The following is a 141,725-nucleotide window of genomic DNA, read 5'->3' as shown; positions in this document are numbered from 1 at the left end:
GATATGTAAATCAAATTGCAATGAGATGCCACTTCACTAGGATGGCTAAAATGAAAAAGACAGTAATAAATGTGGATGTGGAGAGAGTGAAACCCCCAGACATTGCTGGTAGGCATGTAAAGTGGTGCAGTCACTTTAGAAAATGCAGTGGCAGTTCCTTAAGTTAATCATAGAGTTAATAGGGGACTCAGCAATTCTTCTCATGGGTACATACTCAAAAGAATTAAAAATATGCCTACATAAATACTTATAGGAACATTATTTATAATAGTCAAAAAAAAGTGGAAATAACCCAAATGTCCATCAATTGAATGGATAAACAAAATACATATCCAAGCAGTGGAATATTATTGAGCCATTAAAAAGGAGTGAGGTATTAATAATGCTACAACATGAATGAACCTTGAAAATTTATGTTAAGTAAAAGAAGCCAGACACAAAAAGCCATGCATTGTATGATTCCATTTATATGAAAAGTCCAGAATAGTCAAAACACTATGTAGGCAATTTTAGAGAGTGCTGCTCAGTGCACGGTTTACATAAATGAAGGAATCAAATATAGTATGATGTAATTACCTCTAAATTTATTATGCATTCATACAATGTATTTATCAAGAGCTTGATGTGCCTGGCATTGTTATCAGGCACCATGACCTAAGAATCAAAGTAATACATCCAACAGCTTGGCAACTATTTGAAGAAAAATGACAAAGAGCTGTTAATTATGAGAAAATCCCAAGCTTCACTGGACGACTTGTTCCCTCATGTAAAGCTGTGTTCAGAAAGCTGAATCAGGTCAGGTGTGGTGACTCACACCTATAATCCCAGTGATACTGAGCTGGGAGGATTGCTTGAGCCCAAGAGTTTGAATTAGCTTGGACGACACAGTGAGATGCCATCTCTAAAAAAAGCTTTTTTTAAAAGCTGAATCAGACATAAAACAAGAGAAAAGTATGTGCCAGTCAATCTGTGTCTTATCAGACAAAGACAGTTAAATGTGGGAATCTCTTGGTTCTGATTTAGTCCTAATGCTTAGAGATACAGTCTCAGTGCCTGTATTGGTCCTGACGTTTAAGAAACACGCCTGCATTTTATCTGTAAATTAAAAAACAAGTAACAAAATTGATATTTTAAGAAATGAAATATGCTTACAGTTTTAAATTTAAAAAGTGGGGTAGAATAAAATACATCTAAAATAGAATATCTTAGTGCTTGTACTTATCAGTTGTATGTTTTTTCACAAATTGGGTTAAACCATGGATTTGAAATACAGCTTTAGGATAAAAACATTCATTGTCATTTCATAAACATTTTATAGACCAAATTGATCCCAAATTTTTTTACCTTGTTTAGTATTAAAAATAAAAATTTCTGCCAGACACAGTGGCTCACACCTGTAATCCTAACACTTTGGGAGGCCGAGATGGGTGGATCATGAGGTCAGGAGTTCGAGACCAGCTTGGCCAGCATGGTGAAACCCCATCTATACTAAAAATACAAAAGAAACTTAGCCAGGTATGGTGGTGTGTGCCTGTAATCCCAGCTACTCAGGAGGCTGTGGCAGAAGAATTTATTGAACCCAGGAGGCAGAGGCTGCAGTGAGCTGAGATTGCACCACTGCACTTCAGCAAGCCTCCATCTCAAAAAAAAAAAAAAGTCCTGAGGCATGAGAATCCTTAAAAACATTCTCGTTTAAGAATATTTAAGAACATAATAAAAATGAAATATGGGCTGGGCACGGTGGCTCCCGCCTGTACTCCCAGCACTTTGTGAGGCTGAAGTGGACAGATCAGTTGAGGCCAGAAGTTCAAAACCAGCCTTGTCAAACCAGAGATAGCGAAATCCCTGTCTCTACAAAAATAAAAAAATAAGTGGACATGGGGGCACACACCTGTAGCCACATTTATTCTGGAGTCTGCGTGGGAGGATCACATGAGCCCAAGAGTTAAAGGTTGCGGTAGAGCATGATCACAGCACTGCACTTCAGCCTGAGCAGTAGAGAGAGACTCTGCCTCAAAAAAAAGAAAGAGAAAGAAGAAATACAGTCATGCATCACATGGTGACATTTTATTCAATGACAGACTGTACATATAACAGTGGTCCCATAAGATTCTGAGACTATTTTTACTGCGCTTTTGCTTTTCTTAGATACATAAATCCACTGTGTTACTGTTACAGTTCCCTGCATCGTTCAGCATAGTCACCTGCAGTACGACAGGGATGTCTAATCCTTTGACTTCTCTGAGCCACATTGGAAGAAGAATAATTATCTTGGATCACACATAAAATACACTAATGATAGCTGATGAGCTAAAAAAGAATCTCACAGTGTTTTAAGAAAGTTTACAAATTTGTGTTGGGCTACACTCAAAGCCATCTTGGGTCGCATGTGGCCCATGGGCTATGGGTTGGACCAGCTTGCTGTACAGGCTCACAGCCTAGGAGCAATACGCTTGCTCTACTGTAGAGTCTGGGTATGCAGTAGGCGATACCATCCGGGTTTGTGTCAGTGCTCTCTATATTTGTACAACCATGGAATCACCTAGTGACACATTTCTCAGAACCTATCCTCGTCATTGAGCAATGCATGACTGTATAATAAACGGCAGGCCGTGTGGTTGAATAGAGGAGAGGAACCAGCAAATGTAACTGGAGATACAGGCTTTTAAAAAAAAAAAAAACCCAGGGTTCACTTCCAGACAAAATGAGGGTTTAAACAGTGACTTTTCACTCTCCATCAGATGCTGGGGAGAAATGCAGGCCCTGCCAAGAGATGAGGAAAGGGATATAAACATGTATTCTAGTCTTTTTTTTTTTTTTTTTTTTTTTTTTGTACCAGTGACAATGATTCTTTCTCCTTCCTAGCAACACAGAAGCATTTTCAGTTCAGCATAAAAATGTAATAATTGTTTGATTGTGGCTTACATTGTATTTTCTGTTAACATTTTGTGCTACATAATTACCCATTCACTCTCGTATATATTTGGATAGACTGTGTGTGTGTGTGTATGTGTTTTGAGACTGTCCCGCTCTGTTGCCCAGGCTGGAGCACAGTGGTAGGATCGTAGCTCACTGCAGCCTTGAATTCCTGGGCTTAAATGATATTCTCACCTCAGCTTCCCGAATAGCTAGAACTATCAATGTGTGCCACTATGTCTCGTTAATTTTTTTTTTCTTTTAGTAGAAACAAGGTCTCACTATGTTACCCAGGCTGGTTCCAACCTCCCAGTTTCAAGTGATCTCGCTGTCTTGGCCTCCTGAAGTACTGGAATTACAGGTATGAGCCACCACACCCAGTGGATAGACTTTCTTTTTTTCTTCTTTTTGCTGAAGAATGTCTATGATAGCTTAAAAATAGGTAAAGATTGGGCTTTTACTAATCGTTTTATATTTCTCTTTAAGGATACATATTAAGGAAAATCCTCATGAATCTATGGGGAACTATAAACATTTGTTTAATGAAGCCATTTCTTTTCAGTATCAGTAATTGAGAAGTTACGGATTGGAGGAATTCAGAGATGTTCTAGTTTGGCAAGCAATTACTATCACTTAAGAAAGTATGGCCCAGAGGCTGGGCCCGGTGGCTCTCGCCTGTAATCCCAGCACTTTGGGAGGCTGAGGCGGGTGGACCATGAGGTCAAGAGATCGAGACCATCCTGGCCAAGAGGGTGAAACCCTATCTCTACTAAAATTAAAAAAAAATTACAAAAAAAAAAAAAAATTAGCTGGGCATGGTGGCACACCTGCAGTCCCAGCTACTTGAGAGGCTGAGGCAGGAGAATCGCTTGAACCCAAGAGGCGGAGATTGCAGTGAGCAGAGATTGTGCCACTTCACTCCAGCCTGGGAGAGAGAGTGAGACTCCGTCTCAAAAAAAAATTTTTTTTTGAGTAAGCTGTTCACATTTATGCAGCTATTAACTAGCAGTGCCTGAATGAATATCAAAATAATATAGTTCCCCAGAACCATAAGGTGTTTACTGACGCTACCCAAATTTATTCATGTCTCCGTTTTTTCCTTGGCTGCTAGGAAGCCCGATGTTGTTATACAAGTTGATCATCAACTGCTGCATTCCTTAGCTTAGTTTTTCTGATACGCTTATTCTCTACCACTGTCAGCCATCTTTTTCTGTTTTTGTCTCTGCATTTATCTTTAAAAGTTTGTTATAACAGTGCTTTCTTATTATAAGCTGTCTGTTTCCTGCTGGGAATCAGCAAAGTATAGAAAATAAGCATATTAGCATGCTTCCTGGAACATAAATTGTAGTAGTCAAATTCCTAACTAACTTCAGAAATGACATCTCCCCCCCCTCCCTGCCACCTACTCCTGTCACACACACACACTAACAGAAACATTTCAAATTATTTGTTTCCACTTATCTATCTGGAATCATGCTATCTTTTTCCCACTTGAGTTCTGGTGCTTCTTTGTAAGGAAGGTAAGAGTCTCGTGGATAAGGAAAAGCCAGGAACTTGCTTCGAGGTGAGGTCATGTGAAGTGCAGGGGACCCGATCCTTCCCTCCCTGGAGTCTTAGCTTGGAGCCTTTGAGCAGAGCAAAGTCTGAACAAACGTCTGTTGACTCACAGAAGCTGGAAGGGGATGTAACGTAGGGAGTGAGAAAGCACTGTGGCTTTAAGCTACTGAGGTTTCAGGTTTAATTTGTTACTGCAGCATAACTTAATTTCTCTTAAGAAATATTACAAGAATGATTCTAACCTTCTGAGTCAAGACCAAAACTAGGGAACCTTTCTCCAGAAGAATATACACTCAGGATTTTCCAGGAAACTCCAAGGGATTCTTGAATGCCCTGATACTTACCCATGGTCTCATGTTAAGAACTCCTAATCTAGAGTTCGTCTCTGCTTAGAGTCACTTTTTCCCTGACAGTTTATCTTACAGTTCTTTATTTCTTCTTTATTGACTACATAGAAAGGCATTGTGGCAGAATGCACTGTTCTCAACTGTTAAAATGAAATGCCTAAATTATTATTCTAGAAAGAAGATATCAGAAAGACAAATGGAAGAACCTATTCAAAAAAATAAAAATTCCACTGTTAAAAAAGCACTGTGCAACAGGGAACACTTCTACACTGCTGGTGGGAATGTAAACTAGGACTACAATGAAAAACTGTAGAGATTCCTTAAAGAACTTAAAGTAGAACTACCATTTGATCCAGGAGTCCCACTGCTGGGTATCTACCAGAGAAAACTCATTATGTGAAAAAGATACTTGCACATGCATGTTTAGAGCAGCACAATTCACAACTGCAAAAACGTGGAACCAACCTAAATGCCCACCAATTGAGTGGATAAAGAAACTGTACAGTTTCTTTATCCACTCAATTGGTGGGCATTTAGGTTATATCACAGTTATATATATATATTATAGATAGATGCACACACCACAGTGGAATACTACTCAGCCATAAAAAGGAATGAATTAATGGCATTTGCAGCAACCTGGATGAGATTGGAGACTATTACCCTAAATGAAGTAACTCAGGAATGGAAAACCATTCCTGGAACATCGTATGTTCTCACTCATAAGTGGGAGCTAAGCTATGAGGATGCAAAGGGATAAGAATGACACAGTGGACTTTGGGGAATCAGGGGGAAATGATGGGAAGGAGGTGAGGGATAAAAGACTACAGTGAGTACTGCTTGGGTGATGGGTGCACCAAAGTCTCATACATCACCACTAAAGAACTTACTTGTGTAACCAAACACCACCTGTACCCCAATAACCTATGGAAGAGAAAAACAAGCATTGTGCTAGCATCCTTCTTGAAATAAAGCAGTTTTATCCCCCCACAAATGCCCTAAAAACATGCATATACCTTCTCAAAATTATGCCAAGTCTTAATCTGGTAAATTCTTTAATATTAAAAGCAGTAAACTAATATATTTGTAAGGAAACAGTTTCTGAGGACAGATTTTTCATACTGGAAGCGATCCTTTCCATTTTGTTACCCAGACAGGCTTGCCCATTTATATTGCAAACAGGCACACGCTGCAGGCTCAGCCATTGACATCATGCCCTGCGTGTTTCTGCCCTCCGCTCCCTCCCTATTGCTATTATCAGAAAAGCAAATGGAATTGTTGGAGGGCCTTTACCCTGTGCAATGGTGTCTGTTCAATGAGCAGAGGTCTCTATTGCTTACGTACTAGATGCCTAACCAGGGAAAGACTTGGTGAGAATATTTAAATCTGCCCACTTAAATTTGTTCCTAAAAGAAAACTATTTTTACAAACAAGTAACCATGTAACAATCCATTGCTTTTGTAAAGTAGCCTTTAAATCATCCTTTCTTGTCTCTTCCTGTTCATCCAACAATGAACAAAAACAAACTTTAGTTCCATCCCCTTTTTAAGCTATCTGAAGCCAGACACTTATTTTATTGTTTTCTTTCCTTCCTTCCCTTTCCTTCCCTTCCTTCCCTTCCTTTCCTTTCCTTCCTTTCTTCCCTCCTTCCCCCTTCCTTCCCTCCTTCCCTCTTCCCTTCCTTTCCCTTCCTCCCTTCCTTCCCTCTCCCTTCCCCTTTCCCTTCCCCTTCCCTTCCCTTCTTTCCCATCACTGGGAAAAAGATGGACATGAAGGAAAAGTAGTGTGATTGTTTCAGAACAACACTGGATCACCTTTGACACCAGGTACAATTGGGGTTCAGACCAGCAGTCTCTGGTTGGGAAGAATCAGAAACAGCCCCTATAAGATCAGGCCTTGGTGAGAAAGGGAAGTGATCCTCCACCTGGTAGCAGACCTGGCTCAGCTTCTCCCAGAACATCTCAGGATAAATGTGAGAGGATCTGAGTGGGCCTTTTACAGGCCGTAGGTTACATTGGTTTTAGCTTATCTTGGTAAAAATATATATGCACACCCATTGTAAACAGTACCTAAAGTGAAGGGTTTTTTTCCTGAAGTTCTATGGCTAAAGTCTGTGTTATAACAAAAAGTTCACAGTAACTCTTCATTCTTAAAAATCATTATTCTTTTAACAGTTTGGAAAGGAAAGGATAAATAACTTTCAAAATAATTGCAGGGGGCAGCCCTTCTAGCTCAAGAGATTACACTAAAATGCTTATAGGAATAAATCACTTGTGGCCGGGTGCAGTGGGTCATACCTGTAATCCCAGGACTTCGGGAGGCCGAGGTGGGTGGATCACCTGAGGACAGGAGTTCAAGACCAGCCTGGCTAACATGGTGAAATCCCATTTCTACTAAAAATACAAAAAATTAGCCAGGTGTGGTGGCATGCGTCTGTAATCCCAGCTATTTGGAAGGCTGAGGCAGGAGAATCGCTTGAACCAAGAGACGGAGGTTGCAGTGAGCTGAGATTGCACCATTGCACTCCAGCTTGGGCAACAAGAGCAAAACTCCCATCTCAAAATAAGTAAACAAACAAACAAATAAATAAATCACTTGTACTAGAAATGAACAAGTGGGATTTGAAATTAATAACACAATATCATTTCTATTAGCACCCCCAAAATGAAATATGTGGGTATAAGTCAAACAAAATATGTATAAGATCAATATAAGAAAAACTATAAAACTCTGATGAAAGATGTCAAAGAACTAAATCATTGTTCATGAACAGGAAGACTCAGTATTGTCAAGATGTCAGTTCTTCCAAACTTGATCCATTTCAACTAAAATCCCAGCAAGTTATTTTGTAGAAATTGACAAACTGAGTCTAGTTTATATGGAAAGGCAAAATGCCCAAAGTAGCCAACACAATATTGAGGAGACAAACAAAGTTGGAAGATGACACTTTCTGACTTTAGTTCTTAGTATAAAGCTACAGTAATCGTAACAGTGTAGTATTAGTGAAAGAATAGACAAATCAATAGAACAGAATAGAGAACCCAGAAATATACCCACCTAAATATAGTCAACTGACCCTTGACAAAGGAACAAAGGCAATACAATGTAAAAAAATAAAAATCTTTTCAACAAATGGCACTAGAACAACCAGACATGCACATACAAAAAAATGAATCTGGACACGTCTTATATCCTTCATGAAAATTAGCTCAAAGTAGATCACAGGCCTAAATGCAAAACACAAAACTGTTAGATCCCTAAAAGATAACATGTAAGATAATCTAGATGCACTTGAGTTTGGCAATAACACCAAAGACATGATCATTGAAAGAAAGAATTGATAAAGCTGGATTTCATTAAAATCAAAATTGTATGCTCTGTGAAAGGCACTGTGAAAAGATAAGCCTTAGACTGGGAGAAAATATTTGCAAAAAAACATCTGATAAATAATTGCAAGAGTGTTATCCAAAATATATGAAGAACCCTTAAAACAACTGTTAGAAAACAAACCACTCAATTACAAAATGGGCCAGCTAATTTTTGGGCATGGTGGCGCGTGCCTGTAATCCCAGCTACTCAGGAGGCTGAGGCAGGAGAATTGCCTGAGCCCAGGAGGCGGAGGTTGCGGTGAGCCGAAATCGCGCCATTGCACTCCAGCCTGGGTAACAAGAGCGAAACTCCGTCTCCAAAAAAAAAAAAAAAAAAAAAAAAAAAAAAAAAAAAAAAAAAAAAAAAGAAAATGGGCCAAAGACTTCAACAGACACTTCACCAAATAAGATATACACATGGTAAATAGATACATGAAAAGATGCTTCACATCGTATGTCATCAGGAAAATGCAAATTGAAACAATTATATATCACTACATACGTATTAGAATGGCCGTAGTTCAGAATGGCAAACACCAAGTGCTAGTGAAAATGTGCATTAGTAAGAACTCTCATTTATTGCTGGTGAGAATGCAAAATGGTACAGCCATTTTGGAAGACAGTTTGGTAGTTTCTTACAAAATTCAGCGTACCGTATGATCCACTGATCTTGCTCCTTGGTATTTATGAATTGAAAACTTACATCCACAGAAACACCTACACACAAACGTTTATAATAGTTTTATTCATAATTGCCCAAACTTGGAAGCAACCAAGATGTCCTTCAGTAGGTAAATGGATAAATAAACTGTGGTACATCTAGAAAATGAAATATTATTCATCTTTAAAACAAATGAGCTATCAAACCATAAAAAGACATGGAGGAAACTTAAATACATGCTACATGTGAAAGAAGCCAATTGGAAATGACTGTATTATTCCAACTGTATGACAGTCTGGAAAAGGCAGAACTATGGAGATAGGAAAAGGTTCAGTGGTTGCCAGGGGGTAGGGGATAGGGAGGTATGAAATGGCAGAGCACAGAGGATTTTTAGGGCACTGAAACTACTCTGTATGAAACTATAATGATGCATAAATGTCATTATACATTTGGCTAAACCTATAAAATGTACAACACCAAGAGTGAACCCAATGTAAACTATGGTCTGGGTGATAATGATATGACAATATAGGTTCTTCAGTTCTAACAAATGTGTCATTCTGGTGGGGCATGTTGATGATGGAGGAGGCTATGTCTGTGGTAGGGGGAAGAGGTATCTGGGTAATCTCTGTATCTTTCTCTCAATTTTCTTGTGAACCAAAAACTGCTCTTAAAAATGAAGGCAATAAATAGCTAACTCTAGTCCAAGGATGCTAAAATTTAAGGGATCTTTAAATTACTAAACTATATTACTTATTATCAGCTTCTGGCTTGGTGGCTCTGTGATAGTTTCAAAGTCTTCAGTATGCTGTGTGATTATGTGGATAACAGTGAATAGCCATAAGAACATTCTGGAAATTTAAAAGGAAAATAAGCAACATGACCATGATACCAATTATCCTAAGTGTGTGTATCGGGGCAGAGGAGATCCAGTAGGTCATCCTGTTACCTGTCATAGTATTCTGTTTTATTCATAGCACTTACGACAATATAATTATATATTTGTATGATTCTTTATATTAAGTATGTATCCCCTATGAGAAGTTGTTGTTGTTGTTGTTGCTGTTGTTGTTGAGACAAGAGTCTCGCTCTGTCTTCAGGCTGGAGTGCAGTGGCCCCATATTGGCTCACTGTAACCTCCACCTCCCAGGTTCAAGCAATTCTCCTGCCTCAGCCTCCTGAGTAGCTGGGACTACAGGCACATGCCACCATGCCCAGCTAATTTTTGTATTTTTAGTAGAGACAGGGTTTCACCATGTTGGCCAGGATGGTCTCGATCTCTTGACTCATGATCTGCCTTCCTCAGCCTCCCAAAGTGCTGGGATTACAGGCTTGAGCCACCATGCCCAATCCTCCCATGAGATTTTAAGTGGCACGGTATCAGGGGACATAATTAATTTTTATTTCCTTATATCTTTTGCCTGGCACAATACTTAGCATATTGCATGGAGCGCCAAAACATTTTTGACATTTTGATAGTATATTGTGCCTATATATGTGTGTGTACAAAGATTATGAGCACAAGCAAGAAGTGAAGGTTTGAAGAGATTTGTGAAAAATGACTTAGGCTGCCTCAGCTGTGGAAAGACAATGCTGTACAGCAGTCTTCCTGGTTGCTAACACCATCTCATTCTTCTCCCTCATTTGTAGAGAATCACGCATATCCTGGCCTGTGAAGGAGAGTGAAGAGAGATGGGAAAACACTTAAAAAATAATTCCCATGCAGCTCCAATGTAATTTGAAAAGTGAGAGTATATTATAGTTATATCTGCACGTAGAAATTTAAATGTCAATCATACGCACAATTGATAAAGACAAATGTTTTCTAAATGATTTTACACAGCAGCTAAAATACACACGGGCACATGCGCGTGCACGCACGCGCACACACACACACACACACACACACGCAGTACATTACCTTGACCTTAAATGAAGTTCATAGAAGACATATGGAATATGAAACCTGAATTCAATTTCCAGCCCCAGTACCTCCTGGGTGTGTCATCTTGGGAAAGTTATTTAAAGCCCTGTCAGTCTCAATTGCCACATGTGTTAAATGATTTCTAGATTAATATAAGAAATCTAACACCTTATTTGCTTTTTGTCTCCTTTTTGTTTCCCTCTTTCTTATTTATTTCCTTGCTTTGGATTAATTCAGTATTTTTGATGATTCCCTTTTATCTTCACTATTGGCTTAGCTGTTTTTGTGTGTGCATGTGTGTGTGTGCATGTGTGTGTGTTTGTTTTGAGTTGGAGTTTCGCTCTTGTCACTGAGGCTGGAGTGCAATGGTGCGATCTCAGCTCACTGCAACCTCCACCTCCCAGGTTCAAGCGATTCTCCTGCCTCAGCCTGCTGAGTAGTTGGGATTACTGGCACCTACCACCACACCTAACTAATATTTGTATTTTTAGTAAAGATGGAGTTTCACTGTGTTGGCCACGCTGGTCTCGAACTCCTGACCTCGTGATCTGCCCACCTCAGCCTCCCAAAGTGCTGGGATTACAGGCATCAACCACCACGCCAGGTAGTGTGTGTGTTTTAGTTAGTGGTTGCTCTGTGATTTACAATATACATCTTTAACTTATTGCAGCCTACTGTGAAATAAAGTTATACCAATTTGTGAATAGTGTAAGACTCTAACAACAATGCACATCAATTTTCTCCCTCCTGTCCTTCATGCTATTATAGTCATATCTTTTAAATTTCCATGCTATAGGTTTTTAATTAAATTCCATTGTTGTTAGATAATATGTTTGGTAAGACTTAAAGTATTTTAACTTTATGAGACCTGTTTTATGGCCAAGCAGATGGTCTTTACTAGTAAATATTCCAAGGGCCCCTCAAAAGAATATGTGTTTTGATATTTTTGGATGGAAGGTACTATAATTCTCAAAAAGGTCAAGCTGTTTGATCACATCTTATTGTTCACATCTTCTCTATACTTACTGATTTTTCTATTCTATTGATAATTGTGAAGGAGTGTTGTGTTTATCTTTTTCTCTTTTCAGTTCTGTCAGTTTTTGCTTCATGTATTTTGAAGCTCTTGTTTTTAAATAGACGATACTTAGGTTTATTATGACCTCTTGGAGAATTAAGCCTCCTCCTGCTTTTTTTTTTTAGATGGAGTCTCGCTCTAGTTGCCCAGGCTGGAGTGCAGTGGTGCAATCTCAACTGACTGCAACCTCCACATTCCGGATTCAAGTGATTCTCCTGCCTCAGCCTTTTTAGTAGCTGGGATACAGGCACCTACCACCATGACTGGCTAATTTTTGTATTTTTAGTAGAGACAGGGTTTTACCATGTTGGCCAGGCTGATCTTGAACCCCTGACCTCAAATGATCCACTTGCCTCGGCCTCCCAATGTGCTGAGATTACAGGTGTGAGCCACTGTGCCTTATGCCAACTGTCTTTTAATTGTTGTTGGTCTGGTATAACTTACTCCTTCCTGTTACTCTTAAGTTATGTGCATCTTTTTAATTACAATGAATTTCACAGGCATCATATAATTGGGTCTTGCATTTTTAAATCTAATCTGACAATCTCTGCCTTTTAGTTGAAGTGTTTACACCATCTACATTTAAAGTGATTATTGATATAGTTCTGTTTAAATCTACCATGTTGCTATTAGCTTTCTGTTAGTTCCATCCCTTCTTAGTTTCCTTTTTTCTCCTCTTTTTCTGCCTTGTTTTGGTATACTTTTAATGATTCCATTTTATGTTTTTTGTAGACTTATGAGGTATACCTCTTATTTTCTTTTTTTCTTTTTTTTTTTTACTCATTGCTTTACAGATTAAAGTACATATCCTTTACTTATCACAGTCTGCCTTCAAGTAATATCATACCACTACAGGTATAATATAAAGTTCTTCTAACAATATGATATTTCTTCTTTTGCTAGGATTCTGCTAGTACATGTTTCTTCTCTGCTAGTGCTATTATCATACATGTTATTTTCATAATTGATATATGCCACATGATCTAATGTATCATTATGATTTTTGCATTAAATAGTTAACTATTAAGGTAATTTTTAAAATAAGAAAATATTTCATATTTAATCACACATGTTGGTCTTTTAATTCCTTTGTGTAAATGCAGATTTCCATCTGGCTTCATTTTCCTTCTGCCTGAAAGAAAATGAAGTAGTACATTTTTTAAAAGTACTTTTAAAAAGCCGGGCGTGGTGTCTCACGCCTGTAATCCCAGCACTTTGGGAGGCTGAGGTGGGCGGATCACCTGAGGTCAGGAGTTCGAGACCAGCCTGACCAATATGGTCAGGCTTTAAAAAATCTGACCCCATCTTTAAAAAAAAAAAAAAAAAGTAAAATTTCTTGTGTAGAGATTTGCCGGTGATGAATTCTTCCAGCTTCGTGTGTCTGAAAGTTTATTTCACTGTCATTTTTGTAAGATATTTTCACCTAGTATAAACTCTAGGCTGAGAATTTTCCTCGTTCAACATTTTAAAGGTGCCATTCTATTTTCTTCTGGCTTGCAGTGTCCTTGCACTTACTGATATGAAGTGTCCTGTATCTTTTATCTAAGTATTTCTTAAGTATCTCTGTCCTTTTTTACTCTGACTACTTTTAAGATTCCCTCTTTATCACTGCTTTTCAAGTTTGATTATGATCTACTTTGGTGTGGTTTTATCTGAATTTCTTTTACTGGGGTTCATTGAACTCTCAGATCTGTGCGTTTATATTTTTCATCATATTTGGAAAAATTTCAGTAACTATTTCTTCAAATATAATTTCTATCTTCCTTCTTCCTTCTTTTTTTCTGGCATTCGAATTACATGTTGTGGAAGGCAGAATAATGACTCATCAAACATGTCCACATGTTAATTCCCAGAATTTGTATGTTAGATTACAGGGCAGAAGGGACCTTATAGGAAGATTATCTTGGATTATCTGGGAGGGCCCAAAGTAATCACAAGGGTATTAGAAAGAGAAGGTTTGAGTGATGCAATGTGAGGACTAGACCCATTCATGCTGGGTTTGAAGATGGAGGAAGGAGGCCACAAGCCACAGAATGCAGACAGTCTCTAAAAGACAAAGAAATAGGTTCTTTCCTAGAGCCTCCTGCAATAAATGCAGCCCTGTTGACACTAGTGAAACCTAGTTGGACTTCTAACTTACAGAAGTATAAAATAAATTTGTGTTATTTTAAGGGACTAAGATTGTTGTAATTTTTTACAGTAGCTATAGCAAACTACTACACACATATATTAGACTGATTGATATTGTCCCATAGATCACATGGACTCTGTTTATGTCTTTTCTATCTATGTTTTATTTTGGATAGCGTATATTGCTCACTGATCTTGTCTTTTGCTGTGCCTAATCTGCTATTAATTCCATCCAGTGTATGAGAGAGAGAGAATGTTTATATCTTTATTTACATTCTTGAGCAAATTTATATTTATATGACTTTGTTAAGGTCATTGTCTAGTCTATCAGAAAAAAATTTTCTCATCTTTAGTAGTTGTTTCATTGGTGATATAAATTATGTTGTCTCTCCATAAAATTAGCAAGAGCTCTGTTCCTCAAATTTTAACCTGCTTACAGATCACCTGCAAATCTTGTTAAATGCAGATTTTCTGATTCAGTAGGTGTGGAGTGGGGTCTGAGATCCTATGTTTCTGACAAACTCATTGAGTTTTAAGAACTAAGATTATTTCCAAATGTGTGGATATCCAGCTTGTTTCCTCAGGAAAAGCTCATCTTTTATAATAGATGCATCTTTAAAGATGTAGGGAGGCCAGGTGCAGTGGTTCACACCTGTAATCCCAGCACTTTAGGAGGCCGAGGCGGGTGGACCATGAAGTCAGGAGTTCAAGACCAGCCTGACCAACGTGTTGAAACCTCATCTCTATTAAAAATACAAAAATTAGCTGGACGTGGTGGCGTGCGCCTGTAGTCCCAGCTACTTGGGAGGCTGAGGCAGGAGAATCGCTTGAACCTGGGAGGTGGAGGTTGCAGTGAGCCAAGATCACACTACTGCACTCCAGCATGGGCAACAGAGCAAGACTCTGTCTCAAAAAACAAAAACAACAACAAAAAACGGAAATAACTTTTTAAGGAAAGATCACTATGAATTCTCTTGTAAAGGAATACATTCTTACCTACTTTATTTTTTGGGTAAATCTGTAATCATATACAAAGTGTGATCATGAAATAATATCAGTAGTATTTTTAACAAACATTAAAGAGGAATTAACTGTTCCTTTAAAAATAATCTCTTATGAGGCTATCATCTTTTTCTAACAATGTCATCATATTTAGGATATGTCTGAAATACTGCCTGGGAGTTACCTGAAGTATGTGGGACCAATTTTTAAAATAGGCTTGATAGAATAATGGATATCTTTATCTTTTGAGGATAAATTTGATTTTTTGGAAGCAGTCAAAACTAGTTGGATTGCTGTCTAATGAATATGGTAGACTGGTAAACTGGCTATTATTATTTTGGGTTAAAAATAAGGACAATAAAAATAACAAAATAAATAAATAAAAATAAGGAACACTATAATAAAATTTATTTTGTGTTTGTGACTCATCAGTTCATTTTGTAGAAGAAGCTCTAACCATTCTATGAACATTGTTAAGATAATGTTCTTACTTCAAAATACACTATAAAGCTACTGTAGTAACCATAACATCACAGTACTTGCATAAAAACAAAGTCCAGAAATAAATCCACACATCTACAGCCAACTGATTTTCAACAAAGATGCCAAGAACACAAGGGAAAGGATAGTCTTTCCAATAAATGGTTGCTAGGAAAATTAAGACACCCACATGCAGAAGGATGAAACTAGACCCCTATCTCTCACCATATACAGTAGTCCCCCCTTATCCAGTTTTCATCTCTGAGGTTTCAGTTACTCATGGTCAACCACGGTCTAAAAATATTACATGGAAAATTTCAGGAATAAGTAATTCATAAGTTTTAAATTGCACACCTTTTTTTTTTTATTATTATACTTTAAGTTCTGGGATACATGTGCAGAATGTGCAGGTTTGTTACATAGGTATACATGTGCCATGGTGGTTTGCTGCACCCATTAACCCATTATCTAGGTTTTAAGCCCAGCATACATTAGGTATTTGTCCTAATGCTATCCCTTCCGTTCTCCCCTACCCACTGCCAGGCCCCGGTATAGGTATATGATGTTTTCCTCCCTGTGTCCATGTGCTCTCATTGTTCAACTCTCACTTAGGTGTGAGAACATGTGGTGTTTGGTTTTCTTTTCCTGTGTTTGTTGAGAATGATACTTTCTAGCTGGATCCATGTCCCTGCAAGGACATGAACTCATTCCTTTTTATGGCTGCATGGTATTCCGTGGTGTATTTATGTTACATTTTCTCTATCAGTCTATCATTGATGGGCATTTGGGTTGGTTCCAAGTCTTTGCTGTTGTAAATAGGGCTGCAGTAAACATATGTGTGCATGTATCTTTATAGTAGAATGATTTATGATCCTTTGGGTATATACCCAGTAATGGGATTGCTGGGTCAAATGGTATTTCCAGTTCCAGATCCTCAAGGAATCGCCACACTGTCTTCCACAATGGTGGAACTAATTTACTCTCCCAGCAATGGTGTAAAAGTGTTCCTATTTCTCTACATCCTCTCCAGCATCTGTTGTTTCCCAACTTTTTAATGATCACCATTCTGACTGGCACGAGGTGGTATCTCATTGTGGTTTTGATTTAATTGCTCATCCTTCTGAGTAGGGTGATGAAATCTCATGTCATCCATCAGGGAAAAGAATCATCCCTTTGTCCAGTGTCTCCATACTCCATCTGTTACCTGCCTATTTGTAATCAACATCATTGTGTCTTAATGATCCAGGATCACTGAAGCAGATGGAATTCCATCTGACCTATCTTCAGAGGGTCAATAATAGCCTAATGCTACAGCACAATGCCTACGTCATTTACTTCACTTCATCTCATCATGTAGGCCCTTTATTATCTTGAAATGGATTAAAGACTTAACTGTAAGACCTGAAACTTTGAAACCAATAGAAGAAAACATAGGATAAATGTTTCATGACTTTGGTCTGGGCAAGGATTTTTTCTGACCTCAAAGTACAGGCAACAAAAGCAAACTAAAAAGCTGCTGCACCACAAAGGAAACAATCAACAGAGTGAAGAGACAACCTAAAGAATGGGAGAAAACATTTGTAAACCATACATCTGACAAGACGTTAACATCTAGAATATATAAGAAACTCAAACTATTGAGTTCAATAGCAAATACTAATAATTCAATTAAAATTCAGCAAAATACCTGAATAGACATTTTTCGAAAGAAGACACACAAATAGCCAACAAGTATATGAAAAAATACTCAACATCACGAGTCATCAGGGAACTGCAAGTCAAAATCACATGAGATATCACCTCACTCCAGCAAGAATAGCTATTATCAAAACGACAAAAAAATTACAAGTGTTTGATGAAGAGAATGAATCCAAGCTGGAAAATACTCTTCAGGATATTATCCAGGAAAACTTCCCCAACCTAGCAAGGCAGGCAAATATTCAAGTCCAGGAAATACAGAGAACAACACAAAGATATTCATCAAGAAGAGCAACCCCAAGGCACATAATCATCAGATTCGCCAGGGTTGAAATGAAGGAGAAAATACTAAGGGCAGCCAGAGACAAAGGTCGGGTTACCCACAAAGGGAAGCCCATCAGACTCACAGCAGATCTCTCAGCAGAAACCCTACAAGCCAGAAGAGAGTGGGGGCCAATATTCAACATCCTTAAAGAAAAGAACTTTCAACCCAGAATCTTCTATCCAGCCAAACTAAGCTTCATAAGTGAAGGAAAAATAAAATCCTTTGTCAACATGCAAGTACTCAGAGATTTCGTCACCACCAGGCCAGCTTTACAAGAGCTCCTGAAAGAGGCTCTACACATATAAAGGAACAACCAGTACCAGCCACTCCAAAAACATGCCAAATGGTAAAGAGAATCAACACAATGAAGGATCTGCATCAACTAATGGGCAAAACACCCAGCTAGCACCAAAATGGCAGTATCAAATTCGCACATAACAATAGTAACCCTAAATGTAAATGGACTAAATGTCCCAATCAAAAGACACAGACTGGCAAATTGGATAAAAAGACAAAACCCATCAGTGTGCTGTATCCAGGAAACCCATCTCACATGCAAGGATACACAAAGGCTCAAAATAAAGGGATGGAGGAAGATTTGCCAAGCAAATGGAGAGCAAAAAAAAAAGCAGGAGTTGCAATTCTCATCTCTGATAAATTAGACTTTAAAGCAACAAAGATCGAAAGAGGCAAAGAAGGACATTACATAATGGTAAAAGGATCAATGCAACAAGAAGAGCTAATGATCCTAAATATATATGCACCCAATAAAGGAGCACCCAGATACATAAGGCAAGTTCTTAATGACTTACAAAAAGACTTAGACTCCCACACAATTATAGTGGGAGACTTTAACGCCCCATTATCAATATGAGACAGATCAACCAGACAGAAAATTAACAAGGATATCCAGGACTTGAACTCAGACCTGGACCAAGAAAACCTAATAGACATTTACAGAACTCTCCACCCCAAATCCACAGAATATACATTCTTCTCAGCACCACATCACACCTACTCTAAAATTGACCACATAATTGGGAGTAAATCACTCCTCAGCAAATGCAAAAGAACGGAAATCATAACAAACAGTCTCTCAGACCACAGTGCAATCAAGTTAGAACTCAGAATTCAAAAACTAACCCAGAACCACACAGCTTCATGGAAACTGAACAACTTGCTCTTGAATGCTGACTAGATAAACAATGAAATGAAGACAGAAATAAAGATGTTCTTCAAAACCAACGAGAATGAAGACACAACATACCAGAATCTCTGGGACACATTTAAAGCAGTCTCTAGAGGAAAATATATAGCAATAAGTGTCCACATGAGACGCAAGGAGAGATCAAAAATTGACACCCTATCATCAAAACTGAAAGAGCTAGAGGAGAAAGATCAAAAAAACTCAAAGTCCAGCAGAAGACAAGAAATAGCTAAGATCAGAGCAGAACTGAAGGAGATAGAGACACAAAAAACCCTTCAAAAAATCAATAAATCCAGGAGCTGGTTTTTTGAAAAGATCAACAAAATAGACAGACCACTAGCCAGATTAATAAAAAAGAAAAGAGAGAATAACCAAATTGATGCAATAAAAAACGATAAAGGGGATATCACCACAGATTCCACAGAAATTCAAACCATCATCAGAGATTATTACAAACAACTCTATGCACATAAACTAGTAAACCTGGAAGAAATGGATAAATTCCTGGACACTTGCCTCCTCCCAAGCCTAAACCAGGAAGAAGCCAAAACCCTGAATAGACCCATAACAAGGTCTGAAGTTGAGGCAGCAATTAAGAGCTTACCACCCAAAAAAAGCCCAGGTCCAGATGGATTCACAGACGAATTCTACCAGACATACAAAGAGGAGCTGATACCATTCCTTCTGAAACTATTCCAAACAATACAAAAAGAGGGAATTCTTCCCAAATCATTTTATGAGACCAACATCATCCTGATTCCAAAACCCGGCAGAGACTCAACAAGAAAAGAAAACTTCAGGCCAATATCCATGATGAACATAGATGCAAAAATCTTTAATAAAATACTGACAAGCCGATTGCAACGGCACATCAAAAAGCTTATCCACCATGATCAAGTAGGCTTCATCCGGGGGATGCAAGGCTGGTTCAACATACGCAAGTCTATAAACGTAATTCACCATATAAACAGAACCAAAGACAAAAACCACATGATTATCTCAATTGATGCAGAGAAGGCCTTTGACAAAATTCAACAGCCCTTTATGCTAAAAACCCTCAATAAGCTAGGTATTGACGGAACGTATCTCAAAATAATAAAAGCTGTTTACGACAAACCAACAGCCAATATCATACTGAATGGGCAAAAACTGGAAGCATTCCCCTTGAAATGTGGCACTAGACAAGGATGCCCTCTCTCACCACTCCTATTCAATATAGTACTAGAAGTTCTAGCCAGAGCAATCAGGCAAGAAAAAAGAAATAAAGGGTATTCAAATAGGAAAGGAGGAAGTCAAATTGTCTCTATTTGCAGACGACATGATTGTATATCTAGAAGACCCCATCGTCTCAGCCCAAAATCTCCTGAAACTGATAAGCAAGTTCAGCAAAGTCTCAGGATACAAAATCAATGTGCAAAAATCACATGCATTCCTATACACCAATAACAGACTTAAAGAGAGCCAAATCAAGAACAAAATTCCATTCACAATTGCCACAAAAAGAATAAACTATCTAGGAATACAACTAACAAGGAACGTAAAGGACCTCTTCAAGGAGAACTACAGGCCACTGCTCAACGAAATAAGAGAGGACACAAACAGATGGAGAAATATTCCATGTTCATGGTTAGGAAGAATCAATATCGTGAAAATGGCCATACTGCCCAAAGTAATTTACAGATTCAATGCTATCCCCATCAAGCTACCAATGACCTTCTTCACAGAACTGGAAAAAACCACCTTAAACTTCATATGGAACCAAAAGAGAGCCCGCATAGCCAAGTCAATTCTAAGCAAAAAGAACAAAGCGGGGGGCATCACACTACTGGACTTCAAACTATATACTACAAGGCTACAGTAATCAAAACAGCATGGTACTGGTACCAAAACAGAGATATAGACCAATGGAACAGAACAGAGGTCTCGGAGGCAACACAACATATCTACAACCATCTGATCTTTGACAAACCAGACAAAAACAAGCAATGGGGAAAGGATTCCCTGTTTAATAAATGGTGTTGGGAAAGCTGGCTAGCCATGTGCAGAAAGCAGAAAATGGACCCCTTCCTGACACCTTACACTAAAACTAACTCCAGATGGATTAAAGACTTAAACATAAAACCTAACACCATAAAAATCCTAGAAGAAACTCTAGGCAAAACCATTCAGGACATAGGTGTAGGCAAGGACTTCATAACCAAAACACCAAAAGCATTGACAACAAAAGCCAAAATAGACAAACGGGACCTAATCAAACTCCACAGCTTCTGTACAGCAAAAGAAACAGTCATTAGAGTGAATCAGCAACCAACAGAATGGGAAAAAATTTTTGCAGTTTACCCATCTGACACTGGGCTGATATCCAGAATGTACAAAGAACTAAAACAGATTTACAAGAAAAAAACTAACAAGCCCATTCAAAAGTGGGCAAAGTATATGAACAGATACTTTACAAAAGAAGACATACATGAGGCCAACAAACATATGAAAAAATGCTCATCATCACTGGTCATCAGAGAAATGCAAATCAAAACAACATTGAGATACCATCTCACGCCAGTTAGAACGGCGATCATTAAAAAATCTGGAGACAACAGATGCTGGAGAGGATGTGGAGAAATAGGAACACTTTTACACTGTTGGTGGGAGTGTAAATTAGTTCAACCATTGTGGAAGACAGTGTGGTGATTCCTCAAGGACCTAGAATTAGAAATTCCATTTGACCCAGCAATCCCATTACTGGGTATATATCCAAAGGATTATAAATTGTTCTACTATAAGGACACGTGCACACGAATGTTCACTGCAGCACTGTTTACAATAGCAAAGACCTGGAACCAACCCAAATGCCCATCAACGATAGACTGGACAGGGAAAATGTGGCATATATACACCATGGAATAATATGCAGCCATCAAAAACGATGAGTTTGTGTCCTTTGTAGGGAGATGGATGAACCTGGAAACCATCATTCTCAGCAAACTGACAGAAGAGCAGAAGATCAAACACTGCATGTTCTCACTCATAGGCGGGTGTTGAACAATGAGAACACATGGACACAGGGAGGGGAGCACTACACACTGCGGTCAGTTGGGGGGAAATAGGGGAGGGATGGTGGGGGGTGGGGAACTGGGGAGGGATAGCAAGGGGAGAGATGCCAGATGTAGGTTGTGGGGAGGAAAGCAGCAAATCACACTGCCACGTGTGTACCTATGCAACAATCTTGCATGTTCTTCACATGTACCCCAAAACCTAAAATGCAATAAAATAAATAAATGGGAAAAAAAGATTACAAGTGTTGGTGAGGACGTGGAGAAAAAGGAACCCTAACACACTGTTGGTGGGAATGTAAATTATTATAGCAAGTATGGAGAACATTTTGGAGCTCCTCAAAAAAATAGAAATATAACTACCACATGACCCAGCAATCCTACCACTGGCTATTTATCCAAAGGAATTAGAATCAGCATGTGAAAGAGACATCTGCATGCTCATGTTTATTCACCACTATTCACAGTAGCCAAGGTATGGAATCAACTTAAATACACATCATCAAATGAGCAGATAAAGGAAATATGGTATATATGCACAATGGAATACTATTTCACCATAACAAAACGGGAAATGCTGTCATTTGCAACAACGTGGATGAAACTAGAGGACATTATGTTAAGCGTAGTAAGCCAGACAGAGAAAGACAAATACCACACGATGTCATTCACATGTGGAATCTAAAAAAGTTGATCTCATAGGAGTAGAGAGTAGAACCATGGTTATCAGAGGCTGGGGGAGAAGGATAGGAGGTAGGGGAGGGGAGGGGCTGGGGGGAAATTGATTAACAGGTGCAAAGTTAGATAGGAGGAATAAGTCCTGGTGTCCTATTGCAAATAGGGTAACTATAGTTAGCAATGTATATTCCAAAATTGCTAGAAGATGATTTTGAATGTTCTCACCACCAAGAAACAATAAAGGCTTGAGGTGATGGCTATGCTAATTACCCTGATTTGATCATTACACAATTGTATACATATACTGAAACATCATATACTACCCATAAATGTATACAATTATGAGTTGATTAGAAATAAAATTTAGGCCAGGTGTGGTGGCTCACACCTGTAATCCCAGCACTTTGGGTGGCCAAGGAGGGCAGATCATGAGGTCAGGAGTTTGAGACCAGCCTGACCAACATGGTGAAACCCTGTCATTACTAAAAATACAAAAATTAGCTGGGCATGGTGGCAGGCGCCTGTAATCTCAGCTACTCAGGAGGCTGAGGCAGGAGAATCAACTGAACCTGGGAGGTGGAGGTGGCAGTGAGCTGAGATTGTGCCACTGCACTCCAGACTGGGTGAGAGAGTGAGACTCTTGTCTCAATAAAAAAAATAAAATAAAAATAAAAATTAGTGAGGCTTATCTTTATTAAGGAAAAATTAATTCCAGAATTAAATGTTTAGGAATGTAAATTTTCAAAAATATTATAGCTAAATTTAGTTGGATTGGGTATAGGTAAAAGAAATTAAGTAAAGAAAATTGAATTCTAATCTGAAAACATTGCCAAGCCTTGATGGGAGGTCCCATCACAACACTAGACTTGTCTTTTGGACACAGCAAATCCTCACAGGAGTGGAGGTAGCTGAAGATTCCTGGAAGAATATGGTAGGTTTGGGGACATAAGGGAGTTCCATGGAACAAATAAGATGGAAACAGATGCGACATATATTTTTTCCTTTTAGAGATCCAGCCTTTCTCCACTTTAGAATAAACTGAGAAGTTCTATATCAAATATAACTGCCTGTAAAATTTTAAATTGCTTCAATCTGAGTTTAACAGCCACCTTTCCTTTCATCTCTTATCAAATAATCTTAAAGCTGTATCTGAAATTCAGTAAGAAAAATTACAATAAGAATGGGTTTTGGAATTTTTCATATTTATTTAATATTTCTATAGAGAATGAATAAATCACAATTTACAACTCCAGCATGAAACAATATCTTGAAGTCACACTTATGAGGAAACAAGTTAAATATACTGAACTGCCAGAGACTCTATACCATTTTGAAATAGACATGAAACTCATTCATTGTGATTCTTCAGATTCAGCAGAAATGTGGCAAAGCGGAATTTATTTCATACTGAAGGCTAGAGACAATTTGTTTTAACACCAGGGAAAGGGTCCTCAGTAATGAACATGCACTCTGATAGTCTTACCAGAATAAGATGGTAGTCACCTAATTAGACATAGTTATCAGCTGAAAATCAGTAGCCATCTATTTGTACATGTCCTCTACCTATTACCTAGCACACGCTTCACCCTCCTTTTTCTCTGTGCCTGGCCTTAAAAAGGGTACTTACCCAAGGAGGCTTCCCCACCCCAACTGCTTAGGTAGTTATGAGGTAGTATAGTGCCCAGTGACACAGACACTCAAAAAGTATTTGTTATATGAATGCAATAATGGAAGTCTGTTTTTAAATTTTCTTTTTCAGTTTTCCATTTTAACAGGACAATTGTCCTACTCCTCTCTGACAATATGTTGTTTTTATGATGACCCATAGTGAGATTTAAGATCATTTCAGATTATATCAACAAAAAGTTAATCAAACAACCATATTGAGTTCCAACAGCATATGCCATGTTACTAAGGTTGGAAATTTAGAGTCTAGTGGAATCAAACTCAAGTTTTATACTTCAAGGAAACATGCTCATCTTCAGGCTTTTCTCTTTTGTTCTTACCTCCTCTCGAAAGTAGGTATTAAAATTAAAATTCTAATTCAAAGATTCCCACACCTTAGTTTTATGACACTCCAATGTCTTCAACTATCCCAAGATTGAAGAATTGCTTGTCATTTGTTGTTGTTGTAGTTTGAGACAGAGTCTCGCTCTGTTACCCAGGCTGGAGTGCAGTGGCCGATCTCAGCTCACTGCAACCTCCGCCTCCCAGGTTCAAATGATTCTCCTGCCTCAGCCTCCTGAGTAGTTGGGATTAGAGGTACCCGCCACCATGCCTGGCTAATTTTTGCATTTTTAGTAGAGACAGGGTTTCGCCATGCTGGCCAGGCTGGTCTCGAACTCCTGATCTCGTGATCTGCCCACCTCAGCCTCCCAGAGTGCTGGGATTACAGGTGTGAGCCACCACGTTCAGCCTGAATTGCTTGTCATTTTAAATTAACTTTTTATTATAAAAGAAAAACTCATTGTAGAAAATCTGTAAATGACGAAAAGGAGAGAAGATAACAATTACCCATGTATGAAATTGTTAATATTTAGCGTATTTGCTTTAAATCCTTTTTCTATGTACACAAAATTGAAATTATTCTGAATATAGTTACGTATCCTATCCTGTCTTTTCACTAGAAAATCTTAAGCACTTTTTAAAATTTAAAAATCTAATACCTGTTCATAAATATGTTTTTTATGTCCCACTCCAATCTCAAACCTTAGCAGGAACAATTAGAACTGTAAGATGTATATTCTTTTTTTTTTTTCAGACAGGATTTTGCTCTGTTGCCCAGGCTGAATGAAGTACGGTGGTGCCATCTTGGCTCACTGCAACCTCCACCTCCTCCCACCTCAAGCGATCCTCCCACCCTAGCCTCCCAGGTAGCTGGGACTACAGGCATGTGCCACCACACCTGGCTAATTTTCGTATTTTTTTGTCTTAGAGGCTGGGTTTCACCATGTTGGCCAGACTGGTCTCGAACTCCCAGGCTTAAGCCATCCACCTACCTTGGCCTCTCAAAGTTCTGGAATTACAGGCCACCACACCCAGCCCAAGATGTGTATTTTTACATTTTTCTCAAGCATTTTGCCATATTAAATATCCTGCAAAAAATGCCTCCAAAGACTGTATTGTGTCCTACCTTATAAATATGCCATAATTACCTCAATTTATTTAACCATTCTCCTAAATGTTTTCAATTTTTTTCCTAGTGAAGCAACTCTTTTATTAGGCTCTATTCCTAAAAGTGGAATAACAAGATCAAAGGGTATGACTATTTTCCAGATTTTTTTTTTTTTTTAAACCCAAAGCGTTGCTATATTGACCAGGCTGGTAACTTCTGGCTTCAAGCAATCCATCCACCTCTGCCTCCCAAAGTGCTAGAATTGTAGGTGTGGGTCACCACACCCAACCGTATTTTTCCAGACTCTTAATATCTTCAGCTAAAACACCCTCCACATAGATGGCCCTACTTCATACTCCCATCAGCAGCATATTGGAGTGCCTATCTCATAAACCTGGAGATGTCAAGTAGGCAACTGGACATCTGAGTCTGGGATTCAAAGTAGAGAATCAGGGTTTCAATAAATATATATATATATATTTTTAATCCATGGGACTGAATCACTCAGGGAATGAATATAGATAAAGAAAAGACAGTCCTGGAATATGCCAATGTTTGGAGGTAACAGAAATGAGGAGAAACCTACAAAAAGAGACAGAAGGCCAGGCATGGTGGCTCACATCTGTAATCTCAGCATTTTGGGAGGCCTAAGTGGACAGATCACTTGAGGCCAGGAGTTCGAGACCAGCCTGGCTAACATGGTGAAACCCTGTCTCTACTAAAAATTCAAAATGTTGCTGGGCGTGGTGGTACACAGCCGTAGTCCCAGCTACCAGGGAGGCTGAGGTGGGAGAATCGCTTGAACTCGGAAGGTGGAGGTTTCGGTGAGCCAAAATTGTGCCACTGCACTGTCACCAGTCTGGCGAAAAAAAAAAAAAAAAAAAAAAAAAAGACTGAAAAGGACTGGCCAGAGAGGTAGGTGGAGAACCAGAAAGAATTCTGGAAGCCAGATTCATTGTGACAAATGCTGCTGACAGGTCCGATATGATAAGAACCTAAGACTGACCATGTTATTTAGCAGTATGAAGTCAAGGACAGGGTTAGTGGAGAGAGTGGCAAAAGCCTGACTGGCATGGGCTTCAGAGAAAAGGAAAGAGAGGCAGCAAACACAGACAACTCCTTTGAGTTTTGCTATAAAGGGAAGTAAAGAAATGAGAAAGTAAGAGAAGGACGACTTTGTTTTTAAGGCATTTTGTGTGTGGGAAGGGAGAGGTTGTGGTGTTTTAGTCTGTTTTTCTAAGATGGGAGAAACAACAGCATATTTTTAAAAATTTAGGAATTCTGCCGGGCGCGGTGGCTCACGCCTGTAATCCCAGCACTTTGGGAGGCCGAGGCGGGTGGATCACGAGGTCAAGAGATCGAGACCATCCTGGTCAACACGGTGAAACCCCGTCTCTACTAAAACTACAAAAAATTAGCTGGGCATGGTGGCGCGTGCCTGTAATCCCAGCTACTCAGGAGGCTGAGGCAGGAGAATTGCCTGAACCCAGGAGGCGGAGGTTGCGGTGAGCCGAGATCGCGCCATTGCACTCCAGCCTGGGTAACAAGAGCGAAACTCCGTCTCAAAAAAAAAAAAAAAAAAAAAAAAAAAAAAAAAAAATTAGGAATTCTGTAAAGATCATATACATTATGAAACTTAGGAAGTGTAAGGAAACCTAGGAAAGCAAACACAAATAAATTATGGGCATTTCACCGGATACCTCCCATTATGCGGACTCAAATTAGGATCCCAGCGTCTCCTATACTTGAAATCACTGGCCCATGATGGATGAACGATTGGTTGGTTCTGATTGAAGCAGGCCTTACTGACCTCAAGAAGGACAAGAGGCCACAGCCATAAGTAATTCTGTCCAGGTTACTGGATGAGGGAATGATCAGGATGGGACATCCTCCAACTTGACCATCAGGAATGATTATCTGGTTGACAACACTTTCATTATCTTCCTTCTTCTAAGGTAAATAGAGATTATTTAAAGAATACTTGAGGATGTGTGTAGGTCATATGCAAACATGTCATTTTATATAGGAGATTTAACATCCTTGCATTTCAGTATCCCAGGGATATCCCCAAAGGGTATTCCCACAGACACCGAGGGATAACTGTATATATATAGGGCCCTAATGACACATACAATTCTCTATTTTGCTGCGCAAATCATAAACTGTAGTGGTTCTACTTTCAATAGGTTTTGAATTTGGGGAGGGAATTATACCTTCTCAAAAATACCAAATTACTTCGGTTTAGTTTCTCATGAAAAAGAAAATTCAGTTGGAATTCCTACAGATTAGTATAGAGTTCAATTTAGATCACAGCGCAGGCTGGCCTTATGTTGAGGATTTTGATGTTTCCATGTTTTGTGTTTTTTCTCTAAATATACTCATGTAGACAGATCTCAAACAAAACAGCCTAATTAAAATGTTTAATAATCTAATTCTGTCAAAATATACTGATAATATATATCACTAAGGAATATAAACTTCCAGATTTTGTTTTACCAAAACAAATTTTTATATTAATGTTAATAAACAGCATATTAATAATAGTTCTTTTAAAACTGAAACATTACAAAATGATTAAGTTACTATAGTTTGGTTTTATAAAATAAAAAATTTAATAATAGTTCTCTTTAAACTGAAACCAATTATAAAATGATTAAGAGTTATAATTAGATTTTGTACAACCAAAAAAACCTTAAAAACTAACAGGCACACTGAATGAGTAACATTGTATTTAAAACCATAGGCATAATTTTTAGGGTAAAATGTATCAGATTATATAGTTTAGTTCTTAGCACATGAGGTAAAGAAGGTTTATGCTCAACATTTATTTCTCAAGGGAAAAAAATCCCAAACTAATAAAGGAGTTGCCGTTATTTACCTATGACATTTATTAAGGGAAGAAGTATCTTGAGGGACCAGGACCATCTCAATGTGCCAGTGAAATTAGACCGATGAAATAAAATATAACACATGAAAATTTCCTTTTTGCATAAAAGCAAGTCTAAGGATGCAAGTAAACTTACATGCAAATATAAAAGCTGTCAGACCAATCTTCTATATAAATGCCTTCCAGAGTTCCATTTCAGAGAAAGGAATGAAGGATTTAGGGGAGACAGTCTTTGAATCAACATTTTACCTTCAATTCTTTGCTTCACTAACTTCTGACAGTTTGGCAAATTGGGGGTCATCACATTTAAAAGAAATGCTGCGAAAGCTTGACAAATGCAGTCTATGAAGATAATACAAATTCCAAACGCCTATGCAGTTTTCTGTAGTTCCCAGCATTCTTCCTCAAAAAGTTATCAGATTAAAACTTACACACTCTTTAGATGGTATCATTTTAGCAAAAATCATTATCTAAGTTATGAGATAAGGTAACAGTGAAAGCCATATATCAAAAACTCAAGCCTTATGACGTTTTGTTATTCTATGACATTGTGTTACTCATTTTGCAGTGTGTGTGTGTAGGGGGATGTATGCAGGGATTAACTTTGCTTTTGAAAAATTTTGAATATTTTGCTGACTGATCTTATCTCACAGGTTCCTTCATATATGTTCAGGAACCTACCTCTTTGGAGTTGGATACTATAGGCCCCCAGGACAGTCCACTTAAAAACAGATCTCCGCCCCTCATTCTCCCATTGCCATGATGAAAACTGTGCCACCTTATATAGTTTGGGGCGTGCTGCTTATAGAGAATTGGAGATCCATTCTCAGGCAAAACTAAAAGTAGGTGCAGATGCTCTTTGACTTCTATGAGGTTATATACCAATAAAGCCATCATAAACTCAAAAATTCATAGGTGTAACCACTATAAGTCAGGGACCATCTGTATACATCACCTTTGATTAAGTCCTAGATTTTAGTTTAGGGCAAGAAGGAATCAATCATAAACCCTTGACTGCCCCTCCTCTCTGTCCAATATTAATATTGTAATTATTTACTTGCAGATAATATTTTCCTTAAAAATGATATGCTTAAATATCCAAATGCCATATGCCAAAGTGAGATATAAAGTAAGAAACATTAATTTGGATAAAATAACAAGAAACCTGAAAAACAAAGTATAACCGTATTTTTGGAGATAGAGATCCAAATTCTCTGATTTTTTTTGAGACAGGATCTCACTATGTCACCCAGGCTCGAGCGGCATGATCATAGCTCATTGCAGCCTCGACCTCTGGAGTGAAAGTGATCCTCCCACCTCAACCTCCCAAGTAAGCTGGGATTACAGGTGCTGTGTCCCCACCAAATCTCATATCAAAATGTAATCCTCAGTGTCAGAGGTGGGCCTTGCGGGAGGTGACTGGATCATCGGGGTGGAGTTCTCATGAATACTCTAGCACCCTCTCCTCTTGGTACTGTATAGTGAGTTCTCATGAGATCTGGTTGTTTACAAGTGTGTGGCACCTACCCCCCCCCCACCCTGCTCTTCCTCTGCCTATGACTGCTTCCCTTTCATCTTCCGCCATGAATGAAGTTTCCTGAGGCCTCCCTAAAAGCAGAAGCTGCTGTGCTTTCTGTTCAGTCTGCAGAACTATGAGCCAATTAAAGCTCTTTTCTTATTTCTTTATAGCAATGTGAGAATGGACTAATACAGGTGCGCCCCACCACACCCGGCTATTTTTTTTTTTTTAAGTAGAGATTAAGTCTCGCTGTGTTGCCCAGGCTGGTCTTGAACTCCTGAGCTCAAGCAGTCCTCCTGCCTCATCCTCCCAAAGTGCAGGGATTACAGGTGTAAGTTTATCAGTGCAGAACAGAATTAGAAAAGATAGCAACATAAGCCTTCAATTATTATTTAAAAATAGTATGACTGCAACCAAAATAAAATTTAAAAATAAATATCAGAAATTGGCCTTTTTTAGGGAATCCTAAAAAACACTACCATTTGGAATACCTGCTGCACATTAAGGGCCATCTTGGAAAAAAAAATGAGTTAATTCTTCTTGTTTGGCTTTGTGAAATTTTTCAGAGTAATATCACTGGGAGGAAACCGAATATAATTTGGTACTTTCCCATATGGCAATAACATGAAGTAAAAAATGGCAGGTGGGAAAGGGGAAGGAAGAAGAAAAAAGTATAGAGTAAATCATAACGAATTGAAAAAAAAAGATTTTCTTTTTTTTTGTAAAGAAGGGGCAAGGAATTTGAAACTCTAAGAATTGAGTATCAAATTATATATACAAAACAGTTTTCTATCTTAAAAAATAAAACTGGAATGTTATTTCACTTAAAACATACAGCATGCAAAATGCTCTGTAATAGTAAAAAAAAAAAAAAAAAAAAAGTACACCAATGTAAATTCTCACAATTTTCCAGTAAATGACATTTCTAGATTAGAAATCACCATTACAAACCCTTTAACCAAGGATTTTTGTTTCCGGCATTACAGTTTGCAGTAATTCATAAACTTCCATTCCAGTAAGGTTTGTCTTTTCTTAAGACAGTCTCACTCTGTCACCCAGGCTGGAGTGCAGTGGTGTGATCTCGGCTCACTGCAACTTTCGCTTCCTGGGTTCAAGCAATTCTCTGCCTCTGCTTCCCGAGCAGCTGAGATTACAGGCACCCCATCTTAGTAAGTTTTAAGACACAGATCTCACACAGGCAATTGGGTCCACATGTTAACAACTCATTTATTCAGCAAAGAGATCACCCAGCCGCCATTCTCCTATGAACAACGCTCACTGCTACCTGAACATTTTAAAGTGCATTATAAGTTGTTTTGATGGAGACAGCTGTAGCTTTTCACCACATTTCAATTACTGAATTGTTTTTTCACCTTGATAACTTAGGGTCAGTAGAAAGCTATTTACTTATATGTTATAGTCAATATACTATGCTAAATGCCCATTTGTAACTGCAACAAACTCACACACACTATGAACTATATCATACAAAATCATGACCATGAGTTTCAGTGAGAGATTCTCTCTCTCTCTTAAAGCAAGAAATATCCCACAGCTCAGATTTACATAAGTAGTGCCTCCTTTTAAATAAATTAAAAATCAAATGCTGTCCTGCCTGTAAAATTATAAATATTGCTAACCCATTTAACAGAATGTTAAAATGTTTATAAATGCATTATGTCTCAGTAAATAAACATGGAACTCAACCTCATTTAAAAAAAAGTCATCACATCACACTGGCCCATGGAAGTATCTAGGATTTATCTCCTAACATTGGAAAAATTAAAGCAAATAAGAGGAAAAAAGCAAAGAGGAAAAATGAAATTTTATAAAATGGCAACTACTATGACCTAAAAGAGTGTACTGAGATGTCTTCCTTCAATTCAATAACTAGCATTTCTGGAATGAACATTTGTAGATAACTAGGTAAGGAGAGTGATTCTCTTAGCACTGAGGTCGAAATCACAAGGTATGGAGAAATAATTTACACATTCTATAAGGAAACACAGACTTTGAAACGGTGTGACTATTTAAAAATCACATACCAAAATTTAGCCAGAATATCCAAGAATGGCAGATTTTGATAGAGAGAAATCTTCAGTGGCAACAAATTAAAACTCATGATCCTATGGATGCCACTTATTTTTACCAATGTGAAGAAAGGAAACATGATTGCAAAGTATAGTATACACTGAACGGGTGAAAAACAGACACTATGAACAATTTAAATAGCCAAAATGTCCCCTATGGAAGCATAAAAACATGATTTTCAAATTGATTCAACTTGTAGTGTGTCTCTTAGATGTTAAGAAGTAGTTCTAGTTCGGTGGCCTACTGAACTGCTCTTTACATAAAATATTTCCTTCATCTTTAAAAAAACGCTTCTGCACAGCGCTGACTCCTTCAGTGTGGGAGAGGAGAAAACTTTGTAGAGTGGGCTGACAAACTTGTTTCCAAGGGCCGTGCCCAGGTGATTCATTCCATCAAATTCATAGTATCTCCAAATCTACATGTCGAACTTCAGGATTTCGTTTCTGGAAAGAAAAATCACCACCATGTTATTTGAAGCAAAATAGTATCTTGTTTCTTTTTATTCCTTTTGATCATTAGTGCCAATGAAAACATTTGCAAACTACTTCACTATAGCATACTAATGAGAGAAATAGTTGCATAAGAAAAAAAAAACAGATCAATAGGTAAGTAGACACCCTATATACAGTACAATAAGTAGTCCCACATTCCTAAGTTTGTTCATGTGTTAACACAAAAATGCACTAAGGATCTAGTACATGCCAAGCATTGCAAAACACTGGAAATATGCAATTTTGTGCAGTGGAAAGAAAATCACCGCAAAACAATAATAATCAGAAAGAGTAAATTGACAACCACTCATTTTGTATACTTTAGCAACAATCCATATATTTTTAGGCTGGGCACTGTGCTAGAAAACAAAGCTATGATTATTAAGTAAGACTGTTCCTGACCCTGAGGGACTCAGTTTAGCCAAGGAGACAAGCATAGCAGTAAACATCTACAAGATAAAGTATTAGAGCTAATAATAAAAAGTTAACATTTATTGGGTATTCACTCATCTATCAAGTACTGTGTTATGTGTGCACACGTGTGTGTTTTAAAAGCCCCATAATAACCTAATTATTATTTCCATTTTATACATGGGAAAACTGAAATATGAAGAAATTAACCTGTCTGAAGTCACACTGCTAGTAACTGATGGAGCCAGGACTGATTCCAGGCCTGACTCCAGACCCCAAGCTCCTAACTATTACAGTGTACTAAATAGTAACACTGGGAACAAAAATGAGATAACTATTACTTTTGCTCACGAGATGCAGGAAGACTTCACTGAGGATATAATATCTAAGCTAGGTTTGCATATGGTGAGCCTTCCAGGTAGATAATGAAGATTGTCTAGACAGAAAACACAACATCAGCAAGGTCAGAGAGCCTCCAAAGTGTGCACTGGCACTATGGTACAGCTAGCACAGAAGCTGCAAAAAGGGTAGGGTTGGTAATGAGGCTGGAATGACAGGCAGAAATCAGGTTACTAAAAATCTTACATGCTAGCTTAAGGAACTTCAATTCAATAACAACAAATACTATCTATTATTACATGCCTACTCTGTGCCAGGCACTGAAGTGTATATGACAATGAGCTGGAAACACAGTATTTGCCTTCAATGGACTTAAGTTTGGCAGTGAAGTGACACAGGTAAATTAAGTAGGCAATTACAATACTCGGCTACCATAGAGCAAAGTAAAAGTTTTGGGTTTCCTTTTCCTATGAGTGTACAAAGGAAGGGCACCTAAATCAACTTGAAGGGAATTACAAATTTAATAAACTGTAATATATTACTACTGTGAGAATGGAGGACAAAAAGTAGTGTATAAAAAACTAAATCTACACCTATCAAAGGGGAAATAATGTTAAATAAAGAGGAATCGTATAAGACTTTTATGTAGAAACACGGCAGTAAATAAAGACATACTAAAATTATTAAAAATGGTTATCACTGAGAATATAAGTAATGAGGAAGGTGAGGCAATGCTCGTTGTTATCTTTTCAGTTCTATTTGACTTTATAAACTTTGTGAATTATTTGATAAAAATTACAAAAATAAATCACAAAGGGAGAAAATTTCTTGTAAATGATTCAGTTAGGATTAGTAATTCCTAGCTTAAAAAGTAATGTCCTAGAACCATGTGCATATTACTTGTATTAAAGGTATCCAGTTATAAAAACAAAATCTGGCATAATACTGGAGTTTTGCTCCAGCAAGAACACCCTACTGAGTGTACACAGGGATTTTTCTTAGAACTAGTGTCGTTCAAGTTTCCTCTTTGATCCTAATGTGAGAATGACCAGGGACCTTTCAACAAGGAGGGCACACTTTTGCTCTCAATCTTTTCCTTACTTAAAACTATTCCTTGTCTCTGGAACTCCCTAAACTCAATATGAAATTTAAAAAATATTCCTCCAAACAGAAATGAAACTAAATTTTATCCTCCTACTCCAATCAACCCTTATGTATCCTACTATGACTTGAAAAATTTACCTGTTCATGGAAAGTTTGACATTCTATTTAAAAAGCACAATGTAAATAAATGTGTACTGATAAAAGCTTTATCTCAAAAAACCCTAAAAAGTTAATTTGCTCTGCTTTTTAAAATCATTTTTAGACTAATCAAATTTGTAAAAATATGTGTGCACAATACAAAGCAGACACATTTGCTGAATGTGTGAATATGATTAATATCCTTAAAATTCAGTATTTACTACCTAACAAGATATTCATGTGCATAGTAGAAACTGGTATTTATTGACTAAAACTGAAAACCAATAATTGGTATCCAACTTAAAATTTTCATTCACTTGTTCAACAAATACTTTAAAATCTACTGTATTCCTTACATTGCTCAATACCAATTAGGCTACTTTACATACCATGAGGATTTTATTCCAATACCTGCAGAGAGTTAAAAACCAAATTATATAATTTATTTTGCAATGCTGTAGACTCGTTAAAAACAATGCTGTAAGACAAACTGGAGAAACAAAGGCAAAGTAAAGAACAGAGCATTTAATTCAGACATTATTTACAAGGAATTTTTGAATGCTACAGCAGCCTCCCAATGAATTAATTTCCATTACTTCATCATAAACATAAAACTTAATAGAGGGATAGGAGAAAGGTTTATCCATACTCTGAAATATACAGGTAGGAAAAAACAAATGTTTAACAGGTCAAAGAACTTCAAAATAATAACAAGATATACTGTATAATTTTGTATTAGTTTTGTAGGTCCTATCTTGTAATATGGGAATCTATGAATTAGTCTCTATTATTTTTAATACCTTTACATAGAACTATACAAGTTCTAGAATTTTAAGCCAAAAATATCTATTTCAACACTCATGGCATTACTCAACAGAGATGGCTCTACTAATACAGAATTATATTAATGAGTGTGACCTTCCAAAATAATCCAATAATAATTATAATTTAAACTTGGAAGGCAACCCTGAGATACTAAAAATGAAGGAATATGCCAGTGAAGAAAGTTTAGTTCTCAAAAGAAAATCAGCTTATTTACATGACTAGGAAAAATAATTACATTCATGCATTCCCTTTTGGTTTGGCATGTCAACTATGAAGGTGTCCTTTGCCTTAAGATTAATTATGCTTTATTACCTTAGCCAAAGATGTTTCCACCTGAATGTGTGGATTATACTTAGCTTTCTGGTTTGAAAGGCTTACATAATTCAAAAACATAATTAATGATTTAATAGCCTCTAGTTAAAGTACAAAGTTAGCTAAACAAAAACAATGAGGTCTGATTGTGGTAAAAGTAAATATAGGTGAGAATGACCAATTTGTTAATTATTCTTAAATCTGGCTTCTGATTTATAATTTCTATTAAAATGTAAAGCAAATAAAGACTTAGTCCATTATTTTCCTTGCCAGGAAATTAAAACAAATAGAATAAAGAGCTAAATTTATTCAATCTTGTGTTACCTTGTACAAAAATAACCATCATCTCATATTTTATATAGATTAGTTGTTTGCAAAGTGCAGTCAGTCCAAAGACTGCTGGGGTCCTGAGACCTTTTTAGGGGGACTCTAAGGTCAGAACTATTTTCATAGTAACTGTAAGACGTTTTTTGGCCTTTTTTGCTATGCTGACATTACCTGATGGCATAAAAACAACGGTGGGTAAAACTGCTGGCACCTTTGCACAATTCAAGGCAAATGCATCAAACCATACCAGTAGTCTTTGTCTTTACTGTCCCACACCTGACATTATGGGGGAAAAAACCCAGTTTCATTTTAAAAAGTCTTTCATGAAATAGCAAATGTATCCATTTTATTAAACCTCAACCCTTAAGTTCACTTTTAAAAATACTGTGGCATGGCCAGGCTCAGTGGCTCACGCCTGTAATCCCAGCAGTTTGGGAGGCCAAGGTGGGTGGATCACCTGAGGTCAGAAGTTCAAGACCAGCCTGGCCAACATGGTGAAGCCCTATCTCTACTAAAAATACAAAAATTAGCCAGGTGTGGTGGCACGCGCCTGTAGTCCCAGGTATTCGGGAGGCTGAGGCAGGAGAATCACTTGAACCTGGGAGGCAGAGGTTGCAGTGAGCCGAGATCGCGCCAGTACACTCCAGCCTGGGTGACAGAGTGAGACTCCATCTCAAAAAAACAAAACAAAACAAAACTGTGACATAATGGCAAGTATGTAAAAGTACTTCTGTAATTGCCTGAGTTGTGAGATGAATAAACTGCTTTTTTATCAGAATACATTTTTATTTGAAAGATTAACAAACTCGGTTTATTCAAATTTGAGTATTGGCAGGCATATTCTAAAAAATGAACAAAGTGAGTCTTATTTCGAAGAAAACAACAGTATTTGTTGCTAATGATAAAATGCAAGCTTTTAAGTGAAAATTTAAGTTGAAAAACACATCCATCCCTAGAGCCTGAGAGCTTACACATATTTAGAAATGTATCAACATCTGAAAGATCTATGTACCTCAGTGAATCAATATTTTCCAAAATACTCATTCATACTGTTATGGAATCATTCAGAGTACAAAGACAGACCAACATATTTTAATATAACAGTGTATAGTAGAGAATTAATCTTACCCAAAGAGAGTTTTGGCTTTTGTTCTCCATAACTGGGAGGGAAATTCTAGGCCCTTGACATGTTCTGCCTAAGAGTACCTTTGTTTACCTGGGGCATTAGCCAGTAGACAGTCTAACAATGTGATATATGATGGGGGCCTTTGGCCACACAGTATCTACTCTACCTCTAGAGGGGCTAGAGACAAAAGGTCAGCCACTCAGGCAGTGAACCATGGAGCCTGAATAAAATCTCTGGTCATCAAGTCTCAGATGAGCTTCCTGTTTAGCAACATATCATGCTACTGTCATATTTCACTACCACCAGGAGAGTAATATTGTACATTATACAGAAAAGACAATTAAAACTTCATGTATGGAACTTTCCTGACTCTGCCCTATGCACTTCTTCTGTTGGCTGATTTCAGTCAATATGCTTTCCCTATAAGAAGCCATAACCTATAATAAACCACACTGTGATGGGTTTAACATCATTCAGTGAGTTGTAAGAGTCCTAGTGAATTACCAAAACTGAAGGTACTCTAGGGAACCTCCTGAACTCACAGTTGGTATCAGAAGGAAGGACAGTCTTGTAGACTGTGCCCCCTACCTTCACAAGTAGCATATAAAAAGTTCTTTCATTGATTTAGGTTCTACCAGCTGTTACAACATCAAAAGAGAATATCACAATTACCTCAAAAGGCTATAGGAACAGTCCTCCCTTTCCTTCATATTCTTCAACCAACAAATCAAATCACTATAGACTGACGGCAGAAGCAGATATAGGAATCTAGCTGTCTTCTACTAAGCCAGGCATAAGAGACTATGGCAAAAACGTGAAATAATATTCTTTTTACTACTTTTTTTTCATTTTGGAAATATAACTATTTATATAAAAATGTGGCCAGGTGCAGTGGGTCACTCCTATAATCCCAGCACTTTGGAAGGCCAAGGCAGGCAGATCACTTGAGGTCAGGAGTTTGAGACCAGCCTGGCCAACATCATGAAACCCCATCTCTGCTAAAAAGGCATGGTGGGGGCACCTGTAGTCCCAGCTACTCAGAAGGCTGAGGCAGAAGAATCGCTTGAACCTGGGAGGCGGAGGCTGCAGTGAGCCGAGATTGTGCCACTGCACTCCAGCCTGGGCAACAGAGCGAGATTCTATCTTAGAAAAACAAACAAACAAATAAAAAGTTGTTTATATTAAATAGGTATGTGTTTTTTTAAAAAATAAATATTTTAAAATTTATCTGTTTTCATGCATGGTTTGGTAAATATCAATAACTAAAACTCAAACAAAATCTCTTTGGGGTCCACAACAATTGTTAAAAATGAAAGTCTTAAGACCCAAAATATTTGAGAAATCCTCATCTATAAACTTCAAAAACCATGTCAGATAAAGCTCACGATCTACAATATTAACAAAATCTTATTTGAAGTACTTTTAATCTAATCAGATATCTAGATTCTCAAAGAAAAACTTGTAAGATAGAGATAGGAGTTTTTTCCTTCAATATTTTACAAAATGAAAGAATAGTCAATATCAACTGAAGAAAATGCACAACCTTCAACAAACTATATACATTAAAGATCATTTAGAAGTTTTTATTCATTGCAAACAGAATTCAAATGCCAATAAATTGCAATTTGAGAACACAGACATTTTAAAAGACAACCTGATCAGGAGCAGGTAATATTTCTGTAACATAACCAATAAATTACAATAACCTTCAACTGAATAGAAACAAACAAAAACAGAAAATAATGTCAAACGGACTAAAAGCAAGATATACATTCTATTTTTTCTAACTTTTGACCAGAGTCTAAAGTTTCCTTTTCATCTTTCTCTGGGAACTTCCAAATTGCTTATTTAATGACAAACAACAACAAAAAAAACCCTTTGACTATTTTAGAAACAAAGCAGGCAGTAGAGAATAGTGGTTAAAAGTAAAGAATCTTGTTCAAATCACAATTTCCATATTTCCTTGGGTAAATTATTCAATTCTTTAACCCATTTTCTTGCTTATAAATACCTATACATTATGGAGTTACTGAGTAGGTGAAAGCATGCATGTGATGGATGCACGTCGTGTCTGTTGTAGAGTAAGTACTCAAAAAAATAGCTGGCATTATTATTACGTTATTTTTATGAATACAGCTTACTTTCAGTTCCTTCTCAAGTCTATCTACTTCAGCTCCTAAAGTATCAATAATATTTTCTCCATGTTTAAGCATAAAGGTCTCTAGTTCTTCAGGAGTTTTCACTTCTTGAATTTCCTGTAAAGAAAATGAAAACAGGAAAATAATTTTTTTTAAAGCATAGTTGGTACACTTATGACTTCTTTAAAAAAGGAAGAAAAAAAAAACCTTATAACAAACACCATTAAGTTTAATGAACATTTTTAAAACTTGAAGCCACAGACAATGGATTACCTATTTCCAAAACAATTCAGATCAAGGAAATTGAGTACAATACTACACATAGGTAGCACTACAAAATTACTGGGGAGATAACATAGTCAATAAATAGTTTTAGAATAACTATTTTCCCATAAGAAAAAAAATTTAATCGCTATCTCCGATCATTAAACAAATAGTTTGAAGTGGATGAAAGATAAAAGGGTAAAAAACAAACCAAAACACTACTAGAAGAGAAGAGGATATTTTTATGATATTGGGATATGGAAGGATTTTTCATGCAAAAGAATAAAAAGCATAGGGGAAAAGATTACAAATCTGACATTAAAATTAAAAATCATATTAAATCTTTTGTATAATAACAAAAAGAAAAGGAAGTTACAAACTGGAAAAAAAGAACTACATTTATACAAAGAATGTAAATTTATAAATTACATTTATACAAAGAATTATATTCTTTGTATAATTTACATAATTATTACATAAATATATTGTACAAATATGATATGAAAAATAAGGAGTTTCAAATCTATAAGAATAATACAAATCATGAAAAATCAGGCAGCAATGTAGAGGAAACTCCACTGGTCAATGAACTTCAACGTTTACTAACCTCAATGCTCCAAGAAATAAAATTAGAACAAGATACTATTTCACGCCTGACAAACTGGCAAAAATTTTAAAACTCTATCAATACAATCATGTAAGACTATGAACAAAGAACTTTGATATATAATGATGGAAGTTAAATTGACACACTTTGGAAAATAATTTGGTAAGATCTAGGCAAGTTGAAGATAAGTACATTCAATGGACCACCTATTTAAAATCTAGCTATCTATATATACACCACACTAAAAAAGCTTTCATATATGTGAACAAGGAAATGTGTGAGAATACAATCACGGCATTATTCCTAATCGTTTTACACTGGAAGTAATATGTCTATAACTAGACACAAAATAAATAAATTACAGCATATTCATAGGATGAAATACTCTATAACAATGAAAGTAAATTGACTTGAGATATATAAATTAACATGAAGGAATCTAAAAAATGCGTTGTTATGCAAATTGTAGCACTGCATACATATACTTTGATACCATTTATATCAATTTTTAAACATTCAAAATGTTACATATTATACTAAAAATGCTGAAAAGTACAACAATCTGAATGGAAAAGACAGGTACCAAATTCAGCATAATGTTTAATTCTAGGGATAGATGAAGAATGAGATCTAGAAACAGAAAATAGGGGCTTGAACTGTTATTGTAATTGATTTCTTTAAGACCTTAAGCAAACACACTATAGAGCAAGATGTTAAGAGCTGGAGAGCAGCAAGTGGTAACCTCTGTGCTGTTCATTATATTCTCTTTTATAAATTCTCTTAAACTATTCTTAATTAAAAAATAGATTCTGGAGTCAGGCAGATCTAAAGTCATATATGACTTCATCTCTATGGCACTGCAACTTCAGGTAAGTGACTTAATCTTTCTGTGTCTCAATTTCCCTATATGTTAAAATAAAAATGTTATTTCATTGTTGAAAGAACAGGGTTGTTGAGAGTAAATCAGAGTAAAAAGATTAAATGCACATAGCAAGCACTTAATAGTAAATTTGTTCTTCTGCTGTCTCCTCTGAATCCTTCCATAGTAAATAAAAAGGTCTCCGTCAAATTTTGGAAGCTAAGAAGTTGAGAGCTCAAGTGTCTTTACGACCTATAAAAAAAATTTCATTTTGTTTACCTTAAAAGTATTTTTCTAACCCTCAGTTATGTAATGAAATGATAAATAAATAAACTTACTTGTAACATTTGGTCAAAATCTTGTTTTTCCAAATATGATCTTGTAACAACTCGCCCATCAAAATCTACTTCTGCCTTAAATCTTACTTTACCTAATCCCAGATCTGTGGCTTTAACATCATGAATTGCCCTGCAATCAATAACAATGCATACAGATTTATTTATACATGCATACACATATATATACTTTAATAGCACAAAGTCTTGAATTCTTGTTTTTTTTCCCCACTAGTGACAAAAATGGACCAAGATGGTTTCAGAATATTCACTATTAAGTACCACTCATCATTTTCCAAGGTCCGCTGTCCATTTAGCTTTTTTTTTTTTTTTTTGCATGATATCATAGAAACGTGCAAATTTAACAAATGTTATTTTATGGTAATTTGTATACATATGAGTTGTAAAGCTTGTGTATTAAAAATTCATTAACTCAGCTAGGCGCACTGTCTCACACCTGTAATCCCAGCACTTTGGGAGGCCGAGGCGAGTGGATCACCTGAGATCAGAAGTTTCAGACCAGCCCAACCACCATGGTGAAACCCTGTCCACTAAAACTACAAAAAGCTGGGCGTGGTGGCGCATGCCTATAATTCCAGCTACTCGGGAGACTGAGGCAGGAGAATCGCTTGAACCCAGGAGGCAGAGGTTGCAGTGAGCCGAGATTGTGCCACTGCACTCCGGCCTGGGCAGGATGAGATGGTTTCAAAAAAAAAAAAAAAAAAAAAAGAAAATTCATTAACTCTAAATCACTTTTCTAAAATGTCATTTTATTTCATAAGCCTTTGTCTCCATATATCCACTTACCAATTTCCTACATGCCATATAAAAATTTGTTTTAATTTATAATAGTAATTTATAAGAGTATACTAACCAAGTATATGGTCACTGGCTTCTTTAAAAGTCTTCATACAATGCTGTGAAGATCTCTATTAGAATGAGGTTAATAATAACTGCTACATGGGATTGATGTTAGGAATAATGAGCTAATATATATATAAAATGTTTAATATAGTACAAACTATAAGGCAGGCATTTAATGAATGGCTTTCATAAAGTGGGTACAGTGACATCTTTATTTTATAGATGACAAAACCATCCCAGAGGGGCATAAGTGACTTGCTCAAGGTAATTCCACTAGTAAACAGCAGACCAGGACTCCCCAGCCCAGCTCTTCAGATACCCAAGCCCAGCGGTCTTTGCATCATACCCTTTTGCCTCCCAGACAGGAAAGCATATACTCAAGCATAACTACTTTTCATCCCTCCTGCCCTAACCCTCAGGAATCAATCTTGCCTAGGAACTGTTGAGAAATTCTCTTCTTTCTACAGTGATCACCATAAGATCTTTTTCTGTACAACATATATAACTAAACACTCTGAATTCTGAGGACATAGAGATCTACTAGAAAAACAATCCTAAGTAAGACTCCAAGTGTTCTTAAAACATTAGACTCTGATTTCTGAGTGATCCTGAGGAGGTTACTAAACACTGAGTCCTAATTTTTTTATCCATCTAATGAAGCTATATTTTAATCAACCATCAAGGGTGAAACAAGAATTAATGTTTTAATATTTATAAAGTTACATGTGCTCCAGTGAAAACAAAATTTGTTCAGATTGGCAAGAGGCTGTATCATTTATTCCTTTTTTTTTCCTCTCCTGGTAACTCACAGAACATATTTATTCATTTTCAAAAAGCACTTCTACTTTAGTCTTCACAGAGTATTAATAAATTTCATTATTTGGTTGATATGTAAGTAGCAACTAATAAATATATTTAGACATACTTTTTCCTTATGTTCTTACACATAACTAACTACAAACAGATAACTGTTTGGGACAGGCAGCTTCTCATATGGCTCCCAATGATCAATCCCTGCCTGGTATACACAAGCCCTTGTGTAATTCTCCCTGAATGTGGGCTAGACCTACCAAATGAGACAAAGTGATGAGATGTCATTTCCAACACCAGGTGACTAAGCTATGACTTTTGTCTTGTTTATACTCACTGTCTATTGCCTTAATCAGCTTGTACTCTTTGATTAAGCAAGCTGCCATGTTGAAGAGGCCCATGTGGCAAAGAGCTAAATCTTGCCAACAATCATGTGAATAAGGTTAGAAGCAACCCCTTCCCCAGGAGACGACTATAATCCCAGTCAATGCCTTGATTACAGTCTGCGAGAAACCCTGAAATAGAAGACTCAAATAAGCTGTGCCCTGATTCCTGACTCACAGAAACTTTAAGATGATAATATGTTGTTTAAACCACTAAGTTTTGGGCCAATTTGTCACACAGCAGTAGGTAACTAATACACTGTTTAAAAAATTGCATAAATTTTCTGGATTACTATCATGTATTTTTTCCAACAATTTAATCCATAGGTTTTCACTCTTCCAGAAAATTTCGAATTTGCCAGTCTTTCAGTTTGTAGCTCTTTTTTCAGACGTTGCTTATTAAACAATATATGCAAAATTATAAACATATATGTACCAACAACAGAGCACCAAAATATGTGATGCCAAAACTGAGAAGAAATGGAGAAACAGTAATTCAACAATAATAACTAGAGACTTCAATACTTTCAATTAATGGATAGAGGCCGAGCGCAGTGCTCACACCCAGCACTTTGGGAAGCCAAGGTGGGTGGATCACCTGAGGTCAGGAGTTTGAGACTAGACTGGCCAACAAGGTGAAACCCCATCTCTACTAAAAATACAAAAATTAGCTGAGCATGGTGATGAGTGCCTGTAATCCCAGATACTTTGGAGGGTGAGGCCAGGCGGCGGAGGTTGCAGTGAGCCAAGATCGCACCACTGCACTCCAGCATGGGCGACAAGAACAAAACTCCATCTTAAAAAGAAAAAAAAAAGGATAGAACAAGAGGACAAGGAGATCGTTATGGAAATTGAAATCTTGAACACTATAAACCAATTAGATATAACAAACATCTACAGAACACTCTACAGAACAACAGCAGAATATATTTTCTTCCAAGTACTCATGAATATTATCCAAGATCGACTATATGTAAGGCCATAAAACAAACCTCTGTAAATTTAAAAGGACAGGAATAATATATATTCTTAGACCATAATAGAACAAAATAATAAATCAATAATGGAAAGAAATCTTTGAAACTTGCAAATATATACAAATTAAGTAACATACTTCCCTAAATAACTGAAAAGAAAAAAAGAAATTAGAAAATACTGGTAGATTAATGAACATGGCACAATACACCAAAATGTATACAGTGCAATACTTAAAGGAAAATTTGTAGCTATGATTGTCTATTTTAAAAAAGAAGAAACATCAAATTAAAAGCTTAACCTTAAGACACTGGAAAAAGAGCAAACTAACCTGAAAGCAAGTAGAAGGAATAAAATAATAAAGATTAAAGCAGAAATTCATGAAAATGAAAATAGAAAAACAATAGAGAAAGTCAATTAAACCATAAGCTGGTTCTTTAGAAAAATCAAGAAAATGAATAAATCTTTAGCCAAACTAAACAAGAGAAGAGAAGATTCAAATTACAGAAATGAAAAGATGAGACATTAGTACCAACACTAAAGAAATAAAATGGATTATAAAGGAATATTATAAATAGCCGTATACCAGCAAATTAGGTAATTTAAAAGCAAAAGACAATTCCTAGAATACAAACTACTTAAACTTTTAGGTCAAGAAGAAACAGACCATCTGAACAGATCTATAACAAGAGATAGAATTACTAATCAAAAAACTACCCACACAGCAAAGCCCACATCCAGCTAGCTGAATTCTACCATTTAAAGAAGCTAACATCAATTATTCACAAAACTCTTCCAAAAAAATTGGAGAGAACACTTCCCAACTCATTCTCTGAAGCCAGTATTATCTTAATACCAAAACCAGACAAAAACATCACATGGGAAGGATATTAATTTGGATTATCTCACATTATGTTTCTAACTCTAATACTGATTTTAAGAATGCTCAGCTGCCCAGGCTATAGTGCTGTGGGTGGTATTCACAGACATGATCATTGAATACTATAAGTAGAAGACTTAAGTCTCAAACTCCTGGCCTCACGTGATCCTCCTGCCTAAGCCTCCTAAGTAGCTGGAACTATAGGCATGTGTCACTGCGCCCATCTCTCAACTTCTAATCTTGTTCCAATGAGATAGTTACTTTTCAAGAATAAACATATAGTGCATAAAATATACATCTAGTAATCATTAATATGTTTTACTAGCTCAGATATACAGGTCATTTTTAAAAGATTTACTTTAAATATTTCAAGTATAACACAAAACATTTTCTTATTTTAAAGTTTGAAAAAAAATAGGGCGAGTTAGTAGAAAATTGGGTTTTTAAAGGTTTGTTCTTTCACTTCATTAAAAAAACCACAATGCCGCTGGAATTTCACTGAAAAGCACTACTAGAATTCTATATTGCTTCTGCTGATTATCTCCTGTCTCCAGTTCCTTAGTTTTAATAATTTAAAAGAGAAAGATTATAAGAAAAATATTTAAAATAAGCTAAAACAAAGAGTCTATTTTCAAAATAAATATAAATTATATTTAATTTGGTAATCATTTCCCAATGAATAAAAATCTTTTTGAATTTATGTTCAATTTGTAATTGCAATGCGAATATACGGCAACTCTACAGGTTCCACATTATGTCCACATTAAGAAGGCAACTACTTTGCAAACTTCTATTCTCATTATATCATCTGACTGTTCCTTATTCTAAAACTCAGATGTATACAAAATTTAAAAGGGAACTTATAAGGAGTTTCCTAAGTGTACTCTTTCTTCCAAGATTATAATTCTGAAAAGTAAAATATTAAAAAGTTCTGACGACCAGGAATCCAAAACTTTCTCTGGAAGTTTTTACAAACCAAGCATTTCTGTTTTTTAATATGTTTTTGTAAGCCTTAATAGGATTACTGGAATAAGGCTGACCTTACTGATGGGTCATTCTCCAGGAGTTCAGTGAGCCGCTGTACTTGTTCTGGCTGGATGGACCGCCCTAAGAGTGCTTCTGTATTAGTGTAGATGAGGAATGCTGAGACCACGCCTAATAAGGTGCCCACACCCAAAGAACCTAGGCTGTCATACAGTGGATTGCCTAAATAAAGCACATTAAAAAAAATCAGTAAATTAACATTTTCCATTATTTCAGTGAAGTTTATAGAGAGCAAAGAACCAGAACTAGTAAATCAAGGCACTTGAAATTTAGTCCTAATTTCTTTAATTACTTCTTTTAATGACTACTAATAATTTTAGTATACTACAAAATGAGGATGCTACAATTTGCTCCATATTACATAAGAATATTGTGTGCCATAATTGTTTAAGATCTCTGACTTGTAATTTGTCATTACATATATAAAGTTTCAGAGCACATTCATATTAAAGATACCATATACCAAAAAATGACACGATGAAGAGTCCATTTCTTTTAGATACATCAATAGCAGTCTTCCTATACCATATAGACAAAAATAACAGTGAAATCAAAAGCTGAAAGAAACCATTTTCTGTGTCTTCTTCCTACTAATGTTCTGTAAGAGAATTAAAGCCTACAGAAAATAATATGGGTGACTCTTCTCGTCCAACCAAGGATGATATATAGCTGGTATCATTTTAGATACAAAGGAGAGAAGTTAATTCATTACATGTCATATGTGCCTCAAGGTGGTGGTTCTCAAAGTGTGATTCCTGGACCAGCAGCATCACTTGAAAACTTCGTAGAGAAGCAAATTCTCAGGCCTCATTTCAGGCCTTCTGAATCAAAAATTCTGGATGTGGGTTTTCACATTATGTGTTTCCCTAAGCCCTTTAGGTGATTCTGATGCTAATGTTTGCCTTAGGTTGTTAGGGCTTCTCTCCCAGAACCAATGAGAAAGGCTGGCTTATCATCTATGAATGTATAGGTAGTATTTACATAACAGACACTAATAAATACATTTTAAATTTTTATAATAAATTTTACACATGACTTTTATGACTAGAAGTCTTTTTATTCCAAATATGAAATGTCATCAATATTATATTTAACTCTTTAAATGCTTGATAAAACATAATTTTGCTAAGCTGTAACACTAGAAAGCACACTTGTTTATCTATACTAAGTGCTAAAAATGATACACTTGTAAAACATTATCCATTAGAAGTGTTGTAATTATATAGCTCAAAATCAAATATTGCTCTTTAGAAATCCAAATTTAAAGTTATTTTTATTTAAATATGTACATTTATGTACTCTTATAGAAATCACAGGAGTATTAGCGGAAAGAAAATACCTTTTTAAAGAAAACTTTTATTTCTTGGCATGCTATTTAATTTGAATAAATTAGCTAATTAAGTAAAATTTAATTCATTAAAATACATTACATATTTTTGTAAGTTTGATTTGATTGGTTTCTATTATTATGTAAAATAAAATAAATTATTCAAAGTTGACTTCTGCATCAAGTCACACTTTTCTTAAGCCTAAAATTTTGCTAATAATTTATGTTCAAAAACAGTCTAAAACTATATGGTCAATCAGAAAAACAATCAACATTTTTACAAATATTTTGGATCACAATAAACAACAGAGAATGCCGGTTTGGTCTTAAAATGCACACTCAAAATGAGAAAGAAGTGTTCATATTTCAGACTTTTTGAAGAAACACTGCAGAACTGTGGAAGCCTGTCACTTAAAATTATTTTAAATATGTAAGGACAAATAGAGAAGAATGGAAGAAGTTCCTTTCCAAGAGAATTCCAACTTCATAAATTGAGTCTTTTCATGTTAAATGGTTCTTTTGCTTTAGAAAATAAAATTAAATAGATTTTGTCTTTTAATTTACCTATATTGTAGTGCCCTCAAAACACTTAATTTGCTACCAAAATGAAGACAGAACCAACTTAGAGTTAAAGAAATAGGAAGGTAACAGTAGTTATTATTGGCAATAAGGGTGGAAAAAGACAAATGAACAAGAGTAACAATATACAGTAAGTCCTCACGTTGTCAATAGGTTCTCAGAAACTGTGACTTTACAGGAAACAACATATAAAAAAACAAATTTTACCATAAGCTAACTGATATAAACAAGTGTTAAGTTCCTATGGCATATTTCTGGTCACAAAAACATCACTGAACTTCTAAGACCCAAAACATGTCTAATATTGAACACTGAAATAAATGTGAGCTACATACACATTTTCAAAAATTTAATAAAAACTATGTAAAATAATTATTTACCCAATTTTTGGTAAATCAGTGAGTATTGGCAGTAATGGTGGTGGTGGGTTAAATCAAGGAATAAATGTTTGCAAAGTGAAAATTATAAGGAACAGCTCTTACCACCACATAATTCAAAAATAATCACAAATAAGTGGGCTTGCAAAGTGCTTTCATACATTGGTTACTGTCCTGCATCTGTCTGATTATCACCTAATTGAGCCTATCCTAACCAGCCCTGGCCAGGATGCCATCCCATGGCAGGGCACACTTACACACACACCCACACTCACTTAGACTGGGACGATTTAGACACCCCATTTTACTGAACATGCACAGCACTGTGATGTGGGAGGAAGTTGGAGTGCCTGAAGAAAACCCATGCAGATAAAGGAAGAATGAGCAAACTCCACAGAGATGGTGGCCCCCAGTTAGGAACTGATTTTTTTTCTCAACAATGTTATAACAAAATCAAGTTGAAGAAAACAATGTTATTTGAGGGCCTACTGTATATTTGTCTAGAACTTTAGAGTTCATTAAAGCTCTCATATTTTCTTAATAAACCTATTAGGTTACCAAGGCAAATATTATCTACACTTTCAATATATAAATAAAAAGTTCAGAGTGATTGTACAATTTTTTAAGTCACAGTTAGAAAGATTTACAGTATTACAGAAATACTCTACTAATAGCGTTTCTTATTTCTAATTTAGAGACATTTTTAATTCAAATAAACCTGAATACTTTTGCTGACCAAATGTCTTATACAAGTCAATGATCAGTATGGAATTAATATTTAACAATTTATTGGTTTAATATTATTCAATGATATAAGAGAAAATTCCCAAATATTAGAGAATTATTTAAGTAGGACAAATAAATCACCTATAATTTAGGAAATATTTACCTGTTATAGAAGTAAGGCCCATGCAAGTGGCTGCTATTATAACTCCCAAGACTGCAGCAGTATCCTCCAATAATATGACATTTGTGCTAGGATCACGACTTTCCATTACTTAGTCATTGGGGAAGAGACAAGAAAAGAAAATTTCTAAAATCTTAACTTGACACTATCAGATAACATTTTAATAAGTATCCATTTAAAAAATCAAGACATAAATTAAGATTTAAAAAGTATATGAGAGATCATGATTTTCAAAACCTTGTTCAATGCAAACATAATTTCTTGGTTTAAATGTCAACAATAACTGATACCTAAAGTCAAATTACTTTCTCAAGTTATACAACTATATAAAGAAATAACTTAGTTCACTTAAGTCAAATCCCAACATAAGGTATCCATGTTCAAATTTCTATACTACATTTTAATAAGGGATGAAGGATATGTAAGAGCCACACAGGGACAATATGCAGATATATTTTGTACATATCTATTAGGAACAAAGCAATAATAGCACTAAGTAATTTGAAGCAAATAAAAGAGGTGAAACAAACACCTGATTTCTAAAATACATACCATATTTGTAAAATGACATTCCTTTGGCCCGAGCACTCCTACGAAGTTCATTTACAGCAACAAGAAGTGTTGCTAAAAGAAAAGCATTCATATCAGCAAGACAGAAACTTCAGGCCTCCAAACTTTAAAGATGGCATCTCAAAAGATAAACAAATAGGCACAACATTTTAAAACTAGGGTTGGCAATAAGGAAAAGTTCTATGTTAACTAGTGATTATTAATTAATCATTATGCTAAAGTGAACCCCATAATTCTAAACCATAATAACTAAATGTAACTGCTAGTAACAACAGCCTTAGTTTATTAAAGAGTTTCTATTTGGCAGCACCACACTAGCCACAATCACTTTTGAGCCTCCCAGTCATTTGAGGCAGGTGGTGTTACAACCATTTTATAGACTTTCAAAAGATGAGGGGCCCCATAAACTTATATAATCAAGATCTGTCAATTAAACATAACATTAATTTTAAAAAGAGATGAAGGGAACATTATACGTAGAAAGTTAAAATGTTTCAGAAGTGAACATGAGTACAGCAGTGAATCAGGCAGTTTTATACTGATATTAGCAGTTCTCTCATCATTCTTCTATAGCTGTATATTTCAAACACTTTGAAATATTTGTATGACAAGAGCCAGGATTCTTCTGATTCACACTATTAAACTCTGATTTTTAAAAGTTCAGTTTAGTTATATTTTTTATACTCCATTTCAAATGTTTTGAGTATTATGATACTCAAAAATAAAACATACTTTCCCTTTTAAGTAAGTAAAATAATTATTTATCCAATTTTTAGTGACTCAGTGAGTAACGGCAATAGTAGTGGTAGTGGGTTCAATCAAGGAATAATGTTTGCAAAGTGAAAATTGTAAGACACACCTCTGAACACCACAGAGTTCAAAGATAACAACAAATATGGTGGGCTTGCTGAGCGCTTTCATACCACATCAGTTATTGTCCTGCAACTGTCTGATTATCACCTACTTGAGCCTATCCTGGCAGCTCAGGACATAAGAAGAAATGAGCCCTGGCCAGGATGACATCCCGTGGCACGGCATACTTATACACACACCTATAGCTATCCATTATAGGAACAACCACAGCACATTATACAAAGACTTTACTCCCTAAAAGTAGAGAAAGCTTAGATGCCTATTCCCACACTTACTTTTTTTTAATCAACAGAACTTAGCAAACTATAATAATGGGCAGGTGAATATATATTACTAAATTAAGAATAGAGACATACTTTGTGACAGTACATACCTCCTTCAGATAATAATGATCCTGCTAAAATACAATAGGCCTAGGAAAGAAATATTAAAATAAAGCATACATTAAGTACTTGCAATCACAATTGTTCATATATAAAGTCTGTAATGTCTAAAACAAAAACATAAACTCAAATCTAAGCCAGACAATAAGGTTACTAATGGGAAACAACTCAGATGAGGACAATGAGATATGATCTGACATCAGGGGTTGTGGACACCAGATAAACAAGAGCCACACCCAAATCCAAGTAATTTCTGGATTTTACTTGGATGTCTAATATCAAGAAAATCCTGATTCAGAAAGATAAGTAGTTATAAACAGTAACCAATTTTTTTTTTTTTTTGGTAACACCGCATTCCCTGTAATCCCAGGATACTCTTGAATTAAAGATGGCAAGAAAAGCTTTAGTCCTGGGTGAAAAAAAAAAAAAAAAAGATTTAACCTAGCAACACAATTTTATTTTAATGAAATATGAACAAAACATCTACAGAATTTTCAGCAATGTTTAGAACCCTAGGCTTTCCTAAAATAGATGTTTAAAAACTTTGAACCCAGTCCAACACTATTTTAAACAGGGCTATAGTCTAATGGAAACCCATTTCGTTAATGAAACACCCAAGAGCTTTTACAAGTTTTAAAACTTATACACAACTGAAAATTTAACTAATTTCCTAATCTCTCTCTTTTTTTTTAAGACAGGGTTTCACCATGTTGGTCAGGCTGGTCTTGAACTCCCGACCTCAGGTGATCCGCCCGCCTTGGCCTCCAAAGTGCTGGAATTACAGGTGTTAGCCACCACGCCCAGCCACTAATTACTAATCTCTAACTCCAGAGACTGCTTTGCCTCTGCAAAGTGATGTTATACAAATTAGAAGAATGCTAGGACAATGAAGTACCCATAATGTGGCCACATCTTTTCAGAATGGAGGAAATACATTTGTTTGTTTTAATTACATGAAATGTATTATGGTAAGATACTAGTCAATCAAAACTATAGGAAACTAGAGAATAACAAATAAGCTTAGTTTAATGGGCTTGTTATTAAGCAGATTTGCATGAGATAACAGGATATTAAAGAACTAGACAGACTAATTCTGCCTAGTTCCGACTACAACCCAAAATACAGAAAAAAACAGGTACAAATATCCCCACATTCCAAAAAAGGTGTTATACCATCTATTTAGGCCTTGCACAGAAGGTAGCCCAAGCCTGGGGCCTCTACCCACTAGACTACATGCTAACTTCACATCCTCTAGACCATATAGGAAGAAGAGGTTGAGGCGGCCAAAAGTAAAGATTTCTTTGGTGAAAGCTGTTGAGCTGCTAAGATTGCTCAGTAAGCTTGATGTGTGCCGCCGGGATACTGGATATCACAGCAAACTGTCTGATGCATAGCTGAGTGATACATCATATGCAAGTCTACTAACTGATATTGGCTATTATCAGCAGAGTACATCACTGGGCTTGATTAAAAAAGCAAAAACCTGCACTCCCATGGAAAGTGTGTTACAGATGTCTGTTTTAACACACAGGTCCCTAGGAGTCTTTTATAAGGACATCAACTGCTCAAAGGGCATTCTTCCCAAATGCAAGACAACTTCAGCACTGTCTGGAACCACACCATGAGATGCAGAGCTGAGAGGGTGGGCTACGTGACCAATTTGGGCAGCCATAGCCAGAGTAGCCAAGCAGGGTAATCTCCAAGAAGTGTCCATGGGGGGAAAAAAAGACAGCTTTAAACATCTACAAAGGCCAGAGGAAACCAATGCAAAATAACAGTGTAGTCAGTAGAGTAGTATGATTTTGTCCCCTATCCCAACTTTCAACACTGCCTAGGGAATAGGAGAGAGGAGCAGAGCCCTAGAGGGGATCATACGGGTGATCATCCTGCCATCCTCCTGTTCCCCCAGTGCAGGCTTCCTATTACATGGGACTGGATATTTTAATTATTGAAATGAGACTATTCTTGGGACCAAAAGTGAACAGAGGGTTTTCTTATTCCTCAACAGTAACTGGAGAAATTAAAGCAACTTCCCAAGATTTTAACCGAGGAGACAGGGTTTGATAATTGGTACCTCCATAGATCTTGTTCAACATCATTGAATCTTTTTTTTTTTTTTTTTTTTTTTTTTTTTTTTGGAGACGGAGTTTCGCTCTTGTTACCCAGGCTGGAGTGCAATGGCGTGATCTCGGCTCACCGCAACCTCCGCCTCCTGGGTTCAGGCAATTCTCCTGTCTCAGCCTCCTGAGTAGCTGGGATTACAGGCACGCACCACCATGCCCAGCTGATTTTTTGTAGTTTTAGTAGAGATGGGGTTTCACCGTGTTGACCAGGATGGTCTCGATCTCTTGACCTCGTGATCCACCCGCCTCGGCCTCCCAAAGTGCTGGGATTACGGGCGTGAGCCACCGCGCCCGGCAACATCATTGAATCTTATGGATTTAGAGGTTATGTCCAGTCACATTCTAAAAAATAAACTACAGATACATAATCCTATATTACACAGCCAAGAAGGTATATGTCATTCTTTAACACCAGTATGACAAAGGCTTTCTATTGTACACAATCACTACGTCATAAGACTTTAAAACTGGAGAGAAAAAAAGAGGATTACCCATAGAAGGGATTCTATTGGTTGAGGATGAAGCAATCCCATGACTCCATGGTACCAAGATAGTCCTGCACCCATCATGAAAATACCAACACCACTAATTAGTGAAGAAATATAGCGCATATTCGAAAATCCGTACCTGAAAAATAGAAAAGAATATAGTTTGCAAGAAATACGAATGGTTTCCTTTAAAAATATAAGCTTAATAGGTCAATGAAAAAGACTCAGTATATCAAGATGTCATAATTTTATACTAAGATGCAAGTGCTAAGCTTGAAAAGCAATATGTAAAGTGGAAAAAAAACTGTAAGATCTTTGAAAATACATAAAAATAAAGTGAATACCATTTAATTCAGGTATTTTCTAATCTCTTTTCCAAATAGCCTATTTTGATTTAGAGAGCCACTTTACTGTTATGTACCACAAATCCTCGTAAAATTTATCTTTTAAAAAATGCATTCAGATGTTTAATGAACAGGATAACATTTAAATTTCCTTGTAATGCAGCTTTTAACTGAATATTTTCATCTTTTTGTGCAGCAGTCTATGATTTATATTACCTATAATTTGATGCTGGATACAGAAGTTTACAACACATAATTTGTTGCTAGTTCCGAACAGGTTAGCACACAGGAACTTTTATCTATTACTAGAAGTAAGATCTTCAGTTTTCTGGGTGTTTTCATGGTGTTGAAATCTCAATTATTTTTCAAGCACGCTTCATCAATATGTACATTATTTTGTATTATTGTAAGAACTGACATAATACTTAGTATTAAAGGTGTTCAAAATATATTAATAACATACTAGAGGAGGAAAAAAATCACTCTTTCATAAAAACATTTCCTGGAAAATTTAGTTCCAAACTCAAACTCAGTGGCACTCTTCTGAGAAATACAAATATAAACAAGAATTCTTAATCAAACTGCTCTTGGAATTCCTTTTTGCAAAGATGTAATCCTGCCACAGGAAATTCCCAGTTTAGAGATGTGACAATGCGACAGCTCACTCAGAAAAATTTACTTTCTTTTTCTTTTTTGAGACGTAGTTTCACTCTTGTTACCCAGGCTGGAGTGCAATGGCGCGATCTCGGCTCACCGCAACCTCCGCCTCCTGGGTTCAGGCAATTCTCCTGCCTCAACCTCCTGAGTAGCTGGGATTACAGGCACGCGCCACCATGCCCAGCTGATTTTTTGTAGTTTTAGTAGAGATGGGGTTTCACTGTGTTGACCAGGATGGTCTCGATCTCTTGACCTCGTGATCCACCCGCCTCAGCCTCCCAAAGTGCTGGGATTACAGGCTTGAGCCACCATGCCCGGCAGAAAAATTTACTTTCTTCTAAAGTTACCCCCAAAGTAATACAGAATATATATTTATTTAAAGTAAATTAATATCTAAAATAAATGGCATTACTTATACTTTAGTTGATTTCGAGAAACTATTAATTCTTATTGAAAATTTTAATTATGCAGACCTAAACTGTCCGATATGATGAGCCACTAGCTACATGTGGCAATTTAAACTTAAATAAATTAAAACTAGATATAGTTTAAAATTTAGTTCTTCAGTTGCACTAGCCACATTTCAAGTGCTCAATAGCTACATGTAGTTAGCTACTACCATACTGGACAGATACAGAATATTTCCACAATTGCAGAAAATTCTGTTGGGCAGCACTAAAGTAGACTATAAAAATACCTTGAGAAGAAATCTTCACAACCTAAAATTTAAAATTTTCACCTTCTTTTTAAAAATCTTTCATATATAAAACTGGCCAAGAAAAAAAAATTTTCTTAAGATGGTAGAACACTGTAATGATGTGTAATTAACACACTAAAGAACTATTCTCTATATTAGCTTACTGACAGTTACAGAACATTCAAGTATATCATTTATAGGAAAATAGTAGTACTGCTTTCAAGTAAAGAAAGGCATTTCTAAAGAACAGAGGTAGATGCCTTTACAGAAATAAAACTGCGTTTTTTTGGCCTTAAGATTTATCAAATTCTCTTACTGAAGCTAGTCTTAAAATGATGCATGTGGAATTCAAAAATTTTAGATGGTTATGTTAATAGAAGCAATAGAAAAAAAACCTCTGCATCAAATAATGGCTATGATTCAAAATAATACATTCTAAAAAGTATACTCATTTTACAAATAAATAATTCTGAAATATTAACAAAATACAAATTGTTAATCACAAACAGGACTAAAATAAGTCTGTATGTAATAGAAGTTACCCAAATTTTAGATTGGACAGTCTATGAGTCTAAATCTAGAATATATGTTTCCTTGGACCAAAATAAAGCAGATCTCTAAGATCAAAATATGTGCTTTATTATCAAATATGAAGAAAACAAGATCTCCATGCTGTGCTGCAAAGCATAAAAATAACTCCATTTTCAAATTATACCTTGAATTTACTTTGACACAGTGGTGAGTTCTGCATTTTAGATACTACAGTGGAAGAAATGACCAAATCTTTAACACACTGCAGGTATATAAATTGAAGATTTCTGAAATTTTTTATTTCAATGACTTGGCGCCAAAACAAACAAAAATAAAATAAGGCAATGTCCTTACGGATGAGAAGGATCTGGTGTTTGAACAGACTTACTGATGCCCAATGCTAGTAAACCCTATGAAGAAGAAGAAAAAAAGGTAAATAATCATTAGCAAGATGGAGAGTATAATATGGTGAAGCCAATGTGTAGGGTGCAAGCTGATAAAGAAACACTCAACATATGCATGTCCAATGGCCCAGCAATTCTGGTTTCTAGTACTTACCTTAGAAAAATAAAGATGAACTCTAAGGGGTTCAAAACACCATTGTTTATAAAGATGAGAAATATGAAAGCAACCTAAAACAAATCCATCAATTGGGAATGACAAAAGAAATGATAAACCATAAATTACTTCTACAGCAGGCTAAAAAAAAAATAGGGTTAGAGTAGAGCTTTCTATACTGACACAGATAAAGCTCCTAGACATACCATTAAGTGGAAGAAGAGAAAAAAGCAAGTTAGGAACAGTATGTAGAGTACAGAATTTATGCTTTGTCGTTTTTATAAACCACATATAAAGCACTTTTAGGTTAAAAAGAACATGCATGTAACTATGCTTACATCTCTGAAGAGAGGCAGAATTAAGGTAGTCTGTAATATTTGACTTTTTATAGGAAAAATAACTTGTATAGCTGTACAAATAAAAGATAACGAAAACTTTAAGCAACATATATAGATATGTTGCGTATGAGCACATACATTTCTAGTAAAACTGCAAAACCATGCACAGGAATTATGTATCACATTCTTTTCTTTCCTTCCTTTCTTACTCCCTTTCTTCTGTCTCACTTGTTTTCATCATTTCTTCCTTGTTTCTTTCACTTCCACTTATATGGGTCTTCATTTCCACTTATGTGGTTTTGTCCTTTGTTAAAGAGTTATCCATTAGAACCTCTCAATAGTAGTATGTTTGTCCCTAGTAAGTCCCTTCCATCCTAATTTGATGTGAATCTAGAAATCCTATCATAAGACTACCTTGTTAGAACTATTTGATAAAAATTCAAAGCCTCTGAGTGAATTCCCTATGTAATTTTATTTGATTAATCTGAGGCTTTTCCTTTTTTCAGCATCATACCAAATAATCAGCTAAGTAAACTTTCTAGATAATGACTTCTTCATAGATGAGGTTTCCCTATAGGTTACATTTAATAGAAACTTTTTTTTCTAATAAAATAGAGATTAAACAACCTTGAAAATAATTAATACAAATATATTTTTAGGTTTTAATATTGGAAACCCTACCCTAAATACACAGAATGTTATAAGCTTTTACCACTAGATTCTGTGGGAAAAGGGAGCAAACCACCTAAAACATGATGATGATTTTTCAGTGACTTAGTAAGAGAATGAGAATTAAAAGGAAGCTGTAACTCTCTTACACTGACATGGTTTGGCTGTGTCCCCACCCAAATCTCATCTTGAATTCTCACGTGTTGTGGGAGGGACCTGGTGGGATGTAACTGAATCATGGGCGCAGGCCTTTCCCATGCGGTTCTCATGCTAGTGAATAAGTCTCACGAGATCTGATGGTTTTAAGCTCTGCACAAGCTCTCTTGTCTACCACCATGTGAGACATGCCTTTCACCTTCTACCAAGATTGTGAGGCTTCCCCAGCCACATGAATTTGTAAGTCCATTAAGCCTCTTTTTAAAAAAATAAATAAATAAATAGTCCAGTCTTGGGTGTGTCTTTATTAGCAGCGTGAAAATGGACTAATACAGTAAAATGGTACCAGTAGAGTCAAGTGCTGCTCTAGATACCTGAAAGTGGAAGCAACTTTGGACCTGGGTAACAGGCAGGGGTTGGAACAGTTTCGAGGGCTCAGAAGACAGGAAAATGTAACAAAGTTTGGAATTTCCTAGAGACTTGTTGAATGGCTTTGCCTAAAATGTTGACAGCAATATGGATAATAAGGCCCAGGCTGAGGTGGTCTCAAATGGAAATGAGGAACTTGTTGGAAATTGTAGCAAAGGTGATTCCTATTATATTTTAAGCAAAGAGACTGGTAGTATTTTGCCCCTGAGGAACTTTGAACTTGAGAGAGATGATTTAGAGTATCTGGCAGAAGAAATTTCTCAGCAGCAAAAGATTCAAGAGGTGATTTGGGTGCTGGTAAAGGCATTCAGTTTTTCTCTTTTCTTGAGAGAGAGTTTCACTTTATTGTGGAGTGTGTGGTGCAATCTCGGCTCATTGCAACCTCTGCCTCCCCAGTTCAAGTGATTCTCCTGTCTCAGCCTCCCGAGCAGCTGGGGCTACAGGCATGTGCCATCATGCCCAGCTAATTTTTGTATTTTTAGTAAAGAAGAGTTTCACCATGTTGTCCAGGGTGGGTTCAATCTCTTGACCTCGTGATTCACCCACCTCGGTCTCCCAAAGTGCTGGGATTATAGGCGTGAGCCACTGTGCCTGGCCCAGGCATTCAGTTTTAAAAGGGAAAAAGGGCATAAAAGTTTCAAAAATGTGCAGCCTTACAATGTGATAGAAAAGAAAATTCCATTTTCTGAGGAGAAATTCAAGCCAGCTACAGAAATTTGCATAACTAACGAGGAACTGAATGTTAGTCACCAAGAAAATGGGGAAAACGTCACTAGGGCATGTCAGAGACCTTTGTGGCAGCTCCTCACATCACAGGCCCGAATTTAAGAAGAAAAAATGGTTTCTTGGGCCAGGCCAAGGGTCCCTCTGCTGTGTGCAGTCTAGGGACTTGGTGCCCTGTGTCCCAGCCACTCCAGCTGTGACTAAAAGGGGCCAAGGTACATCTCTGGCTATCGCTTCAGAGGGTGGAAGCCCCAAGCCTTGGCAGCTTCCATGTGGTGTTGAGCCTGTGGGTGCACAAAAGTCAAGAACTGAGGTTTGGGAATCTCCGCCTAGATTTCAGAGGATGTATGGGAAACACCTGGATGCCCAGGCAGAAGTTTGCTGCAGGGGCTGGGCTCTCATAGAGAACCTCTGCTAGGACGGTGTGTAAGGGAAATGTGGAGTCGGAGCCCCCATACAGAATCCCTACTGGGCCATTGCCTAGTGGAGTTGTGAGAAGAGGGCCACTGCTGTACAGACCCCAGAATGATAGATCCACGAACATCTTGCACTGTGCACCTGGAAAAGCCGCAGACACTCAACGCCAGCCCCTGAAAGCAGCCAGGAGTGGGGCTATATCCTACAAAACTATAGGGGTGAAGCTGCCCAAGACTGTGGGAGCCCACCTCCTACATCAGCATGATCTGGAGGTGAGACACGGAGTCAAAGGAGATCTTTTTGGAGCTTTAAGATTTGACTTCCCTGCTGGATTTCAGACTTGCATGGGGCCTGTAGCCCCTCTGTTTTGGTCAATGTCTCCCCTTTGGAATGACTGTATCTACCCAATGCCTGTACCTCATTGTATCTAGGAAGAAACTAACCTGCTTTTGATTTTACAGGCTCATAGGCAGAAGGCACTTGCCTTGTCTTGGATGAGACTTTGGACTGTGGACTTTTGAGTTAATGCTGAAATTAGTTAAGACTTGGGGGATTGTTGGGAAGGCATGACTGGTTTTGAAATGTGAGGACATAAGATTTGGGAGGGGCTAGAGACGAATGATATGGTTTGGCTGTGTCCCACCAAAATCTCATCTTGAATTCCCACATATTGTAGGAAAGGCCCAGTGGGAGGTAACTGAATCATGGGGGTAGGTCTTTCCTGTGCCGTTCTCGTGATAGTGAATAAATCTCATGAGATCTAATGCTTTTAAAAGGGGGAGTTTCCCTGTAAAAGCTCTCTTCTCGTCTGCTGCCATGTGAGACGTACCTGTCACCTTCTGCCATGATTGTGAGGTTTCCCTAACCACGTGGAACTGTAAGTCCATTAAACCTCTTTCTTTGGTATATTGCCCAGTCTTGGGTATGTCTTTATCAGCAGCATGAAAACAGACTAATACATACCTGTACATTAAAAGTGACACAGTCATTTTTAACTCACATCATGTGTATATATGTATACATAGATACGTATTTGTATTATTTTTAAAATATTCAATAAACATTCAATTATTTTAAAAATCCTTAATATTCAGGTTGGCTGTGCAATAAAGTGTGAGACATGGTCAACTACTTTATAAACTGAATATGGGCCATATTTATTAGTTCTAACAAAAATCAGACCATCCAACCTATTCTCCCTCAGAAATTAGAATCACATATCTGTTTGATATGTATCCTTCCAGATCCTTTTCTACACATTTGCAACATAAATCTTTATCAGTTAAGTATATATAACCTACAGAGCATTTTTTGGTTTGCAGCATAATGAACATTAACATCTAGTGGCTAAGAAGTATTGCAAATGCTCTTTGCTCCATGATCACCCTTCACTTTTCCGGTGTCCCTTAAGTTTCATACTATCCAGCAGCTGCATAAATGGTACCTTAGAAGATCTTTCTAGTTGTCCTATGTACATATAACCTGTTTACAGAATTCTCATCTTGAATTCCCACATGTGGTGGGAGGGACCCAGTGGGAAGAACAGAGAAAGAGCCGTGTCTTCTTCTAAACACTTGCTACATTGCAAATTCAGGTGCTCGATAAATTCATGTGAGTTGATATTAAATGATATGAAGTGCATTATTTAACAGAAGTTTTCTAAAATGAACTGTAACAGAAATTGTAAAAACTACATTATCATTAGAGACATCAGTCTAATTTAAAAGTTGAATCAAGAAGCAAGGAAAACATATTATGGCATAAAAATATTACAATAAATTAAAACATTTTAAATATTATAGGTCTCAAAAGAAACAACTTTCTGAAATGTAATTTCCATCTATTCAGAAAGGTCAGCTGAAATATTTTCCATTAAAGCCTTTTTGAAAACTCTGAGACATACTCTTCATCCAAGAATTTTCAAATCACTTGATATAGTATGGTCTCAAGCTTTCATTTACCTCTTATCTTACTGTTCAATCTTCTACAAAAATTTGCTCTTCCAGTTCCAAAACTATACATGCTCATTGTAAAGAAATTCAAGCAGTATAGGGGATGTTTCAGGGTGAGAAGATCTCAATGTGAATGAGTTGAGTGAAAGAGCTGTATATATGTATACATAGTTGTATACATGTATACATAGATATTTATATTATTTTTTAAATATTCAATAAACATTCAGTTATTTTAAAAATCCTTAATATTCAGGTTGGTTGTGCACTGAAGTGTAAGATATAGTCAACTATTTTATAAACTGAATAAATATAAACCATATTTATTAGTCCATATTCAGTTTATAAAATAGTTGACCATATCTCACTAGGAGAGGGAACTATTTTAAGTCTGGAGTATATTTCAGACTGTCTTTACACATACCTGTATACAGCTCTTAACATTTCTTTGTAAACATTTTTGCGCAATATTTCAAAGAGGAGGTTTTATGTACATAAACATATGACCACAATGTACATAATGTCTTTTTTGCACTTTGTTTTACGAAAATTTTCTAACATGCAGATAGAAATTTTCTAACATGGATAGAGTAACTTTTAAAACATGACAAAACAATTTTTTTTTCTTTGAGACAGTCTTACTCTGCTGACCAGGAGTAAGCAGAGTAATGCAGTGGCACAATCTTGACTCACTGCAACCTCCACTTCCCAGGTCCAAGTGATTCTCCTGCCTCAGCCTCCTAAGTAGCTGGGATTACAGGTATATGCCACCACGCCCAGATAATTTTTGTATTTTCAGTAGAGATGGGGTTTCACAATGTTGGTCAGGCTGGTCTTGAACTCCTGACCTCAGGTAATCCATCCACCTTGGCCTCCCAAAGTGCTGGGATTACAGGCATAAGCCACTGTGACCGGCCCTGATAGAACATTTTTAAAAATTCAATTCATCCACCATTAAGTTTTAACAATTATAAATATGTAACCAAATATGTTTCATTTCATCCATATCTACTACCTCATGAATATTTTGAAGTAATTCCAAGCATCATACCATTACATCCTTAAATATTGTGGATGATCTCTTAAAAAACTAGGCTTTTCACCTTAAATTTCATATGGAACCAAAAGAGAGCCTGCATAGCCAAGTCAATTCTAAGCAAAAAGAACAAAGCGGGAGACCTCACTACTGGACTTCAAATGATACTACAAGGCTACCGTAATCAAAACAGCATGGTACTATTACCAAAACAGAGATGTAGGTCAATGGAACAGAACAGAGGCCTCGGAAGCAACACAACACATCTACAACCATCCAATCTTTGACAAACCTGACAAAAACAAGCAATGGGGAAAGGATTCCCTGTTTAATAAATAGTGTTGGGAAAACTGGCTAGCCATGTGAAGAAAGCAGAGACTGGACCCCTTCCTGACACCTTACACTAAAATGAACTCCAGATGGATTAAAGACTTAAACATTAAGACCTAACACCATAAAAATCCTAGAAGAAAATTTAGGCAAAACCATTCAGGACATAGGTGTAGGCAAGGACTTCATGACCAAAACACCAAAAGCATTGGCAACAAAAGCCAAAATAGACAAATGGGACTTAATCAAACTCCACAGCTTCCGCACAGCAAAAGAAACAGTCATTAGAGTGAATCGGCAACCAACAGAATGGGAAAAAATTTTTGTAGTCTGCCCATCTGACAAAGGGCTGATATCCAGAATCTACAAAGAACTAAAACAGATTTACAAGAAAAAAACAAACAAGCCCATTCAAAAGTGGGTGAAGGATATGAACAGACACTTGACAAAAGAAGACATACATGAGGCCAACAAACATGAAAAAATGCTCATCATCACTGGTCATTAGAGAAATGCAAATCAAAACTACACTGAGATACCATCTCATGCCACTTAGAATGGCGATCATTAAAAAATCTGGAGACAACAGATGCTGGAGAGGATGTGGAGAAATAGGAACACTTTTACACTGTTGGTGGGAGTGTAAATTAGTTCAACCATTGTGGAAGACAGTGTGGTGATTCCTCAAGGACCTAAAATAGAAATTCCATTTGACCCAGCAATCCCATTACCGGGTATATATCCAAAGGATTATAAATCGTTCCACTATAAGGACACACGCACATGAATGTTCATTGCAGGGAGCTGGGGAGAGAGAGCATGGGGAGGAATGCCAGATATAGGTGATGGGAAGGAAGGCAGCAAATCACACTTGCCATGTGTGTACCTATGCAACAATCTTGCATGTTATTCACATGTACCCCAAAACCTAAAATGCAATAAAAAATAAAATAAAAACAAAAAAAACTAGGCTTTTTAGAAAATACAGCCACAAGGCTATTATCAGACTTTTAAAAATCAATACTAATTCTTTACTATTATCAAATATCTATTTAGTAATCATATTTCCACATATGGAGAATTTTTTTGAGGTAAAACTCACATACAATGAAATGTATAACTCCTGAATGTGCAGTTTTTGTTTTGAGATGGAGTCTAATTCTGCCGCCTACACTGGAGTAACAGTGGTGCCATCTTGACTCACTGCAACCTCTGCCTCCCAGGTTTAAGTGATTCTCCTGTCTCAGCCTGCTGAGTAGCCAGGATTATAGGCATGTGCCACTATGCTTGGCTAATGTTTTTGTATTTTTAGTAGAATGGGGTTTCACCGTATTGGCCAGGCTGGGGTCTTGAACTCCTGTCCTGTAGTGATCCGCCCACCTCAGCCTCCCAAAGTGCTGGAATTACAGGCATGAGCCACTGTACCAGCCCAGAATGTACAGTGCTGGTTGTTAACAGATATACACACACTTGTAACATATATTCTTATGAAGATGTAGAACCTTTCTATCACTCCCAAAAATCTCCCTGTACCTCGTTCATCCCCACATCAGAAGCAACCATTTTTCAAATTTTTTTGAACTATTAAAAATTAAAACTAACTGCATACAATAATAACAACTTGGGGGTTAAGACCAAGTTTGACCTAAAATACAAATAATTAACATGTAAATTAGGAGACAAAGTGGCCAGAGTTTTAAAGTTCTTCTGTTGTTTAGGTAGAGAGTGGAGATATTGATTTTAGATTTTGTTAATAATGAATATTAAAATGTTAAGGATTCAAGTTTGCATAGCAGCACTCAGAAAATATGAGTGATTTAAAAATACATTTGCCCTTATATCCTTACTGAGATACCCACTAAAAACTGAAAGAATTACAATGAAAAAATTTTTAAATGTTAAGGGTAATCTCTAAATGAATAGAAACAAATTATATAACTTAAATATGGATATAAAAACTTTATGAATTCTGAAGGCAGGAAAAGAGAAAAAATTAAGCAGAGAGCTCAAGACAACAGTAATTACTAAAAAAGCTGGTAATTACAAGAAAATTAAATGCACCAAACTTACCATTCAAAAGACATATATTTTCAGTTGGGATTAAAAACAATGAAACCCATGTATAAGCTGTTTATAAGAGATACAAAACAAAGATACACAGAGAAGTTGAAAGTACAAATAGCTAAATGTGAACTAGGTAAGCAGTTACCAGAAGTCACTGATTCTTGTACAGCTATATTAATATCAGATAAAATACATTTTTAGGCAAAAAGGATTATAGGGGAAGGAGGTTTGGTCACTATGTAATAATAAAATGTACAATTCACTGAGAAGATATAATTGCTTTAAGTTTGTATACCTCGAATAACATAGCCTCTAAGTACCTAAAGGAAAATGAGGGCAAATTAAGATGAATTTTATAATGTCGTCTCTGAGGATGAAGATAAAAACTGTGAACGTGTTGTGTAACTAAACAGACTATCTATTGTTTTATCTTCCCAGATGTCCTTCTTTTCTGATAACTTTTCCCAGGAATTTATATCAGAAATAAGGTATAACTAATAAATCCTCTAAAATGTGAAAAAAAAAATTAAAGTTCCTTTCTGGAGATACATCTATTGCCAGTGAGAAAAGTAGTTCATTCTCTTTTATTGCCAGATAATATCCCATTGTATGAGTATACGGCAATTTGTTTATCTGCTGTACTACTGATAGACATTTGGGTTGATTCCAATTTTTTCAGCCATTACAAGTAAAGCTGCTATAAACATTCTTTTTTTATTGAGACCGAGTCTCGCTCTTGTCACCTAGGCTGGACTGCAGTGGTGGGATCTCGGCTCACTGAAACTTTCACCTCCTGGGTTCAAGCGATTCTCCTGCCTCAGGCTCCTGAGTAGCTGGGACTACAGGTGCGCACCACCACATCCAGCTAATTCTTGTATTTTTAGTAGAGACAGGGTTTCACCACGTTAGCCAAGATGATCTCGATCTCTTGACCTCGTGATCTGCCCACCTCGGCCTCCCAAAGTGCTGGAATTACAGGCATGCACCACTGTGTCCAGCCTAATTTTTGTACTTTTAAAAGGGACGGGGTTTCGCCATGTTGGCCAGGCTGGTCTTGAACTCCTGACCTCAGGTAATCTGCCCACCTCAGCCTCCTAAAGTGCTGGGATTACAGGCATGAGTCACTGCACCCGGCCAACATTCTTATAGATCTTTTGGGACCATTCATTCCCATTTCCCTTGGGTAAATACTTAGAAGTGGAATTGCTGGGTTACAGGATAAGCATATGTTTATAAGAGACTACCAAATGTTTTCCAGAGTGGTTGTACCATTTTATTAACACACTCCACCAGCAATGTCTGGGAGATATGCCTGCTACACATCTTCACCAACATTTGGCTTTCAAGGTTTTTACTTGTAGCCATTATAGCGGATATGCAGAGACGTTTTGTGGCATTAATATACATTTCCTGATAATTAATAGTATTGGCACTTTTTCAGGTGTCCACTGGCTACCATTCATGTATCTTTATTTGTGAAGTACCTGTTCAAATTTTTATCCTTGCAGGGAAAAAACTGGGTTCTCATTTTATTACTGAATCATGGAAGTTTGTCCTGGATACCAGTCCCTTGTCAGAATGCTTTGTGAATATTTTCTCCTAATCTACACCTATTTATTTCCTTAAGGATATCTTTCAATGAGCAGAAGTTTTAAATTTTGATGAAGTTTAATTTGGCAATCTTCTTATTTTATGATACTGTTTCTGTGTCCTATTTAAGAAATGTTTGCCTATCGGATCTAAAAGATATTCTCCTAGGTTTTCTCCTAGAATCTTCATAGTTTTACATTTGGGCTATGATACATTTCAAACTTGTATACAATGTGTGAAGTAGGAGTCAAGGTACTTTTTCTCTCCATATGGATCTAATTTTTCCAACATTATTTGTTTTAAAAAGTTTCACTTCTTCACTCAATTACTTTGATGCCTTTGTCAAAAGTCACGGGCCATGTGAATGTTGCTCTGTTGTTAGATCCTCTATTCTGTTCCACTGACTTGTCAATTCTTATGCCAGTACCTCATTATTCTAATTTCTATAGCTTTACAATGTCTTAAAGTTCTCCAAATTTCTTGTTTCAAGATTGCGTTGAATATTCCAGGTTCTTTGCATGTCCATATAAATTTTAGAATTTATTCAGTTTGTCAATTATATAGAAAAGTCTATTGATTTTATGATTGGGATTGCATTAAATCTATAAATCAATTTAAGGAGATTTGACAGATTATCACTATGACATCCAATCTATCAATGTGGTATTATATCTCTCCATATTTTTAGGTCTTCTCTAATTTCTCTCAGCAACATTTTATGGTTTTCAGCGTAAAGGTCTTGTATGTCCTTTGCTAGATTTATCTCTAAGTATTTAATATTTTGTGATACAACTGTATATGGAATTTATTAAAATTTACTTCTCCATTTATCTGCTGATAGTAGAGATGCAATTAATTTCTTCATATTAACCTTCTATACTTACTTTGTTAAACCAACTTTACACTCCTGAAATCTTAATTATGATGTATATTGTTTTTATATATATCATATATGTATTTTTATATAATTCAATCTGATTATATTTTAAGGAGATTTACATCTGTATTCATGAGGAATAACTGGTCTATAGGGTTTTTTTCCTCTTGTAATGACTTTGTAAAATTTTGGGATCAGGATTATACTGGCCTCATTAGAGCAATAGAAAACATTTCATTCTCTATTTCTGAAAGTCTGTGTATTCAGTATTGTTTCTTCCCTAAATGCTTGATAGAATACTCTTGATACTATTCATTTTTGTCAATCTTTTTTGTCTGTGGCTTTAGTATGAATGTTTTCTATTGTTACATATTCAGGTTCACTGACTTTTCCATGAAGTGTCTAATCAGCTGTTAATTCTATACAGTGAAATTTTCACATCAGATATATATTTTTAGACCTAAAAGTTTCATTCGGTTTATTTTTCATACTTTTGATTTCTCTTCTCACTATGCTCAGATTCTCCTTTCATTACATAACTGTCCTTGTCTGCTAATTCTATCATCTGTTAAGTCTGCTTCTGACTGATTTTTCTGCTGGTTATGAGTCAAATTTTCCTGCTTCTTATACTGGCTATTAGTCTTTTTACTGGATGCTAAACACTGTGAATGTCATACTGAGTGTTTGGATTTTGCTGTCTTTATTAAAGAATGTGAAGCTTTGTTCTGGCAAGTGATTAAATTATTTGAAGATCAGCTTGATCCTTTAGAACTTTTAGGAAGATTTGTTAGGGAGGGTTCTAGAACAGCCGTTATGTTAAGAATAATTTAGCTCTACTCCTAAGGTGAGACTTCTATTGGCCTTGATAATCAATGAGAACTCTCTTATCTCAGCTGGTCAGAACTTGAATGTATCCTAGCATTGTGTGAATGCTGGGAATTAGTCAGTTACTGCTCCCTGCTGGTTCTCTGCCCAGACTCATGCTCACATCTTACACACGTGTAACTCAACATTCAGCAAACATTCAATTCAAGGAAATCCCTATGTAGGCTTCTATAGCTTTTTGTCTTTGTAGCGCCTTCCTCTGTGGAATTCTGGTTGTAGCCACCTCAGACTCCCTGAACACTGATTTCTGTCTTCTCAACTCAATGAGACTGTTATTTCCCATCCTGCTCCATTATCCCAAATATGCCTTCAAGAAAAAGCCAGACAAATTACAGAGTTCAAATAATTTGTTTCCTATCTCTCAGGGATCATTGTCTTATGCTGCTATTGTCCAATATACTGCCTAGTTTTTTAATTGTTTGAGGCAAAAGACTAAAATTCAATCCCTGTTAGTCTGTCAAGGGTGAAAGCAGAAGTTCTAAACATAATATTTTGCAATTTGATTTTTTACTCAATTTATCATGGTTATTATTCCAGGTCAGTACACAGATATCTACTACATTCTTTTAAAAGCCTGAATAGCATAAAGGATGAACACTTAAATATTGTCTTCAATGTTTGAAATAGAAACTAATATTGAAACTAATAACATCATACATATCTCCTTGCCATATGTATAAATATTTCTGCATTTCAATTTTCCTCCATAAGCTTACAAGAAAATAGAGATTATAAGTCATATATCTCTCTCTACCCCCCTCCTTCCACCACATGCCACAGCTGAATGGTAAAATTTTACAGAGATGGTATTTATTAAGTATATATCGAGTATAAAAATTAAGTTAAAGGTAAATACTTAGTACTAACGGCAAATGCTTGTCTTCTTTCCTTACTTTTATGAAGGGTTTTAATCAATTTGATTTGACAGTGAGTGAGACAAGTTCTCAGCCATAATTTTTAATTAATATTGCTCTCCTTGCTCCTTATCTTCATATTATTTTTAACCTTGTCTTAAATATTTGTATTTTACTTGTGTCTTTCATTGTGAGTTCTCCCAAATCTGTTTTTACATAACAGGACTAAAAATAAGTAAATATTGAAAAGGTATCCTCTTAATACACCACACTCTTTAAAATGTAATATGATGCACAATAGAAATTTTTATTACATTCTTACAAAAGGATTGGGTTTCTAGTTTTCACCATCTGGGTCAAAGGGGGTTTAAAAGGTATTTTAATTTTATTAATACAAAAATTTTTCTCCATTTGCAAAGCCAAGGAAAGTAATTCAAATTACTAATCTAATGTGAAAGCATTTTAACCAATTACATATGATTTTATAACTTTATTCCAAAAGCTTAAATTCATTGACTATTACAGTCATTGAGAACTCATATTCAGAGACCAGATTTCTGCTCAGTGACTAATAATCTTATACTTCACATTCCATTGTCAGAAACTGTTAAAGCATAACAACCTGCTTAAAAATACTGTAATTATATTTCTATGCATTTCATTCCTGAAAAGTAAACTTTTATTTTCTTTCGCAAGCCAACTTCTGGAATCAGTCAGTTTTAAAATAGATCAACTTCTAGATTAAAGCCTAAAAACTATTACTTTAAAATTAATTTTTAAAAAAGCTTTAGTCCTCACCTGATTACAAGTATCAGATAATGAGTGTATAGCTTCTGAGAACATACTTGCTGAACCGGTATAAATCCAGGCAAGAAATTTAAAGAAGCAGTTTAATCCATTGCTAGAAGAGAAAGAGAAAACAATTTAGCATAGGACTGGATAAAAACTTAAGCCAAAAGCATATTCAATCACCTGGATATACCTATATACTAGATTCTGTTGAAAGTAAAATTAGGCTGAGCACAGTGGCTCACACCTATAACCCCAAAACTTTGGGAGGCTAAGGTGGGAGGATTGCTTGAGGTGAGGAGTTCATGGCCAGGCTGGGCAACAAAGCAAGACCCCTTACAAAAAATATTTTAAAAACTTAGTCTGGTGTGGTGGCACATGCCTGTGGTCCTAGCTACTCAGGAGGCTGAAGTGTAAAGATCACCTGAGCCATGAATTCGAGGCTGAAGTGAGCTGTGATGGTGCCACTGCAGTTCAGCCTAGGCAACAGAGTTAAGATCCTGCCTCTAAAAAAAAAAAGTAAAATTAAAAGAATCACTAGCCTTAAAAAACTTTCTGTTTCAGTAACAAGAGTGCAAATTTGAAAAAATATAAATTATGTACTATTAAGAGACATGCTACGTATAAGGAAATTACTTAAGTCCATTTTGAAAACTGACAAGAGGGTATTCTGTATTTGGACAAGTTAAATTAAACAGAAAATTATGTGTTTTAGGTAGATAAAAGCAGATCTGCACCTGATATGGTCCAATGGGCCAGTGTCAAAGGCAAGACTTCAGTGGAAGTCTGTTTATTTAAGGAGGCAGATGCCAGAGGTGAGGCTAAATCTAGAATAAGCAGTCTCAGAGTCATACTAGAAGACCCTAAATGCTAAAATAAACACTGTTAACTCTGAGGAAGCTAGCAGCTCAGAAAACAACAGTAATGACTAATACGATTTAGCTCGGATGTTATGCTAGTGACGTAATACCACGTTATATTACAACTGTTATACAAATAATAATACCCCTATTTTATAAATGAGAGAACCGTACATCCCCTTCTAGCTACCCTTGAACCCTCTCCTCCACCTCAGATAACTTATTGAAAACATCACATCTATTCTTGCTGTCACAGTTTTCATCTTATCAATACCACCTACTTACTATTCCTTACTACTAAGTTTCTGGAAACATTTTAGCATTTCTCTTAACCTCAAAGGAGCATCTGACACTATTTTCTTCTTTTTTTAAACAATTTTTAATTTATTTTTAAATTATACTTTAAGTTCTGGGGTACATGTACAGAATGTGCAGGTTTGTTACACAGGTATACATGTGTCATGGTGGCTTGCTGCATCCATCAACACATCATCTACATCAGGTATTTCTCCTAAGGCTATCCTTCCCCAAGACCCCATCCCCAACAGGCCCCAGTGTGTGATGTTCCCCTCCCTGCGTGTCCATGTGTTCTCACTGTTCAACTCCCACTTATGAGTAGGAACATGCAGTTTGGTTTTCTGTTCCTGTGTTAGTTTGCTGAGAATGATGGTTACCAGCTTCATCCATGTCCCCGCAAAGGATACGAACTCATCCTTTTTATGGCTGCATAGTATTCCATGCTGTATATGTGCCACATATTCTTTATCCAGTCTATCACTGATGGGCATTTGGGTTGGTTCCAACTCTTTGCTATTGTGAATGGTGCTACAATAAACATACGTATGTATGTGTCTTTATAGTAGAATGATTTATAATCCTTTGGGTGTATACCCAGTAATGGGATTGGGGGGGGTCAAATGATATTTCTGTTTCTAGGTCCTTCAGGAATCACCACACTATTCTACAATGCTTGAACTAATTTACCCACCAAAAAGTGTAAAAGTGTTCCTATTTCACCACATCCTCTGCAGCGCCTCGTTTCCTGACTTTTTAATGATAGTCATTCTAACTGGCATGAGATGGTATCTCATTGTGGTCTTGATTTGCATTTCTCTAATGACCAGTAATGATGAGCTTTTATTCACGTTTGTTGGCCACATAAAAGTCTTCTTTTGAGAAGTGTCTGTTCAGATCCTTTGCCCAATTTTTGACAGGGTTGTTTTTTTCTTGGAGATTTGTTTAAGTTCCTTGTAGATTCTGGATATTAGCCCTTTGTCAGATGCGTAGATTACAAAAATTTCTCCCATTCTACAGGCTGCCAGTTTACTCTGATGATAGTTTCTTTTGCTGTGCAGTAGCTCTTTAATTTAATTAGATCCCATTTGTCAATTTTGGCTTTTGTTGCCATAGCTTTTGGTGGTTTAGTCATGAACCACCCATGCCTATGTCCTGAATGACAGGTTTTCTTCTAGGGTTTTTATGGTTTAACATCTTATATTTAAGTCTTTAATCCATCTTGAGTTAATTTTTGTATAAGGTGTTAAGGAGAGGGTCCAGTTTCAGTTTTCTGCATATGGCTAGCCAATTTTCCCAACACCATTTATTAAATAGGGAATCCTTTCCCCATTGCTTGTTTTTGTCAGGTTTGTCAAAGATCACATGGTTGTAGATGTGTGGCATTATTTCTGAGGCCTCTGTTCTGTTCCATTGGTCTATATATCTGTTTTGGGACTACTGCCATGCTGTTTTGGTTACTGTACCTTGTAGTTTTAAGTCAGTTAGTATGATGCCTCCAGCTTTATTCTTTTTGCTTAAGATTGTCTTGGATATAAGGGCTCTTTTTTGGTTCCATATGAAATTTAAAGCAATTTTTTCTAATTCTGTCAAGAAAGTCAATGACAGCTTGATGGGGATAGCACTGAATCTATAAATTACTTTGGGCAATATGGCCATTTTCACAATATTGATTCTTCCTATCCATGAGGATGGGATGGTTTTCCATTTGTTTGTGCCCTCTCTTATTTCCTTCAGCAGTGCTTTGTAGTTCTCCTTTAAGAGGTCCTTCACATCCCTTGTAAGTTGTATTACCAGGTATTTTACTCTCTTTGTAGCAATTGTGAATAGGAGTTCACTCATGATTTGTCTCTCTGTCTGTTATTGGTGAATGGGAATGCTTGTGATTTTTGCACATTGATTTTGTATCCTGAGACTGCTGAAGTTGCTTATCAGTTTAAGGAGATTTTTTGGATTAGGCAATGGGGTTTTCTAAATATACAATCATGTCATCTGCAAACAGAGATAATTTGACTTCCTGTCTTCCAATTTGAATACCCTTTATTACTTTCTCTTGCCTGATTGCCCTGGCCAGAACTTCCAATCATATATTGAATAGGAGTGGTGAGAGAGGTCATCCTTGTCTTGTGCTAGTTTTCAAAGGGAATACTTCCAGCTTTTGCCCATTCACTATGATATTGGCTATGGGTTTGTCATAAATAGCTCTTATTTATGAAATAAGATATGTTCCATCAATATCTAGTTTATTGAGAGTTTTTAGCATGAGGGGGTGTTGAATTTTGTCAAAGGCCTATTCTGCATCTATTGAGATAATCATGTGGATATTGCCATTGGTTCTGTTTATGTGATGGACTATGTTTACTGACTTGCATATGTTGAACCAGTCTCAAATCCCAGGGATGAAGCTGACTTGATTGTAGTAGATAAGCTTTTTAATGTGATGCTGGATTCAGTTTGCCAGTATTTTGTTGAGGATTTTGCAGTGATGTTCATCAGGGGCATTGGCCTGAAATTTTCTTTTCTGTTGTGTCTCTGCCAGGTTTTGGTATCAGGATGATGCTGGCCTCAAAAAATGAGTTAGGGAGGAGTTCCTCTTTTTCTATTGTTTGGAATAGTTTCAGAAGGAATGGTACCAGCTCCTCTTTGTACCTCTGGTAGAATTCGGCTGTGAATCCATCTGGTCCTGGGCTTTTTCTGGTTGGTAGGCTATTAATTCCTGACTCAATTTCAGAACTTATTATTGGTCTATTCAGGAATTCAACTTCTTCCTGGTTTAGTCTTGGAAGATTGTAAATGTCCAAGAATTTATCTTTTCTTCTAGATTTTCTAGTTGATTTGCATAGAGGTATTTATAGATTCTCTGATGGTAGTCTGTATTTCTGTGGGATCAGTGGTGATATCCCCTTTATCATTTTTTATTGTGTCTATTTGATTCTTCTCTCTTTTCTTCTTTATTAGTCTGGTTAGCAGTCTATCTATTTTGTTAATCTTTTCAAAAAAACCAGCTCCTGGATTCACTGATGTTTTTGAAGGGTTTCTCGTGTCTCTATCTCCTTCCGTTCTGCAGTGATCTTAGTTATTTCCTGTCTCCTGCTAGCTTTTGAATTTGTTTGCTCTTGCTTCTCCAGTTCTTTTAATTGTGATGTTACGGTGTTGATTTTAGATCTTTCCCACTTGTTCCTGTGGGCATTTAGTGCTACAAATTTCCCTCTAAACACTGCTTTAGCTGTGTTCCAGAGATTCTGGTATGCTGTGTCTTTGTTCTCACTGGTTTCAAAGAACTTATTTATTTCTGCCTTAATTTTGTTATTTACCCAGTAGTCATTCAGGAGCAGGTGGTTCAGTTTCCATGTAGTTGTGTAGTTTTGAGTGCGTTTCCTAATCCTGAGTTCTAATTTGATTGTGGAAGACAGTGAATGCAGTCTGAGAGACTGTTATGCTTTCTATTCTTTTGCATTTGCTGAGGAGTGTTTTACATACAATTATGTGGTCAATTTTAGAATTAAGTGTGATAAGGTGCTGAGAAGAATGCATATTCTGTTGATTTGGGGTGGAGAGCTCTGTAGATGTCTATTAGGTCCACTTGGTCCAGAGCTGAGTTCAAGTCCTGAATATCCTTGTTAATTTTCTGTCTCATTGATCTGTCTAATATTGACAGCAGGGTGTTAAAGTCTCGCATTATTATTGTAGGAGTCTAAATATCTTTGTAGGTCTCTAAGAGCTTGCTTTATGAACCTGGGTGCTCCTGTACTGGGTGCATATATATTTAGGATATTTAGCTCTTGTTGCATTAAAGTCTGTTTTACCAGAGACTAGGATTGCAACCCCTGCTTTTTTTAAAAAAAAGAAAAAAAACTTTCCATTTGCTTGGTAAATATTCTTTCATCCCTTTATTTTGAGTGTATGTGTGTCTTTGCACGTGAGATGGGTCTCCTAAATACAGCACACTGATGCATCTTGACTCTTTATCCATTTTTCCAGTCTATACCTTTTAATTGAGGCATTTATCCTGTTTACATTTAAGGTTAATATTATTATGTATGAATTTGATGCTGTCATTATGATGCTAGCTGTTATTTTGCCTGTTAGTTGATGCAGTTTCTTCATAGTGTCAATGGTCTTTGCAATTTGGTATGTTTTTCCAGTGACTGGTACCAGTTTTTCCTTTCCATATTTAGTGATTCCTTCAGGAGCTCTTGTAAGGCAGGCCTCGTGGTGACAAAATCTCTCAGCATGTGCGTGTCTTTAAAGGATTTTATTTCTCCTTTGCTTATGAAGCTTACTTTGGCTGGATATGAAATTCTGGGTTGAAAACTCTTTTCTTTAAGAATGTTGAATATTGGCCACCACTCTCTTCTGGCTTGCAGGGTTTCTGCAGAGAGATCCACTGTTAGTCTGATGGGCTTCCCTTTGTGGGTAACTGGACCTTTCTCTCTGGCTGCCCTTAACATTTTTTCCTTCACTTCAACGTTGGTGAATCTGATGATTGTGTCTTGGAGTTGCTCTTCTTGAAGAGTATCTTTGTGGTGCTCTCTGCATTTCCTGAATTTGAACGTTAGCCTGTTTTGCTAGGTTGGGGAAGTTTCTCCTGGATAATATCTTGAAGAGTATTTTCTAGCTTGGTTCCATTCTTCCCATCACTTTCAGGTACATCAATCAAATGTAGGTTTGGTCTTTTTGCATAGTGCCATATTTCTTGGAGGCTTTGTTCGTTCCTTTTCATTCTTTTTTCTCTAACTTGTCTTCACGCTTTATTTCATTAAGTTGATCTTCGATCTCTAATATCCTTTCTTCAGCTTGATTAATTTGGCTATTGATACTTGTGTATGCTTCATGAAGTTCTTATGCTGTGTTTTTCAGCTCCATTGCAATGGGTTAGAACATGCTCCTTTAGCTCGGAGGAGTTTGTTATTACCCACCTTCTGAAGCCTACTTCTGTCAATCTGTCAAACTCATTCTCCATTCAGTTTTGTTCCCTTGCTGGTGAGGAGTTGTGATCTTTTAGAGGAGAAGAGCTGTTCTAGATTTTGGAATTTTCAGCCTTTTTGCTCTGATTTTTCCTCATCTTCATGGATTTATCTACTTGGTTTTTGATGTTGGTGAGCTTCGGATGGGGTTTTGGTGTAGACGTTTTTGCTGTTGATGCTATTCCTTTCTGTTAGTTTTCCTTCTAACCATCACGCCCCTCTTCTGCACGTATGCTGGAGTTTGCTGGTGGTCCACTCCAGACCCTGTTTGCCTAGGTTTCACCAGCCAAGGCTGCAGAACAGCAAAGATTGCTGCCTGTTCCTTCCTCTGGAAGCTTCATCCCCGAGAGGCATATGCCAGACCCAGCCAGAACTCTCCGGTATGAGGTGTCTGTCAATCCCTGCTGGGAGGTGTCTCGCCTTCAGGAGGCATGGGGGTCAGGGACCCACTTGAGGAGGCAGTCTGTCACTTAGCAGAGCTCAAGCACTGTGTTGGAAGATCCACTGCTCTCTTCAGAGCCAGTAAGCAGGAACGTTTAAGTTTGCTGAAGCTGCGTCCACAGCCGCCCCCTTCCCCCAGGTGCTCTGTCCCAGGGAGATAAGAGTTTTATCTACAAGCCCGTGACTGGGACTGTTGCCTTTCTTTCTGTGATGCCTTGCCCAGAGAGGAGGAATCTAGAGAGGCAGTCTGGCTACAATGGCTTTGCCAAGATGTGGTGGGCTCTACCCAATTCAAACTTTCTGTGGGCTTTGTTTACACTGTTAGAGGGAAACCACCTACTCAAGCCTCAGTAATGGCAGATGCCCCTCCCCACACCAAGCTCCAGTGTCCCAGATTGACTTCAGACTGCTGTGCTGGCTGCAAGAATTTCAAGCCAGTGGATTTTAGCTTGCTGGGCTCCATGTGGATGGGATCCACTGAGCTAGACCACTTGGCTCCCTGGCTTCAGCCCTCTTTCCAGGGGAGTGAATGGTTCTGTCTTGCTGCTGTTCCAGGCACCACTGGAGTATGAAGAAAAACTACTGCACCTAGCTCAGGTGTCTTTCCAAACAGCTGCCCAGTTTTGTGCTTGAAACCCAGGGCTCTGGTGGTGTAGGCACCTGAGAGAATCTCCTGGTCTGCGGGTTTCGAAGACCATGGGAAAAGTGTAGTATTTGGGCTGCAATGCACCGTCCCTCACGACTTCCCTTGGCTAGGGGATGGAGTTCCCAGACCCCTTGCACTTCCCGGGTGAGGGGATGCCCCACCCTGCTTCGGTTCACCCTCCATGGGCTGCACCCACTGCCTAACCAGTCCCAATGAGATTAGCCAGGTACCTCAGTTGGAAATGCAGATATTACCCACCTTCTGTGTTGATCTCGCTGGGAGTTGCACACTGAAGCTATTCCTAGTCGGCCATCTTGTCAGTCACCCCGCAGGTGGGTATTTATTTTATTATTTAAAGACAGGGTCTTGCTCTTGCCCATGCTGGAGTGCAGTTGTGCAATCACAGCTCACTGTAGCCTTAAACTCCTGGGCTCAAATGATCCTCCTGCCTCAGCTTCCTGAATAGCTAAGTCTACAGGCACACATCACCCACCATGCCCAGCTAATTTAAAAAAAATTTTTTTGTAGATATAGGGTCTCACTATGTTGCCCAGGCTGGTCTCAAACTCCTGAGCTGAAGTAATCCTCCTGCCTCAGCCTCCCAAAGCACAGGGATTCCAGGTGTGAGCCTATACCAAGCCTACTATTTTCTTAAAATACTGTCTCCCCTTCGCTTTCATGACACTCCTTGATATGGTTGGCTCTGTGTCCCCACCAAAATATCTTGTAGCTCCCATAATTCCCACATGTTGTGGGAGGGACTTGGTGGGAGATGACTGAAGCATGGGGGTGGGTCTTTCCCATGCTGTTCTCGTGATAGTGCATGAGCTCATGACATCTGATGGTTTTTTAAAAAGGGAGTTTCCCAGCACAAGTTCTATTTGGCTACTGCCATCCATATGACATGACTTGCTCCTCCCTTGCCTTCCATCATGATTGTGAGGCTTCGCCAACCACATGGAACTTTTTAGTCCAATTAAACCTCTTTCTTTTGTAAATTGCCCAGTCTCCAGTACATCTTTATCAGCAGCATGAAAACGGAGTAATACACTACTGGTTTTATTTCTACTTTTCTCCTTACTCCTCCCTCAATCTCCTCTGCAGGACTTTTTCCTCCAATTTTGTCATTCTTTTTTTTTTTTTTTTTTGAGATGGAGTCTCCCTCTGTCGCCAGGCTGGAGTGCAATGGTGTGATCTTGGATCTCCGCTCACTGCAACCTCCACCTCCCAGATTCAAGCGATTCTCCTGCCTCAGCCTCTGGAGTAGCTGGGATTATAGGTGCCTGCCACCACGCCCAGCTAATTTTTGTATTTTTAGTAGGGACAGAGTTTCACCATGTTGTCCAGGATGGTCTCAATCTCCTGACCTTGTGGTCCACCCGCCTCGGCCTCCCAAAGTGCTGGGATTACAGGTGTAAGCTACCACGCCCAGCCTTCCTTCACCTTTTTCTTAATGTTAACATTCTTCAAGGAATTTTTCCTGAGGGCTTTTTATTCCTGATACTATATATACATACATTCCCTACGTGATCTTCACTTTTATGGCTTTAATTATCATCAATAAACTAAAAACTATCAACTCTAAACCTCTAACCCAGATTTCCCTCCTGAGCTTCAGACCAATATATATTAATGATAATACTTAAGGGCATATCTTAGAGCAGGTACTATGTTAAGCACTTTTCATACATACATTCCTCCAATGAGAAAAGCTATAATCACTATCCCTGTATTACTGGTGAAAAGAACTAACCCTGTTGAATATCTCCACCTGGGTGCCCTAAACACACCTCCAGCTCAAAAATGAACTCATCATTTTCTCTGCTCCCACCCTGATCCTCCTTCCAGTGCTCCCCTCAAGTGAATGGTACATTATTTACCCAACTGTACAAGCCAGAAACCTGGTCACTATCCTTGAACATACCTTTTAAGAACCTGAAACTGTCCATGTTTACCTGTATCACTACTATTCTAGTTATGAAATCATCATCCCTTGTATTACAAATGCGTTCCTCTAGTTTAGTGTCCCTCCAATCCTCAGAGAATTATGTATTATATCTTTATATTTCCAGATTATATCACACCATCTGATACATATTTTACATATAAATGTTTAAGAATAAAAAAACTAATGAATTACAGAACGATTTCATACGTCCTCAAATAGATTAATTAGAAAAATAGCTAAAAGATGAACAAAACAATAGGAATCAAGAAGATAATGGAAAAAAGGAGGAGGCAAGGCCAGGCGTGGTGGCTCACACCTGTAATCCTAGCACGATAGAAGGCCAAGGTGGGCAGATCATGAGGTCAGGAGATTTGAGACCATCTTGGCCAACATGGTGAAACCTTGTCTCTATAAAAATTAGTTGGGTGTGGTAATGCACATCTGTAATCCCAACTACTCAGGAGGCTGAGGCAGGAGAATCACTTGAACTAGGGAGGTGGAGATTGCAGTGAGCCAAGATTGTACCACTGCACTCCAGCCTGGTGACAGAGCAAGACTCTGTCTCAAAAAAAAAAAAAAGGAGGAGGCAAAAATAACAATTATGTTATTCCAAGTTAAGTGGGACAAAGATAATAACCATAAAGATATTCTTGAGTAGCAGTAACCCAGGTTGGTTTAGCTACTGTAAAAATACCCTTGGCCAATCTAACTTATTTAAAAAAGACTTCTATCAACCCCAATAAAAATAAGAAAGGATTTTCAGGTAGCAAGTATTCTTAGATCTAACCACATCAAAAATATACAGTGCATGAGCATGGGTATCTATATGAATTCATGCTCTTTCCCTATCACTTTACTGACAATAACAAAGACTTGCTCAATTTCCTCATAAAAGAATATAAACCTCAACCTCTATAGCTAGCTATCATGTAATAAATTTATATATTCAAGGATATACACATTTTAAAAAATATATTCTATTTCACAAAGCTTATTTTTCAGTACTTACATGCAAATCGCAACCATCACCACTTTTCCTGGTCCCTTAAAAAACACTGATGCCGTTCTGGAGCGTGGCTATAAAAAAAAACAAATACTTTTTTTAATACCTCCAAAATTTTGCAGGGAAGCACTATAACTCCTGGCTTTGATAGATGAGAAAATTTTCTCCTCTAGCAAAACTTCTGAGCTAGGTTTACTTATTTTTCTCTAGAAGTTCTTGTTGAGAAAGTAGAAAGATTAAAATTGAAAACATATCTGAGTCTCTTTCCAGAACCTTGTTTATTTTGTTTCCTTATAATTCATGTCCTGCCTTCTTCCAGAAAGGATCTGCATTGGCTATATAAAAACTAGTAATAAAGTAGAAAAATGCACTAAGCTGAAATTCATATGCTCTAAGATTGTGTGAAATGAGACACCCCAAATTCTGTATTGACCTGCCTTCAGGGCTAAGAGAAGGAACTACACAGGGATAAACCTTGTCCATGTGGTCTTAACTTTTACTTTGATTTGTAAGCTATAAACTCTGACTATGGTCTAGATTTCTGAATTACACTGTTTATTGATGACAAACAATGTATGTTTTATTATAATAAGAATATATCGTATCCTTGGATTGAATAGAGAAAAAACTCAATGAAATTATTATAGGAACAATAGAAAGCTGCTTAAGGTGATAAATAAAAGATTTCTTTAGAGGGAAGGTTTGGAAACTTATGGGAGGGGCAAAACAGATAGGGAAAGGAAATGAGATCTTTAAGATCAGAATAAGAAATAATAAGGAAAATAAGGAAAAAGATTCACTGGGCTCAAACCACTCTAATAAAGAAGGCTATAGAAAAAGGGAAGATGTGTTGGCAGTAACTTGAAATAATGATAAGGCCCAAGGAACTCTAACAAGACAATACAAATCTGGAAAAACAAGAGATCACAGGGAGCCAGGATCCACAACCTGCTTGGGAAGCATCCTGTAAAAGCTACTCAAAAATTCCATAATTAGGCCAGGCGCTATGGCCCATATCTGTAATCCTAGCACTTTGAGAGGCCAAGATGGATGGATTGCTCGAGCTCAGGAGTTTGAGACCAGCATGGACAACATGGTAAAACCCCATCTCTACTAAAACACAAAAAAAATCAGCCAGGTGTGGTGGCTGGTGCCTGTAATCCCAGCTAGTCAGGAGGCTGAGGCACAAGAATCTCTTGAATCTGGGAGGTAGAGGTTGTAGTGAGCCGAGATTGTGGGCGACAGAGCAAGACTGCATCTCTAAATAAATAAATACAATAAAATAAAAAAATAACAGAATTCCGTAATCAGAGAACTGCCCCTTTTTAAAGACAAGGACAGCAAAATGTGAGAAATTAATGAAACTGGATATCTACTATTTATTATTTCTATTTTTATATGTCTTCGAAAACATTCACAATAAACAAAGTTCTTTAATATCGGAACAAGTACAGAAAATTTGGATACATTTCAAAGAGGACCACCAGGAAAGGGAGCAAAAATTGTTCAAGGCATTATTGGTGCATTTCAAGGTGATACTATGGCAGAGTTAAATATATTAAGTAGAGATAAAAGTACTTCCAATTCTCTATAGACTATACCAAGAAACTCATGAATCAGAAATATAAGGGAAGGCATAGGGAAATTATTATATAAGAAATTAAATATCAGAAGGGCAGACCCAGAACATTGTGATTTCATATATCTCACTATTGGAGTTTTCATGAGATAAGAATATAATGGAAAAACAAGAGTCTGTGTCAGAAAAAAAAAAAAGGCATTTAACTTTTGCAAACAGGATTAGCCCTGTGTTTTAGAGAAGGAAAGCAACCATCTTCAGTGGGAGAACAAAGCATTCCTAAAGGGAACAGGGGTACAGTAGAGAGAAATGAAATACTAGTTTTATCCTAATGCTCCCCAGCAAAAGGTTGTAATAGCAAAAAAAAAAAAAAAAAAAAAGAAATCTAGTCAAAACATGGAACATTTAAAAGCTGATCAGTATTAATCTTGTAAAGGCCTCAAGTAACAGATTTCATAAGTCAACAGCTACTATTAGAAAATCTGGTGAGAATGATCCTCCATGTGAAACAGATGTGAAGGTTAGAAGTGAATCTTCTCAGGAGGCAGGTCTCACCAGCCAAAGTTATCCCACAACAAAGCATATCAAATAAGATTTGAATAAAATTATCATCATTGCCAATGTCTAAACTTTGCAAAAGGGGTGCAATGTCTCAAATGCCATCAGAGAAAAGAAAATGTGCATAGGTAGCCTCTTATCCAAAAATGACATTAACTTCTTGATAGGAGATCCTTCCCAGCCAAGTTTAAAAGGAAGCCAACTTGGACATAGACTGCTTGGCATCTTAAGGGTGCTGGGGACTTTGGTAAGTCATTTCAGTGGGTGGTGGGGATGAAAGCCCAATTGGATTGGGTTCAGTAGAAAATAAGAGGTAGGAAAGTAAAGGCAAACTTTTTATATGTGTCTCAATATTAATTTCCTTCTAGTAGGAAGGAAAGCAGAGTATTTTGGCATATGTGTAAATTTGGTGATGAAAAGGTGAGGTACTTTTATGAAATTACACCTGTTTTTTCAATAAAGTATGAAGTAGGGTCAACAGCTGAAGAGTAAAGAGTGAGACCATAGGAAGTTTGGGAAGAAAGAAAAAGATACACAATCGCTATTTCAAAGAGTGGGAAGGTGAACATACTCTGGAAGTTTAGTAAGACTGTCAAATAATATTGAGTATCCATTGATTTTGAATAGTCAAATAATGAAGAAACAATCAAATTGGCTGTGTAATTTTCTTCTCCAAAGGCTAAGCTTCTTGGATACAAGCACAGAGTTGGCAATCTGAATGTTGAACCAGAGTTAGGAGCAGAAAGAGAGAGATGTTAAAGGAAATTAAGAGTGTGTATGGACAGATATAAATCTCACTAAAACCTAAAAAAATAAAGTCTTCTTCCTCATCTATATCTACATGCTAAAGGTTCATTACATGGTTATGACTTTAAAGAAAACTTATGTACGAATATTTTAAATTTCAAAAAAATCAGACAGCAATGAATACACTGCAATTCAATGAACAACAATGTACCCAAGAAAATCTTAGATTACTGAGATCACAGACTATGCAATAGAATTACTATGGGATAGAATTACTGCTAGAATTTCAAAATAGACTGATTATTAGAATTTTGCTGTGCAACATATACATACACATTATTAGAAAGATATCCTTACCTTGGTATTTCCCAAGAAATCTCTGTATTCTCTTAATATTTTTTGGTTTCTAAATAGCCCTGTAAGAATTACAAAATAAATTTATGTCATAGGTGGTCTTACTAGTCACAGTTTAGAGTAACATGATATTCTCTTTAGGACTATGTTAAATATGCTCTATTAGCTAACGGCAAAAATATTAAGTTATACAAAATTTGGATTTGAAACCTGATTTTAAAATGGGCAAAGGATTTCAACAGATATTTCTCCAAAGATGATACAGAAACCACCAACAAGCATATGAAAAGAAGCTCAACATCACTAATCATCAGAGAAATACATGTGAAAACCACAGTGAGATATCTCACATCCATTAGGATGGCTACTATTAAAAAAAAAAAAGAAAACAGAAAATAAAAAGTATTGGAAATGATGTGTCAAAACTGGAACCTTTGTGCACTGATGGTAAGAATGTAAAATGGTGCAATTACTATGGAAAACAATATGGAGGTTCCTAAAAAGAATTTTTAACATAGAATTACCATTTAATCCAGCAATCCTACTTCTAGACATATGTCCAAAAGAACAAAAAGCAGGGCCTCAAAGAGCTATTTACACACATATGTTCACAGCAGCAATAGTCACAACAGTCAAAAGGTGAAGCCACAATGTCCATGGATGGATGAATGAATGGATAAACAAAATGTGGTATATACATATGATGATGGAATATTATTTAGCCTTTAAAAAGGAAAGAAATCCTGTCACATGCAACAACATGGATAAACCTTAAGGACACCATACTAAGTGAAATGAGCCCATCTTAAAAGGAGAAATACTGTATGATTCCACTTATATGAGATATCTAAAGTATCCAAATTCATAGAAACAAAAAGCAGAATGGTGGTTGCCAGGCTGGGGGGTGGGGAAGGGGGAAAGGAAGGTAGTTATTTAATGGGTATAGTGTTTCAGTTTTGCAATATGAAAAGCCTCTGAAGATCTGTTTCACAATAATGTGAATATACTTACACACTTATGAACTATACCTTTAAAAATGGTTAAGAGGGTACATTTTAGGCTATTGTTTTTAACCACAATAAAAAAGGAGGCAGGAGAATTTGGATTTGCAATGAGATAAAGGCAGTTGGGTAAGAGTCTTTTCTCAATATTACCTTTAAAAAGTTAATTAAGCCTGATGTAAAAACAGGTCCTTTATTTTTACCTCAAAGTTTAAAAATATAAGAGAAAGTATTTTTCTATTACTGTTTTTTCTCAAATTTTTGTATTATAAATATTTCCTTTAACTTTTATTTACAAGGCTACTCATGGTATCATTTTAATAACAAAAGACTAGAAACATCCCATGGGGGAATATTTGAATAAATTACAGTATATCAAAAAAATAGAGCATTATAAAATAAATGAAGAAATGCCTTTATTTACTGCTATGGGATAGCCCTCATGACAGATTTAAGTAAAAAAAGCAAGAGCAGAAAGTATGTATAGTATGCCTGATTTATGAAAGGTATGGAGTTTAATGCAAATGTGTACATTTGTCTTCTTTTTAAAAATTATTTTTAAGTTTTTGGTAGAAAAAGGGTCTCACTAATGTTGCCCAGGCTGGTCTCAAACTCCTGGCCTCAAGCGATCCTTCCACCTCAGCCTCCCAAAATCCTGGGATTATAGGCGTAAGCCATGAAGCCTGGCTTTATTTTCTTATATTTTAAACATTTTTTTAAAACCCAAAAACTAATTTTTTAAATAGTTACCTATACAAGAGAAAGAACCTAGAGTGGAAAGGACAGAGATGGAAGCTAGAGTTCTCTGAAATGTCTGTTCTGTAGATTTGACTTAGAAATCATATAAATGTTTAGGCAATTATAAAATAAAAACAAAATTATTTTTAAAAACCAGAAGCAAAATGAAACAAATGAGCCTGTTTATCTATTGATGGTATATGTATACAGAAAAATTTCAAGTGACTTTATAACACAGAAATTGAACTACACATCTCTAGCGGGATATATATTAAAGATACAAAGAAAGGCAAATAAATCTTAAAGCATACTGTTAGTATTAATAATTTATTTGAAACTATATTCTCTAAGTGTGTAGAGCAGAATAAATCAAGTACGTAATTACTTTAATTGTGTTAATAAATTAGAAAATAAGATTTTCAGTGTAAGAGAAAAGATACAAAACCAAAGGGAAAAAAATAAGTTCATCAGAATACCTTTTAGATTTTCCATAAAAGAAAAGAACATTTCCTAGCTCTGTCCACTGAGACACCTAAAAATATGCCAAACTATTAACAATAAATATTCCTAATGCCTAGATTTTATTTTCTAGTAAATAAAAAGTTTATTTTTTAGTAATTAAAAAAACCTTGATTTTATTTTCCAGTAAAAGGATTAGAAATAGATGATTACCAGTCCAAGATAGGAAACATAAAGGATGAGTCTGAAACATGTTATTCCTGAAAGTAAGGATGCCATGATACTAGAAATATGACAAAGGGACTTTGGAGCCAAATGAGGCGCTTCCATTGACCAACAATAGGACAGTTTCAGCACTGCTGCTTTGTTCTTCTCCTCCCACTTCTCTCTTCCTTGATCGTCGTATCCCACTGCTCCCCTCTTGGTAATGAACTCCTGTACGCTCAAGAAACTCTCTCCATTCCTATTCTTCCTGGGTTATTGATCATAACTGTCTCACAATTTCCACTTTGAAATTTTGTCAACTCATCTTGAGAAGAAAATAGTCTCATTTCTAAGCCTTGGTCCTGTGCAGAACTGAGATAGCCAAATAATTTAGAATCCTCCTAAATATTTATACTCCAGCACTTCCAGTTTCATATCCTTCCAGTTTCGTAACCTCTTACCAAGTTACCAGTAATAAAAATAAATAAAATGGAGTGGGATCCTAATAAAACCATTGAAATAGGGTTGGCAAACTTTTTCCAAAGAGGGCTAGTGACATGGTTTAAACCTATGCTCCCACCCAAATCTCATGTTGAATTGAAATCCAATTGTTCGAGGTGGGGCCTAGTAGGGGGTAACTGGATAATGGGGGTGAATTCTCATGAATGATTTAGTAATATTCCTCTTGGTACTGTCCTCAGGACAGGTGAGTTCCTTCTGATGAGATCTGGTCATTTAAAAGTGTATAGCACCTCCTCCATCTCTCTCTTGCTCTTGCTATGTAAGGTACCTGTTCTCTCTTTGCCTTATGCCATTACTGGAAGCTTCCTGAGGCTCCCCAGAAGCTTCTATGCTTCCTGTACAGCCTGCAAAACTGTGACCTAACTAAACCTCTTTTCTTTATAAATCACCCAGTCTCAGGTATCTCTTTATAGCAATGAGAAAAGTGACTAATGCAGATACATAGCAAATATTTTATGCTTTGGAGACCAAAAGGTAACATAAAGGATATGATGAAGGTATAACAAGAAAAAACTACAAATTTTCATACATTTGACAAAATTTAAAATATAATAAAAATATGTGAATATAATTCTTTGTAATACAGGTCTACTAATGAGAAGAACATAATTCTTTTTGGGGGGATACAATAAAATATTTTACTTAATTGGGATTCAGTTAGTATTCCTCATCAAAATTGCGAATGTTCATTTGTTAATGATGATCTGATATTTTACATATCTCATATTTGAAATCTTATCAATAAGTATGGCCAAATACTGATATCACTCTATAAACGTGATTTTAAATGACTATATTCATTGCTTAGAAGCATTTATAGAATTATATGAAATTCTTGTTAATATTTGCCTTTTAGCATCTTATTACATTGAGGACTAATCACTTCCAATTGAAGTTAAGAGAAAGCTGCTCAACTGCACAATTCAATGGATTTTGAAATATGCAAATTTCCTCTGCACTTGCATGAAAATCTGAAAAACACTTCTGGGACTATAGCTTGGGCATGGAAAATATATCTGCTATAGATGTCTTCTGTTAATTTTTTTTATGTGTTCATTCTTTTATTGTCAATTGTTTTAACCTGACTGAATACACAAAAAACGAGAGCACTGCACTCCCAGCAGTTACTATGCAAGTTAGAACATGTATTTTTGTATGGCAGACAACATTTAACACCAGTCTATGAAATACTGCATTGCTTTTTATAAAGTTCGAAATAAATATTTATTTTCAAACAAGTGACTTTGGTTTATTTCACACATTACACTTTTCTTGCAGAAAAAATAAAATTGTACAACTGCATAAATATAAAATTCTTCCACCATGAAAATGGTTAAAACATTCATAAAGACAGAGCATCAGCATGTGATGCTTCCAGAAAGGAAACAAGAAAAGTAAAAGAAAATGTACAAAGCAAATTAATTAGGCCTGTCACTAGCCAAGGTGATGGGCAAATCCAGATCTCAGACACAGCTTTAGAAATACTAGAGGACAAGGGAAGAGATGCCAAGATACCATTCAAAACAAGGACAACACAACTCATCACCTTTTTTATTTTTCTGTAGTGTCACTTAAAATTTAAAGGGCAGTTGCCCCATGACAAATCCCCGGTCCCAGTCCCAGGAAAAAAAATAATAATAAAGTAAGACCTAACACCACAGGAAAAGGCTACAGGGTATGTTAAAAATACTCACTGAGGCTGGGTGCAGTGGTTCATGCCTATAATCCCAGCACTTTGGGAGGCCGAGGCGGGTGGATCACGAGGTCAAGAGATCGAGACCATCCTGGTCAACATGGTGAAACCCCGTCTCTACTAAAACTACAAAACATTAGCTGGGCATGGTGGCGCATGCCTGTAATCCCAGCTACTCAGGAGGCTGAGGCAGGAGAATTGCCTGAACCCAGGAGGCGGAGGTTGCGGTGAGCCAAGATCGCCCCATTGCACTCCAGCCTGGGTAACAAGAGAGAAACTCTGTCTCAAAAAAAAAAAAGAAAAGAAAAAAAGAAAAATGACCAGAGTATGCACCTATAGTACTGTACATTAAGTGAAATACATGTATATTGGGGGATCAATCCAAGATGGCCGTTTAGGAACAGCTCAGGATTGCAGCTCCCAGTGAAAGCGCAGAGGGTGAGTGGACGCCGCATTTTTATTGCCGACAGACTAGGAAATTCCCAGGCGGAGGAGCTCCATGGGTCGCCAGCACGGCTGTGCCGGCCGGTGCCGCTGCTTTGCCCCGCGCAGCTGCTTTGTCGGCGCCCCAGAGTAGCGGTTCTCCGTACAAAATACACCGGTCCGAGTGCCCTTTTGGCTGGCGATTGGAGCCACGGGAAGTTGCCCATTCATCTGTTTAAAAAGGGGGACTGAGCAGGGAACCAGGACAGTAGATCCCAGGGCAAAAAAATTACCACGAATCTCAGTGCCACTGTTTAAGCCAGCACAGTGACTTGCGGCAGGGGAAAACACACAGACCCCCCCGGCGCCTCTTGAACAGGCGACTGCAACACCAACTTTAAAAAAAAAAAAAAAAAAAAAGGCTCTGAGGCAGGGAGCCAGGTGATCAGGCTCGGCTGGTCCCACCCCCACAAAAGAACAGCAATCAGAAACTCTCTGGATTGAGAGTTTCACAGCAAGCGCAGCTGAACCCAGGACGGTCCACCTCTGTGGGGGAGGGGTGTCTGCCATTACCGTGGCAGCCCACCACTACGGAGGTAGTCAGCCAATGCTGAGGCAGCCCGCCGTTGCCAAGGCAGCCTGCCATTAATGAGGCAGCCCGCCTTGCCAAGGCAACCCGCCACTGCAGAGAGACTCCGCCTTAACAGAGGCGGGTCACCATTGCCGAGGCAGTTCTAACTATACCCATATAAGCAGGACTGCAGGGAAGTTCACTCGGCAGCTGGGCAGAGCCCACAGCAGCTGAGCAAAGCCTCTACAGGCAGACAGTGACTAGGCTGCCTCCTTGCTGGGCAGGGCAGCTCTGAAGGAAAAAAAAAAAGAAGGCAGCAGCATAACGGAAACTCATAAAGTCCTAAATCCCTGGGACAGAGCACCTGGGAACAAAAAGCGGTTTATGAGCTCTGCTGCAGCAGACCTAAACGTACCTGCCCAGCAGCTCTGAATGAACAACGGAGCTCACAGCTCAGCATTTGAGCTCCTATAAAGAAGAGACCGACTCCCCAAGCAGCTCCCTGACCCCTGTATATCCAAAAAGCCATCTCATAAAGGAGAGATCAGATTGACACTTGGCAGGTATCCTTCAGGGACAAAGATAGCAGAAGAAGAAAACTGGTAACAACCCTTACTGTTCAACAGCTGCTGCAGGTGATCCCCAGGCAAGCAGGGCCTGGAGTGGACCTCAGCAGACCTACAGCAGAGGGGCCAGACTGTCAGAAGGAAAACCAAGAAACAGAAATAAACTCATCAACAAATAGAACATCCACTCAGAGACCCAATCTGAAAGCCAGCAACTACAAAGATGACAGGTGGATAAATCCATTAAGATGGGAAGAAACCAGCACAAAAAAGGATGAAAACACCCGAAACCAGAACACCTCTCCTCCTAAAAGGGATCACAACTCCTCACCAGCAAGGGAACAAGGTTGGATGGAGAACGAGTGTGATGAAATGACAGAATCAGACTTCAGAAGGTGGGTAGTAAGAAACTTCTGTGAACTAAAAGAACATGTTCTAACCCAACGCAAAAAAACTAAGAACCTTGAAAAAAGATTTGACGAAATGCTAACGAGAATGGAAAAAATAGAAAGGAACATAAGTGAATTGATGGAGCTGAAAAACAAAACACGAGAACTTTGTGAAGCATACGTAAGTATCGACAGCTGAATTGACCAAGCAGAAGAAAGGATATCAGAGGTCGAAGATCAACTCAATGAAATAAAACGAGAAGGCAAGAATAGAGAAAAGAGGGTAAAAAGGAATGAACAAAGTCTCCAAGAAATGTGGGACTATGTGAAAAGACCTAATCTACGTTTGATAGGGGTACATGAATGCGACGAAGAGAATGAATCCAAGCTGGAAAATACTCTTCACGATATTATCCAGGAAAACGTCCCCAACTTAGCAAGGCAGGCAAATATTCAAGTCCAGGAAATACAGAGACCACCACAAAGATATTCGTCAAGAAGAGCAACCCCAAGGCACATAATCATCGGATTCACCAGGGTTGAAATGAAGGAGAAAATACTAAGGGCAGCCAGAGACAAAGGTCGGGTTACCCACAAAGGGAAGCCCATCAGACTCACAGCAGATCTCTCAGCAGAAACCCTACAAGCCAGAAGAGAGTGGGGGCCAATATTCAACATCCTTAAAGAAAAGAACTTTCAACCCAGAATCTTCTATCCAGCCAAACTAAGCTTCATAAGTGAAGGAAAAATAAAATCCTTTGTGAACATGCAAGTACTCAGAGATTTCGTCACCACCAGGCCAGCTTTACAAGAGCTCCTGAAAGAGGCTCTACACATATAAAGGAACAACCAGTACCAGCCACTCCAAAAACATGCCAAATGGTAAAGAGAATCAACACAATGAAGGATCTGCATCAACTAATGGGCAAAACACCCAGCTAGCACCAAAATGGCAGTATCAAATTCGCACATAACAATAGTAACCCTAAATGTAAATGGACTAAATGTCCCAATCAAAAGACACAGACTGGCAAATTGGATAAAAAGACAAAACCCATCGGTGTCCCACATCCAGGAAACCCATCTCACATACAAGGATATACAAAGGCTCAAAATAAAGGGATGGAGGAAGATTTACCAAGCAAATGGAGAGCAAAAAAAAAGCAGGAGTTGCAATTCTCATCTCTGATAAATTAGACTTTAAAGCAACAAAGATCAAAAGAGACAAAGAAGGACATTACATAATGGTAAAAGGATCAATGCAACAAGAAGAGCTAACAATCCTAAATATATACGCACCCAGTACAGGAGCACCCAGATACATAAGGCAAGTTCTTAATGACTTACAAAGAGACTTAGACTCCCACACAATTATAGTGGGAGACTTTAACACCCCATTGTCAATATGAGACAGATCAACCAGACAGAAAATTAACAAGGATATCCAGGACTTGAACTCAGACCTGGACCAAGAAAACCTAATAGACATTTACAGAACTCTCCACCCCAAATCCACAGAATATACATTCTTCTCAGCACCACATCACACCTACTCTAAAATTGACCACATAATTGGGAGTAAATCACTCCTCAGCAAATGCAAAAGAACGGAAATCATAACAAACAGTCTCTCAGACCACAGAGCAATCAAGTTAGAACTCAGAATTCAAAAACTAACCCAGAACCACACAGCTTCATGGAAACTGAACAACTTGCTCTTGAATGTTGACTAGATAAACAATGAAATGAAGACAGAAATAAAGATGTTCTTCGAAACCAACGAGAATGAAGACACAACATACCAGAATCTCTGGGACACATTTAAAGCAGTCTCTAGAGGAAAATATACAGCAATAAGTGTCCACATGAGAAGCAAAGAGAGATCAAAAATTGACACCCTATCGTCAAAACTGAAAGAGCTAGAGGAGCAAGATCAAAAAAACTCAAAGTCTACCAGAGGACAAGAAATAGCTAAGATCAGAGCAGAACTGAAGGAGATAGAGACACAAAAAACCCTTCAAAAAATCAATAAAGCCAGGAGCTGGTTTTTTGAAAAGGTCAACAAAATAGACCACTAGCCAGATTAATAAAAAAGAAAAGAGAGAATAACCAAATTGATGCAATAAAAAAACGATAAAGGGGATATCACCACAGATTCCACAGAAATTCAAACCATCATCAGAGATTATTACAAACAACTCTATGCACATAAGCTAATAAACCTGGAAGAAATGGATAAATTCCTGGACACTTACCTCCTCCCAAGCCTAAACCAGGAAGAAGCCGAAACCCTGAACAGACCCATAACAAGGTCTGAAGTTGAGGCAGCAATTAAGAGCTTACCACCCAAAAAAAGCCCAGGTCCAGACGGGTTCACAGCCGAATTCTACCAGACATACAAAGAGAGCCAAATCAAGAACAAACTTCCATTCACAATTGCCACAAAGAGAATAAATACCTAGGAATAAAACTAACAAGGAATGTAAAGGACCTCTTCAAGGAGAACTACAAGCCACTGCTCAACCAAATAAGAGAGGACACAAACAGATGGAGAAACGTTGCATGTTCATGGTTAGGAAGAATCAATATCGTGAAAATGGCCATACTGCCCAAAGTAATTTACAGATTCAATGCTATCCCCATCAAGCTACCAATGACCTTCTTCGCCGAACTGGAAAAAACCACCTTAAACTTCATATGGAACCAAGAGAGCCCGCATAGCCAAGTCAATTCTAAGCAAAAAGAACAAAGCGGGAGGCATCACACTACCAGACTTCAAACTATACTACAAGGCTACAGTAATCAAAACAGCATGGTACTGGTACCAAAACAGAGATATAGACCAATGGAACAGAACAGAGGTCTCGGAGGCAACACAACATATCTACAACCATCTGATCTTTGACAAACCTGACAAAAACAAGCAATGGGGAAAGGATTCCCTGTTCAATAAATGGTGTTGGGAAAGCTGGCTAGCCATGTGCAGAAAGCAGAAACTGGACCCCTTCCTGACACCTTACACTAAAATTAACTCCAGATGGATTAAAGACTTAAACATTAAGACCTAACACCATAAAAATCCTAGAAGAAAATTTAGGCAAAACCATTCAGGACATAGGTGTAGGCAAGGACTTCATAACCAAAACACCAAAAGCATTGACAACAAAAGCCAAAATAGACAAATGGGACCTAATCAAACTCCACAGCTTCTGCACAGCAAAAGAAATAGTCATTAGAGCGAATCGGCAACCAACAGAATGGGAAAAAATTTTTGCAGTTTACCCATCTGACAAAGGGCTGATGTCCAGAATGTACAAAGAACTAAAACAGATTTACAAGAAGAAAACTAACAAGCCCATTCAAAAGTGGGCAAAGGATATGAGCAGACACTTTACAAAAGAAGACATACATGAGGCCAACAAACATATGAAAAAATGCTCATCATCACTGGTCATCAGAGAAATGCAAATCAAAACAACATTGAGATACCATCTCACGCCAGTTAGAATGGCGATCATTAAAAAATCTGGAGACAACAGATGCTGGAGAGGATGTGGAGGAATAGGAACACTTTTGCACTGTTGGTGGGAGTGTAAATTAGTGCAACCATTGTGGAAGACAGTGTGGCGATTCCTCAAGGACCTAGAAATAGAAATTCCATTTGACCCAGCAATCCCATTACTGGGTATATATCCAAAGGATTATAAATCGTTCTACTATAAGGACATGTGCACACGAATGTTCATTGCAGCACTGTTTACAATAGCAAAGACCTGGAACCAACCCAAATGCCCATCAACGATAGACTGGATAGGGAAAATGTGGCACATATACACCATGGAATATTATGCAGCCATCAAAAATGATGAGTTTGGGTCCTTTGTAGGGACATGGATGAACCTGGAAACCATCATTCTCAGCAAACTGACAGAAGAGCGGAAGATCAAACACCGCATGTTCTCACTCATAGGCGGGTGTTGAACAATGAGAACACATGGACACAGGGAGGGGAGCACTACACACTGGGGTCAGTTGGGGGGAAATAGGGGAGGGACGGTGGGGGGTGGGGAACTGGGGAGGGATAGCAAGGGGAGAGATGCCAGATGTAGGTGATGGGGAGGAAGGCAGTAAATCACACTGCCACGTGTGTACCTATGCAACAATCTTGCATGTTCTTCACATGTACCCCAAAACCTAAAATGCAATAAAATAAATAAATGGGAAAACAAACCAAAACAAAATACATGTACATTAAATAAAATAAACAAGAGGCAACACTTAGGGGCCAGAAACACTGCTACTACAAGTCAGTTATGGAATCATAATTTACAGTAAAAATGAGCACATCCCAAGGCTCAATTTTTCTTTTGTCATTTATAGTAGAATATTTGGTTGCTATTACTATACTTTAGTTTACATCAATTACCTTTTAACATATTAAATGCAGAAAGCTAGTGTAAAGCATATAAATTATGCTTTCAGTGTAGGTCTCATATGTATGACAGTCTGTTTAAGACTAGTAGGTTTTCATATCTTTTTTAAAACTTATTCAATGGCTAGTGGGAAAGATTTGTGCTTGTGATCAGCTCTTAACTTCAATTTTTATATCAAAGCATCCCTGAAAACCATCTTTCTCACTGTACCCGATGTTCTTACCACACACTTTACATTCTATGTGAATTTCAGTGTCCATGGTAGGGTTGGTAAACTGTACAGCCAGCAGGGGCTACAGGTATTTGGGCTGCAGGAGTTTGTCACAGTAGGAATAACACTGCAGAGGAAAACCAGGGTAGTTGCCCAGTCCAAAATACTCCACATTTCCATCTTTATCCTTATCTTCATCTTGCTTGCCACTGAACACGAAAGACATGTGAGTTATACTTCATCACTGGGTAAGTCTTCAAGGACTCATTCTTGGGAGGCTTAGGTTTGAAGCCTAGAACTCATTTGAGCTGTATAATAATGCATGGTTTGCCCTCTTTGTAGCCGTAAGTTTCATCATTTAATACAAAGCTATTTCCCAGTCACTCAAGCTTGAATTTGCAAACCTTTCACCCTCTTCATTCATGATTAGTCTCCTCATTCTTTGGGTACACCGGACAAATTGTCACAAGGTTAAATCATGCCATCCTTCAGGGCTGAATCTTTGTACTTTTCCAGGAACCTATGTTCAGCACATATGCCTCATAGACCTTGGGATCACTAGGATGAAAAGCAATTTCAGTCCTCTGGATCTGACAAATCTGTTAATCCTACTGGGGTCACTCGGTCCTGATTTGTGGGCTTAAGTTCACTGATGGTGAGCAGTATCACTTGGATGATTCTAATGAAGAGGCCAGGCAGGCAGCCATAAAATATTATGTAGAATAGAAGGATCTTAAACCAACTGCCACCAGTCCTGCACAAAAACTCCTTCTCTGAGTTTCAAATGAATTTCTTCCAACTGCTCTCCTCCTTGGCTTTCCCGTGGGCCATGGCGACAGCAGGTCAACAGCTGCCAGAGTCCAGAGGGTGGGTGGCTGTGGGGTACACCCTGGCATCCTATGAGGCGTTGCTGCTTGTCTCTGGCCAGGCTCTCTGCAGACAGGACACACTGCTGCTGCTGCTGCTGCGGATCTCAGAGTGCTTCTGGTCAACTTTTAACAGCATAGGAAGTACATAAAGCTGACTGACATTACTTTAATTCAAACAATTAATCTACTGTTGAAATGACTTTACAGCAGAGTAAGCTTTGTATTTAAGCACTGTTTTCCCTTGTGATTTTACACTGAATGCATTAAGAAACATAAGGTCTACAGCAAAAGCTAATTTTCTAAGCCATTCAGTGTTTAAATAATAGTGGTTGATGGGTATGCTTCTTATTCATAAAAATTTCAATTTTGAATTTTTCAATCCTGAGCTCAAAAAATTGCAGTAAAACTGCTAAACCATTGAAATCCAGTGTAGAAGGACAAGTCAGGATAATCAGCTTCTATTTCTTTCAGTGGTTAAGTCCACAAGTTCAAAAGTGATACTACCATACTACTGGTTCAAAAGCAAACAAGAGATTTAAGTATTTTCCATAAAGTACCTACTCTTGACAAGTATTTTCTGCAGAATATCTACTGATGAAAAGGCTCTAAACATCTTATGTTTTCACAAGCTTTATAAATTTGTCCAACTAAGGCTTTTTCTGCTCCACACATATTTTAACACCATCATCTGTAAGACATCTTAGCAGATTCCACATTGGGTTTTCTGAATTAGTATTTTCACATCTTCTTTGAAAATATTCCTGCCTGTAGTTGTTCCACACAGACTATTCATAAAGGATAATTCTTTAGTTTCTTCAAACTCAGCACTCACTCCTCAAACAGTATTGGTACATGGGTCAATTTATCAAGAGCCAAAGGGTATCATTCAAAATCATTTGCCTTGCGTTTTAATTGACTACTGATGTTGTCTGTCTCCAGTGTCCTCAACTCTTGAAGCAAGTAGTCTTGTCTAAAGACTACCAGTCCTGGATACAGTTTTTCAGCCACTCAAATTAAACAGGACTTAATTTACTCACCATTAGAAAAGCTACTTTCTTTGCTTGCCTAATAATCGAGTCACAGGGAAACTACAACTTTGGTTACAGCCTCATCTTCATTTTCTATTTTTGTGAATAAATTCTGCTATGATATATCCTATTTTAAATTTTCTAGTTTTTCTGATTGTTACGCTCCTATGAGTTAGGAATACTGTGATGATTGATTAATCTGGTAATGTCAACATATTCTTTTAACTCAGCTATGGTGTCACTGCATAGTACACACCGTGCTTTGCCATCTAATTCAATAACAAAATAATCCATGCTCAATTGTGACTTAAAAGCACAACATTACATGTCTACTCTTCTTACTGACCAGATAGGTACGCACTCATACTAAAAAAATAAAAGGTCATGTACAAGGGATACCTATGACTTTTGAAACACTGTTGAATTATAACTGTTACTGCAACTTGTAGTATACTGAGCAGCAGTGCAAAGTGGCAGGAGCATCACACATGGACTCTGCTGGAGCTACTCAACTCTGCTGTTGGTAGTGCAAAGGGAGCCATAGACAGTATGTAAATAAAAGATCATGGCTACGTTACAATAAAATTTTATTGTGGACTCTGAAATTTAAATTTCACTTCATTTTCATGTGTCACAAAATATGGTTATTCTTTTGCTTTTTTGTCAGCCATTAAAAATATGAAAACCACTCTTGGCTTATAAACTATACAAAGAACAGGCAGCGACTAGATTTGTTCCACAGGCCACAGTTTGCCAACTCTGACTACTGAAGACAGATTCCACAACACCAGCAAAAGGTATTTAATAAGAGCCAGGGACATAGGCTGTTGTAAGCTATCCAAAAAGCCAACCTCTATTAAAGTTGATTACACTAAGATCCAAAAGTATAAACAAAAAAACTCACAGAATTAATAGGTAATTTTAGAATTAGCCTTGCTAGAAATATACAATATATGGACACTGATCCTGATGTAAAATGCCAAGGGATCCTTTATGCTTTCTTTGGTTAAAGGGCCTTAAATTAAAAATAGGATGATAAGAAAGATTAAAAGGAACTTTAATCTGGCAGTTAGTTCAGTTGGAAAACCTAAATTGCAGTGTACTGTCAAGAAACCAAAAGAGAAGATGAAAAAAAAAAAAAAAAAAAAAGGAATAAACTTAGGGCTTTCAACAGTCATACAAGGCAAAATTTATTAACTTCTAAAACCCTAAGCAAGTATAGCCCCTTTCTAATACTAATAAAAATCAGAGTCATTGATAAGAAATATCTACATTAAGAAAGAAAATGTTCTGTTTTTTTTTTTTTTTTTTTTCTTTTTGAGACAGAGTCTTGCTCTGTCACCCAGGCTGGAATGCAGTGATGCCATCGCAGCTTACTGCAACTTTCACCTCCTGGGTTCAAGCAATTCTCCTACCTCAGCCTCCTAAGTAGCTGGGATTACATGTGCGAGTCACTATACCCACCTAATTTTTTTGCATTAGTAGAGATGGGGTTTCACCATGTTGGTCAGGCTGGTCTCAAACTCCTGACCTCGTGATCCACCCGCCTCAGCCTCCCAAAGTGCTGGGAGTTCTACTAAACCAAAAAAGAGAATTGCGGTAATGATTCTCTTCTGAGGAATGTCAGGATGCTCAATAAAATCTGTTAGTCATTTAACAGATAAAAATAAAGTAAGCCTGATTATCAAGAAAAAGTATGTATACATTTTTCATATATACTAGCACACCAATCTCTACTTTAATCCTGACACGTTACCATATGTAAGTGCCCAAGGGTAAAAGAACTATAAAACTGCACTGGCAATATCTAATTCCCCAATGGAATATGCCCTGTTAAAATATTTGATTATATCCTGTATCAGCACCTGTATTACCTATAAAGAAACTCAATGGAAACCATTAACTGAATAGTATATCAAAATTTCCAGGACTATCTGTCCCCAGTATGTATTTCTTCCACTGAAAGTAAATACTTTTCTCCTGTTAATTTAAGTGCAGCTCTCTTTAGCATATCTGTGGATAAAGATAGTCAGCTAGGCACGGTGGCACACACCTGTAGTCCCAACTACTTAGGAAGCCAAGGCAGGAGAATAACTTGAGCCCAGGAGTTCAAGGCTATAAATGCACCTGAGAATAGCCACTGTATTCCAGCCTGGGTACCATAGTGAGACCCCATCTCTTTTTTTTTTTTAAAAAAAAGGTAATCAACAACTTTTGCTGAGGCCAAAAATCCTTAGGATTCACTGTCTCCTTTAAACTTTCGAAGATGCCAAACCAATGATTTAAAGAACTTGGATTTCACAAGGAAAACTACACTTAGTCAACATCTAAATGATTTAATATTATATATTCCAGGCCACAAGAATTTCATATATACTCCTTATTCCTCCTGACTAGATTAGCTGAAAAGAGACATACACCGTTTTCAAGTTTGTCAAGAAAAGGAATCATCAACAGAAGGTCAGTCACTTCCTTTGTCAGAATTAAAGCTATTCGAGAACATCCTAGAACGTCAACCAAAAGGCAAATCAGAGGATTATTAAGACTGACAGCTTACTACAGGCAATGGATAGGTAACTTTTCTAAAACAGTTCAACCATCATCATCACCTGAACTGACTAAAACAACACCCTGACCTTTTAATATATGCTAGAATATTTATGAATAAAATGATATAATATCTGGCCCTGGCTTCGAAGTAATCCAGTAGAGTGAGGGTTAGTGAGAGGAATATACATTAAACAAGGTTGGCCATGTGTTGGTAAATGTAAAGCCAGATAACACGCATTAATACGTTATTATACTTTTCTCTGCACTTCTGAATATATTTGAAATTTCCCTACTAAAAAGTGGGGAAACCAAATTTCAAGATAGACTGTTAGAAAATATTAGAACATATAAAACTAACTTGGCTAGATTTTGGTTAAAATCCACCAAAAACGTACTTAAATCAATTTTTAAAAACCCACAATCTAATAGAAAAGTGAACAAAAGATATAAAACTTATTACAGAAGAACTAAGAAAAACCAATATACATAGTAGAAGATAATCAACTTCAGTAGTAGTCAGAGATATTCTAAATTAAACAAGGCACCATCTTTGCCCTTCAAATACACAAAAAAGTTAAAATCTTGTTAATATCAGCATGGGCAAGGGTATGAAAAAATAGTAACCCTCACACACTGTGATTGTAAATGTAAATTGGTACCGTATTTCCTTTAGCGAGTAATTCTCTAGGATCTATCAAATTTTTAAATGCCTAGGCCATTTGATCCTAATATTATGCTATTAACACTCAATCCTATGTAAATATTCACAATTATCTCACGTTAAAAAAATAAGAATATTTATTGATGTATTCTTTGTAATAGTGAAAAACTGAAGAACACATATCTTGCTACATTCATACAATGGAGTACTAAGCAACTGTGAAAAAGAATGAGGTAGATTTCTATATGTAGATATGGAAAATGGTTATGATTGATTACACTACCATTTATAAAGAACAAGATGTACAACAATGAGTACGGATATCAACCCACTTATGTCTATGTTGCCCAGGCTCGTCTCAAACTCCTGGGCTCAAGTGATCCTCCTACCTCAATCTACTGAGTAGCTGGGATTACAGGCCAGTAGCTGGGACTACAAGGATGTGCCACCACACCTGGCTCCTAAGAGTCTTACTTGCATATAAATTTCAAACACCATGTACATCTTCTTGTTCATAGCAGTTATTGGATAAATATCTACTGAATTAATTAATGCGGTAGAGTTAATAGATCTTTCTGTAAAAAAGCAATTGATATGATTTGGCTCTGTGTCCCCACCCAAATCTCATCTTGAATTATAATAGCCAGAATCCCCACGTGTCAAGGACAGGACCTGGTGGGAGGTGACTGGATCATGGGGATGATCTCCCCCACGCTGTTCTTGTAATAGTGAGTTCTTGAGATCTGATAGTTTTATAAGTGTTTTAAAGTTCCACCAACATACATGCTGTTTCTTGCCCGCTACCATGTGAGATGTGCCTGCTTCCCCTTCCACCATGTTGTACGTTTCCTGAGGCCTTTCCAGCCATGAGAAACTGTGAGTCATTAAACCTCCTTTGTTTATAAACTACCCAGTTTTGGGTAGTATCTTTATCGCACTGTGAAAGCAGACTAATATAGCAATTACTTCCTATTCTACTATTTTTATAACACATAAAATCTTGAAATCAGACAATAAGTTTTGATAGTTATATGTCTTATAAAAATGATAAACTGTAGCTTATCTTCCTCTCAACATCTTCAAAAAGCTATACAAGAGAAAAACACAGTTCCTGTTTTTGTAAAATAATTGAATACCAAAGCGGAAACCAGTATTTGCTGGAAGCAACAGAGCCTAGGTGAACAGGTATGCTAGCACTAGAGAGTTCTTACAGGCACAATTCTTACCTACAAGTTACTTTTCAATTAACTTCACTTTAAATTGAATATACTTACTTTCTCTGTATTCTATTTCTGCTTCCTTGCGCAATTTTTTCTCTCTGGCAAGAGCTTCCAGGCTTCCCCAAACTTCCAAAGATCTGTGCATACAAACATGGTCACCACAATGAACAACTGTAATGACTTTATTGACATCACATTTACATCGAAATTCTCTAATGAGAATCTTACAACAAAGCATAAGGTACTTTCAGAGAAACATAAAAGACTTAAGGAACTTTTCCAAATTAAATCTAAAAAATTCGACGGCAAATTTTTTTACACATTATGACATATATTTACTTAATGAATACATATTAGTAACTCACAGATATACAAATTTGCAGGTACAAAAATATTGTTTTAAAAAGTCATTTAAAAAATTCTGAATCTGTCTAAAATGTATTTTTATTAATCCAAATTTTGACTTGCACTTTTATTCTGAAAGAACTACATTCTTACTTTGCCTCTACATCCGATCTCAAGTATACAGTAAAAGACTCAGTATCTTCATGGGGACTTCGTCGTCTGATTTTTCGAAGTTGTTCTAGATCACTAGAGAAAGAAACATGTTGAATTTATTCAGACAAGGTACACACAGTTTATATACTTAAAAAGGATTACTAAGGGCAGAGAAAAACAACAACATTGATCCCCATCTTAAGAGGAATATAGACCTGAATGACTTTTAAAGATCAGTTTAAGATCACATTTTGGATACAAATATATTCTAGAGACAGTGAAAAAAAATTACTCTTGATGTTCAGTGTAGACACCACAATATAATATGTAGAGATTCAATTCCCTCACCAGTGCTTGTATTTTATTTGCTATGGGCACACCACTGCCATCTCTAATGTACGGGGAAACAAAGTGAAAAGTTAGGTAATGCACAGTGGCTCATACCTGTAATCCCAGCACTCTGAGAGGCCGAAGTGGGTGGATCACCCGAGGTCAGGAGTTCAAAACTCCCCTGGTCAACATGGTGAAAACCCGTCTCTACTAAAAAAATGCAAAAATTAGCCGGGTGTGGTGGTGTACGCCTATAGTCTCACCTACTCAGGAGGCTGAGGAAGGAGAATCACTTGAACCCAAGAGGCAGACATTGCAGTGAGCCAAGATCATACCACTGTACTTCAGCCTGGGAGACAAAGTGAGACTCGATCTTAAAAAAAAAAAAGTGAAAAATAGGCAAGGTGTGGTGTCTTGCACCTGTAATTCCAGCACTGTGGGAGGCCAAGGTGGGTGAATCACTTGAGGTCAAGAGTTCGAGACTGTTCTGTGCAACATGGCAAAACCCCATCTCTACAAAAAATATAAAAATTAGCCAGGCGTGGTGGTACACAGCCGCAGTCCCAGCTACTCAGGAAGCTGAGGTGGGAGAATCACTGGAGCCTAGGGAGATAGAGGCTGCAGTGAGCCATGATTGTGTACTATACTCCAGCCTGGACAATAGAGTGAGACCCTGTCTCAAAAAATCAACCAAAAAAAAAATATATATATATCATCCCTCTACTTAAGACTTTAAGTTAAAAATTTACAGTCATTATTTGTTTATCTGTAGATTAATACTAAGTGATAATATCCATTCAAAGGTATCAAATCATAAAGAGTATATGTCAATTACATGCTATTTGTTTTCCTTTCTCTTAAATTCTGAAAGACTTATATATTCATCCAGTCACTGCTAAATAGTCATTCTATATTTAATCATGAATCTTCCCATGGAAATTTTGTAAAAGCAATGAAACAACCTTTAAATTAAAAGTTGAGTTGGTGGCTATGGAATGTTATCAAGTTCTAGAAATTAAACCTAGATTTAAAAAAATCAGTAGCCATCACATGTTAGCAAAAATGTATGGATCAGCTTTCAAAAGATATATATTCTAGTTCTCCTTGTCACTGACTCACGTAAATGAGCTGGTCAATCACTAACATCTTGTATTATGTTCATCCTGGCCTATTAAAGTGGAGACAACAATGCCTAATCCACTTAATTCACAAAGTTTTTGTGAGAACTAAATCAATATTATAATTGGTTGTTGATTTAATAGTTATAAAAGTTAAAACTGTAGGAATATCTATTTCTTGATATATACCAAAGAGACTGGGACAATGAGAAAGAGTGAAAAAAAGATAGATTATCTGATTTCTCTAACTGGCACTCAAAGGAGGGAGAAAAGTTTAAATCTGTGACTAATATAATTTCAATAAATCTCTATAAATATGAGAAAATTAATAATAACATATTGGAAAGTAGTAAAAATAATTTATACTCAAAAGAAACTACATTTGGGAACATGAACATAAATGTAACTCACTAAATTAAGTATTCAACTCTGCTGGCCAAAAAAACAAAAAAGTCAAGCATACAAATATGCAAATAATCTTCTTGAAAATTCTGTAACATACCAATGACTTAACAATTTAACTTCTAAGATTCTTGTGTGATGGAGAGGTTTTGAAGAACTTCACTTTGCAGGTTTAAGAAACTAAAAAAGACTAGAAGTGCTAATGCTAGGGCAGGATTCAGTTTAGTTAGCTAACAATTTTTAACATTTTTGATGGAATATTCTTCATTTTAATGAGCCTGTAGAAAATTTTCAACATATGGATGGTAGCAGGTAATATACTCTAAGAAAGGAATAGTTATGTAAATTAGATATGACATACTGCTACATATATTTTTTTAATTACCTGGATTTAAGGCAGAACTCATTTATTGCTCTGACTCCAGTGATGAAATTATTCTGAGTGTACTTTGATCCATACTCCCTTTTCTTAAGGACTGCTTTAACTAAACCAAAAACATAGGAAAACATAATAAATATGCACATTGAAAGTCACATGTGAAGATGAATACAGGCTGATACTTAAGAGGCTTCACTAATGAATTTCATAGAAAACTGATCTTTTTCACTGAATAACATCAGAAAAAAAAATTATCTAAGTGCAGAATAGGATGAAATTGCATTTGTAACCATCTAGCTTTTGTCTTCACAGCTCATCTATAACGGATGCTAAAATGTCAACCTTCTTCTAATTAACACCTTGAATAGGTATTAATGGTCTGTCTAAATCAAATTAATACAATTTAAATTGCTTATAATCTAAATGAAAATGAACTGACGTTTTGATAAAAAAATTACAGGGTATGGAAGGTCGAGGCAGGTGGATCACTTGAGGTCAGGAGTTCAAGACCAGCCTGGCCAACATGGTAAAACCCGTCTCTACTAAAAAAATACAAAAATTGGCCAGGTGTGGTGGTGGGTCCCAGCTTTTCTGGAGGCTGAGGCATGAGAATCACTTGAACCTGAGAGGCAGAGGTTGCAATGAGGGAGATCATGCCACTGCACTCCAGCCTGTGCTACAAAGTCAGACTCTGTGCAAAAAAAAATTAGAGTAGTTCAGGGTTTTTCAAACTGTGAGGTGAAATCAGCATTTCATACAAAGTAGAAATAGAAAGTAATCAAAGACTACTACATATAATTAAGAATAAGTGTGTGAAAACCTTTTTTTCAGTTACATATACTAATCTATCTATATGCATACTAGGTTGCTAATTAGTATTTCTTATGTGGGTTGCAGTCAAAAAAGTTTAAAGTCACTAGACTATTTCACGTAATGTAATAAAACTGAAGGAATAATTTCATCAGTTAAAAATTACAAAAAAATACATTACAAATTACAGCTTAAATATTGCCTTCTAATCTGTTTTTCTACTGTCAAGTATCAAACTGCTCATAAAAAAGCCAGCGACACCAATACCGATACCAATTTGAAATCAATTATAGTCCGTAAGTTAAAAATTACAGAACATTGATCTATATTAATAAATCAGTATAAGGTGAGAATTTTGGTCATATGATAGAGAAAAATAACTTAAGCAAATATATGAAGAGCAAGAGCAAAATAACAAACTCATGTTCTGTTTCAAACTGTCACCTATTCACTTCATGTTCCATTCTCATATTTATTATTTCACAATTTTCTGTTCTACTTCCAAGTTGAAAGAGCAAATTCAACCTAAGATTCCTAAAATAACATATTATACTTACACCAAATGCACAAATATTACTTAGTAAGAATATTTCAAAAATAAAGCTCAATATAAAAATTAAAACCTTTTCTGAAAAAACTATATAAAGAAATTCAGATTTCTTTTTGCATGAGTTTCAGGCCTCTAAACTGCCTTACTCCCAAAATACTAAAACTCAAAATCCAGAAGAGTTCCTCTGGAGCAGAAAGAATTACATCTCTCTTTAAAAACATTACTTTAAAAAATATATGTATTAGTTTTACAAAATTTCTTCCAAATAGCAGAAAAATCCTGGCCCATGTTACTAATGATGACAATGAGGATGGTAATGATGGCTACTATAACAACATTAATTATTATTAATTGACTGTCTATCAAGTGTTAATCAAAGTTACCCTAAAAGAGTGGTCTCATTTTCAGCATCATGTTAAAGGGGAGAAAACTAAGTCTCAGGGAAGTCAAGTAAATTGCCCAAGGTCAGCCAGCTAGTAAGCAGAGGAACCACAATTTCAACCCAGTTTTTGTCTGATGCCAAAGCCACACTGCTCTTAATCACAGATTTGCTGCCTCCATGGAACAGCTGCTTTGGAGATGGGAGCCACAGCCTGCTATACAGAAGAGAGCTACAAACAGGAATTCCTTCAGTTTCTCCTGGAAAAGAAAGTCAAACAACAACGGCCAAACTCTACCTGGATTTAAACAAGCAGTAGCTGAAAGGTGTTGGCCTCTTGTTCTTTAATTGCATTACTCGTCTAAAAATGATAATGCAATTGATGATTCTTATTTGCCATTATTCCTTTCTTTCAGCTTTTGAAATAATTTGTGACAAAAATGCAAAATAAATTTTAATAGAAAATTAGTTTATACATAAAAGAATAAATCCTTATGGTCAATCTATTTAAATAAAAGTAAATATAAACTATACTCTTAGAATAATATAAAGAGCTCTACATAAACCAATGTTAAATATATTTACCTCTTACTTGGAGAGGGTCTGGCTTAAGTGGAGCTTTGAGTTCTGCGCCTATATCTTCTGCTGTAAAGTTTATTAAAGGAAGTTTACATTAAACAATTGCTTTCATACAAATCTATAAACTTAATTAATATTAGCCAACTTACTACAGCAACGCGTAAAAAAGACAATATATCCTAGAGATCATGTTTGGATTCATCTTAAGAACGTAAGAGTAGTTAAACATTATACAAAAGCTATTTATCTCTTTAACAGATTAAAGAAGAGAGACTACAGAATCATTTCAGAAGCTAAAGAAAAAGTATTTATACAATTCAACATCCATGCAAATCTCAAACCCATTTAGAAGATTAGAACAAAAAGAAATTTCTTTAAAGGGTAAAACAATCCTATAACAAACACTGTCTTTAATGGCGAACATCTAAATACATTCCTTTAAATTAAGGAACAAAGAATGCATAGTTTTTCCATTTAAAATTGTACCAGAGATACCAATCATTAATAAAGAATGATTACTAAGTGGAACTGGGACAATTGTACAACCCTCCACCTGTCAAAAAAAACATCAAATAAAAGAATATTTGAATCTACCTTCCACCATAAAGAAAAAACAATTACAGGTAGATTAATTAATTACTTAAATGTTAAGGTATTTACATGCCTCACAATAGACAATACGGAATACTTTTATGTAGACAATATAGAATACTTTTATGGTACAGAAAGATTTCTTAAACAAGATATAAACAGTATAAAAAAAACTGAATAAATTTCTGCTAAATTAAACTCAGAAAAACTGTTCATCAAAGAATTCCATAAAAAAGAGAGAAAAAAGAAAGGCCTCAAACTGAGAGAAGATATTTCCAACAAATAGAATCAACACAGGTAATCAAGAATATTTAAATAAGTCCTCGAGATCAAGAAAATGACACTTCATTAGAAAAAAACAGGAAGAACAAACTTGCACAGAAAAGGATATACAAATAACCAATAAACATTTGAAAAAATGACTGCCACATTTTTAATAGAATCCAAATGAAATTACAAGATGCTATTTTATAACCATCAGATCAAGAAAAAGGAAAATATGTCAATACCTAATGTTGGCAATGATATGGGACAACAAAAATGCATACACTGCTGGTGGAAATATAAACAGGCACAATACCTTGGTAAACAAGTTGGCATTATCTACCATAGTTGAACACAAGCATAATTTATGACCCAGCAATTCTTCTATGTCAATATATTTGGCTTCAAGAAACTCTTGCACAAGGGCACAAGGACAGAGGTACATGAGTGTTCAGAGCAGCACTCTGTTCTGTTGTTATAAACTGGAAACAATCCAAATGCCCATTAGCAAGAGAATAGATAAACCACATCATATTCATACAACATTTCATACAGCAATGAATAATAACAAACATAATAATGGCCAACTTTCTTTGAGCTTTTACTGTGTTCTAAGCACTACTCTAAGCATGTATCAACTCGTTTAACTCACACAATGTCCCTGAACAGTATGTGCTATAATTATCTCCAAGAAAATTAATGAACTAGACACACGCCAATCAATAGGATAAATCTTAGCAACTAAATTTAATGAAAAAAGTAAATCACAAAAGAATACATACAATAAGCTATCACAACAAAGTTTACATACAAGCAAAAGTAAACAATCAGGCTATGCACACATGTATAAAGCTACTTCCTTTTTTAAAATCACATGGATACATAGGACAAATGGAGATGTGAGGATGTCATCAAGACAGTGAAGTTCTTAGCTTGAGTAGTAAATTCCAAAGTTTGCTTCTATTATGTTTTTTAACTTACACATATAATATTCTTTTGTATGTATCAAATGTCATAAAAATCTCATCCTTAAAACATTTTCCATTATATTTATATCCTCATTCAATAACATTTCAGAGTTTATGAAGAATGGCTACATCTACTAAGCATTTAACATGTGCCATGTACTGTCCTATGCACTTTACAAATTATTTAACTGTCACAAAATTGTTCTGAGGAAAATACTATTATCTTCATCTTACGAGGAAACTGAAGCACAGAGATTATAACTTCCCCCAAAAGTCACAGAGCCAGTTTTTCTTTATTATGAGGAAACTGAGGCATAAAAGGTTTTGCAAATTCTCCCAGTCACATAGCTAATATTTTAAACATGGAGACCCATTTTGTTTAACTGTTTTTACTCTATACTCTTAACCACTTTCCTGTATTGCCTATGTTTAGAATAATATTTAATTTTATGTGTAGATTTTTGTATATTTTTCTAAGGGAGAAAAAGATGTAGATACTGGATTACCAATACTTGATACACCGATTTTCTTTCTTTTTTTTTTTTTTTTTTTTGAGACAGAGTCTCGCTCTGTCACCAGGCTGGAGTACAGTGGTACAATCTCGGCTCACTGCAACCTCTGCCTCCCAGGTTTAAGCAATTCTCCTGCCTCAGCTTCCTGAGTAGCTGGGACTACAGGCGCATGCCACCACACCCAGATAATTTTTTTTGTATGGCTGACTTCCTTTTGAGAATATACCTAGCAGTGGGATTGCTGGTAGTTCTATTTTTGGTTTTTTGAGGAGCCTCTAAATTGTTCTTCACAGTAGCTGTACTAATTTACATTCCCGCCAACAGTGTAGAAGGGTTCCCTTTTCTCCACATCCTCACTAGCATTTGTTATTGCCTGTCTTTTGGATAAATGCCCTTTGAACTGGAGTGAGATATATCTCATTATAGTTTTGATTTGCATTTTTCTGATGATGAATGATGTTGAGCACTTTTTCATATACCTATTTGCTACTTGCATGTCTTCTTTTGAAACTCTCTGTTGAGATCTTTTGCCCACATTTTAATCAGATTATTAGATTTTTTTCCCACAGAGTTATTTAAGTTACTTATGTATTCTGGTCAGATTGATAGTTTGTAAGTATTTTCTCTCATTTTGCGGGTTGTCTCTTCATTTTGTTGACTGTTTCCTTTGCTGTGCAGAAGCCTTTTAACTTGATGTGATCCCATTTGCCCATTTTTGTCTGGTGGCCTGGGCTTGTGTGGTCTAACTCAAGAAATCTTTGCCCAGCCCAATGTCCTCGAGAGTTTCCCCAATGCTTTTTTTAAGTAGTTTCATTATTTGAGGTCTTAGATTTCAGTCTTTAATCCATTTTGGTTTCATTTTTTTAATGTGGCAAGAGAAGGGGTCTAGTTTCATGTTTCTGCATATGGACAAGCAGTTTTCCCCAGCACCATTTATTGAATAGACAGTCCTTTCCCCAAAGTATGTTTTTGGCACATCTGTCGAAAATGAGCTTACTGTAGATCTATGGATTCACTTCTGGGCTCTGTATTCTGTTCCATTGGTCTATGTGTCTGTTTTTATGCCAGTAAAACAATATACAGGTATTGATCGACTTACGGCCTATGCAACTTACGACCATTCGACTTTACGACCACAATCGCTAGCCACGACTGCTCCACGTCTGGCAGCACAAACATTGCCCAGCTGGGCGTACGACAGTGCGGACCAGCTTCCGGCAGCACTACCATCTCCGCATGGACATAGCCTACTCAACTTACGACCAAATTGTGTTACGACCAGTCTGTCGGAACCAATCGTGGTCGTAAGTCGAGCACTGGCTGTAAAGGATTTAGGATTAGTAACCTAAACCTATTCTGTTTAGGTTAAAAAAGCTCTGTAGTGTAATCTGAAGTCAAGTAATATAATTCCTCCACAGTTTTTTTCTTGTTGCCCAGAAAGCAAAGGTGGGTGGGGGGTGACTTGGAATAATATCCAGGAAAGAGAAGGAGGAAAAACAAATGTTATTCTAGAATTTCATAGTGATCTAAATGTCGTCCATCATACTATTATTTCTTTAAGAGTCAGGATCTTGCTATGTCACCCAGGCTGTAGTGCAGTGGCAAGATCATAGCTCACTGCCACCTCCAACTCCTGGGCTCAGTGATCCTACCTTAGCTTCACCAGTAGCTGGGACCAGAGGTGCACACTGTCACACCCAGCTAATTTTTAAAATTTTTTGTAGAGATGAAGTCTCACTATGTTGCCCAGACTGGTCTCAAACTCCTGGGCTCAAGTGATCCTCCCCCACTGGCTTCTCAAAGTACTGGGAGTACAGGTCTGAGCCACTGAGCCTGGCCTCATACTACTACCCTTGATTATAATTTTAGCATTTAATATTAAAAGAAAACTTACTGTTTTATTATCAGTAGTTTTACCAGGACACTTTATCCATTTGTTCTTCATTGTCTCTTAAATATCTCATCACTTCTATAACTCTGGGTTTCTTCTGCATCTTGTAGGAGTACATGCTTTAATAGTTTTTTTGTTTGTTTTTTAATGTGATTAGCAAAATGACACTCATTTTTTGGGAAATGACGATGAGTAATATGTACAAAAACAATAGCATAAGACCTACTATTTGATAGCACAATAGGTTGACTATAGTTAGTAATAACTTAATTGTATATTTTAAAATTACATTATACATTTTAAAATTATATCATACATTACTTACAGAATGTAATTGGATTGTTTGTAAATCAAAGTGCTTATTTCACACTGCATGTCTATATCAAAACATCTCATGTACTCCATATATACACCTACTACGTACCTCTCAAAATTTTAGAAAATAATTTTTCTTAAATGGCATTCATCTTTATATATATAATGTTCCTATTTTTACCTTCACTCTTCAATGATTAGGTCACCATAAAATTCTAGAGTAGCACTTATTTTTCCTCTTGCTCCTTTCCTGGATATTACCTCAAATCAATCCCCCACCTTTGCTTTCTGCATATTTTTGCAGGTAAAAATTCTACTTCAGTAGAACAATTAGGCTGATAGTATTCTGATTTTTCTCTTTGTCAGCTTTTAAGTTGCATTGTTTCTTGTTTTGGTTTTTAAATTGGTGGTTTCTCTACAAAGTGTCAGGTGTGGATTTCTTTTTATTTATCCTGCTTGGTACTTAAAACATATTTTTGATCTGAGAATTCCTGTTTTTCTCAAATTCTGAAAAATTCTCATCTACTGTCTCTTTATATGTTGATTCCTCACCATTTCCCCACCTCTTAAATGAAGGCTAGAGCTGCATGCCTCTTAAATGCTTTCAATTTTTAGAAATCTTTTTGCCTTCCTATGTGTCTTTAGACTGAATTTCAATTTACTAACTCTCCTTCTGACTATGACTATTTAGTCTACAAAATTTTTACTATAGTGGCTACACTTTCATTTCTAAGATTTCTGATTGTCTCCTTTTCATAATTACTTGCTCTGGTTTTATTTCTGCAAGTTAGTGTTTCAAAACTCCCTGTGATTTTTAATGAATATGAGTCCTTCATTTAACCATTTGAGAACATTAAACGTATTTTAAAGCAATTGAAACTGTTATTTTAACTTTATCTAAAATTAATTCATATTTGTTGATTCTGTTGGCTTTCTTAGCATTAGGATTCTTCATGTATTTTGAAATTTTAGAATTTGCAATCTTATCCTAAATAGGGTATATCCTTTCATCCTCCTTTTCATATTCTTCTGTTCAGAGTTCAATCTAATACCTCTATGCAGAACTCATATTGCCAGTTTAATCTCATATTGCCAGTTTGAAATTTCTTCCCCTCAATCCAGTCTTTAAGCCAGGAAACATCAGGTTTCAATTCTTGGTTGATATGGTTTGGCTCTGTGTCCCCATCCAAATCTCACCCTGAATTAGAATTCCCTTAATCCCCACGTGTCAAGGGCAGGACCAGGAAGAGGTAATCAGATCATAGGGCAGTTTCCCCCATGCTGTTCTCATGATAGTTCCAAGATCTGATGGTTTTTTAAGTGTCTTGCATTTCCCCTGCCTGCATTCATTTTCTCTGCTGCCACCCTGTGAAGAGGTGCCTTCTGCCATGACTGTAAGTTTCCTGAGGCCTCCCCAGTCATGTGAAACTGTGAGTCAATTAAATCTCTTCATAAATTACCCAGTCTCCGGTATTTCTTCATAGCAGCATGAGAACGGAATAGTATACTTGTCTTCTTCTTGTCTCCCTAGGCCGACAGCTTCCTATTAGACAAAGCCTCAGGTGGCAACTGGAATTAGCTATTTTCAGCCTCCTTCTGGGTGGGGGGGTGGATAAATTCAAATAATGAGTCTGACTCCAGTACCTTGCTATTCATGTAGCAGAAGTAGCATATTACTCCAAACAAGCCAAACTCCTAGCTGCCACTCCCAGGTTACAGATCCAGAGCCCAGATACAAGTTTCCCATTTCTTTGATATAACATGTCTTTTGTAAGTCCAATTACATCTTCAATTTTCTCTTTTTATACTTTATTATTCCAATGAATGGTTAGAACAGGTGCCTCAAAGCATGTATTCACAATACCTCTGTGATCAGAAGTTCTGCCTATCCATCGAGTTACCTTTTTCAAAGCTTATATGAAGCAATTATATGCCAACATATTAAGCATTAACAAAAGCAAAGACCTGTTTTAAGTAAAAGCAAACTATTTTACATTTAATTTTTAGTATATTTTCTGGCAATTGTTTTTCAGTGAAAAACACTGGGAAAATGACTAAAGAGAGAGAGAGAGTGTGTGTGTATGTTTATTTATTTATTTTTATTTTTTGACACAGGGTCTTGCTGTGTCACCCAGGCTGGATTGTGGTGGCACAATCAGGGCTCACTGCAACCTCGACCTCACGGGCTCAAGTGATCCTCCCATCTCAGTCTCCTGAGTAGCTGGGACTACAAGCACATGCCACCACACCTAGCTAATCATTTTATTTTTTGTACAGATGGGGTCTCCCTATGTTACCCAGGCTGGTCTCAAACTCCTGACCTCAAGAGATGCTTAAACCTGGCCTCCCAAAGTGCTAGATTACAGGTGTGAGCCACTGCACTTGGCCAACATACAGTGTGTTTTGATACCTAAAGCATGTACAGAAAATCTAAAAAGCCTTTAAGTATTTGCCAAATCCTAAATAGGTTATGTCATACCGGTAAACTGAAGACAAGCTTAAAATCACTTCTATTTAATAACTACATTTGACCTTGAAAAGTTAAATTTATTATAATTTTATTTCTGTCTAGCTACACAACAAGCAAATTCTAAAGCACCTGTATGTATAGAATCTATATATTATTTTTTTACAATTTAGCTTTGGGAAACAGAAAGCAGGGAAGAGAAAAGAGAAGGGAAAAGGGTGGAATAATACATTTTCAAAACTTACCTAATGTCCAAACAACTGGTACCTACTGTCAAAAGTTTCAGAAACAAACCTAGTTTCTACAATGCTCAAAGTCATTCAACTAAATCACACTAAATGAGTTGCTCTAAGCTGTATACTTCTGGATATTCTTCTCACTACAAACTGTCTAGATGTTACTAAATATATAATGCTATAAAGCACAAACAAGAATGCTAGTAAAAGGCTTAAACACATGTATGAATACTTATTTTGCATGACACCAACTTAAACTCCCACTGTATCACTGCAGTAGAATCTTTATGATTTCAATGAGTAACCAAACATTCTATCCATGAATATCTCTAGACATTTGTTTTAAGCTCAAACCCTGGCTGTTTGCCACGCATCTGCTGTCATTAGCAAAATTAAAACTAATTTTACTAAAATTTAACACATCTGAATGCTACTTAAAAACTTAAGGATTCCTTAGCAAGTCTCTGATTCTTAATGAGCTGTTCCTGACTTTATCACATGATTTGAATTATTCAAAACTCAACCTCAAATCCTTAAATATACAAATTATCTTTCAATCAAGCAATCACTTGCTATCTATCTGATGGCTAACAAGGTCTAATGTGGCCTAAGCAAATCCTGAAAAATTGAGCCCAAAATAAAACTGTCAATAAATATTTCTAATATAAGAAAATAAACTAACATTTTTATTCCAGTCAGCAGAGAAAAAAACAAAACAAAACTTGGATTTCAATTTGAAAGATTCTGAATGGTAGACCTATATTAAATATTTTCCCCTGAGTCTATGTTCACCTCAGCAGAGCATTATAACATATTTTACCCTTAATTATATTATTTCATTACTATTTATTTTCCCTTAGCTATGTCCTAATAAACATGCTTTTTTCTGGAACTTAGGGACTCATTACACTCTGCATTCTTTCATTGCATAAAATCAAACTCTCAATCAATATTTACCCAAGCAGTTCTCCATCACCACAAAAGAAAGAGAAGAAATTACACAGGTAAACCCAAAGGGAGGATGACGCTTAGGAAAAAATAATGAAAACAAGGAATCATTAAAATATATACAGGTTTCTCAAGGAATCTGTAAAATCTCCTGTGAAACACATCCATCTAAAAGAAAAATGGTCTTGAAATGTTTATTATTCTTCACACACTATTCGAAGAGGACATTGCTCTCCTGACACAATATAGTCTTGTTTTTCTCCAGCCACTCCTTTTAAAGTCTTCATTGCAGGCTCCTCTTCTACCTGTTCCTTACCCGTGTGGGGAACTTTGTACTAGAAGATCTCTCCTCACTCTAAACACTCTTCCTGGACTGTCTCAAACAGACCCATGACTTCAGTTACCATATGTGTACAGCTAAAAATTCCTAAATCTTTGGCTCTAGGTTAGGGCTCTATGCATTCACTCACTTATAAATATTATGTCCCTACTATCAGCAAGACACTGAGGTTCATGCTGTCATGGAGGTTGCAAGCATGTAGTTGATGAGGAAATATATAAAATATTAAAAACATCAATCAGGAGTAAGTACTACCTAGGCAGAAAATTGAATTAGGATAATATTAAAGACTTACTGGGTGGCTACTTTAGATTGAGTGATTTAAAAATGCTTCTATGCAGAGCTGACATTTAAACTGAGATATGAATGACTCGAAGAGGTTGAGCCACATGAAGAAGGGCACCTTGGAAAGAGCAAGTGGAGCAAAGGCCCTATAACAACAAGCTTGCCATTTTTTCAGAACCAAAAGGAGACTGCTTTGGCTGAAATATAATGAACAAGCAAGAGAGTAGAGAAGAAAATAAAGAGGAATATAGAAGCCAGATCAGGTAGAGAGAACTTTGAGAGTCAGAATGATAAGTTTTATTGTAGGAGTCTCAGCTTTGTTCTGTGGGTAACTGGAAGCTAATGGAGAGTTTTAATTAAAAAAGTGACATGATCTGTTTTTAAAAAGACCTAACTTGTTATGTGAAAAATGAACTACAGAAGGACAAGAATGGAAGCAGAGATCCCAGGGAGAAGACTGGGATCAGACAAGAGATAATCATATCTTGAAGTAGGATGGTAGTTGTGTTAAGATGTGTGATATCTTTTTTTTTTTTTTTTTTTTTTTTTTTGAGATGGAGCCTTGGTCTTTCCCAGGCTGGAGTGCAGTGGCAGGATCACTACAACCTCCACTTCCTGGGTTCAAGCTATTCTCCTGCCTTAGTCTTCCTAGTAGCTGGGGTTATAGGCATGCACCACCACACCTGGCTAATTTTTGTATTTTTAGTAGAGATGGCGTTTCACCATGTTGGCCAGGCTGGTCTTGAACTCCTGACCTCATGATCCACCTGTCTCAGTCTCCCAAAGTGCTGGGATTACAGGCGTGAGCCACCATACCTGGTCTTTTTTTCTCTTTCTTTCTTTTTTTTTTTTTTTGAGACAGAGTCTCGCTCTGCTGCCCAGGCTGCAGTGCAGTGGAGTGATCTCAGCTGACTGCAACCTCTGCCTCCCGAGTGCAAGCTATTCTCTGCCTCAACCTCCCGAGTAGCTGGGATTACAGGTGCCCGTCACCACGGCTGGCTAATTTTTGTATTTTTAGTAGAGATGGGGTTTCATCATGTCAGCTGGATGATCTCGATCTCTTGACCTTGAGAGCCACCCACCTCGGCCTCCCAAAGTGCTTGGATTACAGGTGTGCCTGGCCTGATGTGTGACATCTTAAAAGATAATACAGTGACTAGCAGACTCACTAGATACCCACCCAGCTGCCTACTGGTCACTGCATTATCTGTTAAGATCTTTCATAGGCACCTATAATTCAGATGTCTAAAATCACACCATCATCATCATCTCATTAAAATATCCTCCAGCTCTGGTACTCCTAATTTTAGAAATAATCTACACAGTTGGACAAACGGTAACCAAGCATTGCTCTTTACTTGACCCTCTCCTTTATCCCCCAAATTCAATTACTAAGTCCTATTCAGTTCCTAGATCTCTTAAGGTCATCTACTCCTTTAAAAAAAAAAAAAGCATTATCATTATCCTAGTCCAGACCTTCATTTGTACTACTTTCAATCTCCCTCCTTTTGCAATCTGTTTGCCATTTTGCAGCTAGTTATCTTTCTAAAACCTTAAATCTGATTAAGTACCTCCCCTACTTGTATTAATAGTACTCTGTTATTCCCACTACCTACAAAACAAAGTCCAAACTCCTGAACAAGAGCTTGATCTGACTACTGCTTAACTCTTCCCATTTTTTCATTACATGGCTGAGTAAAAGGGAGACTGCTTTGGCTGAAACATAATGAGGAAGCAAGAGAGTAGTAGAAAAAAATAAAAAGGAATATAGAAACTGGATCACCATCTCTTGTACTTACAACATTACCAAACTTACCACCAAATCCTCTACTCACTATTCCACGAATTTTACCTCCTTTCTCCAACATTCACCATACCAACACCTATCCATTTTTTTTAACCTTTCTTCTTTTTTTTTTTTTTTTTGAGACAAGGTCTCACTCTGTTGTCCAGGCTGGAGTGCAGTGGCACTATCACGGCTCACTGCAACCTTGACCTCTCAGGCTCAGATGATCCTCCTACCTCAACCTTCCAAGTGGCTGGGACTACTTGGAAGGCACAAGCCTCTACGCCCAGCTGATTTTTGTATTTTTTGTGGAGTGACAGAGTTTCACCATGTTGCTAAGGCTGGTCTGGAACTCCTGGGCTCAACTGATCCACCCACTTAGGCCTCCCAAGGTTCTAGGCGTGAGCTACCACATCTGGGCAATACATGCTTTTCTTTCATGTCCCCAAGTAGATATCATTTCCTATGGAAATCTTTCCTAACCACTCAAGACTCAGTTAAGTGCCTCTTCTATGAGCCCCTGCAGCACAATGAATCTCCTCTATCAGAACAGTCATCCCTCAGTATTTGTCAAAGACTGGTTCCAGGACTTCCCTACAGATACCACAATCCATGGATGCTCAAGTCCACCTTATAAAATGGTGCAATATTTGCATATAACCTACGCACATCCTCCCATGTACTTTAAATCATCTCTAAATTACTTATAATACCTAATTCAATGCAAATGCTAAGTAAATCATTGTTATACTGCATTGTTTAGGAAATACTGAGAAGAAAAAAAATGTCTATATATGTTCGGAACAGATGCGGCCATCCATTTTCCCCCTAAATCTTTTGATCCTTGGTTGGTTGAATCCAAAGATGCAGAACCCTTGGCGGGTGCGGTGGCTCACACCTATAATCTCAGCACTTTGGGAGGTCGAGGCGAGTGGATCACGAGGTCAAGAGATCAAGACCATCCTGGTCAACATGGTGAAACCCCGTCTCCACTAAAAATACAAAAATTAGCTGCGCATGGTGGTGCACGCCTGTAGTCCCAGCTACTCGGGAGGCTGAGGCAGGAGAATTGCTTGAACCCAGGAGGCGGAGGTTGTGGTGAGCCGAGATCATGCCACTGCACTCCAGCGTGGGTAACAAGAGCGAAACTCAGTCTCAAAAATAAATAAATAAAAATAAAAATAATAAAAATATAAAGATGCAGAACCCATAAGTACTAGGCCAAATGTTAAAATACAATATCTGTTTGCTTAATTTTCTGCTTTAGTAATCAACTCTGAGACATTCTCATTTGCTGTCATATAAAAAGTGCTCAATAAACACTTCGAGTAAATTAATGAATAAATGAATAAATAAAGGACTTCCTTTAATGCTTCTTTTTATTGTACCCCAAGCAAAATCTTTTTAAATGCATTGTTAGTCCAGCAAAAAATGATATGAAAAGAGCAAAAATGAAGTGAAAGCAGGACCTCTACAAACAAACAAACACACCAAAGCCAGCTTTCCCCTGATTTCTACTGAAGCTTGGATTCTTTCAGCTTATTTCTCCTCCACAGCTACAAGGGACATGGGAGACCAGAGAATAAGACTAGGTTCTGCCCAAGATAAAGAGTCTAACAGGGGACACTGAGGTAAAATGCCACAGCCATGGCATCACTATGAACTGGAAATAAATAATTCACACAGAGGGGAACAGCAAGGAAACAGGCCTGTCTATACTTTGGTGTTAAGTAGCGGGGAAGAAAAAATATTCTGAAAATCCTACAGAAAAGTGAACCCTAACACAAGTATACAGTCTGAATTCACAATGTAAATCTAAAGCAGAGAATTGAATTTAATGTCATCTCAACTGTATACCCAGTAGCTTACAGAAGCAAAAACAAACCCCCCGAGGCAGAAAGGCATTTTCAATCCAGATAAACGTCAAATACTTTCAAGATACAAAAACATCATGGAAAATGAACAGCTCACAGTTACAAAATACAGGTATGACATCATTAACAAGAGCAAAAAAGGGAAGAAAAGGATAATACAGTGAGAAACAAAAAGATTTCCTATAGCAGAATTTTCAGTTAAAAATATAAAATAGCTATGTTTAATGTATCTAATGTAATAAAAGGTAAGTCTAAAAATGCAACCAAGGAATTAAAGACCAACCATGCAAGGTAAAAAACAATTTCTAGAAATGAAAAATATGGCTAGGTATAGTGGCTCACACCTGTAATCCCAGCACTTTGGAAGGTTGAGGCAGGAGGACTGCTTGAGCCCAGGAGTTCGAGACCAGCCTGGGTAACACAGAGAGACCTTGTCTCTACAAAATATAAAAATAAATTAGCTGGGGATGGTGGCACACACTTGTTTTCTCAGCTACTAAGGAGGCTGAGGTAGGTTGAGCCCAGGGGGTTAAGGCTGCAGTGAGCCATGATCTTACCACTGCACTCCAGCCTGGGCAACAATGAGACTTGGTCTCAAAAAATAAATAAATAAATAAATAAAATAAAATAAAATCATTTAAGTTAAAAACCCAACATACCTAATCAACCAGCATATTAGAGGCAACTCAAGAGGAAATTAGTGATCTTGGTAGGCCTAAGGAAATAACACAGAATGCAGGCCAGAAAGGTAAAGAAATAGAAAATATGATGAGAGGTTTAGAGACATGAAAAACAACATAAGATGTTGTAACATATTTCTAATAGAAGTTCCAGAAGGAGGTAATACAGAAATGAGATGTAATATCTGAAAAAATAATAACAGAGAACTGTAGAATTCCAGAATTGTAATAAAATACTAATCCTCAGATCCAGGAAGCCCAACAAATTTCAAGTAGAATAAATACAAAGAAATATATAGGTAGTCACTTCAGAATAAAACTGCCATTAATATCAACGAAAAATGCTTTCAAAATAATCAAATTTTAAAATGCAGTCAAATAAAAAATATATACAAACAAAGGCATAACATCTGACTTCTCAACAATTAGTGGAAGCCAAAAGACAATGGAGTAACAACTTAAATGTGCCTTTCCCACAAAAGATCCTTACCTAAAGGAACTTTTATAGGATGCACATCAGACAGAAAGATCAGATATAAGAAGAGGTGGTTAACAGGATTCTGAATAAATCTTAAGCAAGCAACAATATATATTTTATAGCAGAGAAACAGCAGAACAGAGAGAAAATATTAGCCAACAAATAGCATGTAAGTTGAAGGAGGTGATCAGAATTAAAGCATTCTAAAGCTTTTGTGTTTTTCAGAAGGAAAGTAAATTTATCAATTACCTTTAGGCTTTGAAGTACAGACACAGAGTCTAAAAATTTAAATGAGAGAAAGGGAGAGAATGGGGGCGAGGAGATGATGGAATGAGAAAAAAAATTAAAGGCAAAAAAGGAATTTAAGAAAACATGATAAAATGGTAGAAATATGTTTAACTATATCAGTGATTACAGTAAATGTAAACTGCCTAAACTTCCAGTTAAAACATATAGATGATTGTATTAAGACAAAAAAGTTAAAATCAAAGGATGGAAAAAATTATAATGGGAAAATAGTAACCAAAAGAAATGTAGTAGAGATGTCACTAAAGAAAAAGAGTAGCTGCACAGTGATAAAGGGTAATATTCATCAGTGTTATGTAACAAGTCAAAATATGTATGTATCTAATGACAGCCTCAAATTATAAAAAGCAAAAATTCACAGAACTGTAAAAAAAGAACACTGAATCTACCATCAGAGTGTGATACCCCAATATCTCCCTTGGTAATGATGAATTTTAAAAACAGGACAAAGATCTGTATTGAGAAACTAAAAATCAGAATTGATGTGTATAAACACCACACCAGCAACCAAAAATACACATTCTTTTCAAGCACAGGAAAACCATTGAGAAAAATTGACCAACTGCTAAACCAAAATGTTACACTCAACAAATTTCAGTTTCAAGACTGAATTAATATAGACCATATTTCGTGAAATACATTTAACACAAAAAGATAAAAATTCCATCTATCTGTAAACTTAAAATACTTTAATAACTAAAAAGTCAAAGAAGAATCACAATAGAAATAAGAATACATTTAGAATTACAAATAATAAAAATATTATACATCAAAACTGTGGGATGTGTTATCATGGCTTAAATGCCTACTTTAGAAAGGAAGGAAGGAAGGAAGGGTTAATATTAATAAGCTAAGTATCTACAGAATGACAGGCCAGGTGCGGTGGCTCCCAGCACTTTGAGAGGCCAGGGCAGGAGGATCACCTGAGGTCGGGAGTTCAAGACCAGCCTGACCAACATGGAGAAACCCCATCTCTACTAAAAATACATTAGCTGGGCATAGTGGTGCATGCCTGTAATCCCAGCTACTTGGGAGGCTAAGGCAGGAGAACTGCTTGAACCCGAGGGGTGGAGACTGTGGTGAGCTGGGATGGTGCCATTCATTGACTCAAGCCTAGGCAACAAGAGCGAAACTCTGTATCTAAATAAATAAATAAATAAATAATAACAGAATGACAGAACCAAAAAACAAGAGATGCTAGTGAGGCTGCAGAGAAAAGGCAATATTTATATACTACTGGTAGGAATGTAAATTAGTTCAACCACTATGGAAAGCAGTTTGGGGATTTCTCAAAGAACTCCAGCAATCCCATTAGTGACTATATATTAAAAATAAATTATTCTACCAAAAAGACACATGTACTCATATGTTCACTGCAGCGCTCCTCACAATAGCAAAGACTTGAAATCAACCTAGGTGTCAATTAATAGTATATTGGATTAAGAAAATATGGTACATATACACCATGGAATACCATGCAGCCACAAAAAGGGATCAATCACGTCCTTTGCAGCAACATGGATGTAACCACATAGGCCATTGTCCTAAGCAATTTCACACAAAAACAGAAAGCCGAGTACCACATGTTCTCAATTATAATTAGGAGTTAAACATTGGGTATACATGAATGTAAAGATAGCAAAAATAGGCACTGGGGTCTACTAGATGAGGGAGAGAGAGGGAACAGCAATGGTTGAAAAACTATTTGGTACTGCTCACTGTCTGGGTGACAAGATCAAGTATACCCCACACCTCATCATCACACAAAATACTCATGTAACAAACCCTCACATGTACTCTCCTGAATCTAAATAAAAGTTAAAATTATAAAACAACAAAACAAAGAAAAAATAATGACAGAAAAAACACGAAAAAAAGGCAGAAAGGAGGCTATATTTAAAAAGCAAAAATTGATGAAATAGGAAACAAACATATAATGGTTCAAAGTAAAAAAAGTTAATACATGGAAAAATAATAAAAGACAAACCTCAATAAGACTAGTCAAGAAAATAAAACAAATATTAGGAATGAAAAAAGGACATAACTACATATGCTTTTGAGGGTAAACAATATTGTTACACATTTTATAACAAAATTTAGTTTAAGTAGATAGTTTTTCATAGAAAACTGAGTCAAAAAGAAATAGAAAAAAAAAAGAAATTAAATTAGTGGTTTAATAGTTCCCACAAAGAAAACATCAGTCCAGATAACAATACAAGTAAACTCTATCAAACATTCAGGGAAGAAATAATTTTACACAAACTATTCCAGTATACAGAATAAAATACATTTAAAAAAATTATACCTACCTGTTTCAAACGATGGTACTTTTTCCACTCTGAGAGTTTGTGATCCCTGTCCTTCTTTCTGAACATCTGTGGAGTACAACTTGACTTGACTCAGTGTACAAATGTATGGATGACTATAGGGAACCAAGTTTGGAAAGCTTCCAAATGTCACTAAATTCTGCCACTCTAAAAGAAAAAATATATATATTTTAATTTCAAACCTACTCCCAACTACACAATTGCCAAGCCACCCTCTCCAGGAGAGGTGTTTCACTGCTCCTAAGTACACAGGAAATACATTTTGTAAAGAAAAATTAGTGACAATATTCTATTTTTCTCTAACTTGTAAATTTATTTGGAAATTTAAATATTTTAAAAAATCAAATAAAACATTTTGCTATTCAGCTATTTTGAAAGCTACATAGTCCACAATAGATACTTTTTATTTTGCATGCTGGTTGCAAGCTAAAAAAATGTCATAATTACTTTTCAGAATGAAGGACTCTGAGAGGGAAAGTCAGGAAGACTTCCTACACAAAATTATCCTGTGTCCTTCTTCCACTAGCTAAAGATTTATTCCTCTTTCATTTCACAATCAATAAGTTAATTATATTAATCAGTCATTCATACTGTCACCGATTTTTTAATCAGATAATTAGATCAACATTTGGAGAGATGCCTCAGTATACGGGGAATTTTAATTGAGTGAAGAATAGAAGACTAATTACAAAGCACTTCAGCTGCTTCATCTGGGTTGACTCTGAGCTTTGAAGGGCTCAAATACAGAAGGAAAATATATTTCACAATTTAACCAAGTAGCAGAAAACCACATTTGTCTCTATTTTCCTTTGACTCTCCTTCTCTTTTTTTTTGCCATGAGTCCTGAGAATTCGTCTTTTTGAAAGAATCCAAAAACTCTATCTAGATATCATTCATATATTTTGTAAAGTTTTAGGTGAAATCAAATTACATTATAGATAGTCAAGTTTTTCCAAAGATGGAGGGTTGAGCATTCAAGAGTTGAAACTTTTCTAACCTGCTTAATAATGATCTTCCAGATATGTTAACTCATGCATTGTATGTGCAGATATACTAATTCTGAAATTACAAAAAAGCCATTTCTTAAAGGCTCAGAATTCGTCAGGAACATCAATTATTGTGAATGTTGAAGATAATTTGAAGAACACAAAAGGCATAAGGGAACATAAGTATTCACTTAAGTTTCAGGCCTAGAATTTAACTTTCTTGAAAAAGTTCCTGATATCAACTGATTCTTTTACTTACTTGGGAAATTGTTGAAGGCCTAGAATGTTTTTGGTCATTTGTGTCTATTTTTTAAAGGGTCAGTAAAGCATATATAAGAGAAGATTATTCCTACACATTAAAATATGCTGCCTACTAGCAAAAAAAATTAGTAAAATATGGGCTAAAGAAGATTTTCCTAGGAAACATACTTCAGGAAAGCATCGTCATCCCAGCCACTGTGTTCTGACTATTCAGCCCAATTCAATATATCTTCTGTAATAATAACCTGACAAAGACAATATGCCACTTTTTTTTTACACACTGATGAAATACTTTCATAGAATCTGTGCTAAGACGTTTAAAGAGGGATTACTCCACAGTCTAAAAGTCCTTCCTTGGAAGATGACCTGTTTCTATGACTTTTTTTTCAATGTTCTCTTTTGTTTTTAAAATGTTACAGAAAATCTCAAACGTATGCAAAGGTAGAAAAACCACCACAATAAACTGCCATGTACTCACGGTCTACTTTCAACAATGATCAACTCAGGGTCAATTTCATCTCATCTCTATCTGCACCAATATTAATTTGAAGCAAATCTCAGACATAATTTCATCCATGAAATATGTCATTATGTATTTCTAAGAGACAAAAACTTTAACATAACCATAACGCCATTACCAGAAGTTAAAGAAAAAATTCGTTAATATCATCAAATATTCTCAATTTCAAATTTCCAGTTGTTACAAATGTTATTAATTTTTTTCCAGTTTCTATGTGAATAGATCCAAATAAAGTCCACATATTGGGACTGATTGAGATGTCTTTTAAGTCTCTTTTATGCTACAGAATTTTTTTTTTTAACTGCAATTTTTATGTTGAAAAAGCCAGGTTGTTTGTCCTGAATTTTTGTCCTGGTAGTTTCCCATGTTGAATTTTGCTGACTGAATTCCCATGGTATTGTTTAGCCATCCTTAAAAATGTTCTATAAATCAATGGCTATAAAGGCTTTGTCTAACTTCAGGCTCTTTTAATGATGTCAACACTACTTTAAGTGGTGATGAGTTCTTTCATCAGGAACCAAACAGTAACTGGTTGTCAATTTATTTGTGATGATAGTGTCTACTGTTGTTTAATGCCTAGAATCATTTATTCATTAGGTGGTTACAAAATGATATTTCAATTTTATTACTCCTTCAATTACTAGTCAGAATACTTCTACAAAGAGAAAATATCCCTCACTTATTTGGTTATTCAGAAATATAGTTCATATAGGAAAGTCAGACTAAATGCTTCTTCCCCTTTATCAGTTCTCAAAATAATAAGCTAATTACCTATGGTCCTGTAACAGTGACACATTTTTAATTTGTGTGTATATCATTACAACTTCATACATTTAAACATTACTTGACATTTTTCAATCTAATTAATCATTATCCTGACTAATGCTCAAACTATTCTATTTTGGGCCAGTAGCAGTCTCTTAAAATTGACTTCTAAGTGCTTTTGAAACTATCCTAGTAACCTTTGATAACTTTCTTGCTGTTTTGAAAAGTTCTTAATTTTTAACAACAATAGAAATTAAGGTATCAGCAACTTTAAAAGTACACATTTGGCATTAATACAAGACAGAAAATGACACATATATTTACCACCTTTAACACCGTATATTCTAAAAACTATACTGGAGCACATTTAACTCAATAAAACAAATATAATACCTAACACATAGCAATAAAAACACAAGCACTGGCTAAAGAATCACTGAATTCATTAATTCTAACAAGCAAAGAGACAGTGAAAATATTACCCATCATTAATACTCTTTCTTCAAGGTGACTTCCAAACAAGATACATATCGAAGTCTACTCTGGCATTTAACTGTTCTACTGGCCTGGACAAGAACATTCTTACGGCTCTTTATATAAGGGCTGTGTTTTCAAGACTGCAGAGCTACTTGTGTCCTATCATCAGTCTACTCAGAACAGCTACACTTCTCTGTGTTTATTTTACTCTCGTGGCATCTGTAGCTAACAACCTAATGACCACTGCCAGTGGTCACTATTTGTCCTCTCTCTCCAATCTGGTTTGTCACCTACCACTTAATCTGGCTTTCAGAGAAAATCTGGCCACCATTTTTAGGCTACGAATAACAACAAAAAGAAACCTTTTCTCTCATACAAACTAACAATTCAATATACTGTTTATGTTACTTCTGCAACAACAACTGAAAATAAACAAAAAGATTTCTTGCAAACTGAGTTTATTTCTGCTAATTTCAGGGCCACAGTCAAGCTTGCAGCCTGTCTTCTAGATTTCAGTCTCCTTACTTTAGAGACTATTTCAGTAATTCCGTCCCAAAATTTCTAAGGCAGTGATATATGAAAGCTAAATAACTGTTAAAGAGGTTTCTAAGTGGTTATATAACCTTTTAAAGAGGTTATTGTGTGACTTTTAAATACGTAATATAGAACGCAAAGATATTCCTCATAGCATTATTTATCACAGGAAAAACAGAAACAACTCAAGTGTTCCCTAATAGAAGAATGATTAAGTTATGGCAGGTCCGTATATATTTATTATGCACTAATTAAAAAGTTTTAATATCAAGGAAAAACACTCATAATGTTGCATAAAAAAAGCAGGAGACTTCCACAGTATGATTTCAACTGCTAAAAATGTGGTGAAATATTTGGATTATGCATAATTTTCACTTTATACCTTATGCTTTCCCTGTATTAAAAAAATGCCCATAATAAAAAAAAAACTAAGGATATATCCATTGCTAAATTATCTGGAACTTCATCAAGGTCTTATTAATCATCATCACAATTTGTAACACAGTCTACCAATAACAGATTGACTATCTCTGGTTTACTTCGATCGTTTTACCTGCCCAAAACTGCAGAAAAGTCCCTTTTATCCTTAATCATTTAGGAAGTAAAAGTGTGACCGAACTGGGGTAGCTCAGTCTAGAAGACCACTGCTGATGTAACTTTTCTCCAGAGCTGAGTAAGAAACAGAAAATCTTTTTTTTTCTTTTTTTTTTTTTAGTTAGGAAACAATAGGGGATGCTGACAACTTCCTGGACTGCATCTCGACATACATCTTTACTACCTTGCTTAATTCTATTTATTTATTTATTTTGAGGTGGAGTCTCACTCTGTCATCCAGGTTGGAGTGTATCTCACTACAACCTCTACCTCCCAGGTCCCAGTGATTCTCCTGCCTCAGTCTCCTGAGTAGCTGGGATTATAGACACATGCCACCATGCCTGACTAATATTTGTATTTTTAGTAGAGATGGGGTTTCATCATGCAGACCACGCTGGTCTTGAACTCCTAAACTCAGCTGATCCTCCTTCCTTGGCCTCCCAAAGTGTTGGGATTACAGGCATGAGCCACTGCACTCAGCTGTGATTTTGTGTTTTTCTGAGACAGGGTGTCACTGTCACCCAGGCTGGAGCAGTGGCACAATCATGGTTCACTGAAATCTTGACCTCCCCGGCCTCAGGTGGTCCTCCCACCTCAGCCTCCTGAGTACCTGGGATCACAAGAGTGTGCTACCCTATATGGATAATTTTTTTTTTTTTTTTTTTGGTAGAGATGGAATTTTGCCATGTTGCCCAGGCTGGTCACAAACTCCTAGACTCAAGTGATCTGCCCACCTTGGCCTCCCAGATTGCTGGGATTACAGGCATAAGCCACCACCCTGGCCAAGAGTGATATTTTTAAAACACTCCTCTTTTTCAAAGTCTTTGGCTTAAAATACTCAAATTTCGGCCAGGCACAGTGGCTCATCCCTGTAATCCCAGCACTCTGGGAGGCCAAGAGAGGCAGATCACCTGAGGTCAGGAGTTCAAAACCAGGCTGACCAACATGGCAAAACCCTGTCTCTACTAAAAATACAAAAATCAGCTGGGCATATTGCCTAATGCCTGTAATTCCAGCTACTCAGGAGGCTGAGGCAGGAGAATCGCTTGAACCCAGTAGGCAGAGGTTGCAGTGAGCCAAGATGGCACCATTACACATCAGCCTGGGCAAAAGAGCAAAACTCCGTCTCAAAAAAACAAAAAACAAAAACAAATTTCCTTTCTTACCACCCCACCATACCCTAGACACAACAGGTTTCTTTATGCTCCTTGAAACTATTTGGGCTAGGTGCAGTGGCTCACACCTGTAATCCCAGCACTTTGGGAGGCCAAGAAGGGTGGACTCCTTGACATCAGGAGTTTGAGATCAGTCTGGGTAACATGGTGAAACCCAGTCTCTAACAAAAATATCAAAATTAGCTGGGCATGATGGCACTAGCCTGTGGTCCTGGCTACTGAGAAGGCTGAAGTGGGAGGATCGCTGGAGCCCCGGAAGTCAAGACTGCAATGAGCTGTGATCATGCCAGTGCACTCTAGCCTGGGTAACAGAGCAAGACCCTGTCTCAAAAATACATACATATATGCATACTACTTGTCTGATCTTTACAGTTCCTCTTTACTCTTCCCAAATTGCTCTTTCTCCCAGATCTTCACCTGGCTTGCTCATTTTCATCTTTCATGCCTAGGCTCAGTTATCACCTCAGAAAAGCTGGAGTCCCAGGCCATCACATCTAATGAAACAGACCCTCCTGGCTACTTTCTAGCCCATTGTCCTGCTTGCTATCTCTTCTATGGCACTTTAAATATATTCTATTTCTGGGGGAATAAAGGTGGAAACCATCTATCTTTCTTGTTCAGCACTACACTAACAGCAACTACAATGCCTGGTATCTAATGCTTAAGGATCCTCATTCACAAAAACTCTAGGAGGCACACGCTATAGTTAGCTTCATTTCACAGTTAAGTACAAGAAATTATATCATTAACTTGATCTGCATAGAATCTTGCTATCAGCCCGTCTAAATGGTCTTTTTTTGTTTTTTGAGATGGAGTTTTGCTCTTGTTGCCCAGGCTGGAGTGCAATGGCGCAATCTCGGCTCACTGCAGCCTCCCCTTCCTGGGTTCAAGCGGTTCTCCTGCCTCAGCCTCCCAAGGGGCTGGGATTACAGGCACCTACCACCATACCCGCTAATTTTTTGTGTTTTTAGTAGAGACAGGTTTTTGTCACGCTAGTCTCAAACTCCTGGCATCAGGTGATCTGCCAACCTCAGCCTTCCAAAGTGCTTGGATTACAGGTGTGAGCCATTGAACCCAGCCCTAAATGTTGTTTATAACTGTCAATGGAGGAGAAAAATCCAAGATGGCTGATCACTAGCAGCTCAGGATTGTAGCTCCCACTGAAAGCGCAGAGAACGAGAGGACACCACACTTTCAGATCAATTTTTGTTGTTCACACACCAGGAGATTCCCAGCGGAGGAGCCCTACGGGTCGCCAGTGCGACTCTTGTGGCCGGCGAGGCAGTTTTGCCACTGCCTTGGTGCGGCGGTTCTTGGTACAGAGTCAGAAAAGCACCATCAATCGTAACACCGCTGTTTTGGCCGGCGCAGTGAGTTGCTCAGATTTTAGTGCCGGGAATCAACAAGTTGGACATCCATTCAGAAACCCAACTATAAGGACAGTAATTATAAAGACCAGAGATGAATAAATCTATAACGAAGGGAAGAAACCAGCCTAAAAAGGCTGAGAATACCCAAAATCAGAACGCCTCTCCCTCTACAGGGGATCACGGTTCCTCATCAGCAACAGAACAAGGCCTGATGGAGAAAGGCTGTGTTCCATTAACAGAAGCAGGATACACAAAGACTCAAAACAAAGGGATGGAGAAAGATTTACCAATCAAATGGAGAGCAAAAATAAACAAATAAATAGAAAGCAGGAGTTGCAATTTTTGCTGATAAAACAGACTTTAAAGCAACAAAGATCAAAAGAAGCAAAGCAGTATATTACATAATGATAAAAAGATCAATGTAACAAGAAGGGCTAAAGATCCTAAATATATACACAACTCAATACAGGAATACCCAGATATATAAGACTTATAAAGAGACTTAGACTCCCACACAATAATAGTGGGAGACTTCAACATCAATATTAGACAGATCAATGAGACAAAGTTAACATCGATATCCAGCACTTGAACTCAGATCCGGAACAAGTAAACTTAATCAACATTTACAGAACTCTCCACTTTAAATACACAAAATATACACCATTTATCAGTACCACATCACACCTATTTACAGGTTTAAATGAAATATTGGTTGGCCGCTTGTTAGTTATTTTCTTCCCTCATTTTTTTTTCATGTCTCTATCATTAAACACAATTATAGGCATACCCATTTTTAGACTGCATTCTAGCCCAAGCAATAAAGTAACACCCCTGTTTTCTCTCCCTCTTCCTCTTTCTTCCTCTCCTTCATTCTTTTTTTTTTTTATTATTCTTTCTCTTTCTTCTTAAAAAAAAAAAAAAAACTGTCAATGGTCTTAATTAGACTGAGAATTTAACTTTTATCCCCATCAGAGGTCCTTCCTCCTCCCCAACCTCATTAAACAACTAAGAGCATTGAGTCTAAATGGGTTGTTTTTTTTTTGTTGTTGTTGTTGTTGTTTTGAGAGAGTGGGTCTCACTTTATTGCCCAGGCTAGAGTACAGTGGCAGTGTCTCCCCTCACTGCAACCTCCACCTCCTAGGTTCAAGCGATTCTCCTGCCTCAGCCTCCCAAGTAGCTGGCATTACAGGCACCTGCCACCACGTCCAGCTAGTTTTTGTATTTTTAGTAGAGACGGGATTTCACCATGTTGGCCAGGCTGGTCTTTTATAACTGCCAATGCTCTTAGTTATTTAAAGAGGTTGGGGAGGAGGAAGGACCTCTCCTGAAGATAAAAGTTAAATTCTCAGTCTACTTTTCTTATGGCCATAAATACTAGCAGATTAGAAACAATCATAATATATAGAGTATGTTTGATTTCTATTTTCTATATAAAAATTATACTTTTATTAATCTCAGATTTAAGAAAAGCATGTATCCATTCATCTAGTATATTTAAGAGTCTTCCCATCTCAAATTTTTGGCAAATTAGGCAAGGTATAAACACATGAAAAAAGAAATATGTGCTCTATCCTAACCCAAAGGAACTTTTTATAAAAAAAGATATACTGGCCGGGCGCGGTGGCTCAAGCCTGTAATCCCAGCACTTTGGGAGGCCGAGGCGGGTGGATCACGACGTCAAGAGATCAAGACCATCCTGGTCAACATGGTGAAACCCCGTCTCTACTAAAACTACAAAAAATTAGCTGGGCATGGTGGCGCGTGCCTGTAGTCCCAGCTACTCAGGAGGCTGAGGCAGGAGAATTGCCTGAACCCGGGAGGCGGAGGTTGTGGTGAGCCGAGATCGCGCCATTGCACTCCAGCCTGGGCAACAAGAGCGAAACTCTGTCTCAAAAAAAAAAAAAAAAAAAAGATATACTTACTATGGGAGATAAGTAACATTTTTATTCTTTTAAAGTATATGTCTACTGTAGATCATTTGTAAAACAAAAAATTCAGAAAAACTCACTGTTAGTATCACAGTATATATTTTTTACTATGTTTTCTACAGTTTTTACCTAACAATACAAGAGTATTCTCCATGTCACTATTCTTCTGAATTATAATTTATATATATATATATTTTTTTTGAGACGGAGTTTTGCACTTATCAACCAAGCTACAGTACAATGGCGCGATCTCTGCTCACTGCAACCTCTGCTCCTGGGTTCAATTGATTCTCCTGCCTCACCCTCCCAAGTAGCTGGGATTACAGGCACCCACCACCATGCCCAGTTAATTTTTGTATTTTTGGTAGAGACAGGCTTTTCACCATGTTGACCAGGCTGATCTCGAACTTCTGCCCTCAGCTGATCCACCTTCCTTGGCCTCCTAAAGTGCTGTGATTACAGGCGTGAGCCACCACACTCAGCCCTGAATTATAATTTTTTTTAAAACTGGTTGTATATATCACAAGCCCATAATAACTGTATCATAATACATTTCAGTTTCCAACTCTTCATAACTATAAACTACCAACTTATTACTATAATGAACTTCTGCACACATTTTAATATGTATCTGATTATTTCTTTAAAGTAAATCCTTCTGAATAAAAACTGTTAGGTCCGAGGGCATAAACCTTTTATGTTTTCAATCAGTAGTTAAGAGAGTTGCTGTTTTCCCGCACTCTCAATATGGGGTATCATCATTATTAAAAATTCAGCCAAAACAAGATAGGCAGTGAGAAGTAAAATTTTTTAAAGTCTCTGTTTTTTAGTAAGTATGGAACAGTTTTGCATTTTTTTTGGCCACCTGAACAACTTTATGAACTCTGTATTCGATTCCTTTGTCCATTTTCCTACTGGAATGTACACTGGTTTGTAAAACTTCTTTATAACTTAAAGATACTAACTCTAACTACACTATCTAGTTAAGTAGTCACCATTTACTGAGCACTTAAAATGTGGTTAATCTGAACTGTGATGTGCTGTAAGTATAAAATATTCACTGGGTTTTAAAGATAGTACAAAAAGACGATGTAAAATATTTCAATAATTTTGATATTGATTACATGTTGAAATATTTTGAATATACTCAATAAAATATTAAATTTGATATATTTTATTAAAATATATTAATTTCATTATTAAAATTAATTCGCCTTGAATTTTACATTTTTTAATATGGCTACCAGACAACTCAAAATTACAAACACGGCTCTCATATTTCTTTCAGACAGTTTCTTTTTTGCCTTTAAAGGCATTATTCTTTTTCATTTTTTATTTTTTGAGTAGAGTCTCACTCTGTCACCCAGGCTGGAGTGCAGTGGCGCAATCTCAGCTCATCACAACCTCCGCCTCCTAGGTTCAAGCGATTCTCCTGCCTCAGCCTCCTGAGTAGCTGGGATTACAGGCGCTAGCCACCACACCTAGCTAATTTTTGTATTTTTAGTAGAGACAAGGCTTCCCCATGTTGGCCAGGCTGGTCTCAAACTCCTGACCTCAGGTGATCCACCCTCCTTGGCCTCCCAAAGTGCTGGGATTACAGGCATGAGCCACTGCACCCAGCCGGCATTTCTCATTTTTAAGTATTCAAGTAATTCCTCAAGGTTCCCTCCTCTCTTTATGCTTTATAAGCTTTTCCCAGCCACATAGGCATTTTAGAAGTATAAACTAAACCTTATTTCTAGACAAATAAAAACATGTTTTTAGATTTTCTTTCTCCAAAAGTTCTTCAAATAGTCTTCTCACATGCATCCAATTTAAACAGTACTCTTTTTCTAAATGATTTTTAAATTTTGCCATAATAATGGCTGCCCTTCAGTGGCTCACGCCTGTAATCCTAGCACTTTGAGAGGCCGAGGTGTCTGGATCACTTGAGGTCAGGAGTTCAAAACCAGCCTGGCCATTATGGCGAAACCCCATCTAAAAAATAACAATAACGGCTGCCCTTTTAAGAAATCCTTCATTACTGAAGCTAAATTTTCACAAGCAAGGTTATTTTAAAAAACCTACTAAGCATTTTTAAGTGTGAAAAAGCATTTTAATTTTTTGTAGTAGCAAACATTCCAAAGAACTTTGCAAAGTCATTTTGACCACAAAGATAGGTAATAATTATCTGTTTCACAGACAGATGAAACAAAGAATACATAATTTTCAGCATGATGACAGCTACACAGAAGAGGGATTACAAGTATTACACTGTTTCAACTCATTTTTACCAACACTTAAAGGGCAGTTTAGATTACATTTAACAGCCACTGTAATTTCAGTGTAAAATGCCAAAATTGCTTGGTCAATAGAAGCATCTGCGTTAGAAACTTACTTGGGGATTCTGGAGTACACTATAAACAGATGATTCATTTTTCTTCTTTTTTTTTTTCTTTTTTTCTTTTTGAGATAGGGTCGGTCTCTGTCACCCAGGCTGGAGTGCACTGGCATGCTCATGGCTCACTGCAGCCTCGACCTCCTGGGCTCAAGCAATCCTCCCACCTCAGCCTCCTGAGTACAGGCTAGGATTACAGGCGTGTCACCACACCAGGCTAATTTTTTGTACAGAGGCAATTTGCCATGTTGCCCAAGCTGGTCTGGAACTCCTGGGCTCAAGGGATCCACCCACCTCAGTCTCCTAAGGTTTACAATCCTCCTGAGGATTACAAGCATGAGCCACTGCACCCACCCGATGATTCATTTTTGTTCGTAAGAGAACCTGGCAATACACTGCCAATATGAAAAATTCAACAGTTTTCTATCACTACCAAAAAGTCCTGGGAATAGTGCTGTTAAAATGCATCCGTATGAAATTTTAAGAGTCAACTTTAATTGCAAATAAAATATATGAATATATTCTAATTTATATGCACAACATAGTTACTATAGCTTATACTACATACAATCTCAAATGACTGCAACTTCTGACTTCTTTCAGGAGGTGACAAACACGCTACAAGTTTTTTCAAACATGATTATTTTTTAAGAAATGGGTCTCATTACGTTGCCCATGCTAATCTAGAATTCCTGTGCTCAAACAATCCGCCTGCCTCAGCCACCCGAGTAGCTGAACTGCAGGAATGCACCACCGCACCTGGCTTCAAACATGAATTTTTGAGAAATGTTTCTGTAAATACTCTTTGCACCCCAAGAATGGAGGGATTAGATTAAGGGTAGACTTAGTTCTGCCTTCTCCCTCAGAGTTCCTATTAATTCTCAGTGTCAAGCAATGTGTGCCAAGCTACGGCAAATATGAAGGTAAGCCTGATTAGGAGTTCAGGGTTATTTTTAGAAACTCTCAAACTATTTAAATTAGAGTCAGAAAATGTTGAGAGAGATGAAAATTCTCTTCAACCATCTTTTTTTCTGGGTTACAGTTACAGCTGACACTTTTTCACCAAAAAAACTGCTCAACCGAACTGAAGAGTTCCTTTGTTTTTCGGCCCCAAACTGGGTTCATTCAATGATTGTGGGATACTTTCGTACTTCTTCAGAAAGATCCGTATTGAGTAGCACCCCTCCTTCCTTTCAGAAAATTTAAGAAAACAAGTTGGGAGAATGAGAAAAAGAACAGGCCAAGAAAATCTCGACCAAGTGCTAAATGAGGGTGTGCTGGAGAGCATCAAAGACCCTAGAACTTTGCGGAGTCCGCAATTTTCCAACCGCGGAGGTGAGTCACCGCGGGACACCGCGATGCGCACGTAACATTTAGTTTGGTACAAAGCAGTAGGCTTCAGAGGTGCAATCCGGCCCGTGAGGTGCCCACAAGTTCCCGCGGGGGCCGCGCGAGGGACCAGAATCAGGGAGACCTGTCAGGACCCCCGCGGGCTGCGCAGGATGAACTGGAAAGGCGAAGGCAGGAAAGGAAGGTTCTGAGGTTGGCGAAAGGCAAGCGGGCTAACTGCCCCAGGCGAGGCGCCGAGCCAAGCCTGGCCCTCCAGTTCGGCTTCTACGGAGCCAGCAGGTCGGTGCGGGACACTCACCCTGGCGGTTGCTGGGGCCACGGGTCACCGCCCTGCATCGCAGACGGAGCCGGCACAGAGAGGACCAGCTACATCTGTGGGCCGCGGCGGCGGCGGCCAAGCCCGGTAACATCCTGGCGGGGCAGAGGCCCCTACTCGGACACCGCCTCCTGCCTCCGCGCCTCCACCAGTACCAACTGACTCCATAGACTGGGCATCCGCAAACACTGACGCCTTCGCCGCCAGAGGCGGCCTCAGCGACCCGGAAACGACAACGTCATTTAGAGACGCCTGCCGTGGAGGCAGCGGAAGTGACGTAGCACGTTGAGCACCAAGAGAGAGGCTTTCCCTCCCAGGAACCCAGACCCCCACATGGGGAGGGCGTGGCTGCAGGTGAAGTTTGGTGTCCGCCGTCTTCTTTGGCACCCTTGCTTTTGCGCGTGCTTGGAAATCAACACGTAAACGGTTTACATCCTCGTCAGCCAGGAAAGCTGTCCTTGGGAGTTCTGTCTACTTTCTTTTTTCTCGAAGCTGGGGCCATGGTTTCGGAAATGGGAGGAGAGATGGGAAGGACGGACGCAGGTTTTCTGAGCCTCCCTACCTAGAGCCTGCCAGGATAAACCCAAGTTGGAGCCAACATGTCCAGAACCTCTGCCACGTACATCGTTCTCCTTAACACCAGTGTGTAGCCAGTATCATAAAGGCAAGTACACAGTTCGGAATTAGTTACTTGCCCTACTGATCTGTGAAGCTCAGATTTTTGTCTGTACTGTAATAAAATAAGAGGTTTTATGTGTTCATGACATGTTACGGTAAACGGAGGTGTAGAGACTTCGAAGCAGTCTGGTCCCGGGAGAAAGAAACCTGATCAGTGTTCACGTTAACTGTTCCTCTCTCCCATGCTCATTCAGCTCTTAGCTCAAACTCAAGAGACGCCTTCCTTGACCACCCTAGCTATGATAGGCCTGGTCATTCTCTACCCCGCTGTCCTATATACTTTTCTTCAAAATGCTTATCACTATTTGAGATTATGGTGGGTATTTTTTTTCCTATTTTCTGTCCTAGAATAGAAAATAAGCATCATGATGCTGGAATCTTGTCTGTTTCGAACATGGCTGTATAAAGAGGTTAAAACAATGCCTGGCACACAAAAAAATTGAATGGAACGTGTAGTGGTTTGCTTTCATGTTAATCTGAGTCGCTTATTTATATTACCGCAAAATAACGATCTCGGGAAAATTTAGTATGTCCTTAATTTTTTAAAAGTCAAGTATTTTATACTAATTAAGTATAACCAAATAAATTATCCTAAGAATGGTAAGCAAATTTAACTTCCTATAACAAACATAACTCAAAACATTCAGTGGACAAACATTAAAAAATGATGTCCCATAAATCATAGGCTCAGTATTACTAAAAAATCCGAGTATTACTGGAATGTTATTTTCCCTTTCTTGAAATAAATTTTAATAGAAATTCAACTTGATGAAGTAAAAATACATAAAAGCTTACCTCTTAATTTATGGTAACTATGCAAACATTCATTAACTTTTACAGATAATTCTTTTTGAACAAAACTAATCTCATATTTTGGATTCTTAAAATGGCTCTGGTTTTAACTGTCATTTTAGGCAAGCCTGATCAAAACTTCTGTTTTAATTTGTGTGATAGGATTATTTTTGTTTGCCTGTATTTTCTAATCATTTTTAGAAGAAAATATGTCCCTTTTGTGATAAGAAACTTTTAAAAAAAATACATTTTGTGCAGAGTTCTCAATTTCTATAATAGCCTGCTTGATGTGTAAAATACAAATGTTGGTTGCATAGTAAAATTTAATTGTATTTTCTACTCTTTTTCCTGGTATAGTTGGAGTGTAACTTGACTTAGATACCACTAATTTTTATAAACCGCCAGTACACTTGATTTGCCAAATAAGTTTGAAGAACAAAATATCATTCTGTGTGTTATGTTGTTTAACCCACACAATGCTGTATCACATAATAAAGCCTCAACAGACTTGGATTAAAATAACTCTGAAGCTGTCTTGGTATTTATATCTACAGATCATGATATACTTATCCTTTTGGAAAATCTTTAAAACTTCCCCACGTGCTAAAACTTAAGGTAATGTCAGTTTTAGAGTTCCGTAGGGGAATTTCCTTTGACTCTCAATCCCATCCTTACCAAGAGATTTTGCCTAATTGCCAGGCCCTCTATGTGCATTATCTCATTCATAATACCTTCAATAAGTTATATAGATGAAGAAACCAAGGCACAAAGATCTTGCTCTTAAGCACCAGTCTTTCTACGTCAGTGGGTACTTGCCTTTGGAAAAAAATGTGAGGTGTTCTCAAAAGACTAGAATGACAATGAGGTGGTTTTTTAAATTTTTTCTGGAATATAGGTTGAGAGAGAATTTCCTCAGATTTTTTTTTTGTATCATTTTGTGTGTGATAAACATGGTGTAAAATTGTCTGACTTTCATGAGGATTCATGATATAAATAGATGCCTAAATATAGGGAACTATTAAGTCAGATAGGTAGAAATAGAAGTACGAAAAGAGTGAAGTGTCATTTGATTATTGCCATAAACCACAATTCCTACAAGATTTTCCATTAACTCTGAAGAAGTTCCAACAACTTTCAGAAATTTGCTTGTGCAACTGAGCTGACTACTATTCCTTGGTTTCATCCCGTCTACAGCTTTGGGAAAATAATTCTGATCATGAGACAAACTTGGCTGGTTATCTGGAAAACTGACTTAGATAATCCATTAGAAAATAAAGTGGCTCTATCATGAGGCTTACCAAGAACACAAATTTAATTTTGAACACCTGTTGTCCTCACATTTAGGGGATTTTTTTCCTTGCCTCTTAAGAGTCGGGGAGGAGGGAGCTTGCCCACCTGAACACTTCAATAAGAAAATGGCCCAGCCTGGCCAATATGGCAAAACTTTGTCTCTTCTAAAAATACAAAAATTAGCTGAGTGTGGTGGTACACACCTGTAATCCCAGCTACTTGGGAGGCTGAGGCACAAGAATCAATTGAACCTGGAGGACAGGGGTTGCAGTGAACCAAGATTATAGCACTGCACTCCGACCTGGGCAACAAAGAGAGACTCTGTCTTGAAAAAAAGAGAGAAGAAGGAGAAGGGAAGGGAAGGGAAGGGGAAAGGGAAAAGGGGAAGGGAAAAGGGGAAGGGAAGGGGAAAGGGAAAAGGGGAAGGGGAAAGGGGAAGGGAAAAGGGGAAGGGAAAAGGGGAGGGGAAAAGGGGAGGAAAAAGGGAGAGGGAAAAGGAAAAGGGGAAGGAAAGGGAAAAGGCGTGGGGGGAAAGGAAAAGGAAGGGAAAAGGGATGGGGGAAAAAGGGAAGGGAAGGGAAAAGGGAGGGGAAGGGAAAAGGGGAGAGGAAAAGAGGAGGGGAAGGAAAAATGGAGGGAAAGGGGAAGAGGGAAAGCAAAAAAGGAAAGGGAAGAAGGGAAGAGGAAGAGAAAGAGAAAAAGAGAGAGAGAGAGAATGGCTTATAGCCAGGTAGCTTGTGCCTGTAATGCCAGCACTTTGGGAGGCTAAGACAAGAGCCCTGAAGTTCAAGAGTCGCCTGGGCAACAGGCAACACAAGGAGATCCCATCTGTACTAAAAAAAAAAAAAAAAAAAAAAGTGGCTTATACATGGGTAAGAACTATCTGGTCACACCCCCATCTCTCCTGTACAACAATGGTCAGAAACAACAAGGGTCTGCACAGACAACATTTTCCTGTACAGGCAAACATGCAAAAGATAGTTTCTGACCAGGTTGCTAATCCTCATCTCCATTTTTCAGAGAGATCAAAGGTTTTTCCACAGTTCACTTAACAAGAATGTAATAGAACATGGAATCAGACTCAGGTTCTCTAACTCCAAATCAGTTTATGTGCTTGAGTGAGCACTGTAGAGAGAAGGAAAGACCATCTTGTTCTTACAGGTTTTTCCCCTGACATTATCCTATGAAATTACTTGTGAGATTTTTCTTTTGGTCACAATTACCTTGTCAAATGACCATTTAGTATTCCACTACCATTAAACTTAGGTTCACTCTTTGCCACTTCCATCCAAGAAAAGGAGAATGTTTCTCCAGTCATGACTGTATACCTGGATCATAGCTCTCTTATTCAACTCTTCTTAGCTTCTCCAATAGCTCCTTTTGCAACTCAGCAGGTATGGTGGAGAAAAAATTACATACACACATGCACGCACACACACACAATTTTCCTCACAGGGTAGTGAACAAGATTCAAATTACAGCTGGAATAATTGAGTTATTAAATATTCCTGGAGGCAAGAGACTGACCTGTTTGATAACCTTTATCCCTGAGAAGAATTAAGCTGGGACAGAGCATGGAAATGTAATACTTTGAGAGAGGGTAGCATTTGTAAAGAGTGGATTCTCTCCCCAAAGCCACAGGTGGGGGCAGCAAGAGAAAGTCTAAGTTTTTAAAAATTTAACTTTTTATTTAAGTATAACACACCGAAGAAGACACATATATTAAGGGTACAGCTTTAAGAATTATCACTAGTGAACAAAAACTGTGTAACCAGTATTTCGCGATACAGCAGATGTACCTGACGGCAATAACAAGCATACTCTGAGCATGACCCTGTCATCTAAAATGAATGTGTGTTCAGAGTCCCAAACTAAGGAATCAGGGGGTGACCAACCCTGAGTTTCACTCATCTGTGGTGAACATTTGATCCCCTAGCCCATCCCTTACAACATAGGCAATACAGGGGATCAAGGTCCTTTGCAACGGGTTAAAACTGAGGTTGCTAGGTGGAGTGTGCTAAATGAAAATGCTATATAGACTGCATGATTTTTACAAACAGTAGTAGTTCTTCTGTCCAGCCTGCTACCACTGGACCATCCCAATATGTAAGTTCCCCCAATAAACCCAAGTCTTGTTCACTGTCTCCACATGTCTTCTTTGGCCTCTTGGACACAGTGTCATTCCTATTGGAGTCACTAGGGGTCTGGCATGACCCCAGCATTGCTAGCTTCCCAGAATCCTTTCTTCTGGTCACTACTCTCCTACCCTACAAGTATACCATTAATCCTGCTTCTAAGTACATAGATTTATTTTGCCTCTTTAGGGACTTTACATGCATTAATAGTACAATATGTGCTCTTTTGTGTTTGGAATCTTAATTTCAGCATTAGGTTTGCAGTATTCACTCATACTGCTATGTTCATTCTCATTGATATATAGGATTCTATTGTGTGAATATCCCACAATTTATCCATTCTACTGTCGATGAAGAGTTGAGTAGATTCCAGCGGGGCTGTTAACAAATTATGGTGGACACAGGTATGCATTTCTTATGAATATAATCCTAACTGAAATTACTGGGTTATAGAGTATGCAAACTTCTACCTTTAGCAATTACTAAGTTTTCCAAGTGCCTGTACCAGTATACATTCTGAACAGTATATGAAAGTTCTATTTGCTCACAACTGCACCAACATTTGCTTCTTTTTTAAATTCCTAAAATCACTCTACCTAAGCTATTTTATTTTACCATTATAGTCAAAGTGGTGTGGCATTGTGATTTTAATTTGCATTTCTTTGACAATAAATGAAGTTGGATGCCTTTTTTCAGATGTTTATCAGCCATTTGGATCTCTTTTTCTCCTATTCAAGACTCCTGCCTACCTTTCTTTTAGGTATCTGTGTTTTTCTGATTAGTTTTTTCTTTCTTTTTTTTTCCTCTTTTGCATTTGCTTGCATTTGTTTTCTTTGCAAGTGAGGATAAACAGCTGATCAAGTTATGCAGTCATTTTTTCTTTTGTCAATTGCCAAAGCTGCTTTTGGACTTGCCATATATATATACGTACGTACGTACGTGTGTGTGTGTGTGTGTGTGTGTGTGTGTGTGTGTGTGTGTGTGTGTGTGTGTGTGTGTGTGTGTATCTGGAGTTAGTTCTTAATGCTTACAATGTATTTTTTTCATTTTTAAAATTAAATTTTTTTTTAAAGACGGGGTTTCTCCATGTTGGTCAGGCTGGTCTCAACTCCCAACCTCATGTGATCCGCCTGTCTCGGCCTCCCAAAGTGCTCGGATTACAGGTGTGAGGCACCGCACCCAGCCCATTTTAAAATTTTTTCTTTTATTTTGAATGCTTACAATGTAAAAAAGACAATGTATACATCCTTTAATCCTATATCTACTTTATGATTGTTTTATTATCTAAGACATTTTACACTGAATAAACAGCAAGTAAAGCTTACACAATTTCTCATGTCACACATCAAGTTAGTATCAAAAACTGATTTAAATTAAAGGATTCCAAAAATCTGTGCCTAACCACACTCCCATACCTTCTCTGTTGATCTACTTATCTTCTATCAATATGTAGTTACTACAATATTAGCCCTATCTGTATCATATGAAGTACATCTATCCCATCTATTTTAATTCTATGTATTGAAGTCACCAAATTTGTATTACCACTCATGTCATGATCCCTGATTTACAAGAATACATTATATCTCCAATTGGAGGTTAGTAGATTCCTAAAACTCAGCATCATTCCTTTCACCTAAAGATTTTTCTCCTCATCCTCCCCATGTCAGTAAAGGACACCATCATCTACCAGTTATGAAGTTAACAAAAAAGCTGCCATGCTATATTTTCACTTTCTAGATTACTCTCATCAGCAAGTCTAATAATACTACCTTCAAATGCTCTTCCAATGCAATCATTTCTACTCCTCATATGCAGGTCCAAGCCATCGTTGTCCCTTAACTGACTAACTACAATAGTGTCCTAATTGCTTTCTTATTTTTATTTTTGAGGAATAACATATACACAGTAAACTATAAAAGTGTGAAGTGTATAAATATATGAAAATTATGTATCAAGTTATCAAGATAAAGAAACTCAGCATACCTAAAGCTTCCCCATGTCACTTCTCAAACAGAAAAAGAAAAATCCTTTCTTCCTTCTACAGAGGTAGCTACTATTCTACCTTTCATCACCATGGACAAGTTTTTACTGCTTTTGAACTTCAGAACTGAATCATACAGTTTGCACTCATTTCTACC

General features: G+C 37.1%; 2 protein-coding genes, 1 long non-coding RNA gene and 1 pseudogene across 4 annotated transcripts in view; 1 reads left to right on the top strand and 3 right to left on the bottom strand.

The window, feature by feature from the left end:
* Positions 1-31,141: 31,141 nt before the first annotated feature.
* On the bottom strand, positions 31,142-134,923 carry SLC30A9 (solute carrier family 30 member 9). Of its 2 annotated transcripts, XM_032274059.1 has the most exons (19): positions 134,672-134,739; positions 126,134-126,245; positions 122,016-122,180; positions 105,772-105,831; positions 103,454-103,553; positions 101,219-101,311; positions 100,775-100,857; positions 83,186-83,244; positions 79,951-80,018; positions 69,795-69,897; positions 56,473-56,528; positions 53,893-54,028; positions 51,269-51,308; positions 50,005-50,076; positions 49,435-49,542; positions 46,259-46,424; positions 41,310-41,439; positions 39,245-39,358; positions 31,142-32,473 (listed from the first exon to the last, which is right to left on the bottom strand). In XM_032274059.1, the coding sequence occupies exons 2-19, from the start codon at positions 126,168-126,170 to the stop codon at positions 32,429-32,431; spliced, it is 1,635 nt and encodes a 544-aa protein (XP_032129950.1). In that variant the 5' UTR covers positions 126,171-126,245; positions 134,672-134,739; the 3' UTR covers positions 31,142-32,428. The 2 variants fall into 2 exon arrangements, with proteins under 2 accessions (XP_032129950.1, XP_032129949.1); XM_032274058.1 differs by lacking the exon at positions 126,134-126,245 and having other exon boundaries at positions 134,672-134,923.
* On the top strand, positions 67,647-72,012 carry LOC116548666. Its single transcript, XR_004267497.1, has 3 exons — positions 67,647-67,804; positions 69,421-69,424; positions 72,001-72,012. It is a non-coding gene; the product is annotated as an uncharacterized LOC116548666 (long non-coding RNA).
* On the bottom strand, positions 94,290-95,223 carry LOC116548665 (annotated as a pseudogene).
* A 5,807-nt stretch (positions 134,924-140,730) lies between the features above and the next one.
* DCAF4L1 (DDB1 and CUL4 associated factor 4 like 1) overlaps positions 140,731-141,725 on the bottom strand; it is a 3,572-nt gene continuing 2,577 nt past the window's right edge. The window contains exon 1 of the mRNA XM_032274057.1: positions 140,731-141,725. This exon is cut by the window's right edge and continues 2,577 nt beyond it. The gene's annotated coding sequence lies outside the window, so the exon portion shown is untranslated.

The sequence above is a fragment of the Sapajus apella genome, unplaced genomic scaffold, assembly GCF_009761245.1.
Source record: "Sapajus apella isolate SASKATOON/1434 unplaced genomic scaffold, GSC_monkey_1.0 scaffold5, whole genome shotgun sequence".
NCBI lineage: Eukaryota > Metazoa > Chordata > Mammalia > Primates > Cebidae > Sapajus > Sapajus apella.
This window is presented reverse-complemented; position numbering and strand designations above follow the sequence as displayed.

Coding starts and splice junctions, on each gene's coding strand:
- SLC30A9 (XM_032274058.1), bottom strand. CDS start 134,783: ATGTTACCGGGCTTGGCCGCCGCCGCCGCGGCCCACAGATGTAGCTGG. Junction 54,029..56,472: donor ACACCAGATCCTTCTCATCC/GTAAGGACATTG, acceptor TCTATTTTTCAG/GTACGGATTTTCGAATATGC. Junction 41,440..46,258: donor GAGAATGACCCATCAGTAAG/GTCAGCCTTATT, acceptor TATTGATTGCAG/GGCAATTCATGATGTTAAAG.